Consider the following 144,179-nt stretch of genomic DNA (forward strand, 5'->3'; position numbering starts at 1 on the left):
GAAATTTTCTCAGGAACTACTGAACAGATTGACTTCAGATATTCAAAAGGCACATCCCTGACCTGAGGACTACCTCTCTGCCAAATTTCAAGTAATTCTGTTCAGCAGTTCGGGCTGTACCTTGGACTAAAGGTCCCTATGGAAAAATGCATGGGGAAAACGCGTTTTGGGAACCCCCTTTTTTCTCGGCCCCCGCTTGACTAATCACCCCGAGACTTTCAGGGTAGGAGCGGAGCCGAGCGCCCCACCTATTTTGAAAAATTTGCGAGGATTCGTCAACCGGCGCCAAAGTTATTCAAAATAGAATTTTCAGATTTCCTATGGAAACACGGTCCTACCTATAACTATCTACTGGCGACCGCCAGTAGATAATATACATATCTATATGTATATATATATTCACTGAAAAAACCATAGGTTTCACACACGTTATAGTTAGGAATTAGCATTTAAAAAACCTTGCAAATTCACTGAAAAAACCATAGGTTTCACACATGTTATAGTTAGCGGAAATTTTACTGATAAAAAACCAATGAAATTCCCCCGTTATAGTTAGTGCAGGCAACTATAACTCACGCGACCGCAATCCTCTGCTGATGCTAATACTGTATTTAGACACTTATTTGCCCATGTCTTCTTCCATACATTTTTAGCTATACATATATTACAAATATTTTTTTTTCATAAAGACACATATGTCATCAGCAGAAGATTGCGGTCGCGTGAGTTATAGTTGCCTGCACTAACTATAACGGGGGAATTTCATTGGTTTTTTATCAGTAAAATTTCCGCTAACTATAACATGTGTGAAACCTATGGTTTTTTCAGTGAATTTGCAAGGTTTTTTAAATGCTAATTCCTAACTATAACGTGTGTGAAACCTATGGTTTTTTCAGTGAATTTGTACGGTTTTTTAAATGCTAAGTTACTTTACGCCATTCGTGGCGTGCGTGCCCACTTAACGCAGTTCGTTCCGTGCGCGCACGGTGCGCTTCGCGCACCGTGCGCGCACAGTGAGCACGCGGTGCGCTTCGCGCACCGCGTGCCCACTTTACGCAGTTAGTGCCGTGCACGCACGGTGGGCACGAGGTGCGATGACAAAGCAAGAAAGCACGTCAACAAATCTGTACTTACTTGTAGGTACCACTAAAAAATCATTTCATAAACACAACGGCTCTTTTTAGAGCCCCCTAATATCTAAACACTTAAATCTGATTTTCATTTTTTTTTTTTTTTTTTTTCTACCGTACGCTTACCGTAAGCTTACCGTACGCGTACCCCGTGATTTTTTTTAAAATCAATAAATGTTTTCTTTGTACTTTACAGTCCTTCTTTGACCCCCTCACAAATGTAAGGGGGTCTGTAACTCTCCTCATTGCCCCCTTTCCTTGTTTTCACTCTTTTTTTTCAGAGTGAAATACACAAAATGGCGGCCGCCGCTTCCTGGTTTCGGCCGATTCGAATGTTTACTAAGATCTAAGAGCCAATCAGAATCGCGCTCGCGCACGCCACCGCACGCTTACCGTAAGCGTACGGTAAGCGTACCGTAAGCGGGCTCAGATATATATATTGATTTAAAGGCTATTTTCTCAGAATCTACTGAACAGATTTACACCAAACCTACAAAAGGCACTTCCTTGACCTAGGGACTACCTCTCTGCCAAATTTTGAGTAATTCTGTTCAGCCGTTCGGGCTGTAGCTCGTTCTAAAGGTCCTATGGAAAAATGCATGGGAAAAACGCGTTTTGGGACCCCCCTTTTATCTCAGCCCCCGCTTGACGGATCCCCCCGAGACTTTCAGGGTAGGAGCGGAGCATAGCGCCCCACCTATTTTGAGAAATTCGCAAGGATTCGTCGACCGGCGCCAAAGTTATTCAAAATAGAATGTTGAGGTTTTCCTATGGAAACGTGGTCCTAACTATAACTACCTACTGGCGACCGCCAGTAGGTAATATATATATCACAGCACTCCATCACTCCTTCGCTTGCAGCCTGGATGGAAACGGACCACCAAATAGTGCCAAAAGGTGAATTTTATTGCATACTCGGTCCTGACGCATTTTGGCTCAACAAGATCACATGCATATATATACATATTTAAACATAAATATACATTTGCATATCTACATAAATGCATATATAAATACATGCATAAATATGCATATATATACATACATATTCATGTATGCATATATGTTTCCACATATATGCATATATATATGTACATGTATACACATGACTTTAAATGTGAGCAAAAATAGAAATGATTTACTTGTACCTAATAACAAAACAAATCAAGCAATCCCAGTTCCAACCAGTATCCAAGTTAATGATAAAACAGAGAATGAAATAAGACTGATTACCACCTATAGTAGACAGGCCAAAAAAATCAAAAGTATTATTCGTAAGGAGTGGCCCATTGTATTAACGGATCTCACTCTTAAAGCAGTGCTGCCCATGAATTCAACCATTACATACAGAAGAGCATTTTCAATGAGGGATGAACTGGTATCCAACAGTCCTGAAATTTCATCCAGTGGCAATTGGCTTAACCCTTCAAAAGGGGTTTTTAAATGCTCTTCATGCAGAGCATGTAAGTTTGGAGTTAACACCAACCAATATACCACACCTTTCAGTGAGGTACCTAGATCTCTGAAAGGACATTATTCTTGTCGCACTGACCATGTGGTATATGTATTACAATGTACATGCAATCTTAAGTATGTAGGAAGCACTAAGCTGCAAGCATTTACCCGAATTTTACAACATCTAAGAGCTATAGTAAATTCCGATTCAACTTACCCGGTAGCAAGACATTTTAAAGCTTGCCACAACAATGATCTCAGTTGTTTGAAATATTTTATTATCGATTCAGTACCAAAATCAAAAAGAGGGGGCAACGGGGAAAAACTCCTGAGACAGTTAGAATCAAAATACATAGTTGAGTTGGATACACGCATTCCAGGAGGCTTGAATAATGGAGAGGATTTACATCACTTTTTATACACACGCTCATAGCTGCAGTTAGTATGAAACATAGGCCTGTATACTATTAGAAGTCACTGTATTATTTACATAGATTTTAACTTGTCTTGAATTTTTGCATGTTTTGGAGATTTACTTATGGGGTATGTGAGCTTCTGATTACCGCATCTTTGAATATGGAAACTGTCTGAATATAAGTATGTATTTTAGGTTTCAATTGTATTATTGTATGTATAGGTTCCCACATAATGGTAGAAATAGTTTGGAAAGCAGCTGTCCTCTAGCTGAGCATGGTCAAATTTTTAAAAGTTTCAATAAAAAAAAAAAAAAAAACTTTTTTTATATACCCAGCGTATTTCCTAATAGAGATATAGCGTGGCATTGAATTTTCATATAGCTATCAAGACTCTTTTAAATCAAGTTTTTATCAATGATGTTCTTAGGGCAATGATTAATATATCTGCATATTTGCACATTAGATTGCGTATTTGCACAATTTTGCTGTATTTGCACAGATATCAATACCTTGCTTTGTTTGCACATAATATACGTTATTTGCTCTAAACCCGGAGGGGAATGTTCCCAATAGAGGGATATATAGTGACAAAAAATATACTACATGTGAATAGTCGTAGCGCAGGCAAGATATAATGATTGAGTTAAGTCATTTGCTAGCGTTATATGCGCAATACTGCTTCAAGTAAGTGTTTAACAAACATATATTTGCCTACGATCTAAACGCCATATATGAACTTGGTTAATGTATCTGGATGAGCTATGCGAATTTTACATCACATTTATCTGTATAAAGTTTTGCAGGTTTTGAAGTGGTGGCTGATACGAGTGTGTCTTCTATGTCTATAGGATTCCTGTTACGTAATTGGGTATCTTGCACCTTTAAATTGTCACGTTCAGTAAAGAGTAGTCATGTGATCAAGACCTCTTTGATGGTCGAAACGCGTCTGGACTAAACCGAACTATGTTAATTTGAAAATAAATTGAGCACTATTTTGCACCAGCGAAAAACGTGTCCGTGTCTTTGGTGGTACCGGCTGGTACTACGGAAGTTGGATTGGATATTTATATACATATATATGTATATATATATATATATATCACAGCACTCCGTCACTCATTCGCTTGCAGCCTGGATGGAAACGGACCACCAAATAGTGCCAAAAGGTGAATTTTATTGCCTACTCGGTCCTGACGCATTTTGGCTCAACAAGAACCTTGATCACATGCATATATATACATATTTAAACATAAATACACATTTGCATATCTACATAAATGCATATATAAATACATGCATAAATATGCATATACGTACATACATATGCATGTATGCATATATGTTTCCACATATATGCATATATATATGTACATGTATACACATGACTTTAAATGTGAGCAGCTGTGGGTGTCTGTGTTGTTGCCAGTGATCAAGGGCAGTTGGCCCGAAACATGTTTGGTGCTGTTGAAATGTGGGGTTTCCGTGGAGTTGGAAGTTTCAGCTGTTGTGTGCATGGATAGTGTGCAGAACGCTGCAGTTTTCCTCCATGCCAGCCCACTATGGGGAATGCAGTTTTATGACACAGAACCGGCTGCTACAACTGCGGAGAAGAATCCCACTATGGTAATGAACTCCCTTGCCCAGAATGCATTGTCTATGGAGGGCGGAGTCAATGACTTTAAATGTGAGCAGCTGTGGGTGTCTGTGTAGTTGCCAGTAATCAAGGGCAGTTGGCCCGAAACATGTTTGGTGCTTTTTTGACATGGAGGAGTAACGCGCTGTTTTCTGCTTACCTGCAATAAAGAAAGGATATACCTCTCACTGCATAGGCATTCTCAAGCAGGGAAACCTTTTTTGTGATGAATTAAATGTGGCGCTCCTCGTCGCGAGAGTGCCCCGCATACTTTGCTGGCCACGGACCCGTTGAAATGTGGGGTTTCCGTGGAGTTGGAGGTTTCAGCTGTTGTGGGCGTGGATACTGTGCGGAACGCTGCGGTTTTCCTCCATGCCAGCCCACCATGGGGAATGCAGTTTTATGACACAGAACCGGCTGCTACCACTACGGAGAAGAATCCCACTATGGTAATGAACTCCCTTGCCCAGAATGCACTGTCTATGGAGGGCGGAGTCAATGACTTTAAATGTGAGCAGCTGTTGGTGTCTGTGTTGTTGCCAGTGATCAAGGGCAGTTGGCCTGAAACATGTTTGGCGCTTTTTTGACATGGAGGAGTAACGCGCTGTTTTCTGCTTACCTGCAATAAAGAAAGGATATACCTCTCACTGCATAGGAATTCTCAAGCAGCGAAACCTTTTTCGTGATGAATTAAATGCGGTGCTCCTCATCGCTAGAATGTCCCCCGCATACGTTGCTGGCCACGGACCCGTTGAAATGTGGGGTTTCCGTGGAGTTGGAAGTTTCAGCTGTTGTGGGCGTGGATACTGTGTGGAACGCTGCAGTTTTCCTCCATGCCAGCCCACTATGGGGAATGCAGGTTTATGACACAGCACCGGCTGCTACAACTATGGAGAAGAATCCCACTATGGTAATGAACTCCCTTGCCCAGAATGCACTGTCTATGGAGGGCGGAGTCAATGACTTTAAATGTGAGCAGCTGTGGGTGTCTGTGTTGTTGCCAGTGATCAAGGGCAGTTGGCCCGAAACATGTTTGGCGCATTTTTGACATGGAGGAATAACGTGCTGTTTTCTGCTTACCTGCAATAAAGAAAGGATATACCTCTCACTGCGTAGGCATTCTCAAGCAGGGAAACCTTTTTTGTGATGAATTAAATGCGGCGCTCCACGTCGCGAGAATGCCCCCCGCATAATATGCTGGCCACGGACCCGTTGAAATGTGGGGTTTCCGTGGAGTTGGAGGTTTCAGCTGTTGTGGGCGTGGATACTGTGCGGAATGCTGCGCTTTTCCTCCATGCCAGCCCACTATGGGTAATGCAGGTTTATGACACAGCACCGGCTGCTACAACTATGGAGAAGAATCCCACTATGGTAATGAACTCCCTTGCCCAGAATGCACTGTCTATGGAGGGCGGAGTCAATGACTTTAAATGTGAGCAGCTGTGGGTGTCTGTGTTGTTGCCAGTGATCAAGGGCAGTTGGCCCGAAACATGTTTGGCGCATTTTTGACATGGAGGAATAACGTGCTGTTTTCTGCTTACCTGCAATAAAGAAAGGATATACCTCTCACTGCGTAGGCATTCTCAAGCAGGGAAACCTTTTTTGTGATGAATTAAATGCGGCGCTCCACGTCGCGAGAATGCCCCCCGCATAATATGCTGGCCACGGACCCGTTGAAATGTGGGGTTTCCGTGGAGTTGGAGGTTTCAGCTGTTGTGGGCGTGGATACTGTGCGGAATGCTGCGCTTTTCCTCCATGCCAGCCCACTATGGGTAATGCAGTTTTATTACACAGAACCGGCTGCTACCACTACGGAGAAGAATCCCACTATGGAAATGAACTCCCTTGCCCAGAATGCACTGTCTATGGAGGGCGGAGTCAATGACTTTAAATGGGAGCAGCTGTGGGTGTCTGTGTTGTTGCCAGTGATCAAGGGCAGTTGGCCTGAAACATGTTTGACGCTTTTTTTACATGGAGGAGTAACGCGCTGTTTTCTGCTTACCTGCAATAAAGAAAGGATATACCTCTCACTGCGTAGGCATTCTCAAGGAGGGAAACCTTTTTTGTGATGAATTAAATGCGGCGCTCCACGTCGCGAGTATCCCCCCCATATAATTTGCTGGCCAGGGACCCGTTGAAATGTGGGGTTTCCGTGGAGTTGGAGGTTTCAGCTGTTGTGGGCGTGGATACTGTGCGGATTGCTGAGCTTTTCCTCCATGCCAGCCCACTATGGGGAATGCAGTTTTATGACACACAACCGGCTGCTACCACTACGGAGAAGAATCCCACTATGGTAATGAACTCCCTTGCCCGGAATGCTCTGTCTATGGAGGGCGGAGTCAATGACTTTAAATGTGAGCAGCTGTGGGTATCTGTGTTGTTGCCAGTGATCAAGGGCAGTTGGCCTGAAACATGTTTGGCGCTTTTTTGACATGGAGGAGTAACGCGCTGTTTTCTGCTTACCTGCAATAAAGAAAGGATATACCGCTTACTGTGTAGGCATTCTCAAGCAGGGAAACCTTTTTTGTGATGAATTAAATGCGGCGTTCCTTGTCGCGAGAATGCCCCCCGCATACTTTGATGGCCACGGACCCACTGAAATGTGGGGTTTCCGTGGAGTTGGAGGTTTCAGCTGTTGTGGGCGTGGATACTGTGTGAAACGCTGCAGTTTTCCTCCATGCCAGCCCACTATGGGGAATGCAGTTTTATGACATAGCACCGGCTGCTACAACTATGGAGAAGAATCCCACTATGGTAATGAACTCCCTTGCCCAGAATGCACTGTCTATGAAGGGCGGAGTCAATGAATTTAAATGTGAGCAGCTGTGGGTGTCTGTGTTGTTGCCAGTGATCAAGGGCAGTTGGCCTGAAACATGTTTGGCGCTTTTTTGGCATGGAGGAGTAACGTGCTGTTTTCTGCTTACCTGCAATAAAGAAAGGATATACCTCTCACTGCGTAGGAATTCTCAAGCAGGGAAACCTTTTTTGTGATGAATTAAATGCGGTACTCCTCATCGCTAGAATGCCCCCCACATACTTTGCTGGCCACTGACCCGTTGAAATGTGGAGTTTCCTTGGAGTTGGAGGTTTCAGCTGTTGTGGGCGTGGATACTGTGTGGAACGCTGCAGTTTTCCTCCATGCCAGCCCACTATGGGGAATGCAGTTTTATGACACAGCACCGGCTGCTACAACTATGGAGAAGAATCCCACTATGGAAATGAACTCCCTTGCCCAGAATGCACTGTCTATGGAGGGCGGAGTCAATGACTTTAAATGTGAGAAGCTGTGGGTGTCTGTGTTGTTGCCAGTGATCAAGGGCAGTTGGCCCGAAACATGTTTGGTGCTTTTTTGACATGGAGGAGTAACGCACTGTTTTCTGCTTACCTGCAATAAAGAAAGGATATACCTCTCACTGCGTAGGCATTCTCAAGCAGGGAAACCTTTTTTGTGATGAATTAAATGCGGCGCTCCACGTCGCGAGAATGCCCCCTGCATACTTTGCTGGCCACGGACCCGTTGAAATATGGGGTTTCCGTGGAGTTGGAGGTTTCAGCTGTTGTGGGCGTGGATACTGTGCGGAATGCTGCGCTTTTCCTCCATGCCAGCCCACTATGGGTAATGCAGTTTTATGACACAGAACCGGCTGCCACCACTACAGAGAAGAATCCCACTATGGTAATGAACTCCCTTGCCCAGAATGCACTGTCTATGGAGGGCGGAGTTAATGACTTTAAATGTGAGCAGCTGTGGGTATCTGTGTTGTTGCCAGTGATCAAGGGCAGTTGGCCTGAAACATGTTTGGCGGTTTTTTGACATGGAGGAGTAACGCGCTGTTTTCTGCTTACCTGCAATAAAGGAAAGATATACCTCTTACTGTGTAGGCATTCTCAAGCAGGGAAACCTTTTTTGTGATGAATTAAATGCGGCGTTCCTTGTCGCGAGAATGCCCCCCGCATACTTTGATGGTCACGGACCCATTGAAATGTGGGGTTTCCGTGAAGTTGGAGGTTTCAGCGGTTGTGGGCGTGAATACTGTGCGGAACGCTGTGGTTTTCCTCCAAGCCAGCCCTCTATGGAGAATGCAGTTTTATGACACAGAACCGGCTGCTACCACTACGAAGAAGGATTCCAACTATGGTAATGAACTCCCTTGCCCAGAATGCACTGTCTATGGAGTGCGGAGTCAATGACTTTAAATGTGAGCAGCTGTGGGTGTCTGTGTTGTTGCCAGGGATCAAGGGCAGTTGGCCCAAAACATGTTTGGCGCTTTTTGACATGGAGGAGTAATGCGCTGTTTTCAGCTTACCTGCAATAAAGAAACGATATACCGCTCACTGCGTAGGCATTCTCAAGCAGGGAAACCTTTTTTGTGCTACATATATAAACATATATATATATCTGCATATCTATATAAATACACATACAAATACATGCATACACTTGCATTGATGCATATATGTTTCCACATATATGCATATGTATATGTATGCAGATATATACATATATATACATATAAATATGCATACATATATATACATATCTATGTATGAATATGTGTATATATATCCTCGAAAATACCACTAATAGGCACGCTCTCAATAAAGGAAGACTCTGTGTCCATCAATATCCACTGCTTTGTTTATTCACAACGCGTTTAGCTTTACCAGAAAGCTTGATCACGTGAACCGTGCAACAAATGAGGGCAACAATTGTAGTTTCTCAATGGTAATGGAAATCGAAGAAGGACATGCATACTGTAAACGACAGACATGTTGGAATGGTGAAAAATGTATAATACATGCATATGCTGATAAATACATTGCTATTCAAACAAACACATAGAATTGTGGATGCATTACTCTAACACTTTAACAAATACAAAGCTGTATCAATGAGACCTTATCCTGACCTGGTGTCGATGTTAGAAAAGTGCGATGTATGCGCTACCGTGTATGCATCCCAAGTTCAAAAAATTGTTAACTAGAAGTGCCCAGTGCCAAAATAAGATGTTAAAAGTATCTTAAGTAGGATCAATCCCCTGGTGGGAGATGTCCTCAACTATGTACACACACCACTCATGGCAGACATGCAGTGTCCCTGCTCTGTGTCAATAAAGTTACATGGTTGTGAACAAAATAGGCTGCCCACCACCTGGTCTCCTAAGATACAGACCGGCTGTGTCTGTGCTCATCTTTGTTTGCAGCACATGAGGCAAAGACAAACTCACTGAATAATTCATGTGGAAATACAAGTACCCTCAAGTGAGGGTACATCAATCATCATGAAAACCCTGCAAATATCTGGGGTATGCCTATATATTGTGTATGTAAACACAATGTCAACGTGAGTATAAATGGACTGTGCCAGGCTAATAGTTGTATAATACGACAGCATCCTATGTAGTAACCTGGTGTGTATGTGGGCAAGTGCCTGATGACTATCCGACAATTATACGGAAGTCCAATAGAAACTCTGTCATTACCATGAACTCGATGAAGTTGCCAACATATATCAATGTGACAATGTGCTCATGAAGAGAAAAAAAGGGTAGGTTGCCCGTGCTGATGAATACTGGTGAATGGGCCCCTTCCTTTCCTCCTGTGAAAAAAACAAAAGAAAAAGGTGATTAAAACCAGGATCACCTGACCCTGTGATATTTGCTTGTTACAATATATATCCTAACCTAACATTCCTGAAAATACTCAGTATTCAACTGCTCTGATAGTCACCATATGGAAGAAAGATCAATGAACACAAGAGAAAAGGATAGAGAGAACGAGAGAGATGAGACGAGAGAATAGGCGAGAGAGAAATCATAAAGGGAAAGATAAGAAGGAACAACAATCACAGTCAAGTTGGAGAGAGGCACAGCACATAACAGTTTACACAAGTGTAACCGACCCCCGCAATGTCATAAGACAACTACTGTTCTTTCAAATGTACTGAAAGTTCTTCCTCTTGGTTCAATCCTCCCGGGTTCTTGGTTTGGAAGTCTATTATGTATCTAGACTCCCTCTGTCTCAGATTCAGAACCCTATTACCACCTCTGGGATGTTTCTCTTTCTGTTCCAAGATGAGAAAGCTCATCTCCTTGGTGTTGGAGAAATGTTTGTCTCTAAAGTGGCGTGCTACAGGGTATTTGGGATCGAAGTTGGTAATGGCCCTACCGTGCTCTAAGATGTGCTTTTTGGCTATGCACGTGGTGCTCCCTATATACCACAGTTTGCAAGTGCATTCTATGGCATATCACAAACATCGAGCTACACATGAGAAATTGAGTCAGTTCTTTGCTAACTCCATTGTACCAGACCTGTTTGTGAAATTTACTGTTGTTGCAGGCTTTACAGTGGCCGCAAGGGTAGAAACCCTTGAGACCGTGTTGTTGTCTTTGCGGATAGGTGGTGATGTCACTATGTATTAACATGTCCCTGACATTCCTGCCTCTCCTGTATGTAATACTGGGTCTGTCAGGGATAATCCCCCCAATGATATTGTCACTTCTGAGTATATCCCAATTTTTGGTAACAATACGTTTGATGTTACTGGCGTCAGAGCTGAATGTCATGATCATTCTAGACTTGTTGTCCTCAGTGTCGTCATTCTCTGGTTTGTCTGAAATGGTCAGTGCTCTGTCTACCAACCCCGCTCTGGCACACGCTCCCTTAAGCACCCATTTGGGGTAACCCCTCTTTTTGAAGCGCTCTACAATGTTGGTACTTTCCAGCTGGTATGCTTCATCTGTGTTGCAATTCCTTTTGGCCCTCAGCAGTAGCCCATAGGGGATACTCCATTTGAGGGTCTCGGGATGACTGTTGAGGGCATGTAGGACACTATTGCCGGCAGTTGATTTCCTAACCAGAGATGTATGTACTATGTTCTTTTTGACTTCCAATTTGACATCAAGATACTCAGCCTCAGTCCTACTAATGTTCCTACTCAAAGTGATATTCTGATCATTCACGTTGAGTTTCCTGATGAACTCACGTGCCTCATCTTAGACCCTCTCCAAATGATGAACAAGTCGTTGATGTAGCAGACCCACATCGACACATGTTCCAAATCAGATTGAAGAGCAGGGTGGGACAGTATGCTCTCCTCCCAGCGTCCCATAAATAGGTTCGTGAAGCTGGGAGCAAAGCACGATCCCATTGCTGTACCCGTCACCTGCCGGAACAGAGTACCGTTGAACATGAAGATGTTGTTGGTCAAACAGTACTCTGTCATGTCCAACAGCATTTGTGTATGCTCACGGAATCTCACCAGTCTGGCACTCAGGTAGTGTTTGCATGCCTCCAACCCCTGTTGATGATTAATGATGGTATAGAGGCTGTGAACATCTAAGGTGATGAACAGTGAATCGTGTATATATATATATATATATATATATATAAATATATACATATTACATTTTCTCCCCAGCTGGAAAGAGGTTGAGCCGCTCCACGAAACTTATTCTTTGCAGATTTTATTAATTATTAAAAACAGAATGAGGCGCAGTCCTGACGCGTTTCATTCTCACTGGAACTTCTTCAGAGGTAAGCCTTGCACCTAGACACACCGCTTGTTCCCACTGCCTGGTCTCCTCAATTCAAATTAATTTCCACTGGTGGCTGATTTTATAGTTGCATTATGGGGCCTGTGGTCCAATCGGCAGTGTCAAAATTTCTTCCCTCCAGTGGGCGGTGCTTTTACATGCTGTTTAGAGTACACTTACTCATTTTCATTATTTCAGCGATCTCGGAAAAAAAATTCCCGGTGTCAAACCCACTTTCAAGGTTGATTCGGGTCCAATACCAAGGACAGTCCCCGGCGGCACCACATTTCCCTTTACGTCTTCACGGGATTCACAATGGTTCGAGGTCGAGAAATGATGGTGCTCTTGTGGTGGTGCGTCGCTCTTCGGCGGAACCAAGCCGATGTCATATTACATTTTCTCCCCAGCTGGAAAGAGGTTGAGCCGCACACAAAATGTATTCTTTACAGATTTTATTAATATATATATATATATGTCCATTCATATATAAATATGTAAATATATACATATATATATATGCATTTATATATATACATATCTATATGTATTTATATACATATATATATACATATATAAACATATATATACATTTGCATATCTACATAAATGCATATAAAAATACCTGCATAAATATGCATATATGTATATATACATACATATGTATGTATGCATATATGTTTTCACATATATGCATATGTATATGTATAAACATATATATAAAAACATATTCATATAAATATACATATAATATACATGTATATGTACATACATATATATGTGTATATGTATGCACATATATATAAATGCATATATATTCATCTAAATAGGCATACATATATATATGCATACATATATGCATATATAAAAGTGTGATCAAGGCCGCATGTCTGGCGGCCGAAACGCGTTATTTGGACACTTGATGCTTGAATAAATCATCATTTAACTCTCAACTTTGCCTTTGGAGTCTATTTCCTGGTCTTGCGCCTTTCTTTGGATGGTGGTACCCCTGGGATCCTGCTGTGGAATATAAAAGTGTATGTGTGTATATATATATATATATTCACTTAAAAAACCATAGGTTTCACACATGTTATAGTTAGGTGGACATTTCACTCGTAAAAAACCAATGAAATTCCCCCATTATAGTTAGTTGGGATAACTATAAGTTGCGCGCCCGCAATCCTCTGCTCATGACGTCACATATTACATCACTCATGACATGGTCAGTGGCATCACTCATGACATCACTGATGACATCATCTTTGTGATAGAGTGGCGGTCGCGCGAGTTATAGTTATCTCAACTAACTATAACGGGGGAATTTCATTGGTTTTTTACGAGTGAAATGTCCACCTAACTATAACATGTGTGAAACCTATGGTTTTTTAAGTGAATTTGCCAGGTTTTTTAAATGCTAATTCCTAACTATAACGTGTGTGAAACCTATGGTTTTTTCAGTGAATTTGTACGGTTTTTTAAATGCTAAGTTATGTATTTATTATTATATTTTTTATATATTTTTCTTTATGGTTTTTCACCGTGTGCGCACGGTGCGCGCACGGTACCCCGCGATTTTTTTTAAAAAAAAATTAAAATGTTTTTGTCTGCCTTCGGGGTCCTTCAGGGACCCCCTGACAAAGGCTAGGGGGTCAGGAACTCTCTACCCTGACCCCTTTTCACGTTCGCCACCTTCCTTTTTCACTCTCGCACTCAAAACAAACAAAATGGCGGCCGACACTTCCTGATTTCGGCCGATTCGAACGTTGACTGACATGTAACCACCAATCAGAATTACGCTCGCGCACGTTAGGGTGCGCGCACGGTGTGCGCACGGTGCGTGGCTATAGATATTTATGTACTTTAACTGCAATTTTCTCAGGAACTACTGAACAGATTGACTCCATATCTGCAAAAGACACATCCCTGACCTGAGGACTACCTCTTTGCCAAATTTCAAGTAATTCTGTTCAGCCGTTTGGGCTGTGTCTTTGACTAAAGGTCCTATGGGAAAATGCATGGGGAAATCGCGTTTTGGGACCCCCTTTTTTCTCGGCCCCCGCTTGACGAACCCCCCCCTGAGACTTTCAGGGTAGGAGCTGAGCGGAGCGCCCCATTAGTTTTGAAAATTTCGCGAGGATTCGTCAACCGGCGCCAAAGTTATTCAAAATAGAATTTTGAGATTTCCTATGGAAACACGGTCCTAACTATAACTATCTACTGGCGACCGCCAGTAGATAATATATATATTCACTGAAAAAACCATAGGTTTCAGGGGTGTTATAGTTAGCTGGACATTTCCCTCGTACAAATCCCTAGAAATTCCCCCGTTATAGTTAGTTCAGCTAACTATAACTCGCGCGCCCCCGCAATGCACTGCTGATGATGTCACATATTACATCACTCATGACATGGTCAGTGACATCACTCATGGCATCACTGATGACATCACTGATGACGTCATCCAGTGAGTCTGTGTTTCTTAAAGTTTTAATATGTTTAATATATATAGGTAAAGACCTATGGAAGAATGAGTGGGTGTATAAGTGTGTGAATGGATGATTTTCTAGGTGTGTGACTGACTCTATAAAGCAGTCATTAAATGTATCTTACTGCAGACTAGTAACTAAACTGTGTGAATGTCTGTATCTGTCTGTCTGTTGGTGTATAAGTGGCTGCATGGTTTTGTGAATAGCTATATGAGTGTCTATATGGGTTATTGATTGGTTGTCTGAGTATCTGTATGGGTGCCTGAGTGTTTGTGTGGGTAGGGTGTGTGTGACTCTGTGCATAGATGTGTGAGTGGGTGATTCTATGGGTGCATGGTTTTAAGAGTGCATCTGTGATGGACTGTATGGTTGGGTGAGTGTATGTATGGGTGTGTTAGTGATTGAATGTATATCTCAGTGGTACATGTGTGAGTAACTACATATGTGAAAGGCAGGGTATATGTGTGTAAGAGTATATAACTGGGTATATGTGAGAGTGCGTGATTGTGAGAGTGACTCTATGGATGAGTGTGTGCTTGTATCAGTAATTGTATGAGAGCCTAAGAATGTGGTAGTATTTTTATGAGTAAGTGAACTTGTGTGTGTAGAACTGTATAGGTGAGTAAATTGGAGTGTGATTAATTATTTGCATGATTGACTAGGTGTGTGAGTAAGTCTATGGATGATTGGCGGTGTCTGAGTGTCTATATAGGTGTATAAATACATATGATAGTCCTGTTCTGAGTGACTGTAAGTATGAGTGACTCTACAGGTGAGTGAGTGGAGGTGTGTGTAGACCTAAGAGTCAATGAGTGGGTATGTAGTTATTGGCATTGGAGTATCTATGGTTTTGAGAATGGCTGTCTGAAATTTTGAGTCGGTGTATCCAAGTTTATATTAGGGTGTGAGAAGATGCACTAATTTATTACATGGATGACGTCATCAGTGATGTCATTTGAGATGTCATCAGTGATGCCATGAGTGATGTCACTGACCATGTCATGAGTGATGTAATATGTGACATCATCAGCAGTGCATTGCGGGGGCGCGTGAGTTTTAGTTAGCTGAACTAACTATAACGGGGGAATTTCTAGGGTTTTGTACGAGGGAAATGTCCAGCTAACTATAACACCCCTGAAACCTATGGTTTTTTCAGTGAATTTCTAAGGTATTTTAAATGCCAATTCCTAACTATAACGTGCATGAAACCTATGGTTTTTTCAGTGAATTTCAAAGGTTTTTTAAAGGCTAATTCCTATCTATAATTTATCTCTAAAGCTATGATGTTTAATGATTTTCATTGAATTTCTACATTTTTCAATTTCAGTGTGTCAATTCCTTTAATTATGTTTTTTTTAAATACTTTTTTATCACCTTTTTTTAACTTATTTTTTCAATTAATTCTTTTAAAAATTAAAAAATATGAATTATTTTTATTGGGTTTTTTAAAAAAAATTGATAATGTTTTAAAATATAGTTTTATATTCTTTAAAATATTTTTTAAACTATAATTTCAAAACTTTATTTTTTATTTTTTTACTCCATTTTTTTGGGATTCGCGCACCCAACGCGTTAGGAACCGAGCACCTTGCGCGCATTTCGCCGTTTAAAAAAAAAAAAGAAAGGGGCCCTAGGGGGTCCTTCTGGGACCCCCTAAGCAATGCTAGAGGGTCAGAGTATTTCTACTCTGCCCCCTTTACATCTTTCACACACTTATTTCCCTTACTTAATCAGCCTCGCTTCTACTGAGGCACAAAATGGCTGCCAACAGTTCCTAGTTTCGAATGTAGACAGACACTTGACAGCCAATTAGTATTCAGCGCGTGATCGGGAGGGTGCGCGCTCGGTTCGGGGAGGGTGCGCTTAGGGTGCGCGGATCCTCCGAGGCCATAGATATATCTATCTTTTTTACTCTAATTTTCTCAGGAACTACTGAACGGATTACACCATTTATGCAAAAGGCACGAGTCTGAACTGAGGACTACCTCTTTGCCAAATTTGGTGTATTTCCATTCAGCAGTTCGGGCTGTAGCTGCGTCAACAGGTCCTATAGGAAATTGCATGGGGAAAATGCGTTTTGGGACCCCCCTTTTTTCTCGGCCCCCGCTTGACGAATCATCACGAAACTTTCAGGATAGGAGCTGACCGGAGCTGGCCGAAAGTTTGGAAAATTTCACGAAGATTCGTCAACCAGCACCAGACTTATTGGGAATAGAATGTTGCGGATTTCCTATGGAAAATAGGTCCTAACTATAACTACCTACTGGCGACCGCCAGTAGGTAATATATATATATATATATATATATATATATATATATATGTTATCTACTGGCGGTCGCCAGTAGATAGTTATAGTTACAACCTAGTTTCCATAGGAAATCTCAAAATTCTATTTTGAATAACTTTGGCGCCGGTTGACGAATCCTCGCAAAATTTTCAAAACTAATGAGGCGCTCCGTTCAGCTCCTACCCTGAAAGTCTCGGGGTGATTCGTCAAGCGGGGGCCGAGAAAAAAGGGGGGTCCCAAAACGCGTTTTCCCCATGCATTTTTCCATAGGACCTTTAGACACAGCTACGGCCAGAACGGCTGAACAGAATTACTTGAAATTTGGCAAAGAGGTAGTCCTCAGGTCAGGCATGTGCCTTTTGCATATATGGTGTAAATCCGTTCAGTAGTTCCTGAGAAAATCAAAAGTAAAATCATATACATATCTGGGCGGAGCCTAACCACACATCTCATTGTGAGATCTGATTGGCTGTCAGCACTTCATCCAAGAAGTGTTGGCAGCCATCTTGGGACCAATATACATGATAGCACCTCATTAAAAAGCATTGCAGTTAATAGAAGGTTTTAAGACTTTAGTTACATTATAAATCATTTGTTGATGGTACCATACTCATTTTAGGAATTGTAGTATGTTCTAAGGTGATTTTACCATGTGAAAAAGCCTTCTGCTGGGATATCATGAATCATGTTTGAGAGAAAACTATTTTCACATGCTTTTCCCACAGAGGTTTGGAAGGTGATCTACAAGCTAAACTGAGAGCATATTTTCTGTAAATTCACATTATCTTTCTCAGTCATGTGAGAATGAAGTCTGACATTCTCAGTAAAACATGTACATCCAACAAGGGCAGAGACTGTCAGTTGATTCCTTTGTGTTCTACTGCAGCTTCCCAGAGTGTTCCAAAGAACAACTAGAGCGCTAACAGTCTTACTTATGACAAAGGTATGGCACACCTGAAGCCATCTTGATTGGAATAAAGTGGTAACATTTAAAACATTTAATTTAAAAAGGAACACAATGAGTGGGTTCATTTTGCCATGGAAAGTATGATTAGTGCTGCAAAAAGAAAAATTAGGGCACATTTTGAGTGACTTCTCAAATCCTCTTCTATTTCATTAAAGAATTCTGACATGCAGACTGAAACATGCACTTTCAATACCAGCAGCAGACTTCCCTGGTGAGCAGTAGCTTTACTACAGTGATCTAATGAGCAACTAGAGTGCTAACATTCTGAATTTATGGCAAATGTGTGACACATCTGAATGCATTCTTCATTGAATCAAAGTAAAAAAACTGACAGTATGCCTACTGAGGAGACTGCAGTAAAGGAGGAAATTAGGAAACTTCATAACAAGTCTCCCAAGATGGCCACCAGAGACAAAAGAGCCCAAATGTAGCACAAATATCACCGAGATGTAGCCCAAGTATAGCCCAATGACAGAAATCCCAGAGTGTTTTAAAGAACAACTAGAGCGCTAACAGTCTTACTTATGACAAAGGTATGGCACACCTGCAGCCATCTTGATTGGACTAAAGTGGTAACATTTAAAACATTTAATTTGCAAAGGAACAAAATGAGGGGGTTCATTTTGGCATAGAAATTATGACTAGTGCTGCAGAAAGAAACCTTAGGGCACATTTTGACTTCTCAAATCCTCTTCTATTTCATTAAAAAGTTCTGACATGCAGACTGAAACATGCACTTTGAATACCAGCAGCAGACTTCCCTGGTGAGCAGTAGCTTTACTACAGTGATCTAATGAGGAACTAGAGTGCTACCATTCAGAAGTTATGGCAAATGTGTCACTTCTGAATGCCTTCTTGATGGAACCAAAGTAAACAAGCATTGAAAATGCAATAGGTCTCGCCCTCGTTTAAGTTAAAGCAATTCTGTTTGTAATCAGGTGGCTTTTTAGCTTTGCTTTTATTAGTGTTTTTCAAAATTTCATGTAAATAACATGCATATCTGTATATTTATGCATGCATTTATATTTGTATTTATATAGATATGCAGATTATATATATGTTTATATATGTATGTATATACATATATATACACATACATATATATAAATGCATATATGTGCATATGTGTGCGTGTAGAGAGAGGTAGAGAGAGGTAGAGAGGTAGAGATGTAGAGGTAGAGACATAGAGGTAGAGAGGTAGAGGTAGAGAGGTAGAGGTAGAGAGGTAGAGGTAGAGAGGTAGAGAGTAGTAGAGAGAGAGGTAGAGAAAGGTAGAGAGGTAGAGAGTAGAGGATGAGTAATAGAGAGTAGAGAGTAGAGAGAGAGTAGTAGAGAGAGTAGTAGGAGAGAGTAGTAGTGAGTAGTAGAGAGTGAGTAGTAGAGAGTAGTAGCGAGTGAGAAGTAGAGAGTAGTAGAGAGTAGTAGAGAGTGAGTGGTAGAGGGAGTAGTAGAGAGTAGTAGAGAGTGAGTAGTAGAGGGAGTAGTAGAGAGTGAGTATTGGAGAGTGAGTAGTAGAGAGTAGTAGAGAGTGAGTAGTGGAGACTGAGTAGCAGAGAGAGAGTAGTAGAGAATGAGTAGTAGAGAATGAGTAGTAGAGTGAGTAGTAGAGAGTAGTAGAGAGTGAGTAGTAGAGAGTAGTAGAGAGTGAGTAGTAGAGAGTAGTAGCGAGTGAGTAGTAGAGAGTAGGAGAGAGTAGTAGAGAGTGAGTAGTAGAGAGTGAGTAGTAGAGAGAGAGTAGTAGAGAGAGTGAGTAGTAGAGAGTAGTAGAGAGAGTAGTAGAGAGTAGTACAGAGTGAGTAGTAGAGAGTGATTAGTAGAGAGTAGTGGAGAAGAAGAGAGTGAGTAATAGAGAGTAGTAGAGAGTGAGTAGTAGAGTGAGTAGTAGGGAGTAGTAGGGAGTAGTAGAGAGTGAGTAGTAGAGTGAGTAGTAGAGTGAGTAGTAGAGAGCAAGTAGTAGAGACTGTGTAGTAGAGAGAGAGTAGTATAGAGTAGTAGAGGGTGAGTAGTAGAGAGTGAGTAGTAGAGAGAGTAGTAGAGAGTAGTAGAGTAGTAGAGAGTGAGTAGTAGAGAGTGAGTAGTACAGAGTAGTAGAAAGTGAGTAGCAGAGAGAGTAGTAGAGAGTAGTAGAGAGTAGTAGAGTGAGTAGTAGAGAGTGAGTAGTAGAGAGAGAGTAGTAGAGAGTGAGTGGTAGAGAGTAGTAGAGTGAGTAGTAGAGTGAGTAGTAGAGAGAGTAGTAGAGTGAGTAGTTGAGAGTGAGTAGTAGAGAGTAGCAGAGAGTAGTAGAGAGTAGTAGAGAGTAGTAGAGAGTAGTAGAGAGTGAGTAGTAGAGAGTGAGTAGTAGAGAGAGTAGTAGAGAGGGAGTAGTAGAGAGAGAGAGTAGTAGAGAGAGAGTAGTAGAGAGTAGTAGAGAGTGAGTAGTAGAGTAGTAGAGAGTGAGTGGTAGAGAGTAGTAGAGAGTAGTAGAGAGTGAGTAGTAGAGAGTGAGTAGTAGAGAGTAGTAGAGTAGTAGAGAGTAGTAGAAAGTGAGTAGTAGAGAGTGAGTAGTAGAAAGTAGTAGCGAGTGAGTAGTAGAGAGTGAGTAGTTTAATTTAAAAGGAACACAATGAGGAGGTTCATTTTGCCATAGAAATTATGATTAGTGAGGAAAAAAGAAAAATTAGGGCACATTTTGAGTGACTTATCAAATCCTCTTCTATTTCATTAAAAAATTCTGACATGCAGACTGAAACATGCACTTTCAATACCAGCAGCAGACTTCCCTGGTGAGCAGTAGCTTTACTACAGTGATCTAATGAGGAACTAGAGTGCTACCATTCAGAATTTATGGAAAATGTGGGACACATCTGAATGCCTTCTTGATGGAATCAAAGTAAACAAGCATTGACAATGCAATAGGTCTCGCCCTCGTTTAAGTTAAAGCAATTCTGTTTGTAATTAGGTGGCTTTTTAGCTTTGCTTGTATTAGAGTTTTTCAAACTTTCATGTACACACCATGCATATGTATGCATATATGTATATGTTTGCATGAATTTATATTTATATAGATATGCAGATTATATTTATATGTTTATATATTCACTGAAAAAACCATAGGTTTCACACACGTTATAGTTACGAATTAGCATTTAAAAAACCTTGCAAATTCACTTAAAAAACCATAGGTTTCACACATGTTATAGTTAGCTGGACATTTCACTCGTAAAAAACCAATGAAATTCCCCCGTTATAGTTAGTGCAGGCAACTATAACTCACGCGACCGCAATCCTCTGCTGATGACGTCAGATATTACATCACTGTATTTAGACACTTATTTACCCATGTCTTCTTCCATTAATCTTTAGCTATACATATATTACAAATATTTATTTTTCATAAAGACACATATGTCATCAGTGATGTAATATCTGACGTCATCAGCAGAGGATTGCGATCGCGTGAGTTATAGTTGCCTGCCCTAACTATAACGGGGGAATTTCATTGGTTTTTTACGAGTGAAATGTCCAGCTAACTATAACATGTGTGAAACCTATGGTTTTTTAAGTGAATATATATATATATATATATATATATATATATATATATATATATATATATATATATATATATATATATATATATATATATGCATATACCATCCATATATAAATATATTCACATATAGATGCATTTATTATATGAATATATCTATAAGTATATATATATATTATCTACTGGTGGTCGCCAGTAGATAGTTATAGTTAGGACTGTGTTTCCATAGGAAATCCGCAACATTCTATTTGGAATAACTTTGGCGCCGGTTGACGAATCCTTGCAAAATTTTCAAAATAGGTGGGGCGCTCGGCTCCGCTCCTACCCTGAAAGTCTCAGGGTGATTCGTCAAGCGGGGGCCGAGAAAAAAGGGGGGTCCCAAAACACGTTTTCCCCATGCATTTTTCCATAGGGACCTTTAGTCCAAGGTACAGCCCGAACCGCTGAACAGAATTACTTGAAATTTGGCAGAGAGGTGGTCCTCAGGTCAGGGAAGTAGTGCCTTTTGCAGGTCTGGTGTCAATCTGTTCAGTAGTTCCTGAGAAAATCAAAAGGAAAATCATATATATATGTGGGCGGACCCTAACCACACATCTCCTCCTGAGATCTGATTGGCTGTCAGCACTTCATCCAAGAAGTGTTGGCAGCCATCTTGGGACCAATATACATGATAGCACCTCATTAAAAATCATTGCAGTTAATAGAAGGTTTTAAGACTTTAGTTACATTATAAATCATTTGTTGATGGTACCATACTCATTTTAGGAATTGTGGTATGTTCTAAGGTGATTTCACCATGTGAAAAAGCCTTCTGCTGGGATATCACGATTGAGAGAAAAATATTTTCTCATGCTTTTCCCACAGAGGTTTGGAAGGTGATCTATAAGCTAAACTGAGAGCATATTTTCTGTAAATTCACATTGTCTTTCTCAATCATGTGAGAATGAAGTCTGACATTCTCAGTAAAACATGTACATCCAACAAGGGCAGAGACTGTCAGTTGATTCCTTTGTGTTCTACTGCAGCTTCCCAGAGTGTTCCAAAGAACAACTAGAGCGCTAACAGTCCTACTTATGATAAACGTATGGCACACCTGAAGCCATCTTGCTTGGATTAAAGTGGTAACTCTTAAAACATTTAATTTAAAAAGGAACAAAATGAGGGGGTTCATTTTTCCATAAAAAGTATGATAAGTGCTGCAGAAAGAAAAATTAGGGCACATTTTGAGTGACTTCTCAAATCCTCTTCTATTTCATTAAAAAATTCTGACATGCAGACTGAAACATGCACTTTCAATACCAGCAGCAGGTTTCCCTGGTGAGCAGTAGCTTTACTACAGTGATCTAATGAGCAAAAGGAGTGCTAACATTCTGAATTTATGGCAAATGTGTGACACATCTGAATGCCTTCTTGATGGAATCAAAGTAAAAAACTGAAAGTATTTCCTACTGAGGAGACTGCAGTAAATGAGGAAATTAGGAAACTTCATAACAAATAAGTCTCCCAAGATGGCCACCAGAGACAAAAGAGCCCAAATGTAGCCCAAATATCACCCAGATGTAGCCCAATGACAGAATGTTCCAGAGTGTTCTTAAAAACAACTAGAGCGCCTACTGTCTTCATTATGACAAAAGTATGGCACACCTGAAGCCATCTTGATTGGAATAAACTGGTAACACTTAAAACATTTAATTTAAAAAGGAACACAATGAGGGGGTTCATTTTGCCATAGAAATTATGATTAATGCTGAAGAAAGAAAATGAGGGCACATTTTGAGTGACTTCTCAAATCCTCTTCTATTTCATTAAAAAACTTCTGACATGCAGACTGAAGCATGCACTTTTAATACCAGGAGCAGACTTCCATGGTGAACAGTAGTTTTACTACAGTGATCTAATGAGCAACTAGAGTGCTAACATTCAGAATTTATGGCAAATGTGTGACATATCTGAATACCTTCATGATGGAATCAAAGTAAAAAACTGAAAGCATTTCCTACTGAGGAGACTGCAGTACATGAGGACATTAGGAAACTTCATAACAAATAAATCTCCCAAAATGGCCACCGGAGACAAAAGAGCCCAAATGTAGCCCAAAATCACCCAGATGTAGCCCAAATATAGCCCAATGACAGAAGTGTGCAAAACACTTATTATTTTGTGTTTTTGCAGTGTTATATAGTGCAGACTTGTCAGGTATTGGAGTGCTTTACATGAGCATTGGTTACATCACACAAGAACAAATTCATTTTGGTTGTAGACATGGGGAGACTAAGTGATTTGACCAGAATCACAGAATGTCGAGCTGAAGCAGAAACTCCAACCTGGTTCCCCAGTTGCAAAGTCTGCAGTTCTGGAAGTAACATCACATCCTCTCCCCTAAGTGCAACATTTAATCAAGTGGTCAACTGGATAAAAAAACATAAAGATAACAAATAATTTAAAAGTGCTTTGTCGCTATTTGAAAACTCAGAAAATATGTCCTTATTTTAGTCTTTTAGAGCACTAACCATAATTTTGATTCCAATAAGACCCTCTCATATATGTAATTTCTAAAGGAAATGCTCTAGGTATTACAGTTTTGATTACATCAAGATGACGTCAGGCGTTCCACACTTTTGTAATAAATATAGAATGTTAGCAATCTAGTTGTTTATTAGGATACTGTTGAGAGGCAGAGGCCAGGGGCACGGACTCTGAAAATTGAAGGCAGGTAGGAGGATGCAAAGGCAACAATTTAACCACACTGAGCAGGCAGGAAGGGCCGTGGCAGCACAACAGACTATGGAGGGCAGTGGAAAGGGGGGCAGGGGCAACAAACCAACAATACAGGACTTGCAAGAGAGGCTGTGGCAATGTAATAGACCATTGTGGGCAAAAGGAAGAGGCGATGGTAGTACAACCATACATGCCAACAGACCCGATTCAGCCAGGAAACGTCCAATGTTTTTAAGCTCAAATGGGCTTTATTTGATCTGTCTCCTGTCTACAATCTCCTCTTTTTTAATGTAACTCAAAGGGGAAAATAAATACCCCAGTTTTTTTTCAAAATCTCCCTCTTACCAAGTTCAAAATGTTCGCAAGTATGGTACATTGGATCATGGAAGGAAATGGGGTAGGGACATGGACTTGGATAACAGAGGACAGGAGGGACATGGAGAGGTGCACCAAACTGACCCTGCAGGGCAGGCATCAGGGTTTGCAGCAGCACAATACACCACACTGGGCATGCGGGACGGGAGTGCAGCACAACAATCCATAGAAAGCAAGAGGGAGGGGACAGGACCATGCACATGGACAACAGAGAACAGAGGGGCAAGAGGCAATGGTAGCTAGCTGACCATAATGGACAGACAGGAGAGAAAGCTGCAGCATAACAGACCATAAAGGGCAGGAGGGACGGATCAGGGGTATTACAATGGAACAGACAAGCCAGGAGGGAGGGAGTAGGGGTATGCACATGTAAACAGAGGGCTGGGGGCAAGGGGGTAGGGCAGGAGCAGCAAGATAGCCATGGAGGTCAGGCAGGATGGGCACTAGAAGCAAGACACACCATGAAGAGCAACAGTGAGACTGTGATGGCATACACACAGACCATGGAGGGAAGGTGGGAGGGGGTCAGGGGCAGCTAACTGACCACACAGGGAAGGTGGGAGGGGCCATGGCAGCACAGAAGACCATGCATGGCAAGTGGGTGGGTTAGTGTCAGCACAATGGCTATGATGGGCAAGAAGGAGGGTGCAGGGGCATGCACAAAGGACGATGGAGGATAGAAGGGAGGGTCAGGACCTGTGCACAGACAAGAAAGTTCAGGGGAAGGGGACTCACAACAGACCGCACGGGGCAGGCAGGAGGAGCAGTTGCAGCACAACAGACCAGGGAGGGCAGAAGGGTGTGGCAGTACAATGGACCATGTGGACAGGAGGAAGAGGATAGGGGCATGGCATGTGGACAGGCAGGGTGGAGGTGGCAGGGACAGGTTACAGTCATCTGACAATGCTAGGCAGGTGAGAGGGGAGTGGCAGCTCAACAGAACAGTCAGAGTAGATAGGAGTGGCAGGTCCATGGAACATGGTGGGCAAAAAGGATGGAGCAGGGGCATGCACAAAGACATCGGAGGGCAGGGGGAAGGAGAATAGGGGCAGCAAGCTAAGCACAGAGTTTAAGTAGGAGGTCAATGATGGGACATAGAATTGGGCAATGGGGGGCAGGAGGAATGGACTGGTACATCATACTAAATTGAGGGCAGTGGCAGCACATCAGACCATGCATGGCAGGAGGGAGGAGGCTAGTCCATGGATTCACACAACAGAGGATAGGGAGGAGGGTGATGGGGCAGCAAGCTAACTGTTCAGAGAAGGCGGGTATTAGGAACTTTATTGTTTTTAAAATGTGTGTCTGTGCGAACTACTTAAAATATGAACAAGTATGCAGCATAATCTCACTTTTATTCAGGAAGAAGAGGACGTTTGTGACTGTGACTCCGGGCTCACTTGGCAGAAACACCCCCTGACCCTCCACCCCCTATCGCAAAATGTAATGCCCGTGAAAAGGGTAGGTGAACACAGTGTTATATAGAACATAGTCCTGAGAGCACGATTGAAAATGAAAACTAGATATAGTGTATGGTATAAACTATGCACCAAAAAGTGTGATATAAGATGAACCGGGCGTGAAATATAATATGCAATACATTGTGCGCAATGAAAGATTCATTGAAGAGCGCGAGATAGCACAGGCACTAGCGCGTGCTATGCGATATGCGCCTTGGAGTGTAATATGCACAGGGCAGTGTTGTGTAACCTAACTAGTCTCTAAAGTTGTAATATAAAATATGTGCTGGGGAGTGTAACGTTGCATATGCACTGTGACAAAGATATGGATCCCAGATTGTAATATGTATGGCATAGCGCTGTGCGTTACAGTGCACATGGGCTAGAGAGTGTCATAGCATATGCACTAGCTGGTGGAATACAATACAGAGGTGTGTGGCACTCAGCGGGCACTGGTGGGTGTAACACAGCATTTGGCTCAGCCAGGAGCGCGCTGTGACTCTCAAGTGAGGTTTGTCTCCTTTCCAGAGAGTAAAATAAAAAGTATTACACATCCGGCGGTGGATGTGTGTTTTATTAACTGTGAGGGGGGTTTCTTGCATAGTTTTGGTCGCATTTTTGTCAAAGCCCCTTTGAATGGCTTGGTGTGCGTGTGTATTAAATGTGCCCGTCAATAGCTACCCATGTTTGTATAAATAAATGACAAGGGTGTCTACTTGGAGAGTACCCACTGGCGGGGGCGCCGGGATTAGGCACGGTAGGGCGTCAGACACGTTAGAGCTTCACTAGCGGTGTAAATACATTCCACGTGGATTCATTGTATGCATAGTCGCCTTTTAATGAATATCACGCAAATCGTCATGGTGATAGGTACATACGGTTTGTCCAGCATGTCCTAGGTGTTTCTATAAATATATATATTTTTTAAATAATAAAAAACAAAGGCCGGGCCCGGGGGATGGGGTCCCCGGGGCCATAGGTGGCCTGAGGAGGGGGGCAACGCAGCCCCCCTCCTAAAGAATAAAAAAAAAAAGGCCATGCCCCGGGGCTTGGGGTCCCCGGGGCCGATTAAGGCCATGGGAGGGGGGCCACGTGGCACCCTTCCAAATCAAAAACAAAAAAAAAACATTAGAGGGTAGGCCCTGGGGGATGGGGTCCCCAGGGCCAATACATTAGAAAAAGAAGGGGGGCCACACAGCCCCCCTTCTGAAAAAAATAAAATAAATAAAGGACCGGCATCGAGCCGGAGGCCACGCCCCCTCCTTGCAGCACTCTGCAAACGCGCCCCCTGGCGAGTTGTAAGTTGGGGAATTAATTCCCCTTCAATACTGAGGGTCCCTGAGGGCCAACTGGCCCAACAGGTATCTTCAGTATGCGCCAGGGAGCTGCGCTGCAGACAGGTGTTCTGAGGCTAAGCCCCTTTTTACACCTCTCTGCAACGCAGCTCTGTGGCGCTTACTGGAGGTACCTAGTGGTCTAGTTTGACCCTAGGGACCCTTAGGATTCAAGGGGACTTAATATCTCAACTTAGAACAGCCACAGGGCGCGTTTACACAGTGGTGAAGGGAGGGGACGGGGCCTGAGGTGACGTGTGCAAACACGCCCTGTGGCGCGTTTTAAGTTGGGGAAATAATTCCCTTTCAATCCTGAGGGACCCTGGGGGCCAACTAGCCCAACAGGTGCTTCCAGTAAGCGCCACTGCGCTGCGTTGCAGAGAGGTGGTGCAGGCCGTGCCCCTTTTTACACCTCTCTGCAATGGCGCTTACTGGACGTCCCTAGGGGCTATTTTGCCCCTAGGGACCCTCAGGATTCAAGGGGACTTAATCTCCCAACTTAAAATGGCCACAGGGCGTGTTTACACAGTGGTGAAGGGAGGGGACGAGCCCTGTGGCGCGTTTTAAGTTGGGGAAATAATTCACCTTCAATCCTGAGGGACCCTGGGGGCCAACTAGCCCACCAGGTGCTTCCAGTAAGCGCCACTGCGCTGCATTGCAGAGAGGTGGTCTAGGACGTGCCCCTTTTTACACCTCTCTGCAACACAGCTCTGTGGCGCTTACTGGAGGTACCTAGTGGTCTAGTTGGACCCTAGGGACCCTCAGGATTCAAGGGGACTTAATCTCCCAACTTAAATTGGGGATATAATTTCCATTCAATACTGAGGGCCCCTGGGGGCTAACTAAGTGCTTCCAGTAAGCGCCACTGAGCTGCATTGCAGAGAGGTGGTCCAGGCCGTGCCACTTTTTACACCTCTCTGCAATACAGCTCTGTGGGACTTACTGGAGGTACCTAGTGGGCTAGTTGGACCCTAGGGACCCTCAGGATTCAAATGAACTTAATCTCCCAACTAAAAACGGACACAGGGCGTGTTTACACAGTGGTGAAGGGAGGGAACGGGGCCTGAGTTAACGTGTGCAAAAACGCCCTGTGGCCTGTTTTAAGAGGTAGTTTTAATCCCCCTGCCCTATTATATACTAGGGGCTTACAGAGGAGGTCATGCTAATCACAGGGGGACCCCAACGCATAATGTTCCCTAGTGTATGTAGGTGTTTTCACTGTATTCTAAGTGTCTTTTAACATAGCACTGGCTCTAGGACTGGTTAGTCAGACTCAGTTACCACCAGTATCCGTCTGAAAAAGTTGAGGGTACATGATGATTTTGCAACAAGGCTTCTTTCTGCTCTTCTTTTGTTCTTTCTGCACGTTATCCTTCTTCCTGCACTTTTCTTCGTCTTTGAGGACTTCTGTTGCTTCTTTCTGCATTTCTTTATTTTCTTTCTGTGCGTTTTTCTTCTGTCTTCACATGTCCTATCTCTGTAGGCATAGTTAGAAATTAGCATTTAAAAAACCTTTGAAATTCACTGAAAAAACCATAGGTTTCAGGCACGTTATAGTTAGGAATTAGCATTTAAAAAACCTTAGAAATTCACTGAAAAAACCATAGGTTTCAGGGACGTTATAGTTAACTGGACTTTTCACTCGTACAAAACCATCGAAATTCCCTGTTATAATTAGTTCAGCTAACCATAACTCACGCGCCCGCAATGCGCTGCTGATGACGTCACATATTACATCACTCATGATATGGTCAGTGACATCACTCATGACATCACTGATGACATCTCAAATGACATCACTGATGACATCATCCTTGTGATAGACTGGCAGACCTCCTCTCACCCTAATATAACCTTTGATACACACATTCAAAAATAGAAACTAAAATTTTCAAAACAATTGACATACCAATACCAGTTACAACAACCTATTCAGTAATTCTAAGATCCACATACACATCCACTCATTCACCAACAGTCCTATACAGTCACTCATATATGTACTCACTCATATGTACTCATACACCTATACATCCTGTTACACAACGCCACTCATTCATAGAGTTACTCACACACATAGTCACTCATGCTAATAAAGAATCAAACATCTATTTACTTGCATATACAGTTATACACACACCACCACACTTACTTCTACAGAAACTTACACATACTTAGTCTTTCAAACAATCACTTATAGAAACACATACTTATTCATACAGGAACTCTTCCAATATCTACTCTCACATATACTCACTTATATGCACCAATAGTCACATATACTAGTTTAAAACATATGTAGTTACTCATAAATACACTATTGAGACAGTCATTCACTCACTAACACACCCATGCACACACTCATCCATCCATACAGTCCTGCACACATGCTGTCTTCAACACATACAAACAGTGAGTCACTCATTCATGCACCTATGCACTACGTATTACCCCCACCGAACCATACAGACAATAAGACACTCATACTGATACTCAAAAACCAACTAATAACCTATATAGACACTCATGTAGCTACTCACCAACCCATGCAGCCACTTATACACAAAGTGAGAGACTGATACAGATATTTACATTTTTAAACATTACTCACTAAGCCATGTATTCACTAAGATACACTTAATCAGTCAGTTATACAATCAATTTTTCAAAAACAAATCATCCATTTAGACACTTATATATCCATTTATTCTTCCATCGACCTTGAGATATACATATATAAAACATATTTAGTTTTCAGAAAAACACACATTCACTGGATGATGTCATCAGTGATGTCATGAGTGATGTCATGAGTGATGTCACTGACCATGTCATGAGTGATGTAATATGTGATGCCATCAACAGTGCATTGCGGGCGCGCGAGTTATAGTTAGCTGAACTAACTATAACGGGAAAATTTCAATGGTTTTGTACGAATGAAAAGTCCAGCTAACTATAACGCCCCTGAAACCTATGGTTTTTTCAGTGAATGTTTATATATGTAAGTATATATATATTCAGTGAAAAAACCATAGGTTTCACACATGTTATAGTTAGCTGGACATTTTACTGATAAAAAAACAATGAAATTCCCCCGTTATAGTTAGTGCAGGCAACTATAACTCACGCGACCGCAATCCTCTGCTGATGCTAATACTGTATTTAGACACTTGTTTGCCCATGTCTTCTTCCATTAAATTTTAGCTATACATATATTACAAATATTTTTTTTTCATAAAGACACATATGTCATCAGCAGAGGATTGCGGTCGCGTGAGTTATAGTTGCCTGCACTAACTATAACGGGGGAATTTCATTGTTTTTTTATCAGTAAAATGTCCAGCTAACTATAACATGTGTGAAACCTATGGTTTTTTCACTGAATTTGCAAGGTTTTTTAAATGCTAATTCCTAACTATAACGTGTGTGAAACCTATGGTTTTTTCAGTGAATTTGTACGTTTTTTTAAATGCTAAGTTACTTTACGCCATTCGTGGCGTGTGCGCCCAGTTAACGCAGTTCGTTCCGTGCGCGCACGGTGCGCATCGCGCACCGTGCGCGCACAGTGAGCACGCGGTGCGCTTCGCGCACCGCGCGCCCACTTTACGCAGTTAGTGCCGTGCACGCACGGTGGGCACGCGGTGCGCTACGCACACCGCGTGCCCACGTTACGCTGGATGGGCCATGTACGCACGACGCGCTTCGCGAACCGTGCACAGATGGAGGACATATTATGCGCTTCGTTGTGAAAGGTAATGTTTATTAAGTTGTGTGTTATATATGCCATGCACAAATGTTGGCCTTCGGGCAACATTTGCACACGGGGTGGGGATAGTGTGGATAATTATTTTTTTTTTACATAATTTTTACCGTACGCGTACGGTAAGCGTAATCGGCGATTTTTCGAAAAAAATTAAAATTGAATTTTTGGCCTTGGGGGTTCTTTGGGGACACCAACATCAATGCTAGGTGGTTGGGAGCTGAATACACAGCCCCTTTAGATGTTTTTTTCCTTTGTTTTTGTTCCCCCACTCAGAGTGCGAGAGAGAAAATGGCGGCCGTCGCTTCCTGGTTTCGACCGATTCGAATGGTTACTTAGATCTAACAGCCAATCAGAATCGCGCTCGCGCACGGCACCGTACGCGTACGGTAAGCTTACCGTAAGCGCACGGTAAGCGCACCGTAAGCTGCCACAGATATATATATTGATTTAAATGCTATTTTATCAGGATCTACTGAACAGATTTACACCAAACCTACAAAAGGCACTTCCTTGACCTGAGGACTACCTCTCTGCCAAATTTCAAGTGACTCTGTTCAGCCGTTCGGGCTGTAGCTGTGTCTAAAGGTCCTATGGAAAAATGCATGGGAAAAACGCGTTTTGGGACCCCCCTTTTTTCTCAGCCCCCGCTTGACGAATCCCCCCGAGACTTTCAGGGTAGGAGCGGAGCGGAGCGCCCCACCTATTTTGAAAATTTCGCGAGGATTCGTTGACCGGCGCCAAAGTTATTCCAAATAGAATGTTGCGGTTTTCCTATGGAAACAGGGTCCTAACTATAACTATCTACTGGCGACCGCCAGTAGATAATACATATAGAATCATATAAATGCATATATACGTATATATGAACAAACATATGCATATATATATATGTATATATATATATGTATGCATATTTATATGCATATATATGCATATATCAAAAGTTCCAATTCCTACTACTTCCACTCAGCGGCGGCGAAGAAGGAAACTCAGACCCCGCTGAACTTCAGGTAGGATATTTATTGCAACTCACAACCCACGCACGACGCGTTTCGGGCTTCGGGAGCCCTTGATCACATGCGAATTCTACATCGCCTCTCCAATTTTTAAGTGTTTGCTTAGTGTACCGCCTACTTCCCCCATTCTGCGTCACATGGTAATAGACATAACAAAAAGACTTGCGATGTGTACTGAATTATGCAAAGTCCAATGTAGGAATGTTTTGCTTATTTGTCTCAATACACGTATATATATATATTTTATATGTTTGCCTTGTACAATAAATACAATTTCAGGATAAATCCATAAAACCTTAAAATATAGCAGCAAGTCATAATAAAAAACGGCTCATTTGCTGGATAAATCCAGTACCATAGCAGAAAAAAGTGCATATGTGCAATAGCAGCAAGGTAAAATTTGAAAAGTGTTGATGTGCAAATGTGCAAAATGATGCAAAATGTGCAAAGTATCTCAAAATACAGTGCAATAGGCAAAGTACCTCGGAAAACCAATTACAATGTAATAAATATGTGAACAATCATAAATATTGATAACAGTAAAATTTCGTTCTTAAAAAATACTGTTAAAAGGCATATACTATGAGATTGCACATAAAGGAAAAACATTTTTTCTTTTTACACTTGAAACAGGTTTGACATTTTTTTGGGAAAAGAAACTATTTTATATATGCATACATATGTACATTTATATAAATATGCAGATGTATATGTTTATACATGTGTGTGTGTGTGTGTGTATATATACATATAAAAATGCATATATATGTATATATTTGTATATGTAAGGACATATGTATATATATACATATATATGTATATATATGCACACACCTATTTATGCATATTTATATAAATATGTATGCATTTATAATTGTATTTATATAGGTATGCAGGTGTATATATATATATGTTTGTATATATATGCACGTATAGATAATATATATGTAAAAGCATATATATATACATATCTATATATGGATGGACCTATGTATATATATTTATTTGAAAATTGTGCAGCCTTTAGAAGGTTTTTACATAATCACAGGAACTATTTGGCCATACAAGTTTCCAATTGAAAGTTGATCAGGAACTTGAATACTCTAATGTATACGATGCACCGTGAGTAGGATGCAGCAAAATTGAGACGGCCATTATTGTCTAAAACGTTTACATAAGCATTAATAACATTAGTATTTTTTGCTTGAATTCCTGTTTGCATTATGCTAATATGTTTGTCCAAATTTCGAATGTCAACATCAGGAAAATATCGCAACTGTACAAGGCAAAGAATCGATGTCTTGGATTTGGGCTTGTGTTTCTATAAGTCTGCCTTCCATGTCTATGTTGAACCATATCACGTGCAGAGTATCTGTCTTCCTATTTAAGGAAGTGTTTTGGATTTGCATGTTGTCATGTGAACAAGGCTCTAGGGGAGCCGAAACGTTATGGCGACAAACTTGCGGATAAGCTAATAAATTTTCGCACGAAGAATACGGTCCGTGTCTGTGTTTTCTGGATCAGAGGCTACGAGGAGGCAGCCTCGCCTGGGGAGCAATATTGACTGATATATTTGGCTGAGTGGCGACGTACGGCCATTACACGAGACCCTTTCCATAAAGGACAACGCCAGCTACGGAGCTATTTCCCGGTTTTCTGGGCACTTTTGAATCCTTGGAAGAGGAACGGCGTTGGTCCCCCCAGGAGTAACGGAGTAGCGAGCAGAAGGCGGGATTCACGCAGGAGTAATCCTCGGGCGGTGCCGAGTCGGAGGATACGTCACACCGGAGGTAATTACTCTAGTGAACACGTTATCTTGCAGCATTCCGAATAACGGGGGAGGAAAGTTAAAGTGCAGTCGGGGATTTACAGAGTGAGGACGAATAGGATTATCAGCTGTACATTCCCTTGACAATAAAATCTAGCTATAAACGCACACAATATAATTGTATCATGTCAGCCGACAACATGAACGAACGCGAGGAAGCTGCATTAAAAATGTTTTCGGACAGTCCCCAATCCCTATCAAATACACAGGACAAGAGCAGCAGTGAACCTGTGACAAGAAACAGCACAATTAAAGATAAAATTAAAATACTTGAAAAAAAGATGCGCAGTGAACAAAGTAAGTGGTGGGAAGCTAAGTCCCTACAAAGCTACCTGGATGTAAATCGGATACCTAGAGGATTATGCATTTTGACGGCGCCAAATTATGAGAGCCCCAACCCCGAGATGATGAAGGAATGGGCAGACAGTAACCTTGAAGCGTCACGACGTTTGGTACAGATTTTGGTTAAGTACGCGGAAATCGACAGGGCACAATTATTAAAAGACATTGCTACTATACAAGATGATTTGGAAACTATGGAGGACAATGATGAGAAGAAAAAATTAGTGGAGGAAATGAGAGAAAGGCTGAAAAAAGAGCAAACGAAGATAATGGACAGAAAAGCTTATAAATTCCAAAGGGACCGAAACGATTTCGAATTGGGACAAATATTTACCTTCTCTAAGAAGTATGATTCCTATCGGGGCCCAAAAAACAATTCTCAAAGTATACCGAAGGCCACAACAAGCAGTAAAGAACAAGTTGACTCAACCAGGTCAGACATTAGCACATATACTAGCAGCGAATCGGAATCGGAACAACGTACCAATGTATCAAACATCACAGCTAAACCACACCCGGGGGAGGAGATACATTTTTTATGTCAGGAAAGGATGCAATCTCTACGACCCCGAGCTCAAAAGAATTACGGAGAAAACGCGCCAACTACAAGCGCAGGCAGAGGTACAGGACGAGGAGGCGGCACCTATTACAGGAAGAGAGGCAGAGGCCAGTGGAAAACAAAAAATCAATAAATTCAATCGCTGACGACACCACCATTATCAATTTAACAAATATCGTACTTACTCAAGCAGAGGAAGATATACTTAAACTTGGCCTCTCCTACGCTGCACAATCCAACTTTAACTATATTGACACCAGATTTTATACCTATAAAGCTATACGAAAATTGAAACTCCGCAAATTCCACGCGATGAGAAATACAAATCGGCAAATACCTGAAACAACTGAGATAACTGATACAGGGTCTGTTTTGGAATCTCATATACCCAGGGAAATTCTCGACTTGTGGTGCAATGATGGAACTGATTCCCTGGTTGGTACACAGTCAGGGATGGGAGACACTGGCCAGGAAGCAGCCAGGAAACAAATTTCTCCGGCTACACCATTCAAACCTGCCTCCACATTTGTTCCAATATTATTACGGGACTCCATAGATATTTTCAATGAGAATGTCACATCTCAGATCAAAGATCTACATAGAAAAATTAGCAACAAAAAACACAGTTTTGATGTGAAGAATGCCAAATACTATGCACTTATTCAAAAATTGAACAAAGACAAAAGCATTATCATACGTGGCAGTGACAAAGGAGGCAATATTGTGCTCATGTCTAGATCTCTATATGACAAAGAGGCTTACTCCCAGCTAAATAATAGACAGCACTATGAACGTAGCAATATGTCTACATTAAGAACTTTGCAAGCTGAATACCATAAGAAATTGTTAAAATGGAAAAACAAATCTATGTTGACCAATGACGAATATACATTTCTTAAAACGGATTATCCCAAAGTTCCATTCATCTATTTTATCCCGAAAGTTCACAAGGATATGGCAAATCCCCCCGGTAGGCCGATTATTTCTGCCAGAGGTGGTCTCCTGGAAAAGACGTCTGTTTATATTGATTACTTTCTGCAGGGATCTGTGAAAGCACTTGAATCGTATATTCAAGATGCTGGTGATTTCCTATTAAAACTACAAAGGATTGAATGGAAGGTGGGATATTGGATGCTTGCACTAGACGTATCATCACTATATACCAGCATAGTACACAAAGATGGCATGGCAGCGGTTGAATATTATCTATCTAAGAGGGAAGAACAATTTAAAGATCACACAACCATGCTTATGGAAATGTTAAAAATATGCCTCAACGACAATGTGTTTATGTACAACAATTTGGTGTATCGTCAGTTACAGGGAGTGGCCATGGGGGCCAGCTTCTCTCCAAGCTACGCATGTATGCACATGGGAGCTTGGGAGGAGCTGGTCCTCAGAACTGAGTATAGGGACATAATGGATTCACATGTAATTGCCTGGTATCGCTATATAGACGATCTTTTCGTAGTATGGGGGGGCAGCAAGGAGGCTGCTGAGGAATTTGTCAGGTCCATCAACACGAACAACTTCAATCTCAGTTTTACAGTCAGCATGAGTCAGACTAATGTTACATTCTTGGACACGGAGGTATATATCTCCAATGGGGCCATTGAAACCAAATTATTTAGAAAAGAGACAGCTGGAAACATTATTTTACATGCGGCAAGTGCCCATCCTCAGCATATTATCACCAGTATACCATATGGTGAGATGCTACGGCTGCGCAGAGTCTGCAGCAATGAGACGGAATTGGATGTGGCCCAAGCAGCCAGCAAAATCAGATTTTTACAACGGGGCTACCCTGAAAAGATTATTGATACAGCTATTAGTAAATCTCGAACCAAATCCAGACAGGATTTACTTAATAAATATGACAATACGATTAATAGCAATACAGTGACCCAAACAATTTCTAAACCACAGAATGATTTCAGAATTATAACGGGGTTCAACAAACAACACTGTGAACTTTATCGTATTTTTAATCGCAACTGGCCCATACTTTTGAGTGACCCCATCTTAGGCCCAACACTGCCCCGTAGAGCGACTGTAACGTTTAGTCGAGCACTCTCTATGAAAGATCATATAGTTGACACTAATCCGGAAATCATGGAAAAGACCAGTTGGCTCCAAATGAATGGGGTTTTTTTAAAATGTAAAACGTGCAAAGCGTGTACACACGGGGTCAATACCAAACATTACAAAGATGGCTTTAGCGACAGAAAACACAAAATTGAGAAGTTTTTAACATGCAAAACGGAATATGCTGTTTATGTGCTCCAATGACCATGTGCACTAAGGTATGTAGGCAGTACTAAATTAGAGGTACATAAACGAATCCTACAGCACCTGAGGGCAATTGCAAACCAAGACAATACCTACCCAGTGGCCCGCCATTTTAAGGATATACATCGCAGCAATAACAAAGAATTGACTTTCTTTGTTATTGATTCAGTACCAGCTAGCAGACGCGGTGGCAATAGGGAAGCTAGGTTAAGACAGTTGGAAACTAAATACATACTCCAACTAGACTCCAAATCCCCGGGTGGGCCTAATGTCACAGAGGACTTACACACTATTTTGCATTAGGGGCACACTTCTCAATTTATGTGTACACTATGGAGGTCAGTACGTGAGAAAAATGCATATTAAGTATGGGTATATTTACCATTATCTAGCCTATTATACAATGGATTTTATTAATGATTTTTTATTATTGTGGGAAAATAATTTTAACCAAAATGTACTCTATTTATTGTTTTACCATCGATATTATTTATCAGTCAAAATGCATATTCTGTCATCTTGATGATTTTTAAATAGAGCTAGACATTATACATTACATCTACAACAGTACTGATTGGTGATGCCATTAAGCCGCAAACACGACAACACCCCATAGACATTAGCATTAATTTAAGCTGGACCAAATAACCCCATGGGGTACCAAAAAACCCGTAGTGACAAATCACCCCCAATTTTGGTAACCGTTAGTATGCTCGAACCCGCAATCTGTATTCTCCTGTAGGGTATAGTCAAACCTAGTACAATGTCGGTAGTAACCTATTAGTTGCTTTAGTGAATTTGTTATGTCAGACAAGTATATGTCAATGCAATGGATTTCTGTGACTGGGATCAGTCAGCGGATCTCTATTATAACTTGTACATTTCTTGCACTTTCAGAGTTTAACTTTATTTATGCTGTTTACATATTTATATATTTATACATTTTCTATGGGAATAGCTATTTATGTATAATGAATGAATGTTAAATTATTTGATAAGATGTTAATTTATTGGCACTTTTTGCACTTAGCACACTTCCTCGCATACGTGTATAACTGCAGGGATCTGCAGTCCAAAATAGGTTAAGAGTGACGAAACATGGAATTTATGGGGATTTATCCCGTTATTTGAAAATTGTGCAGACTTTAGAAGGTTTTTACATAATCACAGGAACTATTTGGCCATACAAGTTTCCAATTGAAAGTTGATCAGGAACTTGAATACTCTAATGTATACAATGCACCGTGAGAAGGATGCAGCAAAATTGAGACGGCCATTATTGTCTAAAACGTTTACATAAGCATTAATAACATTAGTATTTTTTGCTTGAATTCCTGTTTGCATTGTGCTAATATGTTTGCCCATATTTCGAATGTCAACATCAGGTAAATATCGCAACTGTACAAGGCACATATACAAAGAATCGATGTCTTGGATTTGGGCTTGTGTTTCTATAAGTCTGCCTTCCATGTCTATGTTGAACCATATCACGTGCAGAGTATCTGTCTTCCTATTTAAGGAAGTGTTTTGGATTTGCATGTTGTCATGTGAACAAGGCTCTAGGGGAGCCGAAACGTTATGGCGACAAACTTGCGGATAAGCTAATAAATTTTCGCACAAAGAATACGGTCCGTGTCTGTGTTTTCTGGATCAGAGGCTACGAGGAGGCAGCCTCGCCTGGGGAGCAATATTGACTGATATATTCAAATATATATATATATATGATAATTTTACATATGAACATGCATACATATATATGCATATACACATACACATATATATATGTATCTATGTATTACCTACTGGCGGTCGCCAGTAGGTAGTTATAGTTAGGACCGTGTTTCCATAGGAAATCTTAAAATTCTATTTTGAATAACTTTGGCGCCAGTTGACGAATCCTCGCAAACTTTTCAAAACTAATGGGGCGCTCCGCTCAGCTCCTACCCTGAAAGTCTCGGGGTGATTCGTCAAGCGGGGGCTGAGAAAAAGGGGGGGTCCCAAAACACGTTTTCCCCATGGATTTTTCCATAGGGACTTTAGTCGCAGCTACAGCCCGAACGGCTGAACAGAATTATGTGAAATTTGGCAGAGAGGTAGCCATAAGGTCCATGAAGTGCCTTTTGCAGGTTTGGTGTAAATCTGTTCAGTATTTCCAGAGAAAATAGCATTTAAATCAATATATATATCTATACGCGCGCAGCGTGCGCGCACTGAGCAAGCCCTGTGCGCGCACCCTGCCGTGCGCGAGCGCACTTCTGATTGGTTGTTAGATGTCAGTAAACATTCGAATCGGTGGAAATCAGGAAGCGGCGGCCGCCATTTTGTCTCTCGCAGTCTGAGGCAGTAAAAAACAAAGGGGGAGAACGTGTAAAGGGGACAGAGTGGGGAGATATTGACCCACTAGGCATTGTCAGGGGGTCACAGTAGGACCTTGTAGGGCAAAAAAAAAGAATTATATATTTTTTTTAAATATCGCCGAGTGCGCGCACCCAGCGCGCACCCGAAAAAAACTTTTAACAAAAAAAAGAAAAAAAAATCACAGTAAAGTGTTTAGATATTAGGTGGCTCTAAAAAGAGCCCTTGTGTTCATTGAGTGCTTTTTTTGGTAGTACCTACAAGTAAGTACTGATGCAGAGTCTTAAGTTCAAGAGGAAGACTCTGTTGCCTTCATCAGTGAAGTGTACACCATCTCCTCTATAAATGTCTTGCATGTTGTAACGCAAGTTGTTGTGGTATATAGAACCCATACCATAGTCTCTGAGGAAAGCAGAAATAGATTTGTTGACGTGCTTCCTTGCTTTGTCAATCTGCGGACAATGTTGGTTGGACCAGTTCCACTTTTGCCTTTGGCATATATTAGAATATACAAAGGCAGTTTGTGGAAAAAGTGACATCAATTGCAAAAAGGTGTCCTTAACAAGCATTTCCAGACCTACCCCAGTTAAAGTGCCTAGGTCATTTCCACCACAGTGCACAATAATAAGGTTAGGCTGTGGGAGAGGTAGAAAGGTTTTCACGAAAGGCATTAATTGGTGCCACTTTAACCCTCTCTGACCAATCCATTTAATGTCTACATTTGGCAAAGCAAGGTCTCTCACCATACCTCTTTTTACTGCATACTTTTCACTCCAGAAGACATAGCTGTGACCTACAATCCACACTGTGAACATCTTCCAAGGAGATCTGGATGCACTCAGGATGTGTCTTTCAGCAGAATGGCAATATGAAAAGAAAGACAGTTGAAAAATGGAGGCATACATATTTTTTTTTAACAAAAAGAACTGATTGGCTGATTCAAACTATTTTAAAGTTAAAACTAGGCTGTCTGTATACATTTTTAGAAGCATGTTTTGTATTGGTTATGAAAAATGTGTTGCCACTGAACATTACTTTGGACAGGTCAAGCACTCTTGCTCTTTGGATTTGAAACATTGTGTGCTGAACTTTTGACCTCTCTGCACACACCAGTGTTCCATGACCTGTTGATATGGCAGCAGGCAGAAGTCATGTTGGGGGAAGGGTTCAGTTGGAAAAGGGTTGAAAATGACAACCAATAAAAAAGTGTGATTCCATTTGAAAAAATGTGGGAAGGAATGTGATTTGGAGTTAACATGTATATGTGTGAAAAAAGAGAGGGAAACTGTGCCATTAACTGGTTCTGCTGAGAGGAGAGAGGTGTTCAGCTCAGAGATTCTGGTCTGATAAACTGCTGTGTGACTGCCACATTTCTTTCACAACTAACTAATTTTAAAGTTGAGTTATGAGTTTGAGAGGGGGTGTTTGTGGTTAATTTAGATATAAAAAAAAGAATTGTGATTATTTGTTTAAAGTTGTGATTTACATTTTGTGTTTTGGGAGATATTTAACTGTCTTGAATATGTAAAATATTATGGAGTATGTTTTCACCATAAGTTAAGGTGTACTGGTAACAATGAGGAATAATATTTTGTGCCTACTATCAAACCATGAGTCTGTGTGCAGAGAGGAATTGTTGACAGAGATTTAATTTGTGTTGCTGTTGAAAAGTAAGACTTGCACTTGAAAGAAAAGGAAAGCTTCTTTTTAACTGTGATGGTTAGGATTTAGCAGAAATCACTTTGAAAGAAATGAGAGGCAAATGCCAACACATTTGAAATTAGCATGGTAGATTTTCGTTCTACATTAAAAGTTGTGAATTACATTTTATGTTGTGGAAGATATGTATCTGTCTTGAACATGTTAGATATTTTGGAGTATGTCTTCCCCAGAATCAAAGGTGTGCTGAAACTATGCACTGTTACATTCATCCCAGCAGTCTTCATGCATTTCTCTTGCACCAGACAATACACAGTCTCTGTGTGCTGTTTCAGATAGCACTGTGTAATGCAAACACATTCAACGTCACCAAGGCTCATTTCCTTTGCTCTAGTGTAGTCACTCACCCAGGTTGCACATGCTCATGGTATGAAGTAGCTGTTAGGACATGTGCTCTTTTCTGCCTCTGTGATCTACAAGGAAAATGTGTCAGGCTGTAACAGTAATTATCACTTGCTCTACCACAGTAGTAAATGTGCTTTGAAATTGCCAATCAAATTCTGTTTTCTGCTTAGAATCACACCATGAGGCTGTGTGCGCACAGGAATTGTGGCCGGAGATGTAATTTGTGTTGCAGTTCTTCTGTAAAACATGCACTTGCAGGAAAGGGACAGCTTGTTTTCTTCAAATGTGGTGGTTAGCAGTCAGCAGAAATCACTAAATCGCAAATGAGAGGCAAAAGCTAAAACATTTGAAACCAACAGGGTAGATTTTCCTTTCAAAATAGCAAAGGCACGGGTAGTTGCCATATGTTCAAAACTGAAATTAACCCTTAGCACACATGCACTGTTACATACATCCCAGCAGTCTTCATGCAGTTTTGGAAGTCTCTTTGCTCATCTGTCTTGCACCAGTCAATACACAGTCTCCAGAAACACACTCTTGGCACACACGCAGCAGCTTCTCCAACACTCCCATGCGTAGTACTCAGCTCTGTGTGCTGTTTCAGATAGCACTGTGTAACGCAAACACATTCAACGTCACCAAGGCTCATTTCCTTTGCTCTAGTGTAGTCACTCACCCAGGTTGCACATGCTCATGGTATGAAGTAGCTGTTAGGACATGTGCTCTTTTCTGCCTCTGTGATCTACTAGGAAAATGTGTCAGGCTGTAACAGTAATTATCACTTGCTCTACCACAGTAGTAAATGTGCTTTGAAATTGCCAATCAAATTCAGTTTTCTGCTTAGAATCACACCATGAGGCTGTGTGCGCACAGGAATTGTGGCCAGAGATGTAATTTGTGTTGCAGTTGTTCTGTAAAACATGCACTTGCAGGAAAGGGACAGCTTGTTTTCTTCAAATGTGGTGGTTAGCAGTCAGCAGAAATCACAAAATCGCAAATGAGAGGCAAAAGCTAAAACATTTGAAACCAACAGGTAGCAAAGGCACAGGTAGTTGCCATATGTTCAAAACTGAAATTAACCCTTAGCACACATGCACTGTTACATACATCCCTGCAGTCTTCATGCAGTTCTGGAAGTCTCCTTGCTCATGTCTCTTGCACCAGAGAATACACAGTCTCCAGAAACACACTCTTGGCACACACGCAGCAGCTTCTCCAACACTCCCATGCGTAGTACTCAGCTCTGAGTGATGTTTCAGATAGCAGTGTGTATCGCAAACACATAAAAGCATCATCAAGGCTCATTTTCTTTGCTGTAGTCTAATCACTCACCCTGTAACACATGGTCATGGTCTCAAGGAGCTGTTAGGACATGTGCTGTTTTCTGCCTCTCTAAATGATAAGGAAAATGTGTCAGGCTGTAACAGTAATTTGGTACTATCCAGGAACACTGTTTTGTGCCTAAAATCACAGCATGAGTCTGTGTGCGCAGAGGAATTGTGGGCAGAGATTTAATTTGTGAAGTTGTTGTTCTGAAAGAATTGCAGTCCCAGGAAAGGGGCAGCCTGTGTTATGTGCCTAAAATGACGGCATGAGTCTGTGTGCGCACAGGAATTGTGGGCAGAGATTTAATTTGTGAAGTTGTTGTTCTGAAAGAATTGCAGTCCCAGGAAAGGGGCAGCCTGTGTTATGTGCCTAAAATCACGGCATGAGTCTGTATGCGCACAGGAATTGTGGGCAGAGAATTAATTTATGAAGTTGTTGTTCTGTAAGAATTGCAGTCCCAGGAAAGGGGCAGCCTGTTTTCTAAACTCAAATTATCCCTTAGCACACATGCATTGTTACATACATCCCTGCAGTCTTCATGCAGTTCTGGAAGTCTCCTTGCTCATCTCTCTTGCACCAGAGAATACACAGTCTCCAGAAACACACTCTTGGCACACACGCAGCTGCTTCTCCAACACTCCCATGCGTAGTACTCAGCTCTGTATGATGTTTCAGATAGCAGTGTGTAACGCAAACACATAAAAACATCATCAAGGCCTCATTTTCTTTGCTCTAGTCTAATCACTCACCCAGGTTGCACACGCTCATGGTATGAAGTAGCTGTTAGGAAATGTGCTCTTTTCTGTCTCTGTAAACTATAAGGAAAATGTGTCAGGCTGTAACAGCAATTATCACTTGCTCTACCACAGTAGTAAATGTGCATTTAAATTGCCAATCAAATATTGTTTTCTGCCTAGAATCACACCATGAGGCTGTGTGCGCACAGGAATTGTGGGCAGAGATTTAAAGTGTGTTGCAGTTGTTCTGAAAGACTTGCACTTGCAGGAAAGGGGCAGCTTGTTTTTTTCAACTGTGGTGGTTAGCACAAATCAGTAAATCACAAATGAGAGGCAAATGGTAAAACATTTGAAATTATTGAAAAGCTTAAAAAATATTTTAATGAATTATAATTACAAAAAGGATTTTTTTTTAAGTTTCTTGCAGGTATTGCTGAGCAACAGTGAAAAAATAAAAAAATGCCTTTAAGGACAAGAAAGAGGAAAGAAAAGCAACAACAAGTATGTCTGGACAAAACTGGGAAAAAAAAATAGGAGGAAAAGCTTGTGATGGAAAAAAGAAAAACTCTACTGGTAAGAAAACTAAAGTTTTCTTTAAAAATATCTTCAAAAAAACAGAAAATGGCAAAAATAAATGTAAAACAAACAGTGTTTTATGTACAAAGCAACAACAGAGTCAACAGCAAAAAACAAAAGCTAATGTACAATCAGAAGTAAGTAAAACTGATTTAACACGAAAATTAGATTTTAAAAACATTCATCGAAAAATGTTTCAGAGAAGAGTGATGTTAAATTTGCTAAAGGATGTGAAAAAATATAAGAAAAAATCAAAATTTATTAAGAAAACAAAATTTGTAGAAAATATTGTAAGTAAGGCTTTGGAAATAAAAAGAAAACTTTTTATTCTAATTTTGAATAGGATGCGTAGATTAGATAAATTAGTCAATGCAATGAAGTCACAAAGCAAAAGGAAAAGAGAAGTGAAAAAAAGTAACTTTTGTAAAGTGTTCTTGGGAGAATGGAAGCACAGTTCAAGTAATGAACCATTTTTTAATGAAGAGAGTTATCTTCAAAGTAATAGTTTGTTGCATGCAGTTGACACCAATGGTAGAGCATATGAAGTTAAGGATAGTTGTGTGATGGAAAAAGAGAAAATGGTCCCAAGAAATGAGGAAGAAGTAATGGCTGCTGAGGCTATGGGGAGACGTCCAAAAGCCCCAGTGTACACTTGGAACTGTAGTAGTATTTGTACTGTGCGTCAGGAATCTATTGATAAATTACGTGACTTTCTAAGAGAATATAGCAAAAAGAGTGTAAAACAGAAGATGAAGGTGCTTCAAACACTAGATCCATGCAGAGTGAGAGAGAATACTGGTTTGCAAGGACATTCTCTGGCTTGTCTATCTAAAAAAGTGTGTAAAAGTGTTTTTCACCATTTTAGGATGCTGGCTGTTCATCATACTGAAATGAGAAAGTTTGTGAGAACATTGTATTTTGCTAAAAGTCCAGCAGTAAAGTTAAATGAGTTAAATAATGCTCTGTTCCGTGGATCTGTATCAGATGTAGTGAAGGTTACCGATGAGATTCAGTTTTGCTACTTCGGTCCAGAACAACAAAGTGCAGAAAAGGGTTAATGAGGAAAATGAGGAACAGAATGTAGAACTCATTATTACTAAATTTTGAAGATGAAATGACAAAATTTACTATCATCTCTAATGAAAGACCAAATATTACTTGTATTTGTTGCCGCAGAAGCCATTACAAAATTCAAACAAGGAATGTGGATCTGTATAAAAAAAAGTGAAAATGAAGATAATTATAAGTGGAAGGATTTTGCAACATATATATTTCTGGAAAATTGTTTTGATTTGGGCGAAGATCAGCGTATTTGTAAATACTGTTATAATAAGTTAGAAGAAAATAGAATGCCGACCAGAGCTGTACATAATAATTTAGAATTGGATGCTATTCCTGCCGAACTTTCTGATTTAAATACATATGAGTCTATACTCATTCAATGTGTTCATCCGTTCCAGACCATAGTACGTATGGAGCCCAAAACAGGTAAATTACCTCCTTCAGATTTACTGAGAGGTTTAAAAGGAAGAGTGGTCTATTTGCCGTTGGATTTGAAAAAAAATATGGAAACTATTGATGCAGATACTTTGGAAACTGAACCATTAGTTATTCTGGTTAATGGTGTACCTACAAAGAATAAGAAGATTTGGCAGGAGCTGGTAGATGTACAGAAAGTACAAAGAGCAAATTTATATTTGAAAAGGAATAATAAATGGTATGAATCAATTTATATAGATGAAGAAGAAGAAGATTTACAAGAAGACACAGAAACACCAACTGGACAAATTGAAAAAGTGGACAAGTCAAAAGAAGAAGAAATTTATGAACATTTTAGCATACATCCTCTTCATTCAAAAGAAGTTATGGGAGACACTATTGATCTGTTTCAGATGAAGAAAGCAAAAGGAACTCCCGTGAGTGTATGGGAGAAGAGCTTCGAAGCTCAATGTTTTCCTCAGCTGTTTCCTACAGGAAAAGGTGGACGATACGATGAACGCCCAGAACAGATTCCAGCTTCTGAGTATCGGACTACAAGACTATATGCTGAAGATTCAAGATTTCGTCAAAGTATTCCTTATTTGTTTCATCTTTTATTTGAAAGCGACGTGTCTGCATTATCTTATGCAGTAAATCACATTTTAAAAAGTGAAGTACATCTACATAATGTGTCTGCTAAGGATTTTATGGAGAAAGTGCAGCACAGAGATGATCATTTGGAAACACAATTGATCAATCTGATGGCTTGTCAGCGTGGGACAAATGAATATTGGTACCGACGCCATGGAGAATTGAAATGTATGTTACGGAATTTAGGAACTCCTACATGGTTTGTAACCCTAAGCTGTGCCGAGTACGCTTGGGATGATTTATTGGATTTTCTACGAGAGGCAAATTCGAACATTAAAAACATTGAATACAAGACAGCAGGAGAACTGTGCTCATTGGATCCGGTTAATGTTTGCAGATATTTCAATCATAGATTTGAGGCTATGATGTCCTTCATCTGCAATAAAAAAAATCCACCTCTTGGAGAAGTTGTGGATTTCTTTTGGAGAAAAGAGTACCAGGCAAGAGGTGCTCCTCATATTCATATGCTGTTGTGGATCAAGTATGCTCCAAAATTTGGAACAGATGCTGATGAAGCAGTGTTATCTTTTATTGAAGAATATGCAACATGTGCTATACCTAAAAGCACAGAAGAGAAAAAGTTAAAAGAGCAAGTTTTACGTTTCCAAAGTCATCGGTGTGGAAAATACTGTCGACGGAAGTACAAGACCAAAGATAAATTCTACACAAAGTGTCGATTTGGATTTCTTAGACCTGTTCTTTCAAAAGGAAGAGTCAACAGTTTTATGTCAGCTGTGCGACATACTATAACAAGAAAATCTCCCAAAAATACATACAACCTAAGAAGAAAAGAAGAGTCAAAATTTATAAATGACTACAACCCAGTCATTTTAACCATGTGGAATGCTAACATGGATATTCAGTATGTGGCAGACAATTCTATTGCTGTTGCTCGGTATGTCACATCTTACATCACTAAATCTGAGAAAACAGAATTGAAGGAAATGTGGGAAGAGATTTCTCACGAGAAGACTGTCAGTAAGAAGCTGTACAGTTTCAGTTTAAAGATGTTATCGCATCGTGAAATTGGATCCTACGAATGTTCAGATAGGTTATCATCTGCAAGTCTGTACAAGAAATCAAGAAGAATAATTTGGGTCAGTTTATGCCTTGCAGGAATGCAAAATCGGGTACTGAAATCTGTTGGAGAAATTGAATATTTGGCCGAGAATGACCCAGAAAGTACAGATATTTTGAAAACAAACATGTTGGACACATATTACCCAAAAAGAAGTCATCATCTTGAGAACATGTGTCTCTATGAAGTGCTGCAGAACTACATTTTTTCACGGAAAGCCACAGAAGACATCAACAATGGAAAATATAAAGTCATTGGTGAAGAAGGATGTTTGGTGAAGCAAACAAAAGGAAGTTTGATAAATCACAGGAAGCTGAGTTGCGACACTACTGACAAAAAGGAATTTTACTACTTGGCACTTTTACAGCTGTTTAAACCATGGCATTCAGAGGACGAACTACTGGGAGAATTTCAAAGCTATGAAGATTCTTTTAATGCTAGCAAAGACAGCATAGAATGCAGTACTTTCACAACTTATGTCCAAATGTTAAATGAAGAAAATGAACAGGAAGCAAAAATTGCAGCTGAAGTAGCTAGAGACAGTTCTCAAGACAGCCAAAGTTCTGGAACACTCAGTCAAGATCCCCTAGGACAACCAATCGTAGAAAATTAAGCTGCAGTAGCCATGACTGAAGTAGAAACGGCTATGAATCAAGCACAGGAAGATTCAATAGACTTACTAAATCTGGAACAACAACTGAATGAAGAACAAAAACAAATTTATGAAGAAGTCACCAAAAAAATTGATCATGGATTACTACATGAAAAAAAACAGTGCTCATGAACATCATTTGAACCAATCAGGATGTATGTGAGTGGACAAGCTGGAACTGCTAAAAGTTTCTTAATAAAAGTCATCAGAAGCTACCTACAGCAAAAAACAGCTTCAAATGTGTCTTGTGTGGTAACTGCTCCAACTGGGTTAGCAGCCTATAACATAAAAGGAATTACCTTACATCGCTTGCTAATGTTACCAGTGGAGCATGAGAACAAAATAGAATACCACAAGCTAACTGGAGAAGCATGCTTCAAAGTTTCAAGAGTGTTGAAGAAGATGCAAGTTCTCATTATTGATGAGGTGAGCATGGTATCAAACTTAATGCTTGCCTTTGTGCATTTAAGAATGCAACAAATTCTTAAGAGAGACTATGACGTGTTATTTGGAGGAAAACACGTCATAGTTTTTGGGGATCTTTTACAGCTCACTCCAGTTAAAGGACAACCCGTGTTTAATACTGTCACACATGAAGACACGAAGAAGTCATTAGGAAGCATTGGTAATGCGAATATTTGGTCGTTCTTTGAGTACAAAGAACTCACTACCAATATGAGGCAAGCAAACGATGAAGATTATGCAAGTATTCTGAAAGATATCAGAATTGGACTACTCACAGAAGTTGGCAAAAAAGCATTACAGAGTAGGATGCTACATAATTTATTTCCAAATGAAGAAATAGTTGCAGAGAAAATATACAAGAACATTGCTGAAAAAAATACTGTAATCTGCTTAATGCCAACACTACGTGAGTGCTCAATATTCAATGAGGATCTTTTGAAATTGGAAAAGGAAGAGATTAAGAAAATGGAAGCAGAGGACAAAATTCAGCATGAAAGAATTACTATTACATTAACAGGCAAACTGAAAAATAAATTGGATTCACTAGAGAAGAACATTTCCAAAACAGCTGGATTAGAAAAAAATCTATATGTTTGCATGAATTGTCGAGTGATTTTAAGGAGAAATTTGGATGTAGAAAAAGGTTTAGTGAATGGAGCTATGGGAAGAGTTGTGGGTTTTATTAATTACCAGAAAAAAGTTGGAATTGAATGTTTAAAAATAAAATTTGATCAGATAGAAGAAGTTAAAGATATTTGTCGTTGTTCTGTTCGTTTCATGCTTGTGAAAGACTTATATGTGCGTAGAAAGCAGTTTCCATTTTCTCTAGCATATGCTGTAACTATTCACAAGTCTCAAGGATTGACTGTAGATAGTGCTTTTGTAAACATTGGTTCTACTGTGTTCAAAGAAGGTATGGCATATGTTGCTCTGTCACGAGTAAAAACATTATCTGGTTTATTTATGATAGACTTTGATGACTCAAAAGTTAGTGCTGATACAAACTGTGTAAAGGAGTATAATAGATTAAGAAGAACCTATGCTCCTCATTTAGGTCAGTATCATGTTGTTTCTCGGAAAAGGAGAATTGAAAATATCTGTAATGTGGATGAACAGAACAAAAAAAAAAAGGACAGTGATGTGATAGCAAGGAAAAAGAAAAAGGACAGTGTTGAAGAGGTTGTTGGTTGCCATTTTGAAAATAGCTCTGGTGTCAACTGCTATGCAAATGTAGTGCTGAATGTTGTATTTTATCTTGAAAAGTTGCAAGAACAGATAATAGTAAATCATGGAAAAAGATTGTGTTCTCTGCTGAGTCTCCTTTATGAGAAGCTAAGTAATGCTAAAACTAAAATAGAAAGTGCTTCTGATGTTAGAAATCTTTTAGATGTATGTTCTGGATCTACACAGTTTAAAGAAAATGTCCAGCAAGATGCACAGGAATTCTTAATATATATACTGAGCGTACTTGAAGATGAAGGAGTAGAAGTAGAAAACTTATTTGGTGTCTCTTACAAATGGGAACATTGCTGTGAAAACTGTATGAACACATGCAGTAGTAATGTTGATTCAGAAAGGTTCATATTTTTACCATTACCACAAAGTAAATCAGTGACTTTTAGTAAATTAGTTAAAGATGTCAATCACAACATGGAATGTTCTGAATGTAAATCTGACATGTTTTCCACATTATTTTTACAGAAATATGGTCAGTATGTAATTTTAATGATGCAACGTTGTAGAGCTGATGGTTCAAAATTGGATACTTTAATAAAGAAGTTTATAGGACAACAATTATCAATTTCTGGAAAAACTTTTGTTACAGTTGCAATAATTTTTCATGAAGGACCTACTGTAACTTCTGGACATTACACAGTTTATCTTAAATGTGAAAAAGGCTGGACACTGTGTAATGATTCCCAATTGATTTTCAAGCAACGTTTGCCTTATGATTTACCCAATTCTTACTTAATTTTTCTGAAACCTAAATTTTGAAAACTAAAAACTGCATCTGAAGAAAGCATTTTTTGTAATTTTAAAGGATTATAATTGAAGATATCACTTAAAAAGGATTTTGAAATTACTATTTGGCCTAAAGGAAAAGTGATAAAAACAATTGTGGACTCCTTTGACAGAAATTATTTTGGCATGTGTGCTTTTGCAACAAGGTTTAAAGACGGTTTATCTAGAAAAATTTTATTCATCTAGAAAAGTATTTGTAATATATATGTAATATTTCTAACAAGGTATATTTTAGTGAGGATAGTTTTGGGGCTTTTTTTAAACAATCTTTCAGATTGTTTTTTTTTTGCCCGCTGTTAAATGATGAATACAATTGTTTTCACTATTTTCAGTGAAAATTAAAAAATTCTGAAAACAGCAAAAAAAGGGCAAAACATTGCTTTGTTAAATATGTAAAAACATGTAATGCTTTTTAAAATGTATGATTGAATATTAATACTTTTTTTCTTTTTTTGCAGAACTAGAAAGAAAAATTAAAAAATGAAATTCTGTTCCCTTGCAAATTACTAAAAAAATTTTCTTCAAAATAAGTTATTTTTTTAAAAAATAAGTGAAAAATATTTGTATTTCTCAATCCTCCCTTTTCATGCTTCCATTTCTTCACCTCTCTTTGTAAATTAAATTTAAAAAAAAAAAAAAAAATTTTTTAAAAACATCCTAAAATGCGCGCACCCAAAAAAAAAAAAAAATCCCCCAAAAATTTTTGGGGGTTTAGTTTTTAAGTTAATGTAGGGAAACAGGAAGAGAAAAACGAAAAGAAAGAAAAAACATCTATGGCCTACTGCACTCATGCGCATCAAATTTTCTCTGAATGAGATCAAGACTGGTCTCACCCACAGAAATAAGTCGACCGCAATCAGTGCAGCGTGTGGACAACCTCGCCAAACAAGGTGGTCCAACAAGAGGTGTGGAAGAAGGCGAAGGCACCATCGCAGAAGAAGTGCTCGCCTGAGCTGCCGAAGATGTGCTCGGCTGAGCTGCTGCAGATGTCGTCGGCTGAGCAGGTGGAGGGTTTGCTCCAGAAGCTCGACGAAAAGTCACTGGATGCATTGCCTCAACATGCCTCATCATAGTATGAATACTAAAAGAATACTTCTTGTTAGCATTCCCACGTGATAAGACTTTTTGACACAATGTACAAGTAACTTTCGGTGCATTCACCTTGTTTTGTCCCTCAGGGAAAGTAAAAAACTGCCATATAAAGCTGTCTTTCTGCTTCCTGTTCCTCTGTCTCTCAAGAGTGTCCTGGTCACTGTCTGAAGATGGTTGCTGTTCAGCCATTGTCTCTCAACAACGGAATAGCTCCTTCTCCAAGGGAATCAGAACTAATAATGAGGGGAGTAGGTGTGGTTTGGGAAGAATCTGGAACTGAAAGTACTTCAAACCAATCAAAAGTGATGATTCTTGATCACATGACTTGCCATGAGGGGATTGGGTGTGGTGTTGAAACAATCAGAAACTGAAAGTAATGAAAACCAATTAGAAGTGTTGTTTTATTAAGCACATAACCCGAGGTGCGCGCACTGAGCAAGCTCCGAGCGCGCACCTTGTGATTACGCATGTGCGAACGCGTAGGAGCGCATGCGCATACGTCATATGCGCGTACATAACGCGCATACGTAGCACACGCGTATACGCGAACGTAAACGCGCGTAATTTAAGCGTATGCGGAAGTGAACCGCGTGGAGCGCGTACGACGCACGCACGCATGCGTACGTACGCATACGTACGTACGCATGCGTACTGGGTGCGTGCTCCCAGCGCGCACTAAAACGTATGTATGCGTACGTAAATAACGTACGACGGTATTCATAAAAAACTTACGAAAACGTACTAGGTGCGCGCTCTGAGCGCGCACCCCAAGAATTTATATAAAAAAAAAAAGTGGAGAAAAATTAATAGAAAAAATTAAATATACTGTTCAACTTTATCCTAATTGAAAGTTTAAAAAAAAGAGCCAAAACAAATAAAAGGATACAGATAATATATAAATGAATACATAGGAATTTTTTTATTATTTTTTTTAATATATATAATTTAATAATTCAAAAATTAGCATTTAAAAAAACCATACAAATTCACTGAAAAAACCATAGGTTTCACACACATTATAGTTAGGAATTAGCATTTAAAAAACCTTGCAAATTCACTTAAAAAACCATAGGTTTCACACACGTTATAGTTAGCTGGACATTTCTCTCGTAAAAAACCATTGAAATTCCCCCGTTATAGTTAGTACAGCTAACTATAACTTGCGCGACCGCAATCCACTGCTGATGACGTCACATATTACATCACTCATGACATGGTCAGTGACATCACTCATGACATCACTCATAACATCACTCATGACATCTCAAATGACATCACTGATGATGTCACTGTTGAAGACATCAATGTGATAAATTACCACATCTTCTCACACCCTTATAAAACCTTTGATATACCATCTGAAAATTACACAGTTCCATTCTTAAATCCATAAATAATGCAATACTAATAACTGCATACCCAAAAAATAACTTATAGGTCTTCATTCACCTCCACACACTCACCTGTACAGTCACTCATAGTTACATTCAGTCCATAAAAAAGTATCATATGAATTTATACATACATCTATATAGACACTCACACACTAACAATCATCCATAGAGGTACTCTCACACCTAGTCAGTCATGCAAATAATCACACTGCCATTTACTCACCTATGCAGTTATACACACTCAAGTTCACTCACTCACAAAAATAGTATCATATTCTTATGCTCTATTAGAATCATTGACACAAGCACACATTCATCCATACAGTCACTGTCACAATCACACACTCTCACATCTAGCCACTTATATACTCTTACACACATATATAATGCCTTTTACATATTTAGTTAGTCACAAATGTACCACTGAGATATACATTCAAACCATAACACAGCCATACATACACTCACTCAACCAAACAGTCCTTCAGAGATGCACTTTTAATAACATCCAGTCATAGAATCACACACTCACTCATCTATGCACACTCACACACACTTTACCCACACAAACACTCAGGAATTCATACAGATACTGAGACAAGCAATCAATAACCCATATAGACACTTATATAGCTATTCACAAAACCATGCCACCACTTATACACCAACACACAGACACATACAAAACATTTATACAGTTTATGCACTAGTCTGAAGTAAGATGCAGGTAAAGGACTCACTTGTCGAGTCAGTTACGCAACACAGAAAATCATCCCTTTACACACTTGTACACCCACTCATTCTTTAACAGGCCTTTCCCTATATTTGTAAACATTTTTGCAAAATAAACATTCACTGGATGACATCATCAGTGACGTCATCAGTGATGTCATTTGAGATGTCATCAGTGATGTCATGAGTGATATCACTGACCATGTCATGAGTGATGTAATATGTGACGTCATCAGCAGTGGATTGCGGTCGCGCAAGTTATAGTTAGCTGTACTAACTATAACGGGGGAATTTCAATGGTTTTTTACGAGAGAAATGTCCAGCTAACTATAACGTGTGTGAAACCTATGGTTTTTTAAGTGAATTTGCAAGGTTTTTTAAATGCTAATTCCTAACTATAACGTGTGTGAAACCTATGGTTTTTTCAGTGAATATATATATGTTTATTTTTAAACATATATGCACATATGCATATGGATGTATTTAGATAGATTTATAACTGCATTTATATAAATATGCAGATGTAGATTTATATACATACATATAGATATATGCATATATAAATTCACTGAAAAAACCATAGGTTTCACACATGTTATAGTTAGCGGAAATTTTACTGATAAAAAACCAATGAAATTCCCCCGTTATAGTTAGTGCAGGCAACTATAACTCACGCGACCGCAATCCTCTGCTGATGCTAATACTGTATTTAGACACTTATTTGCCCATGTCTTCTTCCATACATTTTTAGCTATACATATATTACAAATATTTTTTTTTCATAAAGACACATATGTCATCAGCAGAAGATTGCGGTCGCGTGAGTTATAGTTGCCTGCACTAACTATAACGGGGGAATTTCATTGGTTTTTTATCAGTAAAATTTCCGCTAACTATAACATGTGTGAAACCTATGGTTTTTTCAGTGAATTTGCAAGGTTTTTTAAATGCTAATTCCTAACTATAACATGTGTGAAACCTATGTTTTTTTCAGTGAATTTGTACGGTTTTTTAAATGCTAAGTTACTTTACGCCATTCGTGGCGTGCGCGCCCACTTAACGCAGTTCGTTCCGTGCGCGCACGGTGCGCTTCGCGCACCGTGCACGCACAGTGAGCACGCGGTGCGCTTTGCGCACCGCGCGCCCACTTTACGCAGTTAGTGCCGTGCACGCACGTTACGCTAGATGGGCCATGTACGCACGATGCGCTTCGCGCACCGTGCGCACATGGAGGACATATGATGCACTTCGTTTCGAAAGGTAATATTTTAATTTTTCGTAAATGTTATAAGCCATGCACAAATGGTGCCCTTCGGGCACCATTTGCACACGAGGTGGAGAGAGTGTGGATAATTTTTTTTTTTATTATTTTTTTTTTTAATATTTCAGTTTATGTCATCTCTAATAAGCCATGCACAATTGTTGCCCTTCAGGCACAAATTGCACACGGGGTGGGGAGAGTGTGGATAATTTTTTTTTTTTATAATTTTTTTACCGTACGCGTACGGTAAGCGTAATCGGCGAAATTAGCGAAAAAATAAAAATTCCGTTTTTGGCCTTGGGGGACCTTTGGGGACTCCCTCAACATGGCTATGTGTGTGGGAGCTGTCTAAACAGCCCCTTTACATGTTTTTGTGCTTTATATTTTAAACATGACTCTCAGTGCGAGAGAGAAAATGGCGGCCGCTGCTTCCTGGTTTCGGCCGATTCGAATGTTTACTAAGATCTAAGAGCCAATCAGAATCGCGCTCGCGCACGCCACCGTACGCGTACGGTAAGCGTACCGTAAGCGCACCGTAAGCTGGCTCAGATATATATATTGATTTAAAGGCTATTTTCTCAGAATCTACTGAACAGATTTACACCAAACCTACAAAAGGCACTTCCTTGACCTGAGGACTACCTCTCTGCCAAATTTCTAGTAATTCTGTTCAGCCGTTCGGGCTGTAGCCCTGTCTAAAGGTCCTATGGAAAAATGCATGGGAAAAACGCGTTTTGGGACCCCCCTTTTATCTCAGCCCCCGCTTGACGAATCCCTCCGAGACTTTCAGGGTAGGAGCGGAGCGTAGCGCCCCACCTATTTTGACCGGCGCCAAAGTTATTTAAAATAGAATGTTGCGGATTTCCTATGGAAACGTGGTCCTAACTATAACTACCTACTGGCGACCGCCAGTAGGTAATGTGTATATATATATATGTACCTATTTATATATGGATGGTCTTATGCATATATATAAACATTTCTATACATATATATATAAATATATATGCACATATATAATTATACATATTTATATACATATGTATGCATTTATATATATATGCACACACATATATATATACAGATATCCGTATTTGGATACAAGAGGAATTTATAGTAGTCACATAAATATACAAGAAAACAATTGTAACATCTACATCAATGAAGGGAATTTTAATGAACATATTTTTATTAATAACAAAAATTTAGTTTTAGCACTTGTATTTTGCACAGATCTTGCACAATTTGCACATCAAGGGGAATAGGCATAAAATTCCAAAATCACAGTACCAGCTCATATTATGCTAATAAGAGTAATAATGAATAACAAGAAATTATTCTTGCATTATGAATCAATAATGCCCTGCACCCCATCGCATTTAAGCGAACACTACAATAAAAATAAAAATAATGAACCCAAAATTATTGCGATGCAAATAGAATTTGAAATTTGCAAGCTGCAGCATGAGTTATAATATAGCCACATGGGTGCAAAGATGAAAAACATAAAATGGCTGGGATTTAGAGGCTAGCATTTGCGGTTTATTTACACATTTGAATGTATGAGGATATGATTCCAAAAACAATATAAATTGCATTTATGCATAGAATTGTTATCGATCAAAATTTAAAGTTGTAATATGAATGTATATACACTTTTACTGTGAATGCTTCTTCTATGCCTATGATCACGTGCAAATCATGAACCTATCACCAAGCACAGTATCACTTTAAATATGCGAAAGTTGTAAAAAAACGTTACCATGTGATCAAGACTCGGATGAGTTGAAACGCGTAATGGCGGAGGCATCTACGAAAATAAATACGTAAATTTTGCACTACGACTGTGGTCCGTGTGTGGCTATCAAGGCAAAGACGCTGCGGATTCGTCTATATATGTATATATATGCATATATATTCATATGCACATATATGCATTGGTATATCTGTATGTATATATATATACATACATACACATATAAACATATATATACATCTGCATATCTATATAAATACAAATATAAATGCATGCATACATATACATATATATATATCTATATAATATATATATACATATATATATATGCATACATATGCATGTTATGTTCATGAAAGTTTGCAAAAACACTAATAAAAGCAAAGCTAAAAAGCCACCTAATTACAAACAGAATTGCTTTAACTTAAATGAGGGCGAGACCTATTGCATTTTCAGTGCTTGTTACTTCCAGCTTTGGTGCTGTGTGGAGGGCTACCTTGAAAGGGACAATAGTAATGCCTTTTATCCCTCGCAGAAGAAAATTTGGATAATCTAGCACTACAAGGACCAGTAAGAACATTGCATTTTTTAAATCGGATAAATTAAAAACTTGATTCTGCAAAGTAGTCTCAGCTAAATATGAACATCTCTCATTAAATCATCTTTGTGTACATTAAGAATAGGTCTACCATCAAGAATAAACCCCTTTAAGATCCGTAACATTACTGATAATAGACAGAGAGTCCCCATCAGAGTACACCTGTAATGTATGTCATCACAAATATTTTCAAATTATTCTGTGTGGAGTGCAATTATGTTTTGTTTAACCGTTTCCAAAAATAAATAAGTATACATTTTACACACACACAGATTGCTTCAAGATAGATACATTTAAAAAAAAAGAATAAAACCTATTCATTCATTGGATTAATTGAAACCAGTCTTAAAATACACATCAGAAAGTTACTGTACAGTGACATTATGTCTGCTTATGAGTGTGAGCATGTCCTTTCTGTGGTACAGGAAACACACCAAAAAAGGCCTGATTAGGAGTTTGGCGGGGTACTCTGACCGATGCATATACCCCCGTTCATGCACGGTTTGGAATTTGGAGTTAAAAAGTTCTGAACACATCTGAAGACGATCATATACTTTAAACACCTCAGGCTTCAGTAAATTTCAGCAGCTCAAACCTACTGAAATTTAACAGGGGAAACCTGTATGGTATTTACCATTTCACGCAAATGTTGGTGCGTTTAACACCAAAATCTGAATATTAGTCCAGACAAACGTGTAACAGGTGCAGTTTATCACACCCGATAGATAACATACACCATGGTGTTATTATTTATCAGGTGTGCTAAACAGCATCTACCCTCGTAATCAGGGCCTTAGTGTGCATTTACCTTTGGTGAATATAAGAAACACAAAAGGACGAAGATCAAAATCTCAACTACAGACAAAAATCAAAAGCCCATCGAACCATGAGGAAACACTATGGGGTCAATTTGGATGTAGGGCGGATCGCCACCGCCCGCATGGCGATCCGCCCTACATCCTGCCTCTCCCGCCACTCATTTCCCCCCGCCATATTAGTATGGCAGGGGGGACCCCGGCGGACGGAAAGACTGTCCGCCGGTTTTCCACCGGTCGACCAGTCGACCGGGTGGAAAAGGTGCTATATATGATGTCGGTGTCTGCTAGACACCGCTATCCATATTAGCATGGGCAGCTGTGCATGGCTTTCCATGGCTGAGACCCCGCCATGGAAAGTCATGCGGAGTCTGCTTTCGGGGGCCCGTTGCAGGCCCCCAGTGTATTGTGGGAATGGGGGGTGCACATGGGGGGTACCTATGGTACCCCCCTGCATTGTCATGGACATCGTGGCAGACACCTCGCGGTGCCTGTCACCTTGTGCATGACAATGCACACAGTGCATTCCTAGCATTGTGGCGGGGGGTGCTGTGAGCACTGCCCGCCACAATGCTGGAAATGGAGGATGCCACCGCCACGGTGGCGATGACATCCTAATTGCAGGTGCGGGACCGCCGCACCACTGGCGGCCGGTCCCAGCACCGCTAGGGTGGCGGGCGGACTTAATTGGCCCCCATGTTCTCTGATCTGACATTATGAAGCAGGGGTGATCCTTAATAAAGGGAGTGCATTCCTCCGTCTCATCTAACCTGTCATATTACGCAAGTATTTGTTATACTAAATGTTTTTCGGAAAATTATGTGGAGATTTTGCTAAATTCTTTGAGAACATTTGCAAGTGAACTTTCTTTTTTGTACAAAAAGGAAATACATACATATTAGGTTAGGTAGCCGGGGCTTCATATTTATTGTTAATCAACTCGTACAAGTTTGCACATATGACAGGGAATTCCTTACATAGTACATGCTGATCAGTGTCTGTAAACAATGTGTTTGTAATCATAGGAGGGGCAGCGTGATAGCTACTTCCCTCCAGAGACAGTTCTTACGTTTCTTAAACAAGCGAGGACCACAAAGTTAATTGGCTTCAGAAACTGCAATTTGCAAACTAAAAACCAAGGTTTTATTAATTGCCTTGTATCGTACTCACTTTAAGTTGTACAATAGTGATCAAAGAAAAAACATTCACATTGTTTGCTCTAGGAAATATAAAACCAGTAGCATAAAAGATCAAAAGTAAAAAAGACGCCCCACACAGAAAGCGAGTACAGTGCAATAGATGCATGTTTAACATGCAGGTTGAAACTTGTATATCGCATGTCTGTGTGTGTTCAGTGAGCATCAAAACTGAGAAAAGTCTTGAATAGCATTAAATAAACATTTTCAGCAATATTCGGAACCTCTCAAGGGTGTGTACTTCCTTTGATTGAGCGAGAGAGCACTCAAATGTTTACAGCTCATAAAAGACCTACATCTATCTCCTCAGATCAAAAACAGTAGACATGGTATAATTCTCAAATCTAAATGGGTCATTTAAACTCCATGTAGAGAACATCGTAATTGTATTTATACCTTGTAAATAGCTAGGAACAGCAACAAGTCAAGAGTTCTCAAATATCCTTTCCGTTTCCCAATGTTCTTTGATTAAGCTGAGGATCCGGCCCAAAGAAGGATTAAACGTATCCAAAGAGGCATTAAATCAATCAATCACTGACCACTACTAGTGGCTATTTTGTAGTGGTAGAAACAACAATTCTTCAGCTGGGGCGGGGGGGAGGGGGGAATCATAACTGTTCGAATCTGAGCTTATATTATTAAGTGCAAAGACCTCCCGAAGCTCCACCCAAGATATAATCAGAGATGCCATCAGTTCTATGGAGACCATGCAGGATCACCACCAATATTTCCGTCTTAGTGCAGCTTGGACCCATATTATTTTGATGCATCCACTAATCCAATTCACCAAAGCAATTCAACTTGGTGGAGAATTGGTTATATTGAGTACAGCTGGAGACAACAGGTCTATCATTCTGCAAGTTACCAATAGATTAAAAAAAAAAACCTCAACCATTCAATAACTGCTCAGAAACATCTAGTGGTCTCCTATGCTGAACGGTGCCAACTAGTCAACCAAGATCTGCATAGCCATTAAACTGTCATACATTTACCAAAACCTATTTGGTGACACATTTTGAACAGAACCCCAGCTGAAAAAAAAATAATAATGTATTCTTTTATTATAAATGCAGGATCTTGCATTCTTGGGGTTGGACAATTTACCCAATCTAGCACACTTCAAACCATGGAGGTAGCGGCTTGTTGGGGATTGTGTCAGGGTATGTAAAATACATCTATGCTTTTAGAGCACTTTGTACCAATTTGGCTTAGATTCTAAGGATTTTTTTGTTTTACAGCATGTTATTCAACAATTTAATATCTCTTTCCATATAATAGTAATCTCTGTCATCGAGAAGTGACATTAACTTCCATGTGCCATATGACTTTACCCAATGTCAAATTGCTGAAATGACAATAACGGTCAATATATTTACTGGTAAAAAAAGATAGCATAAGAAATCAACTAGGAATATGACAGGTTATTTAGACAAGCCAATCTTGATGTATTTTTCTTGTCTTTCGTATGCGCTGTCAGATTTTAGTGCCTTGTCCACCACAAGCTGACAGGCTGGGACACTCTTTATCTGGCAAGATGACACCTCAACCCACTATAGAAGAAGCAGTGCCATTCACTGTCAGCAGGTGGACTGAAATCAGCAGCATGGTGGCAAAGTGGCAACGGTCTCTGGGGAACTAAAACCGTCAGTACAATCATTAGAGTGCTCCATCTGCTAAAACTTGCGCTAGTAATAAAAGCTGAATACGGCTATAGGTTATGAAATTACACAACCTCCACTAATTTCATCTTTTTGAAAAAGAATTCTCAAGGAAGGTTATATTAGTAATTTTGATTTAACCCAACAGCGAACACTATTTGTGGAAACATTAATCTACAAGGACAGCCAAGTTCCACAACAAAATTGATGACTCTGTGTTAATATCAATGTGAGAAAAATACACAAATCCTCATTTTAGTAATTTAAAAGCCACTACGACCACAATAATAGCATGTGATATGCTAAAATAATGTTAAAGTGACAAGTAGCAAAACCCAAATCTCTAATAATTGTCTCAGTATCAGTTAGACTTCTATAATCCAAAACAAATTAGTCAAAGAAAAGCCCTGAAGCTGCCAAAAAAACATAGTAAACCACTCAACTAATAGGTCTTCGCATGCACAGTGTCTGCTGCTTCATAAACCAATAGTGTGATTTAACGTAATTTCTTGTGTACCAAAAAATATTTTGCATTTAAGCACTCCCATAAAGGGAGACAAAAAACGAATAAAAAAACCCACCAAGATCATATAATTTAGTCAAGCGAGGAAGCCGAGATTCGGACACTTTTCACGATGAAGTTCTAAACATAATCACTAACCACATATTGTCTCCTTTCAACACTTCACATTTGTTTACCTGCTACTATCAAAAGGATGACTAAATCGTCCGGTGTGTGTGAGAGTGGAAGGGTGCAGGTCTGCAGGCTGGGTTGGATTGGGATCAAAAATAGGCCCGGGCACCCTAGAATAAGTGGCCCACATTTGCGGATTGCACCTTTTTAAAAAAAAAAAACACTGCTTCAGTGTTTTAAGTATTATAAAAATGAGGGGGAGGGGTTCCTTGGAAGAGGCATGTTTTCTTACATTACTGAGATTAAAATATATATCTATATCTATATCTATATTCACTTAAAAAACCATAGGTTTCACACATGTTATAGTTAGCTGGACATTTCACTCGTAAAAAACCATTGAAATTCCCCCGTTATAGTTAGTTCAGATAACTATAACTCGCGCGCCCGCAATCCACTGCTGATGACGTCACATATTACATCACTCATGACATGGTCAGTGACATCACTCATGACATCCCTGATGACATCATCCTTGTGATAGAGTGGCGGTCGCACGAGTTATAGTTATCTGAACTAACTATAACGGGGGAATTTCAATGGTTTTTTACGAGTGAAATGTCCAGCTAACTATAACATGTGTGAAACCTATGGTTTTTTAAGTGAATTTGCAAGGTTTTTTAAATGCTGATTCCTAACTATAACGTGTGTGAAACCTATGGTTTTTTAAGTGAATTTGTAAGGTTTTTTAAATGCTAATTTATGTATGTATTATTATATTTTTTATATATTTATTTTACAATAAAATACCTATGTATATGGTTATAGATTGACTGTATCCTGTAATATGGAATGGCTCAGCTCTTTTTTTTTAAATTTGGATAAAGTTGAACAGCATAGTTAATATCTTCTATAAACGTATAAACAGTTTAAAATGTTTTTTTTAAGTTTCTTTCATGGTGCGCGCACCGTGCGTGCATGGTGCTCGTACGGTGCGCGCACCCTGCGATTTTTTGAAAAAAAAATATAATGTTTTTTCACCCTTCGGGGTCCTTCAGGGACCCCCTGACAAAGGCTAGGGGGTCAGGAACTCTCTACCCTGCCCCCTTTTCACGTTCTCCACCTTTCTTTTTCACTGTCACACACAAAATGGCGGCCGACACTTCCTGATTTCGACCGATTCGAATGTTGACTGACATGTAACCACCAATCAGAATTACGCTCGCGCACGTTATGGTGTGCGCACGGTGCGCACACGGTGCACGCTTATAGATATTTATGTACTTTTAACTGCAATTTTCTCAGGAACTACTGAACAGATTGACACCATATATGCAAAAGGCACATGCCTGACCTGAGGAATACCTCTTTGCCAAATTTCAAGTACTTCTTTTCAGCCGTTCGGGCTGTACCTTCGACAAAAGGTCCTATGGGAAAATGCATGGGGAAAACGCGTTTTGGGACCCCCCTTTTTTCTCAGCCCCCGCATGACGAATCACCCTGAGACTTTCAGGGTAGGAGCTGAGCGGAGCACCCCATTAGTTTTGAACATTTCGCGAGGATTCGTCAACCGGCGCCAAAGTTATTCAAAATAGAATTTTCAGATTTCCTATGGGAACTCGGTCCTAACTATAACTATCTACTGGCGACCGCCAGTAGATAATATATCTATATATCTATATATATATATATATATATATATATATATATATATACACACATACACACACACACATGTTGGCAGACATTTCTTGCACGGATTAGTTCACAGTGGTGAACTATACCTGAACGGAAGTGAGGCCACTCCTGTTCAGGCCCCCTGCCCCTGTTCAATCAGCATACAGTAATGGGCCGTCCTCCCAGGGAGAGACTGGGAATGACATCTCCTCCCCTTTGGTAACAGCAGGGTAATAGAGGCTCATTTTCCTCCAAAAAGGCTGCTCAGGCCCCCCTGTGGCATGTGAACAGTACAGTCACATCCCAAATCGGCCAACACGGTGTCAAAAACAACAAGCACTGAAAATGCAATAGGTCTCACCTTTGATTAAGTTAAAGCCATTTGTTTTGCTAATGGTATTGTATAGCAAAGCAAATGGCTTTAACTTAATGAAAGGCGAGACCTATTGTATTTTTAATGCTTGTTATCTCTAGGCCTGCTGTTTTGAAACCTTTCATGCCTACTTGGGCTTAGCTATTGGTATTAAAGATGTTGCATGGAGTTCTCTTTGAACTATTATTCTTCTAGATTTGAAATATTTAACAATGAAGGTGATGTTCTTGATAGTGGCAAAATTCACCAGAAGGACTGGAGAACTTAGTGCATTACCATGAGAATTTCCTTTTTTTTTAAGGATGGTAGAGGAAGTAATTGTAGTAATGCATAATCCTGCTTTTCTTTCCAGAGACTTCACTGAGAACAAGAAATCAAGAAACAAACATCTTCTCTAACCCATTTTCTAAAGCGAGAGTTACGGCATTTACTTGATATGAAAAGAGCACTATCTAGTTACTTAGATTTACTGTTTTCAGAAAATCAGATAATTTATTTGTGACTTTTGGATTTTAAAACACAAGGCCTCTTAACATTTTAATTAGTGGATGGATTTGATACACTATTTCCATGCCTTATTCTTTATCCATTCCAGTTCCAGAGGGAATTCAGGGGGTTCAACAAGAGATGTGTCAGTTTCATGGTAGAGATTTAACGCCTCTTTGAATGACTTCTGTAGAGCTGCAACTTGGTTTTCTTATATTTTTGTTAAATGCTTCAGAATAGGTGAGATTTTTGGAGAAGTTTATTTTGGTCATGAAGTTTTGATGAGCATTAAATATTTTTCATCTCATTACTGTTTTCTAGAATGCCAGTTGAGCATTGGTATAACTTAAAAGTAATGACTAGAACAGAGGCATGAAGATGATACCCTGGTTACCAAGCAGTATTCTTAATTATCCTTAGTCCCACTCATCCTCGTCACAGTCATTGCAACCTTCCCCCCCACCCTGTATTCCAGTCTTCATGGGGTTGGTACAAACAGGACATACTTTGGGTAGAATTGTTCTTATAGTGGCCGTAGGCAGGCAAAGTTTAGCTTTTTACTTGCTGTTCTTTCTCATGTGATATGGAGATTACTTCAGAAGTAATGACTGTGATAAGGACAAGTAAGGAGGAAGGACAATGAATATTACATAGTAAGTACCTAGGGCATTACTGATACTAGTAGCAAGAAGTGCATGCAGAGGAGGTTTAGGAAGGGAATGTCTCCTGCATGGTGTACAGTGGTGTTCTTCTTCCCTAATTACCCGAATGCATGTATCAGGTATCCTGGTTTTTTAGTCTAACTTCACTGTAATTTGGTGTGTGGGCAGAGGCCTGTGCCTGTCCCCTGAACGGAGTGAGGTCAAGGACCTGTCCTTTGATTTGTAGGTGTGCACCAAGCATGCTCTCATTGCACAGACAGTGTTCTTCTGTCCCTGTCATGAGCTTAGTACATAGACCAGTAGTTGTAGTGTATCATATTTCATGATATCATAGTTGTGACCAGACTTTTTTTATCTTTGTCACTGGAGTGGAGTCTTCCTGGCTCACTTGTGTAAACGTTAGGTTCTATGTTCCTACCCAGCTTCTAATGCTAACATCCTAAGTGTATGTTGTGCTTGTTGGTGTGTGTATCCTGTCTGGTACATACAGAGTGTGTGTGAGTGAATTATGAAAGTCTGTGGGATCCATTTTGATGCCCCAGGCCATATCGTTTGCTCAAGATAGAGGTTAGATTGTTTTCCTAGACTGTGGAAGTATATTGCTGACATTCCTGTAGCTGTCCTAGACATAGACTCTGAAGTGATGGGAGAAGAGCAAGGCTCCTTTAGAAGTTCAGTTAGCCTTTTGCTCTGCTGTCGATTAGTCTTCCTAGAGGTATTTGTTAGATTGTGGTGGTGAATGGAGGGACTGCGGGTTCAGTTGTGTAAGGGCTAGAAGACCCCATTGGGGAGGCCTATTCTTTTGTCTTTCCTTAAATACTCCTTCAGTTTGGCTGATGACACTTAGATGCCGAAAACCCACATTTTAGTGCCTCTGTTGTGGGTACTCCAGATTGGCGACAATCCTGCAGTGAGGAGCATCAATCTACACCAAGGCTGTGCCTGGAGAGCAGCCTGGGAAGAGCACTTGAAAGGAAAACCACCTCAAACTTGTTCTGAAAGTGCCAACGGTGGATCTTCTGTCTGTGCTTTTACTGTATAAAAGTGGAACTCACTAATCAATTTGTTCCAGTTCCAAGGGTTCTATTACCAAGGAAGGGAGTGCTCCACTCCACAGAGTACTCAAAGGACTGCTGTGCAACCAGAGCTGGTGTCTGTCTGTGTACCCACCCTGATGCACTTAGAAGCCAGTCTGCCTGCTCAGAAAGGGAAGCTACCAACCCTGCAGGATGACTGTCCAGGTGGAGAGACCCCAACATGGTTAATCTCCAGAAGAGGAAGACTGCGGAAAGCATTCTGCATGCCCCAATACTGGTGGGCTGTAGACTCTCTACTGGGTTCCTGTCAAGAATCATTAAGCTATGGTGTGACTTGCGCGTCTGTGGTCGAATTGTTAGGCTGCCGCATGACCTGAATGTGTGTCTAAATTGTGAAGCTGTGGCATGACCTGTGCCTGTATGTCTAAATTGTGGAGCTGCTGTGTGACATCAACTGATGTGCCCTAATCATGATGTTGAAGCAACACTTGGGTTGCTGTGCCCGAACTGTGAAGCTCTGATGTGCCCTAAATCGCTGCATGGCCTGAGACCTTGGTGTAAACTAAGCCTTGGTTCCCATCCAGCCAGTGAGGAATGTGCGAGGACTTACCTCCTGCTGAACTCAGTCTCTCCACTAATCCGAACCTGATCAAACCTAGCAGGGCTGTTCCAATCACCCTTCTGACCAGCCCTGAGAGGTCCCTGAGAACTCCCTGTGCAGCTGAAGCATCCACATCATCACAAATGCAACCACAAAAGAGGACGACATGAAAGATGGGCTCACACTCAGAAGAGCTGGGGGTGGGATTCAGAGGTGGGATATGGCAACCACCCGAGAGCACCAACTTGTTATGGACTGAGAGACTCATTGGCTGAGAAAGATTGTGTAAATAATAAGAGTACAGGAGTAATTTTTACCTCAGCCTCATTGCGCTAGGTATCAACCCATAGAGGGAACCTCCTGGACCATAAGGGAGAACCAAGCACAATAGCAGGACGAGATGCAGACAAACTACAGCTCCAGCAAACTAAATTGCATTGTGCACATTTTCATATTTGTAAGATTTGATTCTAGTATGCATTAAAGCACTTTTCTTGACAATCCGATATTGGGTTGGACAGTCATTTATTATACTAATGTGAGTTTGTTGAGTGCTGAGCTTAAGCATCTCCAAATTATCAAGTGCTGAAAGGAATGTGCTTGGCCCAGTTGGCAGTGCTATAGTACAATGGACTGCAAGACAATAGAAGCAAACAACGTCAACCTGCATGTTTGAGGCCTGGACGCCCCTGTTTGCCTCGTGGCACCCTGAATGGGGTCTGTTGGGAGGAGCACAACAACATCACTGAGAAGATGCTGCAATGTACATGTGGTTTGCACTTAAATGCTGGGGGCCCAATTCACAGAACTAACTTAAGACAAAATCCTAAACTTACTACCATTTTCGTATTCACAGAAGGTACTTACTCATTTTGGTATTCACAGAATACACTTACTCATTTCGGTATTCACAGAAGTTAGGAGTCCTAAGTTTAGGACTCCTAAATGCCTTCTGTGAATACCAAAAGTCTTAAAATTAGGATTTTTCTCAGTTTAGTAGTAGTATAGTTAGGACTCCTAAGTTTAGGACTCCTAATTGCCTTCTGTGAATACCGAAAGTCTTAAAATAAGGAAAAAAAGCGTTACAACAAACAAATGATGGACGGAATGTTGACAATGCAGACATTCTCCCCCAGTCAAGAGATCTGGGTTAAATCCATCGTTTTTTTGCCCACTACACCACCCCAGTTTAGACATGGCCATATGCAAATCAGTCTTGACCCTGTGCCTCATGGGAACAGTCCAGCCCGAACTGCCAAGCCATGTCTTCCCTGGACCGGAATCAAGCATCCTAGGACCGGTTTCTGGCTATCAGCCGTCATCAGCCAGGATAGCTTGACTCCAGTGGCGTAGTGAGCACGGGTCCCACGTCTGGGAATACCCATCCCACTTAGGGCGAAAAGCGTTACAACAAACAAATGATGGACGGAATGTTGACAATGCAGACATTCTCCCCCAGTCAAGAGATCTGGGTTAAATCCATCGTTCTTTTGCCCACTACACCACCCCAGTTTAGACATGGCCATATGCAAATCAGTCTTGACCAGGGCACAGGGTCAAGACTGATTTGCATATGGCTGGGTTCAAACTGGAATGGCATGGTGAGCAAAAAAACGATGGATTTGGGCCCAGATCTCTGTACTGGGGTGAATGTATGACATTGTTCTGCATTCTGTCCATCAATTGTTGTTTTTGCATTTGTCACCCCGAGTGGGAAGGGTATGCTCAGACGTGAGTCCCTTGCTCTCCATGCCACTGGAATCAGGCTATCCTGGCTGACGAGGGCTGAAAGCCCGAAACCGGTCCTAGGATGCTTGTTTCCAGTCCAGGGAGGACCTGGCTTGGCAGTTCGGGCTGGACTGTTCCCATGGGGCACAGGGTCAAGACTGATTTGCATATGGCTGGGTTCAAACTGGAATGGCATGGTGAGCAAAAAAACGATGGATTTAGGCCCAGATCTCTGTACTGGGGTGAATGTATGACATTGTTCTGCATTCTGTCCATCAATTGTTGTTTTTGCATTTGTCACCCCGAGTGGGAAGGGTATGCTCAGACGTGAGTCCCTTGCTCTCCATGCCACTGGAATCAGGCTATCCTGGCTGACGAGGGCTGAAAGCCCGAAACCGGTCCTAGGATGCTTGTTTCCAGTCCAGGGAGGACCTGGCTTGGCAGTTCGGGCTGGACTGTTCCCATGGGGCACAGGGTCAAGACTGATTTGCATATGGCTGGGTTCAAACTGGAATGGCATGGTGAGCAAAAAAACGATGGATTTAGGCCCAGATCTCTGTACTGGGGTGAATGTATGACATTGTTCTGCATTCTGTCCATCAATTGTTGTTTTTGCATTTGTCACCCCGAGTGGGAAGGGTATGCTCAGACGTGAGTCCCTTGCTCTCCATGCCACTGGAATCAGGCTATCCTGGCTGACGAGGGCTGAAAGCCCGAAACCGGTCCTAGGATGCTTGTTTCCAGTCCAGGGAGGACCTGGCTTGGCAGTTCAGGCTGGACTGTTCCCATGGGGCACAGGGTCAAGACTGATTTGCATATGGCTGGGTTCAAACTGGAATGGCATGGTGAGCAAAAAAACGATGGATTTAGGCCCAGATCTCTGTACTGGGGTGAATGTATGACATTGTTCTGCATTCTGTCCATCAATTGTTGTTTTTGCATTTGTCACCCGAAGGGTACGCTCAGACGTGAGTCCCTTGCTCTCCATGCCACTGGAATCAGGTTATCCTGGCTGACGAGGGCTGAAAGCCCGAAACCGGTCCTAGGATGCTTGTTTCCAGTCCAGGGAGGACCTGGCTTGGCAGTTCGGGCTGGACTGTTCCCATGGGGCACAGGGTCAAGACTGATTTGCATATGGCTGGGTTCAAACTGGAATGGCATGGTGAGCAAAAAAACGATGGATTTAGGCCCAGATCTCTGTACTGGGGTGAATGTATGACATTGTTCTGCATTCTGTCCATCAATTGTTGTTTTTGCATTTGTCACCCCGAGTGGGAAGGGTATGCTCAGACGTGAGTCCCTTGCTCTCCATGCCACTGGAATCAGGCTATCCTGGCTGACGAGGGCTGAAAGCCTGAAACCGGTCCTAGGATGCTTGTTTCCAGTCCAGGGAGGACCTGGCTTGGCAGTTCGGGCTGGACTGTTCCCATGGGGCACAGGGTCAAGACTGATTTGCATATGGCTGGGTTCAAACTGGAATGGCATGGTGAGCAAAAAAACGATGGATTTAGGCCCAGATCTCTGTACTGGGGTGAATGTATGACATTGTTCTGCATTCTGTCCATCAATTGTTGTTTTTGCATTTGTCACCCCGAGTGGGAAGGGTATGCTCAGACGTGAGTCCCTTGCTCTCCATGCCACTGGAATCAGGCTATCCTGGCTGACGAGGGCTGAAAGCCCGAAACCGGTCCTAGGATGCTTGTTTCCAGTCCAGGGAGGACCTGGCTTGGCAGTTCGGGCTGGACTGTTCCCATGGGGCACAGGGTCAAGACTGATTTGCATATGGCTGGGTTCAAACTGTAATGGCATGGTGAGCAAAACAACGATGGATTTAGGCCCAGATCTCTGTACTGGGGTGAATGTATGACATTGTTCTGCATTCTGTCCATCAATTGTTGTTTTTGCATACATCTTATACACTTAGCAGACTCTCTCGGCCCATATCTATGTAGCTGCACCGGGGTGTGATAAAGCTGCTGGAAATATTTAAAATGAATGATTCGCAAGTTGCAATTAGCTGTGAGTCGCCCGGTTAGGGTGCAGCAAAATTCCCACTGTTTCTCTGTAATTGGGTTACCTGGCACCATGTTCCATCTCTCCATGCCTCTACCAGTTTGTGGCGCAGTCTCCGCCTGCATTGCAGCATGCAGTCGAGTAATCAGCTTCACTCTGGGTGGGCTATCGAGCATAATTTGTAGAGGCTAGTAACCGCAGTGCAGCGGGGTGGTGTGGGTTCACTTTTTTCAGGGCTTCTTTCAGCCTATGATAAGTGATTATTCGTATAGGGTTCATGGTAACCTGTGCAGAGACTGCTTTCAGTGTAATAAAAGTGCTATCTGGGTATACATCTCCCATAGTAAAAATACCCATAACAGTGCCAGCGCCCTCGATTCCTGTGCCACGGACACACCCGCATAATGCGCCAAAGGCAATGCAGGGGCAAAAAGGGGTGTTTTCACAGCCCATGTCGCAAGTGCATGCCATGCCTTAACTGTGCTACCAGCCGTATTCATTTGAGTTCTACTTCTAGGGCCTAGTCTGTGCTTCTGTGGCAACAAGGCTGTGAACTGTCGAGGGTGTAGACCGTGTGCCTCCACCGCTATTTGAGGGAAAAAAGGGGGAGGGTAGAACCAGTAATGGGCAAAATGAACTTGCGCGCACAAGTAATATAAATAGAGGTCCGGAGCCCCGAATCCCCCCTGTGCTTACGGCCTAGTGATTACCTCCCAGCTACATCGGGGTTGTTCACCCGCCCACACCAGTTTGATCAGATGAGATCGTAATGCGATGGAAAAAGCTTCAGTCAGGTTAATGGGGGGCATTAATGAATAAATATAAAAATCGTGGGAGAACCACCATTTTTATAATTGCTACTCTATCTGCTAGCGTCAAGGGGAGTTTTATCCATCGAGCCCCTTGATCCTCCAGATCTGACAATGCCCGGCCATAGATTTACTTCACGGACTCTACGCACCATTCCAGTGGGAATTCCAGATCGTATGGTACAGTGCATCTTGTCAGGAGAAATATGAACAATTTTGTCCAATTTATGCTAAGGCCGGAAAGCTTTTCGTATTTAATATACTCCCTTATCAGGGGACCAAGCTGCTCCTCCGGATTTCGAACATAGAGCACCATGTTGTCTGCATAGAGGGATGTGGCCAGTGGGCGCTGCCTGAGCCCCAGTGTCACCTCCACATGCCACTGCCGCACTCTGCACGCCAAAGGTTCCAATCACAAAAAACATAGGGGATAGAGGGCATCCTTTTTTTTAAAAACAAAAAACTTTATTGCCTTTTACATGTATCTCTCTCAGCACAATATCGACTTTGCAAATTAATATTTTGCAAGTTCAGCTTATCCCATACCCCTCATCTCCTTTACATGTAAATTGCTCTTGAATTATTATTGTCTTTAGTGCTGTGGTGCATTCACACACCCCCGTATGCATTCAGTCCCCCCCTCCTACACCACCCTAAAACTTAAACTCAACTACTAGGCACTTTTGTCTCCTATAGTTACAGGAATGCGCCCTTGTGATCATATTTAGTATGTCTCGTTGTGTGCGGCTCTGCCATTCGGTTACTATTGTCCAACTCTATCCCCTTTCAGTTCATAGGCTTCTAAGGGTCCTCATCTCCTGGCACCTGCTCCCTTCTCCTCTCCTTATTCTGCCTCCGGGGACTTCCCTGTCGTGACGGTCTCTCAGGGGTGGTGGCTTCAGACCCACAGTCCTTGTCCCTCAGTTCATCCATCAGCACCTCCCATGCCTACGCCCTCTCCAGCTAAGGGGATGGAGGGCATCCTTGTCGCATTCCTCAATTTAACTGTATGAGTGATGAGTGAGTATTATTAATTTGCATTCTAGCCACCAGTTCAGTGTACAGTAACCTTATCCACTGCGTGAAAGCCTGTGGCATACCCATTCGAGGCAGCACATCAAAAATGTAGCTCCATTGTATCAAATCGAAGGCTTTAGTCGCATCAAGTAGCACTGCTGCTGCCTTATGTTCGGGGTCTACTTGATGCAACACTGCAAATATCGTTCTTAGGTTATGTGTAGTGGATCGTTCCGGAACGAATCCCGACTGATCCGGGAGCACAAGCGTGGGCATGAGTGGTTGCAACCTGATTGCAATGACCTAAGCGAGTATCTTCGTATCTATATTTAGCGGCGACAGCGCCCTGTAGGAATCGCATTGCACTGGGCTCTTACCCGGCTTTAACAGTGTGATCATCAGGGCCTCTCTCAATGTTGGGGGGAGTGTCTTAGCATCATATACCTCTACATACATAACATGAAAACGAGGCACCAGCAGGTCAGTGAACGTCTTGTAAAACTCTCTGGGTAGCCCATCGCTCCCGGCCACCTTGCCGTTGGGCAGCTTTTGGATGGCTCCTCTCACCTCCTCTTCAGTGATAGGTTGTACTAAATATCCACGCTGGCCGGGAGATAACCAAGCGAGTGCTATCTCGTCCATGTAGGATTCGGTCTCAGCTCTCGTGACTTCCCCACGGAAGCCATACAATTTTGCATAGTATTCCGTAAACTGCGCAAGTATTGCAAGTGTGCTATAGCACTGTGTACCATCTGAACACTCCAGCTCTGTAATATATGCTCGGGAACACAGCACCCTGATCTTGGAAGCCAGGCAGCGGCCAGGCCTCCCTCCTTCCCCATATGACCTGGCCACCCAGCGCCTAGACATATGTTTCATTTCTTGATTGGCCGTTTCATTATATTCAGAAATCAAGTTCCTGATTTCCACCAGAGTGTCCGTAGCTTGGGTTTCCTCAATGCCTGCAACTGCCATCTAAAGTCATGTGGCGCATTTGTGGAGACCACCAGTTCCAGCACCACTGGTGAGTGATCTGATAAAGTTCTAGGGAGGTGGGCTACTTTTTTCACTTACGTGGTTACCTCCTCAGCAATTAGCCAATAGTCAAGCCTAGACCAAGTTTTGTGAACAGATGAGACATGTGTACCCTCACGTGCCAGGGTGTGTCTTGCCACCTATATTTCTAACAGCGAGTATGCTTTCATTATGTACTGTATCACTCGCACAGACCTTTAACCCTGCCATTCTGTACTTGCATTTCGATCTAGTTTAACATCCAGATACGTGTTGAGGTCCCCACCCCATAAGACTTTTGTGGGCTGTAGGGTATATAGATTTGATTCCAGTTGGCGATAGAAATCAGGGTTGTCTATGTTTGACCCATATGTGGTGACAATGGTTATAGGTGTGCCATGTAGAATCCTCTGTATAAGTTCAAAGCCTCCCGTTCATCCGATACAGTATGGGTGAAAATAAAGGGCGTGCCCTTCTTCACCAGTATGAGAACCCCCTTAGAGTAGAAGGAATACGAAGACGCCACCCTCACCACTGCCCACCTCGCTCCCACCCGTATGTCTCCAGTTTTCATCAGACGAGTTTCCTGCAATAATGCAATTTTCAGGTGATGCCTGTCAAGGTACGCAAGAACATGCCTGATCTTTTTAGGATTGTTTAACCCCCTGGCGTTCCAAGTTAGGAGCCTAAGTTCTTCCACCAATTGTTCCTCAAAGAATTAAAACATATTCAGTGCTGAACTCGACACTCCTCCCTCTCTGCATGTAGCGCATGTCATCGACATTACTTGTGCTGTACCATACATGATAAAAACAACAGCCCTCCTCCACCCCCACCCACTTTAGCATCCCAAACATGCCAAAGACATTCCCATTGCAATAGAACAATTAACAGCATTTGAATCTTTGTGCAATACTTACCTCTCTCCATGTTATAAATCTGTTCTAGCTCAACCTGTGGGGGTAAGCCCTTGTGGGGGCAGCCAGATGCCTCAACCAAAAACCCTCCCTGTGTGGGAGTGGCTAGATAAAAAACTAGGGCAGACATCTGGCTATTGCTGCATTTAAATCCATGAGGCACTTTCCTGTATCTACTAGCATAGACCATATTCTCTCTATATAGGTGAATTCCACCCCCCATCTCCAGCGTGGTGCTCCCCCTCCCGCTAGAGGATGGCCATGCCCAGCCTACATTATATCACAGAGAGTGGCCCTCCAATGGCATTCTAGTGTCTACAATGAAATCAATCCCTGTGTACATGCATATAAATCCTACTTGCGATTCTATATATTATTGCACCTCTTCAGTTTCACAGTCTGGGTTGCAGCCTCTCTCCATTCCTCTTCACACAAGTCCCAGCGGGAGATAGCCGAAACAATATTGTTCTCCACCTTTGGATCAAGATTCTCTCTGCCTGGACGCAGGCCTCTTTGCATTGCACCGCCCGCTTCCCAACCATCAGTCCAGCGGGCACATCGTTGAGGAAAGGTACCCATCGCTACTCCAAGTGTGCTCCCCATGCCACTGGAGTCAAGCTATCCTGGCTGATGCGGGGTGAAACCCCAAAACTGGTCCTAGGATGCTTGTTTCCAGTCCAGGGAGTACCTGGCCTGGCAGTTCGGGCTGGACTGTTCCCATTGTGCGCAGGGTCAAGACTGATTTGCATATGGCTGGTTTTAAACTGGAATGGCATGGAGAGCAAAAAACGATGGATTTAGGCCCAGATCTCTGTACTGGGGTGAATGTATGACATTGTTCTGCATACTGTCCATCAATTGTTCTTTTTGCATTTGTCATCCCGAGTGGGACGAGTATGCCCAGATGTGGGTCTCGTGCTCTCCATGCCACTGGAGTCAAGTTATCCTGGCTGATGAGGGGTGAAACCCCAAAACCGGTCCTAGGATGCTTGTTTCCAGCCCAGGGAGGACTTTGCCTGGCAGTTCAGGCTAGACTGTTCCCATTGTGCGCAGGGTCAAGACTGATTTGCATATGGCTGAGTTCAAACTGGAATGGCATTGGGAGCAAACAAACGATAGATTTAGGCCCTGATCTCTGTACTGGGGTGAATGTATGACATTGTTTTACATTCAGTCCATCAATTGTTCTTTTTGCCTTTGTCACCCTGAGTGCGACGGGTATGCCCAGACGTGGGTCCCATGCTCTCCATGCCACTGGAGTCAAGCAATCCTGGCTGATGAGGGGTGAAACCCCAACACCGGTCCTAGCATGCTTGTTTCCAGTCCAGGGAGGGCCTGGCAGTTCGGGCTGGACTGTTCCCATTGGGTGCAGGGTCAAGACTGATTTGCATATGGCTGAGTTCAAACTGGAATGGCATGGGGAGCAAACAAACAATAGATTTAGGCCCAGATCTCTGTACTGGGGTGAATGAATGACATTGTTCTGCATTCTGTCCATCAATTGTTCTTTTTGCACTTGAGGATCCCGACAGCGGCGAACCAGGGCACTCTCACTGTATTAGCTGCAAGAACTCTGCAGATGGTCCTGGCATCATGAAGAACCTCGGTTTGCCCTTGTAAGTAATTCTGAGATGTGCAAAGTAGAGCATCCCATAGGGGATGTTTGCAATGCATAGTTTCTTTTTCACTGCAGCAAATTCCCTCCGAGCAGCCTGGACTGTCAGAGTAAAGTCTGGAAAGAAGGTCACCTCATTTCCTTGGTATATGATATGTTGTTTTTCTCTCACCAGATGAAAGATGGAGTTGTGATCCCGATAATTCAGGATCTGTGCTATGATGGGCCTTGGCGGTGCTCCCGGAGGTGGCCTACTGGCCAGTAACCTGAACGCCCTTTTCACTATCAGCACCTGTGATAGGTTTTCCTGGTCCGAAAATTAGTTTCAGCATGGTTTTGACGTAGTCCTCCAAGCGGCCCATGTTTGTATTTTCTGGAATCCCCATGATATGGATGTTATTGTGCAAAGAGCGGGCCGCCAAGTCCTCGTTCTTGGCTCTAATAACTTCCAACATTTTCTCCATCCCCCTACACTTGCCAGCTGTGTCATGCAATTCATCCTCTACGTAGGAGATCCGCCATCCAAGGTGGTAAGCCGCGCTGCTTGTTTATCTTATTTGGTGGCCATGCTATCCATGCGCAGCATCGAGGTGTCAATTTTCCCATCTATGGCTTGGAGACTTTGCTGCAGTGACATCAGTGTGGCCTCCAGAGTTGGTGTTGCTGTCTCAACCTCCCCTTCCATGTCAGAGTGCGCATTTGCTGGTTTTGTCGAGCGGCGCTGCTTAAAGTTTTGATGCGCCTGTTTGTCGGCCTTGCCCATATTTGCGGCGTATGTGATGCGGGGGGACAGTGGCAAGCTGTAAAGTGTAGATCTGGAGTTTTCCATGTTGGGCGCTTTTCCCCATATCACCCGTTTATACATGGGGTTGGCGAAGCGCCATCTCCTACATCAAATTCTGTGGTCACCCAGTATGCGCTGCCTCCACCCTATTGGCCACCCGGCCCGTATAAACAAACTACGAGCCTGCTATTGCAAGTGTCTAACGCAGTATACCGAGGGCTGCTGATATTTATCCCCCCTTCATGGGGCGGGTAGATGCTCCGACTACCTGGACTGCCAACCTGCTATAGTCAGTGGGGGGGGTAGATGCTACGACTCCCTGAGCTCTCGCTGCCAGGCACAACCCCGCGGTGAAGCCGCCACCACTGACCCTCTTCCTCTGATTCCCTTCACTGCCATGCGTGCCATGTAGCAGCCTTCTCCCAGTTTCCCTTGCTACAGCTGCAGGTTGCTGAGCGGGGTAGAGCACACAGGTCAGCCGAAGCCTCCGAGCCAGTCCGGGCAAGCAGGATCCTCTCCCGGTGTCTCAGCAGCCTGCCAGGCCTACCCCTGACGTGCCCGCTGCGCGGCCCCTCTCCACTCGCTCACTTATGTCGGACGTCCACTGCAGGAGGGCAGGGGTACAGTTGCACACCGGTGGTTTGATTGCGCCGATCAGATAATCTCAGAATCTTCCACACGGTAGCCCAACACCTGGCGCAGTCAAAACACTTTAACACAGCACCTTTAGAAAAGGGTTTTATTTTACAAAATGCAAGGACTCTCTCTCTTTTGAATAAGGCTTGGGGTTTATTTTACACAATGCTCTCTAACAAAAGCTTTCCCAGATGTCAAATGCACAAGATTCAAATACACAAAGAGATATATATATGTGTATATGCAAGCAATAATAACACATTTGGTAAATATAATGCATGAATAAAACTGATGAATAAACAAGCCGCAAATAATATGAGATAAGAGTCAAGCAAATATACTGGACGTCCTGCAAGAGATCAGAAAGCTATATATAAATCAAATGAGTACTTTGGAGGTGCACATTGACTCACTCACACATCATAAAGAAAACACACTCACTCACACATCAAACGATCACAGCCACTGGCTCACATCACAATGGCAATAATCAAAACTCAACACATCACCTGGTGCAAAACACCGCATCTCAGACTGGGGAAGTAAACATCCGTGATTGAGAACCTCAGCAACCAGGGTCCACACTCCGAGATAGACGTGTCCGTCCTCGCTCGGATTCCAAACTCCCAGTTTCCAAGTCCACAACCCTCAGCTTTAAACACACTAGAAGGTTTGAGAAAGATTTCCCCCTGGAGGAATCTTACCAGAACTGGCCAGGTTCCAAGCAAGCATTCCCACGGCAGGAAGGAGCTCTCACGCCCCCTTCTTCAAATCTCGCTTGTTCCAGCCTCTTTCTTGACGAAGCTCACAAGGCTTTCAGAATACCTAAACAATCCCTCACGAAAACAGAAAGACCTTGAACGTGAATAACCCAAGCAACTTGCAAGCACTGCTGTGCACACAGAAAAGCTGAAGCAAGGCAAAGTCAGAAAACAAGATGACATGAGGCCATGTCAAAGCCAATAGTACAACATCGAGCACATGTATGCATCACTGCCCACAAAACTGCACTTCGAAACCAAAGAGTACATTCTACACCTCTCTCTCCCTTTCATACTTTCAAATGCACATACCACACCCTCTGCTCTTGGCAAGGCTGTCTTACTCCGTGACAGCTCCCACTGAAAGACAGCAAGATTACAAGAAAGAAGAGAAGTTAGGCATATGCAGGACCGTGGTACATCCAGGCTAGGATGAAATAACACACTAAAGTCAGTTAAAATAATGGCAGTCAAAGGTCGTCACAGGGTCTCAAACCACAAGAATGCCTCTAGCACTACAACCGACCCCCATTAGTTGCACGTGGTCTCTCTAGTTCCTGATTCTAAGTCTTCCAGACAGTGCCGCTAGCTGCTTCTTTGGTCTCATTGGTAATTCTTCATTCTAAGTCCTCTAGACAGTGGTGCCACTACTGCTCTGGTCCTGTCGGTAAATCCCACATTTTAAATCCTTTAGGCAGTACTGCAGCTGTGTCCCTGCTCCCAGAGGAAATTCCTCATTCTGAGTCCTCTAGACACTGCTGCAAGCTGCTTCTCTGCCCCTGTCAGTAAATCCTCATTCTTCATGTTCTGGGCATTGCTGCTAGCTGTTTCTCTGTTCTCATCGGTAATTCCTCATTCTAAGTTCTCTAAACAGTGCTGCAGCTGCTTCTCTGATGCTGTCGTTAATTCAAACATTCTAACCCTCTAGACAGTGCTGCAGCTGCTTCTCTGGTCCGAGTAGTCATTTTTCATTGTAAGTCCTTTAGGCAATGCTGAAGCTGTGTCCCTGTACTCAATGGTAATTCCTCATTCTCAGTCCCCTACACAGTGCTGCTAGCTGCTTCTCTGGTCCTGTCAGTAATTCCCCCATTCTAAGTCCTCTAGAGAGTGCTACTAGTTGCTTGTCTGGTCCCAGTGGTAAGTCCTCATTCTAAGTCGTCCAGACTGTGCTTCTAGCTACTTCTCTCGTCCTGTTGGGTACTCCTCCATTCTGAGTCCTCTAGGCAGAACTGCAGCTGTGTGTCTCCTCCCAGTGGTAATTCTATATTCATAGTCCTCTAGACTGTGCTGCTAGCTGCTTTTCTGGTCCCAGTGGAAATTCCTAATTCTAGGTCCTCGAGACAGGGCTGCAGCTACTTCTCTGGGCCAAGTGGTAATTTCTCATTCTAATTCCTCTAGACAGTGCTGCAAGCTTCTTCTGTGGTCTCAGTGGAAATCCCTCAGTGTAAGTCTTCCAGACAGTACTGCTACTCTACTCCCTCTGTCAATTAGTCATTCTAAGTCTTTAAACAAGTGCTGCTAGCTGATACTCTTGTCGCCTCTGTAACTACTCATGCTAGGTTCTCTGGACAGTGCTGCTAGCTGCTCCTCTAGTCTCATCCGTAATTCATCATTATAAGTCCTCTAGACAGTGCTGCAGATGCTTCTGTGCTCTCGTCGGTAATTCCCTTGCTTTAAGTCCTATATGAGGTGCTGCAGCTGTGTCTCTGTTCCCAGTGGTAGTTCCTCATTCTTAGTCCTCTGGGGACTTTTTCATTCTTAATCCCCTAAACAGTGCTGGTAGCTGCTTCTCTGGTCCCATCAGGTAATTCCTACTTTTTAAGTCGTCAAGGCAGTACTGCAGCTGCTTTTTGGTCCACTCAGTAATTCCTCTTTCTAAGTCCTCTAGATAGTGCTGCTAGCTGCTTCTCTGGTACTGTCAGTAACTCCTCATTCTAAGTCCTCTAGATAGGTCTGCTACCTGCTTCTCTGGTGTCATCAGTGATTCCTCAATATAAGTCCTCTAGACAGTGCTGCAGCTGCTTCTCTGTTCCCAGTGGTAATTTTTCATTGTAAGCCCTCTAGGCAATGCTGCAGCTGTTTCTCTATTCCGAATGGTAATGCCACATTCTTAGTCCTCTAGACAGTGTTGCTTGCTGCTTCTCTTGTCCCTTCAGTCAATCCCCCATTCTAAGTACTTTAGACAGTGCTGCAGCTGTGTCTCCGTTCCCAGTAGTAATTCTTCATTTTAAGTAGGGGTGGGCGGAATTTGCGAAATTAACTTTCGCAAATTATCGCGAAAATGCTAAAAATCTCTGCAAACACGCCGGAAATATCGCGAAGAGGCAGAAGTTTTTTTCCCGCCTGTTCGCGGTATTTTTTGCGTGACCGCGGGTCGCCAACTTACCCATGCGGTTGCTCAAGGGCGCGGCCATCTTGTTTTCACTTGTCCCGCCCTCTCGCGATGCTTACTTCCTGTTCCGGGTCGTGCAATGCATGTTCGCGCCCGTTCGCGGTCGAAATTTCCTGTTCGCGACCGCCTTTACTTGATCGCGTTGCTTTTTGCTTGCTCGGGGAGAAAATATCGCGCAAACTTACGCATGTGGTCGCAATGGGCGCGGCCATCTTGTTTTTCACTCTATTGCATGGTTCTGGGGCCTGATTTTCAATCCTCCCAAAATCCTTTCAATCCTTTGTTTTTTTTGGATCTTTATTACTTATTGTTCGTCTAACTATTTTCCTGCTTCTATATTTTTGTTTTTTGTCTACTTTTTTTTTGTTTTTTAGCTACTTTTTCTCTTTCTATTGCCTGCTATTTATTTCCTTTACTCCTTTATTTATTTTACCTTTTCTTTCCCGCCCCGTCCCCAGAACCATGTCCAAGGGTAGGGCTGTTCGCCAGCGCAGCCAGAGCCGCGACCGCCTTCCTTGCGGAAGACGGCGCCCACAAGGGGTGCAGGCACGGGCCTTATTTGGGGAGGAGGAGTTGGCTGCACTAATTTTCTTTGTGCAGCGCCACCTCCCCTCAACCCTGGCAGCAGGTGGCAGGCCTGGGTCCAGGTACGGCCTCCGGGAGCGTCGGCAGCGGTGGGGGAAGGTGCGCCGGGCAGTGTCCCGCATCTCTGGGGTCCGGCGCACCCAGGCACAGCTGACGCACCGGTGGTCCGACATCCTGGACCGTGAGCAGGACCTGCTGGACCTGCTAGGAGTGGAGGTCCCTGGGGCTTGGTGAGTTCATATTTAATTACTACAACTTTGTGTTTGTTCTTCTGCTCTGTGTTATATATTGCGAATATTTTTTTTCCTTCCAACCAGCTAGAAGGTTGCTGCTTACAAATCAATACATTCCAGGTTAATAACGTTTAAAAGTCTTCTGTGATTATGGTGCTCTTCTGCGCTACTACTAATCTTACTTGTTTGCAGCTTTGCGTTTGCCATTGCTTAGCGTGATTCTTTACGAGTTTATTTTAGAGAAATTAAGTTACGTAATGCAACAGTGACTCTAGTCCACTCCTTACTTTGTCCCGTCACTAATAGATAGGGGCGGATTGATGTTTAGGTACACTACTTTGTATGAGCTTCTAATTTGTTAGTGGTATGCGTGATGCCCCCTCACTCTGTTACGTGACGTGCTGCTAGTACGGCAGTCTTTAGAACCTTTTCTAGTTTGTTCAATGAGTGGTGGTAGGCTTAGCAGTTACTTAGCAGTAGCAGATCAGCATCAATCAAACCAAAATTTGGTGTATACAAAAAATGTAGTCATGTTCATGTGTCCTTCATGATTTGACCATACGCATTGTTGAGGAATACAGTGGAAATGCATACTTAATGTACAATTGGCATGCCTGGAATAGGTGGGCTAGGTTGGGTGGTACGTTGTACTTAGGCTTAGTTGTAACTTAGTTTTCTGGAATCAGAATGGAAGACTGGATTACTGTTGATAAATAGTAACTTAAGTAGTCGAACTGCGAATCCCCCGATATAACATGTTGACCAGATGAGATCGGTCAATGTAGTTATTGCAATTGTTGTTTACATAAGTGTTTTTTGACCGTTGTTGAAAAATATTGTATTTGTTTGACACCATCCATCAATGTTTGTCTCTTTCTTATATCTTTCCTGTTCATCAGCACCCAGGGGCAGACCGACAGGGACTGGGCAGTCGGCGGGACAGGAACAACACCACCAGGAGGACACCGCTGATGGCTCCTCTGCTGGCTCCAGTAAGTCTTCTTGTTTTTAATAATATTTCTTATTCCATAACTTTTACTGCCCCATATTTTTCCTGAACTATTGTTGGTTTCCAAATGCTATTTTTTTACCACCAATTATCCTTCGATCTGTACGGTTTCAAAAATCTTATCCCTGCCTCCGCTATGATGACTCTGAGTACTACTACTACTACATACTATCAGTCTGTCTGTACCGTAGTAGCTAGTCTTGCCCAGTTGGCCAGTTCCACTCTTTGTGAAAGGTTGTAATATAAAACTCATATTCACCAGTAGCTCGAGCCATTGAGTCCAATCCGTTGGGTCGTCGTCTTGTACTACTTTTACTCTTATTGATCTTGAGGCTTTGAAAATTCACAGCAACAACAGCCCTACCAAATTTATTACTATTTTGATATGATACCCTATAGGACATACTACTGTTGTAGGGATCTTGCACATATATTTGCACCAGAAAATAGGATGTTGGTGATGGTAGGTTGGACCTTCCTTGCACACCTCAATCAGAAATTCCACACCCACCACAATTCCACTGCTTGACTATAGTACTGTCTTGTCATAACTATTAGGTCTCGGAACCCTCCCCCCAAGATACCCAACAAGTAGACAACCCAGAACATAACACACCCAACCTCTCAGTCGTGGAAGCAATTCACACGCACACCCTTACTTTAATTTGCTCACTCGTGTAAGTTAGTCCACACCAAAATACCACCAAGTCTATGTAAGTTCAAAATGTTTATTTCAATTTGAGAAGGTCTGTACACTGTTTTCTTAGCAGCACCAACCGGAAAATCAATAACATTAAAACAATATACATTGTTGTTAAACTTATACAGTTGGGAATTAAATCATGATAACTGAACAGTGGTGGAAGGCAGCACCACCATCCCATAGCAATTTAGTTTATATAAATGTATAAAAGAAGATGTGAGTGAAGGGACCCCTCTCCTTAGAAGAACCTAGTACTGGTAGTTGTTGCATCATTCAAAAGCTCTGGTTCGTAGAAGGGAATCTTGCGTCTGTAATGCGAAAAAAGAAATGGTGTGCGTTAGTATATTGCAACTTGCAAGCATTTCTCAGCCGTGCCAAAAAGTGTAGCATCTATGGATAAGCAATATGGACTAACAGTAACAGTAGTACACCAGTACTTCCTAAAAAAGTGGCTTGTTAATGTTTTTGTTGACCGCTTGTACGCAGCGCGTAGACTAGACAGTAGCAGTGTGAGGCAGGTCATGTAGGCTCAAAGGTGTCTTAAGAAGCTGCAAGGTAAAGGTAACGTCACATGTGCAAAAATAAAAGCCACAAAGGTAAAATGGTAGCATGGCTAGGGCTAATTAAGCAAAGGCTACAATGATCATATATAACTATTAGTGTCTACTCTACTACTACCTGATTTGTACTAGTGATGTATGTTAGTATTAACTCATTTTTCAACCTTGCAACTGATCAATAGGGGGGAGGTGTATATGACGCCTAATAAATGTGTAATGTTTTCTAGGCGCACTACCGACCACCAGTGCCGGGGCCAGTGAACAATGCGACGCGGAGGGAGAGGATGCGGCAGTTGCTGCCGATACCGACGATGGAGTGGTAGGGGGAGTGGCAGCACCAGTGGCAGGCGGTGGTAAGTTAGATTCATAATCCTTAACTATTGTTGAACTTGACAGCACACTCACTGCAAGGGTGTACTGTATGTATATGTATACTGTACAGTTGTGACTTATGGCCCCAATAGGATGGTGGGCATATTGCCCCGCCGGGCCGGCTGGAATTCACTGCCGACACCGCAGGGGCAAACCTCCTGCCATCCCTGTAGAAAATATTCAGACATGTCGACCAGGCGGAAAAGGGTTCAATATGGCGGTGGTGTCTCTCTCACCACACCGCCAGCCATATAATCTGCATTTTGGAATGCCTTTTACGTGGCGGGATTGCCGTCCGCCACGGAAAGGCATGCAGACATTGCAGAGTATGCTTGGGGGCCCCCATGGAGGGTACCTACCTATGCTATGGTACCCCCCCGCCTTTCAAAGCAAAACGTGACAGGCTCCGTGCGGGGCCCGTCATGTTGTGCTTGGAAAAGCAGCACAACATTTTAGCATTGCTTTCAGCAAAGCCAACCAGAATGTAAAAAAAAAAAACAGGGTGCGCCCGCCACTGTGCCGGGCGCATCATCCTAATTAATTGTCCCCACGGGACCCCCACCCTTTTTAGCAGTCGGATGGCGGGCGGACAAAGTCCGCCCGTTATCCGATGTCGTAAGTAAGTATGAGTTGTTGGGGACGTTTGAAGAGTGAACTAGAAGACTAGAATTCCCTTTAATTGGTATAGGACTAGGAGCCGGAGTATTGAGTAACCAATGGCCTCATCTATCTGATTTCAACTCCGCTTTGAAAGTTTTATGGAGAAGAGCACCTGGTGCACTGTTCAACTAAAAAGTGTAAGACAGGTGGAAGGAAGAAGTACGGGCGACATTTAAAATGTTATGTACTACTGTGCTTTATTTTATAGTGCTACTCTACCATGCCACTATGTGTATAAATAATTACCTTGTCCTACTGTTTTATCAAGACTATATTTTACAATTGTCTTGTTTTTTTCTTTTTGATACACAGCTCCTCCGAAACTCAACCGGAAGGAGTTGGCCGCCAAGGCACGGCGCCGGAAGCTGGAGGCAATCCAGCGGGAATACCGGCGGCTGGTGGTCCTAGCCGAGGAGGAGGAGGAGACTGCGGCAGCAATTGTTCAAGCCTCCTCCAGTGCCCCGGGCCCCAGCCACCACCCTCCAGCGGTACGGCGCCACCGTCTGGCGGCTGCCCGCCGCCACCGTGCCATCTCCGGTGCCCCCCCCACTGTGGCTGCAACTGCCGCGGCCTTAGACGCCGCGTTGCCCGTTTAGAGGACGAGATGCGCCAGATGCGTGTCCTCCTCCAGTCCCGCCCCACCAGTTAGTCCCTGTCACTGCCCCTTTTTTAATTCTTGTTCTTAACTCGTTTGGGCGTTACAGACTTTTTTCTACTATGGACAGTGGTTGGGGTTAGGGAGGGGGGTGGGTCAGCTTTTGTGGGTTTAGTTAATTTTTGTTAGGGTAAATTAAATATATTTTTCTATGTTACATGCAATGTTGGAAATGTTTTGTAGGTGGGGTAACTGTTTTACATCACACTGTTTCCTTGCTGGTGCATTGCCGCCCATAGCCTGTGTTTGATTTCAATAATTTGCTGACTGTATAAGACACAAACAGATAGATGCGACACACCTCACTCATTGACTGGTCCTTCTAGTACTTTCAGTCTGTCCTCTAGTCTATGCATTCTTTGGAGTGGTGTGTGAAAATGAAATCATTGACATGTCCATTATTAATCCTGCCTCCCCCAAACTTCTCTTTTACCGGTGCTTGATGTTTATGTCCAACTGTGGCACAGCACTGGCTGCATGGTGAAGATGGTTTCCTTTTTCATACATGCCATGATTGGGGTGGTGGTGGTGGTGGTGGTGGTAGTATAGTAGTAGTAGTAGACACTGGCAGGGCGGCAGCATTTCCAAAAAAAGAAAAGGAGACAGTCAATTGCCTTTGAGAGACTGTTAGAGGAGTAGTTGAATGAAGTACAGTACAGAACTTACCGAGCAACAATAATATGCTCAAATATTTGACAAAAAAACTGAATGGTGGTTAGGAGGATAGCCTACTTGACAGAGTTACAAACTATAGTTGTGTCGAGTCACTTGACTATGCCTACAGTCTAACAGTTAGTGCTGTATATGAGGAATGACAACAAACAAATCCAATCAATGCCGGCAATTCATGCTGAGGTATATGTTCCTTTGTTAAATAAAATAACCTCTGAAATATCCTACTCATGGGTGGCCAAGCAGAAGAAGATCATCGCTCTGCCTTCAAATTGAAGTAGTGTTGCTTTCACCACATCCGCCCCAGCAAGTGTGTGATTAAGTATTGGTGTACATTTAATTTAGTTACACCTCGACAATAAGTCACACAGCCCGGGGGAAGAGGGTTAGGGTTTGTTGAATGGATGGGAAGGGGGTTTTTGGGAAAGGTTTGACATAGAAAAACAGTATGCAGACATAGACAAACAAACGACAATCATTGAAGACTACCATATCCATATGTTAAGGGAGAAAAAGGCAATGCATGCATGATGATGAGAGACCCGGATTACATACACTTCTATTTCTTGTTCTGTTGTTCCGGCCTTAATACTTTAACAGATAGCAAATAGAAATTTTAAATATTGGTAGGGAAGAATCGTAAACACAGAGCAAACATAATGATGATTGATAATAACAACTCCAAGAACACACTGTTGTAAAGATTGTATACAAGATATTAATCAAATTATTTAAAAGAAGTTAAGTGGATACTGTTACTGTCTTATCCTGGTCAAAAATGTGGACTGGATTTTTGCATCTCGGCAGTCCTCTTGCTCCTCTCGTCTCGTCCATCAATCTTGGGTGTGTCGCCTCGCCACTCGCCACTGCCCGGCTGGAAAAAAAAAGGTGATTGATTGGTAAGGTAATTAATATGCATTGTAATGTTTTACAAAGTTTTGGGCAAAGCCCGGCCTGTAATTTTAGATGGAAAAGCAAAGGGTATATTGAGAAAGAAAGTGAAAACAAATGCACAAGTGATGGTGTAGTGCAACAAGAACACTTTCTAAGGTGACATGTATGCATATGCATCATCTCTACTCTAGTTTTTTTCCAAGCATTGACATTCAACAGTAACAGGAGAGAGCAGGGCCACAGTGCTTAGCATTAGCACATCCTACGTTAACACTTTAGAGTCCTTTGTTTTTCTCTCAAAGAGTTGGACAAACGCAAAGCACATTATCTATTCCAAACATAGCATTTTACAGTTTAAGTTAGTAAAATCAATGCACTGCAGTCATCCCACCGCTACACTCTATTCAACTTCTACACAGACATTTGGGTCTGCTGTGGTTGTTGTTGACGTGTTTACCTTTAGGCTTTTCCGTTTTATGCCACTCCTGAAACATCCTCCTGACTTCATCATAATCTCTGATACTTTTACTGACTGACTGAAGATCGGCCTGCAGTATAAGTATAATTTTTATGACACAACAAGAGAAGAAATATAAATATTACTGACTTGAGTCATTCTTTATTGTGTACAGAAAGATAGATTACTACTAGTACACTTTGACATCACTTTGTGCACAACAAACAACGCAAACACAAAGACCAATAGCTCAGAGTCAGGTGTCCAATGCATGCCATTAATTGTCATCATTCATTACCTGTTCCTTCTCATCTTAAGTTAACGGGCCATCTCTTTCGCCATCATCATGATGGACGGTGCTGTTGTGTCACAGTCATTTGCATTGCGCAGATTGAGTGAGTCCCCTTCCTGTATTGAATTAAAAGCAATGTATCACCAAGATGCAGGAGAAGTACAAATTTCTTATTTGCAAGAAGGTGAAAATTAGTGAGTTCTGTAGAAGGTTGATTAGTGGCAGTGCACAATTACATAAATTCATGCGCAACAAACACAACAAAATCTACATCATTCAGTCTACAATTCTGCGGCCAATGCATGGCATCAATCATTACCTGTTCCATCTCATCTTGTTAACGGGCCGTCTATTTCGCCATCATCATCATGGACGGTGCTGTTGTGTCACAGTCATTTGCATTGCGCAGATTGAGCGAGTCCCCTTCCTGTATTGAATTAAAAGCAATGTATCACCAAGATGCAGGAGAAGTACACATTTCTTATTTGCAAGAAGGGGAAAATTAGTGTGTTCTGTAGAAAGTTGATTAGTGGCAGTGCAGAATTACATAAATTCATGCGCAACAAACACAACAAAATCTAAATCATTCAGTCTGCGATTCTGCGGCCAATGCATGGCATCAATCATTACCTGGTCCATCTCATCTTGTTAACGGGCTGTCTATTTCGCCATCATCATCATGGACGGTGCTGTTGTGTCACAGTCATTTGCATTGCGCAGATTGAGTGAGTCCCCTTCCTGTATTGAATTAAAAGCAATGTATCACCAAGATGCAGGAGAAGTACACATTTCTTATTTGCAAGAAGGGGAAAATTAGTGTGTTCTGTAGAAAGTTGATTAGTGGCAGTGCACAATTACATAAATTCATGCGCAACAAACACAACAAAATCTAAATCATTCAGTCTGCGACTCTGCGTCCAATGCATGGCATCAATCATTACCTGTTCCATCTTATTTTCAGTTCATGGCCAGTCTCTCTCGGCTCTGAAAGGAGGATAGCTATAGTAGTCATCTGATTCATGGTCCACTTGTTTTGGAAGGACGAGGAAAGTTTGAATTTGTTGTTACCATCATCCAATCATCATTCATGAGGGAAATGGAATTGAGCAGGAGATTCAGAATGATCGAGCGGAGGAGCTGGATTCGGAGGACTGTACTGTCAAATGGCAGACACCTGAAACTTGTATATTAAATTAGAAGAGTAGAAGACGGTGATAATGGATTTGTGGCGATTCACAAGTTTATAACCGGAACGACAGACACATAAACAAAGGGGGAAAAAAGGGAGGAAGATAGTAAGTGCGAGCCTAATTGTCAGGGAAGTATAGCTCGTCCTCAAACTCTGGGGGTTCTTCCAGTAGTAGGTAATCATCTGACACAATACTTCCGTCACCTGAGCCGCTGTCCTCATCTTCCTCTGTTGATTCATGCATTGTGTAATTCGGTGGTATGAAGTGCTGATTCATTTTGATCATTGTTAACCTCTCCACGTTTTTTGGAGATAGACTGGTCCTTCTCAATGTTACAATGGAACCAGCAGCACTGAAAACACGTTCGGAAGAGACACTTGCGATAGCCAGATAGCTTATCGCCAGCCTGCTGAGCTGTGGCCATTCAGACCTTTTCCTATACCAATACTGCAATGGGTTTTGATCAACGTACACCTCTGTTGGGTCGTCCAGATAGGCCTGGACCATCCGCTCAATGTTCAGGGTTGCTGATGGTAAGCTTTTGTGCTGTTTTTTCTGTGCATCAGCACTGTGCTTACAATAGCCCATCTTTACATACCAATCTTGATTGTGCTCGGCCTAATGATCCAGTTTTTGTTTCTGTAGTCGATAGTGATGGTGAGTGTTGTGATTGTGAGCCAACCGCACTGCCCTCAGCCGACGAAGTTGCACTTGATTCTGTATGGCCTGCTTCAGTATCAGTACTTGTTGTGGGTTGATGTGGCGGGCTTTTAATTAGCAGCCCTTCGTTTTCAAACTTAATGGCTGCTTCAGCTATACAACTTTTGTAGCGGGCAACATCATTGTCGGAAAAAGCAAGGAATAGTCCTAATTTTGCACGTGGATCCAGAATTGTGGCACAAATGTAATGATCTTGTGACAAAATTTTATTTTGTATCCTTACTTTTTCAGATAAGCGCCTGGATAAGCTCTCCACCAAGTCATGGGCTTGCCTTCTGTCCTCTACACCTTTGTAGGATTCAGACACATTATTCAGCTCATGCTCTAGCATTTGCAACAATGGGATAGCTTGGCCCATTGTACAGTCCTCCTTGCTGACTTCACGTGTGAAGACCTCAAAAGGAGAAAGCATCTCAGTCAGGCATTTAATTAGGCTCCATTGCTCCCTCTGAAGGGTCATGCCTTTAACACTAGCATCACTGCTTCTGTGCCAGACATATTCATGGAGGGACCTGTGCTGTTCGTACAGACGATCAAGCATGTAATACGTTGAGTTCCAACGTGTTGCCACCTTCTGGATGAGTGCCTTGACTGGCATCCTAAATTCACGTTGGATGATCCTCAGCTGCTTCCGAGCTTTAAAAGAATGGCTGAAATGAGTGCATATTCTTCGGCAGATGGCCAGTAAATTGCTGACTATGGGTTCTTTTTTCAGAAAGTCTTGCACTATAATGTTTATGCAGTGTGCCAAACACGGAACCCTGAAATAGGAACCAAGTTCCATGGCCTTAAGTACATTACTGCCATTGTCTGTGGCAACAAAACCAATACCAAGCCCTCTGGGCCGCAGCCATTCCAAAACCTTGGTGCGAAACTCTTCTAAAATGTTTTCAGCCGAATGAGATTTCTCCATGGCGAACATGGCTACAGTTGCATGTTTCCGAGTACCTTCAAAAATCGCAGCCGTGTCAACAACACCTCGTGCAGATAGTTTATCTCTAACCCCCACAAAAGAGATCCAGTGTGCAGTGATGCACATGTAATCTGTGGCTTGGCAACTGCTCCACATGTCTGTTGTCAGGTGGATATTGTGCACAGCACTCTTCTCCAAAGCTTGTCCAACCAATTCCAGCACATCATGATGTAGTGCCGGAACAGCAATTAATTCTTGCGAAATAGGACCGGCTGGGAACTTTCCATTTCGGGCAGATGGCATACACAAATTCAAGGAAACCCACCCCTTCCACAAATGAAAAAGGAAGAAGGTCCAGCGCTAACATTTTAGCCAGCTTCGCATTGTACAACCGTGCCGTTGGGTGGTTGCGTTGGAACTGCCCCTCCAACCTAAACATGCTCTCAATGGTAGGCTGGCTTACTTTCCTTAGTGGTGCTGTTTTCATTAACCCACTAAGGCTCAACGACACAGATTGTCTCATTGAGGTGCTCGCCGGTCGCCTTGGTGTCTCACCCACACTCTGAGTATGGCTCTTACTGCGGTGCCACTCTGATGTTACTGAGGAGGATGTGTGCGTTACCACTGCAGTGACTGCACTACTGGAGACAGGGCTAGAAATGCCTCCCTGTTCTTCACCTGCCACCACAATAATATCGCTCCCTGATTCTGAATCCTGAGCAACTTCAATGGGTTTAGTTTTTCTACTTTCTTTTAACTTAAGTAGGTGATCCTCCCACACGATAGTGCGGTGTATTCTGAGATGACTTGCTTGCCCTCGGGTACCATAGTTTGTACCAAGCTTACCACGCCGAACACCTTGCCGACAAATTGAGCATATAGCAACGTTCTCCTCCTTGGCACTAACAGAAAAAAAGTCCCAAACTGGGGAGGAGAACTTTCTGGCACTGCTGGATGTGCCACTTTCAACACCAGATGAACTTGAGGGGGTGCTTGAAAATATGTGACCCTGTCCACCTACACTGTGACTTTTACTACCACTTCCTACTGAGATGGTTGAGCTGGATGTAGGTCCCTGCCGGGCCTTGGAAAATATGGCAGCTGGAGGTAGTGGTGGTGTAACCTGTGTTGGTGAGATCCGTGCTACATCCCGCTCAGTAGCAGCCTTTCTGGATAGGGTGAGAATGTCGGTCTCCAATCCCTTTGGGGCGGGAGTAATGTGCGTGATGACTGGCTCGTCTTCATCAACATCATCACCCCCCTCTTCTACATCTACCTCCATAACTCTAAGTTTTTCTGGGACCTTCCTTTTCAGAAGCATTGTCTTGTGGCGTATATCACTCTCAGACCGAGCTGGTGGGACCCAAGTGTCATCACGATCATCAGAAGCGGGGCTTGAAGAAGAAGATGATGGACTAAGCCTCCTTTTCCTTGCTGGTGGTCTGGAAGACAATAGATCTTCTGAAACAGTGGTTTGACTTTGCTTCACTTTGTCTGCAGGAAGCTCGATTTCCTGAAATGCCCCTACGTCAGGAGCAACAACTACTATGGTGGGCTGTTGCGGCGGCTGCTGCAGCTGTTCTTGTTGCGGTGGCTGCTGCTGCTGTTCTTGTTGCGGCGGCTGCTGCTGCTGTTCTTGTTGCGGCGGCTGCTGCTGTTCTTGTTGCGGCGGCTGCTGCTGTTCTTGTTGCGGCAGCTGCACACTGATCTGCTGAGTTTGCGCCTGCGTTGAACTTGATTGTGTACTACTTTGCGGTAATGACATTTCTTCAACATCGCTGCTCGTTAGTAGACTGGCTACCTCTGCGACACTAAAGCCCTTGGGCCTAGGTTGGTGGGGTTGGACCGCTGTGCTGCTCCCAGCTTGGTTCCCGGACAACGTTTTGGTGCCAAAAAAAACATTGGCCGGCACACCACCAGTCGTGGTTAATGGCACTTGCTTTTTCTGTTCCTTCTTCTCACCGGCAACTTTCTTGGTACTGGACCTGGTACCTTTCTTTGGGGCCATCTTCTTCAGATGTCAGGCAGGATGCAGATGCACAACAAGTTCTGGTCTCACGTGGACGTGATGCGCAGCAGGACTTCTGTCTGGCTGGCAGTACAACAGGTAGCCGGGTGATGCTGATGTCACCTCCTACTCTTTCTTTTGTGAACCTAAAAGCAAATAAGACAGGAGAAGAACATCAGTGAAATGTTGCATTTGTTGTTGTGGTTCAGTTACTTAGTACTGTACTAGTGCAAACAAAAGATAGTCTAGCCATTTATGACTTTTTTTTTTAACTAGAGCTATGTTATACTACTAGTACTGTGTACAGCCACACACTACACTCTCAGGAAGGATAGGAAAGTTAATAATAAACAACAAAATAAAAATTTAATGGAAGTGGGGTGGACCATTGCATTATTTGAGCATCTCAGCATCCATGGAGCTGCTGCTGGCAAAGGGGGTGGATGGATGGAAGCAGTAAGCCAAAGAGCCAATAGAAAAACCATGCAGGCCTATGGCAAAAGCAGGACACTAATAACTCACAGTCCAAACACCAAAAAAGGCCACCACCCACATGGACACACACAAATCACAAACACGCCGGGGGCCTGGGAAACACCAGGAGCTGACAAAAGGCCTATAAAAGCCAGGTAAAGGATGCCTGCTAAAGCACACTGCTTTGCCTTTTTAATGCAACAAAATGTAAATAGGAACATTCACAGGCCCCAAAAAGCTCTGCAGGGTGCATGCATTGCACACCAACACACCAGACACATACAACAAAAGCATGTCTTTAAGACAACCAACATCAGAAAGGCCACCCCAAAAAACACACTTCCCCAACTCAATCCAATGCCATCCATGCCCTAAATGATGTCTAAATTCAACAGATCACACAGAAAACACTTGATCAATAAAGCTGTGGCTACCTGCTCTGATCCTAGTGGATGAAAAAGCAGGCCTGTTGGCAGACAAGGCCAGGCAAGCTTGCAGGCCTAGGCTTCAAAATGGCCACCAGCCACATGGCCAGGCCCAACAACATCACAAAGGCCACCCCCAAAAAATACACTTCCCCAACTCAATCCAATGCAATCCATGCCCTAAATGATGTCTAAATTCAGCAGATCACACAGAAAACACTTGATTAATAAAGCTGTGGCTACCTGCTCTGATCCTAGTGGATGAAAAAGCAGGCCTGTTGGCAGACAAGGCCAGGCAAGCTTGCAGGCCTAGGCCTCAAAATGGCCACCAGCCACATGGCCAGGCCCAACAACATCACAAAGGCCACCCCCAAAAAACACACTTCCCCAACTCAATCCAATGCTATCCATGCCCTAAATGATGTCTAAATTCAACAGATCACATAGAAAACACTTGATCAAAAAAGCTGTGGATACCTGCTCTGTTCCTAGTGGATGAAAAAGCAGGCCTGTTGGCAGACAAGGCGAGGCAAGCTTGCAGGCCTAGGCCTCAAAATGGCCACCAGCCACATGGCCAGGCCCAACAACATCACAAAGGCCACCCCAAAAAACACACTTCCCCAACTCAATCCAATGCCATCCATGCCCTAAATGATGTCTAAATTCAGCAGATCACACAGAAAACACTTGATTAATAAAGCTGTGGCTACCTGCTCTGATCCTAGTGGATAAAAAAGCAGGCCTGTTGGCAGACAAGGCCAGGCAAGCTTGCAGGCCTAGGCCTTAAAATGGCCACCAGCCACATGGCCAGGCCCAACAACATCACAAAGGCCACCCCCAAAAAACACACTTCCCCAACTCAATCCAATGCCATCCATGCCCTAAATGATGTCTAAATTCAACAGATCACATAGAAAACACTTGATCAATAAAGCTGTGGCTACCTGCTCTGATCCTAGTGGATGAAAAAGCAGGCCTGTTGGCAGACAAGGCCAGGCAAGCTTGCAGGCCTAGGCCTCAAAATGGCCACCAGCCACATGGCCAGGCCCAACAACATCACAAAGGCCACCCCAAAAAACACACTTCCCCAACTCAATCCAATGCCATCCATGCCCTAAATGATGTCTAAATTCAGCAGATCACACAGAAAACACTTGATTAATAAAGCTGTGGCTACCTGCTCTGATCCTAGTGGATGAAAAAGCAGGCCTGTTGAAAGACAAGGCCAGGCAAGCTTGCAGGCCTAGGCCTCAAAATGGCCTCCAGCCACATGGCCAGGCCCAACAACATCACAAAGGCCACCCCCAAAAAACACACTTCCCCAACTCAATCCAATGCCATCCATGCCCTAAATGATGTCTAAATTCAACAGATCACACAGAAAACACTTGATTAATAAAGCTGTGGCTACCTGCTCTGATCCTAGTGGATGAAAAAGCAGGCCTGTTGGCAGACAAGGCCAGGCAAGCTTGCAGGCCGAGGCTTCAAAATGGCCACCAGCCACATGGCCAGGCCCAACAACATCACAAAGGCCACCCCCAAAAAACACACTTCCCCAACTCAATCCAATGCCATCCGTGCCCTAAATGATGTCTAAATTCAACAGATCACATAGAAAACACTTGATCAATAAAGCTGTGGCTACCTGCTCTGATCCTAGTGGATGAAAAAGCAGGCCTGTTGGCAGACAAGGCCAGGCAAGCTTGCAGGCCTAGGCCTCAACATGGCCACCAGCCACATGGCCAGGCCCAACAACATCACAAAGGCCACCCCAAAAAACACACTTCCCCAACTCAATCCAATGCCATCCATGCCCTAACTGATGTCTAAATTCAGCAGATCACACAGAAAAAACTTGATTAATAAAGCTGTGGCTACCTGCTCTGATCCTAGTGGATGAAAAAGCAGACCTGTTGGCAGACAAGGCCAGGCAAGCTTGCAGGCCTAGGCCTCAAAATGGCCACCAGCCACATGGCCAGGCCCAACAACATCACAAAGGCCACCCCCAAAAAACACACTTCCCCAACTCAATCCAATGCCATCCATGCCCTAAATGATGTCTAAATTCAACAGATCACACAGAAAACACTTGATTAATAAAGCTGTGGCTACCTGCTCTGATCCTAGTGGATGAAAAAGCAGGCCTGTTGGCAGACAAGGCCAGGCAAGCTTGCAGGCCTAGGCTTCAAAATGGCCACCAGCCACATGGCCAGGCCCAACAACATCACAAAGGCCACCCCTAAAAAACACACTTCCCCAACTCAATCCAATGCCATCCATGCCCTAAATGATGTCTAAATTCAACAGATCACACAGAAAACACTTGATTAATAAAGCTGTGGCTACCTGCTCTGATCCTAGTGGATGAAAAAGCAGGCCTGTTGGCAGACAAGGCCAGGCAAGCTTGCAGGCCTAGGCTTCAAAATGGCCACCAGCCACATGGCCAGGCCCAACAACATCACAAAGGCCACCCCTAAAAAACACACTTCCCCAACTCAATCCAATGCCATCCATGCCCTAAATGTGCTTGAAAATGAAATACATTAAAAAAAAAACAAAAGGAACAGTTGCTTCATCATGCACACACACACCCATGAGGCCATGCCCATGGCTAGCTCGGGCCTACTACTACTACCCACAAAATAAAAAAATAAAAAGGAATGATGATAATTAATTATCAAAAATAAATTGTAGTTACAACAACTGCAATGCCCACAATCAAACAAACACAACAACCACTTACTTGTAAAATATCCTATTCCAAAAATCCTGAAATCCAATTGCAATGATGCAGCAGACAAAAAGAGTGATCTTTCCAGCTCCAAATCCAAAGGCAGAATGAGCAGGAGATGGACAAAGCACTGGGAGGAGCCTGCTGGACAGGAACAGGAAGTTGGAGATTCTGTGTCACTTCCTCCCTCTCTCCACCTTTTAAAAAAATGACTCCTTGCACAAAAAAGGAAAGCCAAATGTCAATGTAAGGAGTTCTTTTCATCCAAAATCAGCATTTGAAGATGGTTTCATGCTGCTAGAGCCGATATTCCTCTCCAAATTGAAAATTTTACGTTATTGAGTTCTCGAGCTTCACATTACTTCCGACGGCGTGTCGAAAACAACATGATCGCGTTCTCTTCTTTGTCCCTGTCGCGTTGGATATGACGTGTTCGGGGTCTCTTTCTCCTGTTCGCGTTCGATTAGACGTGCCCGCGTCCTCATCCTCTGGCTCGCGATGTAGAATGACATGTTCGAGATCTCAATCTTCTCATACTCGCGCGGTGCATGATCGCGAGAAGAAAGACGTGATCGCGCGACAAATGACGTGATCGCGTGACAAATGACGTTAATGCAGCTGCGAACTGTCGCGAGACAGCGCAAAATGGCTACCAAAATCCAACATCTCGTGGAGAACGCGACCGGGTCAAGAAAACTTGTCGGCGAACGCGGGGTTTCAGGTAAGGCGATCGTGCGAACGCGAGAATGTATTTTTTTACAGCGCGAGCAAGAAACAAATTATCGCTAAGCTGCGGAATGCGAAAATTTTGACATTTTCGCGCTTTCCGCAAAAATGCCAAAATATCGCAATTTCCGCGAACAGAACGGAATTTTGGCCCAGGCCTAATTTTAAGGCCTCTAGACCAGGCTGGTTGCTGATTCTCTGGTCTCATTGGTTATTCCCCCTTTCTAAGCCCTTTAGATAATGCTACTAGCTGCTAGCTGCTCCCCTGATCCCAGTGGTAATTCCTCATGTTTAGCCCTCTAGGCAGTGTAACAGCTGCTACTCTGGTACCAGTGGTAATTCCTCATTCTTACTCCTCCAGGCACTGCTGGGAACTTTTTATTTGCCCCGTCAGTAAATCCTGATTCTTAGTCCTCTAGACAATGCTCCTATTAGATTCTCTGGTCTCATCGGTTATCCCCCTTTCTAAGTCCTCTAGACAATGCTACTAGTTGCTTCTCTGGTCCTAGTAGCAATTCCTCATTCTTAGTCCTCTAGACAGTGCTGTTACCTGCTTCTCTGCTCCCATCAATAACTCCCCCATTCTAAGTTTTCTAGACACTGCTACAACTGTGTCTCTGTACCTAGTGGTAATTCCCTATTCTTAGTCCTCTAGGCTGTGCTACAGCTGCGTCTCTGCTGTTAGTGGTAATTCCTCATTCTTAGTCCTCTAGGCAGTTTAACAGCTGCTTCTTCGGTCCCAGTGGTAATTTCTCATTCTTACTCCTCTAGGCACTGCTGATCGCTTTTTCTCTGTCCCCATCAGTAAATCCTGATTCTTAGTCCTCTAGACACTGCTACTAGCTGCTTCTCTGGTCTCATCGGTATTTCCTCATTCTAAGTTCTCTAAAGAGTGGTGCAGCTGCTTCTCTGGTCCCGTAGATAATTCCATCATTTTAAGTCATCTAGGCATTGCTGCTAGCTGCTTTTCTGGTCCCATAAGTAGTTCCTCATTCTAGATCCTCTAGACAGTGCTGCTAGCTGCTTCTCTGGTCTCATTGGTAGTTCCTCATTCTAAGTCCTCTAGACAGTGGTGCCACCTGATTCTCTGGTCCAGTCAGTAAATCCCACATTTTAAGTCCTTTAGGTAGTACTGCAGCTGCGTCCCTCAGGATATTCCTCATTCTTAGTCCTCTAGACACTGCTGCGAGCTGTTTCTCTACCCCTGTCGGTAAATACTCATTCTTCATCTTCTGGGCAGTGCTGCTAGCTGTTTCTCTGGTCTCATCGGTAATTCCTCATTCCAAGTTCTCTAAACAGTGCGGCAGCTGCTTCTCTGGTCACGTCGGTAATTCAAACATTGTAAGTCTAGACACTGCTGCTAGCTGCTTCTCAGGTCTCATTGGTAATTCCTCATTTTGAGCCGACTAGACAGTGCTGCAGCTTCTTCTCTGGTCCCAGTGGTAATGTTTCATTGTAAGTCCTCTAGACAATGCTGCAGCTGTGTCTCTGTTCCTAATTGTAATTGCTTATTCTCAAGACAGTGCTGCTAGCTTCTTCTCTGGTCTTGTTAGTAATTCCCCCACTCTAAGTCCTCTAGACAGTGCTACTAGTTGCTTGTCTGGTCCCAGTGGTAATTCCTCATTCTAAGTCATCCAGACAGTGCTGCTAGCTACTTCTCTCATCCCGTTGGTAACTCCTCCATTCTAAGTCGTCTAAACTCTCTCTGTCTTCCCAAGGGTAATTCTATGTTCTTAGTCCTCTTGACAGAGCTGTAGCTGGGTTTCTGTTCTAAGTGGTAATTTCTCATTCTTAGTCCTCTAGATAGTGCTGCTAGCTGCTTTTCTGGTCCCAGGGAACATTCATCGTTCTAAGTTCTATAGAGAGTTCAGCAGCTGCTTCTCTGGGCCAAGTGAAAATACCTCATTCTAAGGCCTCTAGACAGTGCTGTGCGCTGCTTTTGTGGTCCCTGTGGTATTTCCTCATTCTAAGTCCTCTAGACTGTGCTGCTAGCTGCTACTCTGGTCGGATTGGAAATTCCTCATTCTAGGTCTTCCAGACAGTGCTGCTATCTGCTACTCTAGTCCCGTTGTCAATTGGTCATTCCAAGTCTTTCAACAAGTGCTGCTAGCTGCTGCTCTTGTCCCATCTGTAACTACTCATTCTAGGTGCTCTAGACACTGCTGCTAGCTGCTCATCTGGTCCTAGTGGTAATTTGTAACTGTAAGTCCTCTAGGCAATGCTGCAGCTGTGTCTCTGTTCCCAATGGTAATTCCACATTCTTCGTCCTCTAGACAGTGCTGCTAGCTGCTTCTCTGGTCCCTTCAGTAACTCCCCCATTCTAAGTACCTTAGGCAGTGATGCAGCTGTGTATGTGTTCCCAATAGTAAATCCTCATTCTAAGTCCTCCAGAACGTGCTGCTTACTGCTTCTCTGGTCTCATTGGTAATTTCCCCCTTTCTAAGTCCTCTAGACAGTGCTTCTAGCTGCTTGTCTGGTCCCAGTGGCAATTCCTCATTCTAAGTCATCCAGACAGTGCTGCTAGCTACTTCGCTCATCCCGTTGGTAACTTCTCCAGTCGTCTAGACTCTCTCTGTCTTCCCAAGGGTAATTCTATATTCTTAGTCCTCTAGGCAGAGCTGTAGCTGGGTCTCTGGTCCCAGTGGTAATTTCTCATTCTTAGTCCTCTAGACAGTGCTGCTAGCTGCTTTTCTGGTCCCAGGGAAAATTCATTGGTAATTTCCCCTTTCTACGTCCTGTAGACAGTGCTACTAGCTTCTTCTCTGGCCCCAGTGGTAATTCCTCATTCTGACTTCTCTAGCCACTTCTTCTAGCTTTTTCTCTGCCCCGTTGGTAAATCCAGATTTTTATTCATCTGGACAGTGCTGCTAGCTGCTTCTCTGGTCTTATTGGTAATTCCTCATTCTAAGTTCTCTAAAAAGTGGTGCAACTGCTTCTCTGGTCCCATAGACAATTCCAACATTTTAAGTCCTCTAGGCATTGCTGCTAGCTGCTTCTCTGATCCCATAAGTAGTTCCTCATTCTAAGTCCTCTAGACAGTGGTGCCATCTGCTTCTCTGGTCCTTTAGGTAAATCCTACAGTTTAAGTCCTTTAGGCAGTACTGCAGCTGTGTCCCTGTTCCCAGAGGAATTTCCTCATTCTTAGTCACTGCTGCAAGCTGCTTCTCTGCCCCTGTCGATAAATCCTCATTCTTCGTGTTCTGGGCATTGCTACTAGTTGTTTCTCTGGTCTCATTGGTAATTCCTCATTCTAAGTTCTCTAAACAGTGCTGCAGCTGCTTCTATGGTCCAGTCGGTAATTCACACATTTTAAGTCTTCTAGTCAGTGCGGCAGCTTTGTCTCTGTTCCAAGTGGTAATTCCTCATTCTGGGGCCTCCAGATAGTGCTGCTTGTTGCTTCTCTGGTCTCATCTGTAGTTTTCCCATTCTAATTCCTCTAGACAGTGCTACTAGCTGGTTCTCTGGTCCCACTGGTAATTCCTCATTCTTAGTCCTCTAGACAGTTCTGTTAGCTGCTTTGCTGGTCCCTGTGGTAACTCCCCCATTCTAAAACCTCTAGGCAGTGCTGCAGATGTGTCTCTGTTCCCAGTGGCAATTCCCCATTCTTTGTCATCTAGGCAGTGCTGCAGCTGCATCTCTGTTCCCAGTGGTAATTCCACTTTCTTAGTCCTCTAGACAGTACTGGTGGCTGCTATTCTGCTCCAATTGGTAATTTCTAATTCTTATTCCTCTTGGCTGCTTCTTTGGTCCCAGTGGTAATTCCTCATTCTAAATCCTTTAGAAAGTGCTACAGCTGCTTCTCTGGCCCAACTGGGAATTTATCATTCTTAGTCCTCTAAACAGTGCTGCTAGCTGCTTCTCTGGCCGTGTTGGTAATTTTTCATTCTAAGTCCTCTAGACAGTGCTGATAGTTGCTTCTCTTGTTCTGTTGATAATTCCTCATTCTAAATCTTCCAGACAGTTCTGCTAGCTGCTACTCTGATGCCCTCTATAATTGCTCATTCTAAGTCTTCGAGACAGTGCTGCTAGCTGCTTCTCTGGTTTAATCAGTAATTCCTCATTCTAAGTCCTCTAGACAATGCTGAAGCTGCTTCCCTAGTACCGTCGGTAATTCCCACATTATGCATCCTCTAGGCAGTGTTGCAGCTGTGTCTCTGTTCCTAGTGGTAATTTCTCATTCTAAGTCCTCTAGACAATGCTGAAGCTGCTTCTCTAGTCCCGTCGGTAATTCTCACATTATGTGTCCTCTAGGCAGTGTTGCAGCTGTGTCTCTGTTCCTAGTAGTAATTCCTCATTCTTAGTCCTCTAGACAGAGCTGCTAGTTTCTTCTATGATCCAGTTGTCAATTCCTCATTCTTAGTCCTTTAGACAGTACTGCTAGCTGCTTCTCTGGTCTCATTGGTAATTCCTCAGTCTAAGTCCTCAGAGAGTGCTGCAGCTGCTTCTGTGGTCTCATCGATAATTCTCACATTTTGAGTTTTCTTGGCAGTGCTGCAGCTGTGTCTCTGTTTCTAGTGGTAATTCCTCATTCTTAGTCCTCTAGGCACTGCTGCTAGCTGCTGCTCTGGTTGTGTCCGCAAATCCTCATCTTTAGTCCTCTAGACAGTGCTACTAGCTGCTTCTCGGGTCCTGTAGGTAAATCCCACAGTTTAAGTCCTTTAGGCAGTACTGCAGCTGTGTCCCTGTTCCCAGAGGAATTTCCTCATTCTTAGTCACTGCTGCAAGCTGCTTCTCTGCCCCTGTCAATAAATCCTCATTCTTCATGTTCTGGGCATTGCTACTAGTTGTTTCTCTAGTCTCATTGGTAATTCCTCATTCTAATTTCTCTAATCAGTGCTGCAGCTGCTTCTGTGGTCCAGTCGGTAATTCACACATTTTAAGTCTTCTAGTCAGTACGACAGCTTTGTCTCTGCTCCAAGTGGTAATTCCTCATTCTGGGGCCTCCAGATAGTGCTGCTTGTTGCTTCTCTGGTCTCATCTGTAGTTTTCCCATTCTAAGTCCTCTAGACAGTGCTACTAGCTGGTTCTCTGGTCCCACTGGTAATTCCTCATTCTTAGTCCTCTAGACAGTTCTGTTAGCTGCTTTGCTGGTCCCTGTGGTAACTCCCCCATTCTAAATCCTCTAGGAAGTGCTGCAGATGTGTCTCTGTTCCCAGTGGTAATTCCCCATTCTTTGTCATCTAGGCAGTGCTGCAGCTGCATCTCTGTTCCCAGTGGTAATTCCACTTTCTTAGTCCTCTAGACAGTACTGGTGGCTGATTCTCTGCTCCCAGTGGTAATTTCTAATTCTCAGTCCTCTACACAGTGCTCTTAGCTGCTTCTTTGGTCCCAGTGGTAATTCCTCATTCTAAGTCCTTTAGAAAGTGCTGCAGCTGCTTCTCTGGTCCCACTGGGAATTTATCATTCTTAGTCCTCTAAGCAGTGCTGCTAGCTGCTTCTCTGGCCGTGTTGGTTATTCCTCATTCTAAGTCCTCTAGACAGTGCTGATAGCTGCTTCTCTTGTTCTGTTGGTAATTCCTCATTCTAAATCTTTCAGACAGTTCTGCTATCTGCTACTCTGTTGCCCTCTGTGATTGCTCATTCTAAGTCTTCGAGACAGTGCTGCTAGCTGCTTCTCTGGTTTAATCAGTAATTCCTCATTCTAAGTCCTCTAGACAATGCTGAAGCTGCTTCTCTAGTCCCGTTGGTAATTCCCACATTATGCGTCCTCTAGGCAGTGTTGCAGCTGTACCTCTGTTCTTAGTGGTAATTCCTCATTCTTAGTTCTCTAGACAGTGCTGCTAGTTTCTTCTCTGATCCAGTTGTTAATTCCTCATTCTAAGTCCTTTAGACAGTACTGCTAGCTGCTTCTCTGGTCTCATTGGTAATTCTCACATTTTGAGTTTTCTTGGCAGTGCTGCAGCTGTGTCTCTGTTTCTAGTGGTAATTCCTCATTCTTAGTCTTCTAGGCACTGCTGCTAGCTGCTTCTCTGGTTTTGTCTGCAAATCCTCATTTTTATTCCTCTAGACAGTGCTGCTAGTTGCTTCTCTGGTCTCATTGGTAATTCATCATTCTAAATACTCCGGTAGGTATTTCATCATTCTAAGTTCTCTAGACAGTGCTGCTAGCTTCTTCTCTGGTCTCATCGGTAACTCCTCATTCTAAGTCCTCTAGATAGTGCTGCAGCTACTTTTCGGGTCCCGTTGGAAAATTATCACATTTGAAGTTCTCTTGGCAGTGCTGCGTCTCTTTTCCCAGTGGCAATTCATCATTCTTAGTCCTCTAGACAGAGCTGCTAGCTGCTTCTCTGGTCTCATTATTAATTCCTCATTCAAAGTCCTCTAGGAAGTGCTGCAGCTGCTTCTTTGGTCCTGTCAGTAATTCCTCCTGGTAACTTCATTAGACAATGCTGTTCTCTGGTCTCATCGGTAATTCCTCATTCTAAGTCCTCTATACAGGGCTGCAGATGCTTCTCTGGTCGCATTGGTAATTCTTCATTCTAAGTTCTGTAGTCTAGGCAGTGCTGCAGGTGTGTCTCTGAACCCAGTGGTAATTACTAATTCTTAGTCATCTAGACAGTGCTGATAGCTGCTTCTCTGGTCCTGTCAGAACCTCCCCCATTCAAAATCCTCTAGGAGGTGCTGTGGCTGTGTCTTTGGTTACAGTGGTAATTTGTCATTCTCTAGTCCCCTAGGCAGTGCTGCTAGCTGCTTCTCTTGACCGGTTGGTAATTCTTCATTCTATGTCCTCTAGACAGTGCTGCTTGATGCTTCTCTGGTCTCATCAGTAGTTCCTCTATAAAAGTCTTCTAGATAGTGCTGCAGCTGCTTCTCTGGTCCTGTTGGTAATTCACATGGTTTAAATCCTTCAGGCAGTGCTGCAGCTGCTTCTTTGGTCCTGTCAGTAATTCCACATTCTATGTCCTCTCGACAGTGCTGTTAGATGCTTTTCTGATCACGTTGGTAAAAGTCCTGTAGACAGTTTTGACACCTGCTTCTCTGGTCTCAATGGTATTTCCTCATTCTAAGCCCTCTAGACAGTGCTGCAGCTGTGTCTCTGTTCCCAGTGGTAGTTTCTCATTCTTAGTCGTCTAGACAGTGCTGCCACCTGCTTCTCTGGTCTCAATGATAATTCCTCATTCTAAGTCCGTCAGACAGTGCTTCAGCTGCTTCTCTGCTCCCAGTGGTAATTCCTCATTCTAAGTCCTCTAGGTAGTTCTGCTAGCTGCTTCTCTGGTCCCATCAGTAACTCGCCATTCTAAGTTCTCTAGGCAGTGCTGCAGCTGTGTCTCAGGTCACAGTGGTAATTCCACATTCTTGGTCATCTAGGCTGTGCTGTTAGCTGCTTCTCAGGTCCCGCCAGTAACTCCTCTTTTCTAAGTCCTCATGGCAGTGCTGTGGCTGTGTATCTGTTGCCAGTGGTAATTTCTCATTTTCACTACCTCTAGACAGTGCTGCTAGCTTCTTCTCTGGTCCAGTCAGTATCTCCGCCATTCTATGTCCTCTAGGGAGTGCTGCAGCTGTGTTTCTGCTACCAGTGGAAATTCCTCATTCTTAGGCCCCTAGACAGTTCTACACCTGCTTCTCCGGTCCCGTCAGTAACTCCTCCATTCTAAGTCCTCTAGGCAGTGCTGCAGCTGTGCATCTGTTCCCATTGGTAATTCCCCATTCTTAGTCCTCTAGACAGTGCTGCATTTGCGTCTCTTTTCATACATCCACTATACTCCAAACCAAAACACATAGGTAAAAGACATTGGGCCTGATTACGAGTTTGGCTCCCTCACCGTCAAACCTGTGGTTGAACTGCCCATCAGATTATGAGTTTTCTCCTGCTATGGCAGGCAGTTCTTCTCACTTTGCTATTGGATTCAAGATAGCCTGGCTGATGAGGGGTGTTACCCTGAAGCCGGTCCCAGGATGCTTGTTTTCTGTTCAGGGAAGACCTGGCTTGGCAGTTCAGGCTGGACTGTTCCCATGAGGCACAGGGTCAAGACCGATTTGCATATAGCTGGATCTGAACTGAGGTGGTGAAGTGAGCTAAAGAACAATGATGGATCCAACCCAGATCTGTGAGTGGCGATGAGTGTCTGAAAGGCTTCAGCGCTCCGTCCATCATCTCCTTGTGTTTACTTTGTTCGCCCTAAGTTGGCAGGGTATGCCTAGACGTGGGTCCCTTGCTCACTTTGCCACTGGATTCAAGCTAGGCTGACTGAAGAGGCGTTACCCCAAAACCTGTCCCGGGATGCTTGTTTCTGGTTCAGGGAAGACCTGGCTTGGCATTTCAGGGGAAGTGAGCTAAAGAACGATGATGGATTCAACTCAGATCTGTGACTAGTGGTGAGTGTCTAAAATTTTTTAGCGCTACGGCCCTCATCTCCTTGTGATTGCTTAGTTCTTTGGCATTCCCATGGCGGTACCTATAAATTAAATTTTTTTTAATACATTTCATATTGGCTCCTCACCGGGAGACCGTGTGATGGGAGCCGATATTATATGTAACGCAGTGGCACAGTGTGAATTGGCAGGTATGGGGCAGTCCTGCCCCTCAGATCCTCCCACTTCGACCACTGGCTGGTGAGAGGGGGGGTGATTAGGGTGGCTATTTGTTCACACAAGTCAGACTGTATTATACAGTGGCTACTCCTCTGACATAGCACAGGGGTCTGGGGACCCACAGGCTGCCACACTCAGGACCATTCAACCGCAGCTGAATGTGGGGCTGTTCGGGACACTGTTACTCAGAGCTCAGCAGCTGCAAATCACAAACGCATGCGTCCCTCCTGGGAGGGGTGTGAGGCGAAGCACTGAGGTGATGAATGTCCTCAGCTCAGAAACAAGGTCACAACCAGGCAATAGAATGGGCACCCGTAGGATTGTACTGTGATTACTGAGCGTTTCCAGCCAAGGCCTTCAGGATTGTTGTTAACCACCTAAAGGGCTTATCAACGTCTAATTTGCAGCGCTGGGACCAAGAAAGAATTGAATTCTCAATGTGAGGAGTAACTTAAAAGTGACAGGCTAGCACATGATGCATGGCACACTTGGCAGGGCTGTTCCTGCCCCTGGACAACTTTGCTAAACTCCACAGTTGCATGGTAGTGAAATTTTCAATAAAACACACTACTGAGCACATGCAATAAGACAACACAATTATCATGAAATATTGGGATGTGCCTCCCAAAAGGCCTGACAAAATTACATAATGACTTTACTGCAGTTTCGCTTGAGACATTCAACTGGTCTCACAAAACAAAAGTCGGAACCCAGGAATACTTAGGCAGGTGCAGAATGCAACCACCCACATCAAAATTCAAATGTATTTTACTAAGATTTACATCTGCTATGAAATCCACGTTACTTAAATTTAATAACACACAATTAATGTTAATTCTAAAACCTTTTTACAATTTTAAAACACATCATTTCATTCACAGGGCTGAGTAACATTTGTAGGGCTTCACTTGCAGCGCAAACACCATATTTCAGAAACAAAGGCTTCAGGAAGAAGCAACGACTGAAGTGCAACACGGGACAAACAACACAAGATCAACACTTTGTGTAGCTTTATTACATAAATCCATTAGTCTGTCCTCAATATTTAGTTTATTCCAAGAACCTGTACCATTTTTAATGGTAAAATACAGTGGTGGCTGGTGACATTTGCAAGTGGTAGGGCGTAAAATTATTGTCACACTGCACTGTAGCCAGCGAGCGTAGTGAGCGAGCCGGAACAACCTACAGGGCGTTTGGGGGGGTTCTCAACCCGAGAAAAGTTTGAAAAAATAGTGGACAAATGGTGCATTTTGCAAGCAAATTTGAGAAAGCAGGAAGGTTAATAAAGCAATTGTGAAAGTGCAGTTATTACATTAATAAAGAGATGTCATATAACATAGGTAGCTGCTTATGCAGTATAGCTACATTCAGATTAATATAAGCAACGTTCATTCGCAAAACCGTGATGTGAACCTGTTTTAATATTAACCGTTGTATTCCTGGCATCATAATATGGATTTTATTTTAAATAAATTATCGCTTCTATGTTCATGCAACTGAAATACGTTTAAGCTGTCATCAACATTTACAAAGCATGTGAGACGGTCATAAAGTAGTGTGGACAATAAAAAGGGCAAGCAATAAATAAGGTGAAGTGAGTGATGCACAAGGCCATCTAATACCATACCGTTCATGGTGAAGTTAGGTTTGACAGTATGCTTTTAAACAACGAGCTACTGGTCTTGGGAGAGAAAATAACATGTGCGCAATATGCTTCATGGCAAATAACACTGTTTGCACAATTGCAAAGCTTACATCAAGTGTGTAAACATACCTCACTATTGGAAAGGCTGCCATTTTTCAATGCACACTGCAACACAGTAATTCCTAGACGCAAACTAGTGCATTGTGCTTTTTCTATTCTTATGCCTAAAAAACCTATAGAACTTTTACATTTTAGCGCTATTTGCATCAAAGCAATTTTCACATTGACTATGCTTTTGTTTTTTAATTCTGATAAAAACGAATATGTATGTGTTGACTTCACGAGGTACTAAACGTTTATCTCGGTAGTGAACGGGATGCCCACGATCCTAATCTGAGGGTTAGAATACAGGAGGGGCTCATGTGAGGCCATACTCTTTTGTAAAGCCGCTCAAATATGGACGACTGAAACAACTGCATATAAATTTGTTTGTTCTCAAGTGCCTTTACCACCTGCTGGATGAAGTCATAGGTGTCACAACCTCACAGCGTTGCTTGCACAAATTCCACATTAAGAAGATTACGAGTGGAGTCTTTCTCCCTCAGCTCCTGACACAGAAATCATTGTTCTACAGCTACAAGACAATACTATTTCAGTTTGTGTGTCTCATCCAAAATGAGGAACTGGATCCACACAGGTCTAGCTGCAATGATTAAAGCACCATTTCAATACTTTGCTTTACTTAAATGCGTATTTGATTAAAAAACACACATGCGCGGGGGGTGGGGGGTGTCGCGCGGGGGTGGGGGCCGGGTGGCGGGAGGGGGGAGTGTTAAAATAAATTAAAAAATCCTTATCCTACCTGAGGACCTGAGCAGGTCCGCGCCGCCTCGGGTCCATTGGCGCCTACAGCCCCTCCCAGCCAATCCTGGCGCTGCCAGCAGCGCCAGGATTGGCTTAGGGCACGGTTACTGCTCGCCCGCCTGCCCATTAGGAGAGCAAGGTTTGAGCCTTTGCTCAACCCTCGCTCTCCTAATGGGCATGCGCCAGCCAGAGCAGACACTAGTGCGCATGACTGGGCACAGCGCGAAAATTAGCTCACCTTCCCTGTAGGAGAGTAGGATCTGCACTTATGTTGCCCCCACTTTTTTTCTGATGTTAACACTGGTTTCTGGCTATAGTCTGGCTGGGTCCCTGCTAATCAGAGCCCCAGTCTCTCTGTTCTCTCTAAACAACTTGGAGTGCATATTAGCTGCACTAGTGATTGGATACTGTGGTACCTTATGAGCCCCTAGTACATGGTACCTTTGGTACGAAGGGCATAGGTACTTCACAGGCCTACCAGGGGCTGAAGCATGTATTATGCCACCCCTGGGAAGCAGACTAAATCTGACACCACAGGCCTGCTACTGCAGCCTGGGTGAGGTAGTGTTAGCACTCCTCACTGAGGTATAGGTTCCCTATATCTCACCTTACACACACATATAAGCCTATCAGTCACCCCTAAGGCAGACCCTATCAATCCTGAGGGCAGGGTGCTTGGTTTCCATGTGAGGGGGTGCCTCTGCCTGAGCAGGGCCCCTCTGCAGCCCTCAGAGTCTATTCTCTGTAGCTGTTTGTGGATGCGGGTAAACCATATACTCTTAAGTGCATTATAACCTAGCCGTAAATGCTAACTTTGGAATGGCTGCATCAAAACATGTCGTGTTTGGTGTCAAACGCTTTGGAATCATACCCCCACACCAGTAACTGGTGTGGGTGTATGATCCCACCCTTCTAGAGGGGAAGACATGTACCTACTGTGGAAACACAGTAGAATCCTGAAGAGCCCTGGCATCACAAAATGGATGCCACCAGCACAGACACTGGGCTGCCCTCCTGCTGCTGACCGAAACTCGCAGTGGAGGAGGCCCAACAATAGGCATCCTGTCACAGGGAGGTGTAAGCACCTTCCAGACAGGATTTAGTGTATTGGAGCTGGGTGGGTGCATTTCTAGAGTGCTTTGAAGTCCTGCCCTGGGGGAGCATTCGGCTCCTCTGTGCATATGCCAGCTCAAACCGGTTCAGGGGCTACCAGCCCCTGCTCTGGCGTGAAACTGGACAAAGGGAAGTGGGTGTAGCCACCCACTCCCCTGACCCTCCCATAGGAGTGGTCATAGAGCTAGTCCCTCTCTTTCTTTTAGTATAAGTTAGGGAACCCTTGCCATTGCAAAGTAGATATCCCTGGATGACGCTCTGAAGAAGAATCCTGGACCTTCGACGTTCCACTACCTTTGGAAGACTGAAGAATCTCCCTTGGAGTCAAGAAGTGACTCCCCTGCTTGGTAGGCACCAAAACTTTGCGTCAACGGTTGCAAACTTTCCCGCTCCTGCCGGAGTCCGAAGTCCCTGCAGCCCCAAAAGTGGATTTCCTGACTTCTCGACGGCCATTGTGAGTCCCCAGCAAAACTGAGGCGAGTGGACCCCATGAGTGATGAGGAACAGTAATACCCGGGTGCCATGCACTATTGTCGAGTGCAACCCCTTCACGACATTCTATGAACTTGTGCATTGGATCACGTGTGGTCCAAGCCTCCAGCAGGATTTCCGTTGAAAATCAGTGGCCTACCTTGTCCCAAGTGACCGTGGGCTACTGTGAAGTGAATCCTCACGAGGCATCTTTGCGATCCCTTGCCGGCTGGCTTGTGGGTCCCCTGAAGACTTTTCTACCAAACCAAAGGGCTTCCCTGGTTGCTCCAGGCTGACCTTGACTTACCCTCACTGGGTGAGTCCCTCAGACCCTGCTGCTCTGCACCGCTGACTTTCTTCACATTCCACAAGACTTGCTGTTGCCAAGGCTTGTTGGCTCCAATCCGGTTGCCAACACCTCAGTAAGCTGCAGACTTTGTGGGACACTCCGAATCCAGCTCCTGGTTGTCGTTCACACCTCCTGGACCTCATGGCTGAAGAGTCAAGACACCCGTGATCACCCAAAAACACCCGACTTCTGTGGGCATCCAGCTTCCTGGCCCCGGGTCATTGGCAAGTGACTTTGAACACTGTCTCCACTGCTTTCAGGTCTTCTTTCTTCAGAATCCAGCCTTGGATTCCACCGGACACTTCTCCTGTCTTCACAAGCAGCAAGTCTTCTTTGGCTCCCATTGAAAACTACGCTGCGACCCGACACCAAAAGACACCTATGCACCCGGCTTCCCTAGGTGAGGTAACTTGAGTACTCCGGTGCTCCTGTGTTTGTTGGCTCTAGAACTACTTACCCAGTAAGTGACTTGCTTGTAGACTCTGCCGAAGTATCCTAAAACTTTAAAATTCCAACCACGACTTGCTCCATTGAAGTCTATTGGGATCCGCTGCTGTTTTCTCACACTGCATGCGTCTCCCGTGGGTCCTTTACTTACCTGCCTTGTGTGGATTAGTGAGGCCCCAGCGCTTCTCAAGACTTTAGGCCTTCTCCCTTCTCAAGTCGTTCTTCTTATACCTCTTTTTTAGTATATGGTCTGGTATGCCCCTAGGGCCCCAGCCATATAAGTGCTTAATTTGTTGTGAAATGTTGATTTGTGCATATGTCCTTGACTTCTAATCTCATAAAGAGATTAGTAGAGTGTGTCTAGTAATAAATACATATATATTTTATATATATACCTGTGTGGTGTCCTTTCATTTAGTGATTCAAGAGATTATAAGGTAAAACAAGCTGCTTTACATTCCTCTGAGACTTAGCCTGAAGGCTGCTCTCCACAGCTACCACTAGGATAGCTTTCTTAAAAAGGTTGTCTTAAACCTATCTACCATAAGAGTCGAATTGTACTGGTGCAAGGTGGCCACTAGTGACCAGCATATACCAGGCCAACTTGTCACATTCCCCACTTATGCTCACTTGTGCTGCTGCCTGTTGCCCCTGGTCCGTCTGACAATCATGTCAGTCAACATGACGCCGGACCGCCCACCCCCTTCAGACCCTGAAGGGGGTGGGCGGTCCGACGTCATGCTGACTGACATGATTGTCAGTTCTCCCTCGGCGTCTTTGAACTTAAGTAAACTGATTCAGTTTACTTAACTTCAAAGACGCCGAGGGAGCTGCGGGCGGGGGGGGGCTACGCCTGAACGCCCTAATGGAGGCACCGCGGCTGGTAAAATATGAATACAAAACAGTAATAAAAAACGATGAACTCTGTGGTCTAAAGTCCATGTTAAATAGTGTTGTGGGTGGTCTTCAATACACGAGAATGCTATAATACCCACCTTATTTCTTCCCTTACAAATCGAGATGTCATGAATCATAGAACTTCTCCTAACAGAACGTTTCAAATAATTTTTACGTTGATAACGAGACACTCCTATTAGATTAACCTTATAATAAAGTGCTGGGTTGCATTATTAAAGTTATTACAGAACGTAATAACCTTCATATTCTGTCCAAAAACTTTAAGACATAGCAGACCTCTTAAAGTATTTTCCTTGCTATGAGGAAATCAATCTCCCCAACTTAGAATTGCAGCCAAATCCATTATAGACGTACTTGGTAGTCCCATTTCAAAGCGTACTGCTTCAATCAAGGCCGGCGTATTTAAATTACAATTTAAAAAAATCTATATTTTACCCTTCATCATGTACATAAAGGTCCAATGCTTTATATCTATAATTTCAGCAGCATATAACAATGTGGAGAACTTTCGAACAATACACTGAAAGGAGACGAATAAAATGCCTTCGACCTGTTGCCCGGTGACAAAAGTAAATTTGAATGGAGCATCGCTTTACGCCAGGGATGTGGAATGTGCTCTTTATCTAATAGATGAGCGGAGAACATTTCCCATAAATAAGGTTATGTATTAACAACGTGCATCTCCTCACTCCCTAAAAGCCATTTATGTTCTATATTGGTTCTACATCTCTTATCCTGAAAAGTCATTATTTCACTTTTCCTGATAGTGATTTTCAAATAATGGCATACCTTTGAGGACAATCCAGCCATTTTTGCAAACCTTTGGGCGTGATGTCCAAAATCACAATGTGGTTGGCGTATAGAAACAAAGCTTTGTTCTGGTGGCCCACTTTCAGGGAATCCCCTCCCATATCATTAAGCGCTTCTGGCAAATCATAAACATAAAGTGGAAGTAATAGAGGACCTTAAAAGCATCCTTGTTTTAAACCATTTTTTGTTAAAGTTTTAGGTCATAGTCCATTGTTGTCTCCAAGCAAAACATGAAACAAGGTGAAAGATTATAGTGCAAAAATATTTTTATGTAGTTTCTCAGGCATATTCAAGCCTTTTGCCACAGGATAGGCGTGCCACACCGTCAAACTCAGTTGAAAAATCAATATAGGCTGCGTAGACTAGCATACCCACACCAAAACATACTTCCCTAAAATCATTAGCAGAACTGCGATATTATCAAGAGTTGAACTATTCAATTTAAATGCGGCTGACTACATAGGGACAATATTGTTATAATTTGGTCAAGTTTATAGATGATTTAATACGCTCTTGGCTGTTTTAATAAGCACTTAGCGAATATGTTCGTGTTGGGTGTCATGTGTTGTGTTTGTGCTTGAAGCAAGATGACCTCATTGGGTTCCAACTAGCACATTCTGTAGCTATGGAATCCGGTGAGATCACTTGCTGGCCGACCGACGTTGGAAGAGGAGTGTCCACACTGTCCTCCTCACTTCTGCTGGGTTTTACAGAATAAAGCGACTAAACACATACTGACTTGGATCTGTCATATGTAAGATCATGCAGTGTTATCTGCCTATGGTTACTGGCTGACAAGTGTAATCTTCCTTGTGTAATAGAAGGATAATACTGCTCCTCTATGAGGTAGGCACTTCTCCTGTGAGGTAACACTTTCTAAATAAAGGTGCCAGGAAGCTTGACCACAGATTTATTCCAACTGTACAACTGTAACACTTGATCGGGGCCCCTAGCACATGAGACTCTAGCTCAATGTATAATTACTCTAATCTGTGTTTTGGATGGGGTGTATAATCTTACTAACTCCATAGAGGGGGATCAGAAGGGGAAACAAACACTTCATCCAATGAATTTGATCACTCCTTAATTGTAATAGTACACATTTTAGATTTTTAGCAACTCCTACTCATGCAATAGTTCTTCAGAAATGCCTACAGTCTTTATGGGTTACTGCCTCAGAAAGTTCTAGCCAGACCTGTTCCTTTTTTTTTAGGTTAGTGTTGTGATGTGTTACTGTATTTACTGTCCACAAGGCAGGCGCATGCAGCCTTCGCATGTGAGCGCATACAGCCTTCTCGTGGACAAACCAGTTGTGCCTTGACTTGAGTTCCACACTCTACAGAGCTTTGTCCACTGTGTAATCCCCAGCAACATTCAGTTGTGCTGGGGATCTGCAGCTGCCAGACGCTGCGTGCAGATGCCGTCATACTGACACACCGCCTCACTTCATTATGCTCTGAAAGGGTGCACTACACATCTGGGCAGGAGCCTCTTTTCAACGTGCACCCTCCCAGCGCTAAATGTCAGTTTGTTCACCGGCTGCTCCTCTTTAATTTTTCACCCCAGCAGCATTAACTTCACGCTTTCAGCTTTCTCATACGGAGCAAGCATTTAAACCAGGTATATCACCTATTTTACTCTTTAAAAGTATTTTCACTGTCATTTCATCGCATATTTTGTAATTTTCCTATTATTACGATTCCAAACTATGGCTTCTGTGCAGCAAATTACAGTTCCCCCACCTTTTCTGCAATCTCCATGCAAACCAATTATCAAATGGCGTCAATTGATAAAAGTTTTTGATAATTATCTGGTAGCCATTGATGCCATACGCTTTTCCCCTGCACGTAAAACAGCAGTCCTTTATAGTTGTATCGGCCTCGCTACGCAGAAGGTTTTTGACAATTTGCCACATGCACCCAAAGTAGGTTCAGGTAATGACTGGGATCCTTTTTACGAAGGCATTAGCTCACCTAACAAAAGAATATGATGATGAACCAAGCATCATGCTTGAGCGTCACAATTTCTTCAAAAGGAAACAGAATGTTGAGGAAGCTGTAGAAGAATACATAGCAGAACTAAGAATCCTTGCTTCTACCTGTGAATTTGGAGCGAATGTAGACATTTCCATCAGAGATCAATTTGTCTTTGCATGTTTCTCCCATAAAATACAGGCGAGGCTATTGGGTTGCAGCAATTTCCCTTTATCAGAGACCAGTGACCTAGCCAAAGCAATATAACACTCTATGATCTCTTCTAAAGCCATCCATGAAGGTCAATCTGTCAACTCACTTGTCTCTCAACTGGAAACTTCTATCAATGGATTTCCACTAGTAGCAATGTTGTAAGAACTTCACTCAAGAACATTTTGGCATGTTACAGGTGTGGATCTAAATCGCACATTGGCAACTCTCCCAACTGTCCAGCCAGTGGCAAGAAGTGCATGTCATGCAAAAAAATTGGCCATTTCCAGGCTGTATGCAGGAGCACCAGAAGACCAATGAAGATCAACAGCATTGATATTACTGAGGATTTACATGCATGTTCAGAAAATCTTAGCAATGTTGTTTTGACAATTGAGTGCAATATGATAAGTTTTGGACTTGGCCCTTCTGGCAGGTTCACCCCTGAACTTTTTACCTTAAGCTCTGACATATTGGTAGTGATTTTTGGCCTCTGCGCACTTTAGCACTGTGGCCCAGTGTAAAGTACGTGCACTCTCTGAGTGCGTGTGGTGAGATTGGCCCGCCCTCCCATAGGAATGCATGGGGGATATGTGTGTCCATGGTAATTCCTGATGTGAGTGGAGTGCAGGGTCGAATTTAGTATGTGCGAACTCGTGAGAATAAATGCTGCGCAATGGTGTGCGTAGATTTATGGTGACTAGTGGAGAAGTGCCACTTCTAGAAGTTGGCCTTTCTGTGTACTGTGTGTCTGTCTGCCTGCCTGATGTGGAGTGCATGTCTGGTTTGTGATTGACAGGAGCTGAGAGGGCTGGGGAATTCCAGGAGCCAGGGTGAGTCTGCCCGGTGGTGAATGGAGAGATCTGCATGTAGATGGGAGGGAGGAGTTGCACCTGGGACCTGAATAAGGCTGTGCCTTCCCTCCACAATGCTGGCTCCGCCCCCCGTGGTGCGTCTGATGTCCCTGGCCTGTCCTGTGAATAGAGAGGGGAGCTGAGCAAAACAAAGTGCCCCTGAACCAGTTGTATCTGGTTCTGTCCTTGCCTACACTTTTAAAACAAAGGATTTGCTGATATAAATAGAGGGGCTGTGACCCCATGTAAATGTTCTTGTTCTTGGACTCTAATCTGCCGAGGGCATGCTGCTGCTGGGGCCCAGGGGAAGGCTTGCCTCCCTGGGCTCTGCCCTGCTCCTGGATGTCTGGAGGACTTCTTATTCTGGGACCCTTCTGTCTTACTTTGATTCCAGGACCCTAAAGAGACTTTGGGACTGCCCCAGCACCTTGTGAGTGCTGGCTTTATTTTTTAATGCACCTGGCTCTTTCTGCACTTTATTTTCTCCCTGCAGTGCTGAACTGCGCGCCGCTGCTGAGAGGGGATCCCCCAGCCTAGGGATACCCACCTCCTTGTGAGTTTTGCGGGTGCCCACCCCGCTTATTTGAGCCCTAGCGGGTGCTCACCCTGCATGCTAGCTTTATTTCTGCTCTCGAGGGAGCCTACCACTCATTTGCCACTGCTAAAATCACCGCGGCGGCCCGAGTCGCGGACAGGGCGGAAGTCAGGCAACTATGTGCCTGACGGCGGGTGGGACTTTCGGTTTTGAGAAGGAAGTCCCGCGCACGCCACCGCCGCCTCTTAAAGAGCCAGAGGAGCCCGTGTTGTTTCCCACGTTTGCCCCCATCATTTCTAGAGCCCGTGCGTGGCTCCAATGTTTTGCACAGTTGTTTCAAGGGCAATTGAGAGCCCATACCACATTTTTAACTCTCACAGCTGCCCAGCAAGTAGTGGGCAGCTGCACCGTTTAGGTCTTTATTTTAGGGGACATGCTGAATTCAAGAGTGAGACGCACTCCTTCACCCCCATCTTTTCCTACACAGCTGCGCAGCACTTAGTGCCAGCTGCTACGTTAAGGCCTGCGCAAAGTGCGCTCCCTTGACTGTTGCTGCATTGGCAGCAGCCCTGACTTTTGGACAGAGGGCAGTTGAGCCCCATTGGGATGGCCAGTTGGCCAGGGGGATTGTTAGGTTTATAGGGCGCTAGGCCCTACTGTGATTTTGGGTGCTAGGAAATGTGATTCATGTAGAATGATTTACGCACCCTGTGTTGATACCTCTAAATGTGTTTTATGATTATGAGGTTGGTTCGCATATTATGGTTCATGCTAGTGAGATTTATTTCCTAATGTAGTTATACTTAGGAGGTCAGGGTCTAATGCGTTTAGACTGGTGAGATGATGGCCTCATGTGTTTATGATGGTGAGGTTGGCGCAGAATGTAATTCGCGCCTGATGTGATACTGTGCATAATGTAGTTTATGTTACAGGCTGATGCTAAGTACAGTGGTTACCAGTAGTTACTAGTTGTGTCCTATGATTATGATATGTTCTGCATTTACTAAGTTCACTTTGTGATGGTTCTGACAGTGGTCCAGGTGGCCCTGTCATGTGTAAATAATCCCTTGTAAATATGACCTAGTGCCAGGTGGCACCATGTATAATATAAGCTTACTATTCTAATGTGTTATGATAATACAAAGGCTATTTTTGATATAACCGTGTGTGGAGTTCCTTTTGTAGTGTGCCTGGGATGTTGTTGCTGTGTGCTTGCGCAAATGCTTTACACATTGCCTCCGGGATAAGCCTGACTGCTCGTGCCAAGCTACCAAGGGGGTGAGCAGGGGTTATCTTTGGCGTGTAACTCCCCCTTGCCCTCACTAGAGGTTTTGATAGCAGGTGTAACACTTCAGGTTATGGCTGTCTCTGGTTCACCGATTAGGTTATTGTCTGATATCACTTTTCAGGAGGAATGGCATGGTACCATACCACTCTCTGTAACTGAGGTTAACCCTAAGGCTTTTGGGGAAACCGAAATTGACATGCTTGGTTATTTTAAACCTAAGTTGATGTGCCTAGGGCGTCATGTTTTCACCAAAGTATATGTTGCAGCTAGAGGCAGGAACATCGTTGGTTGGCAGGATCTAGCAAGAATGTGAATTTACCTTAAACCAGGTTCAAACTCTCCTGTTATCCTTGGTGAATTACCTCAAGGATATATAGCTGATGATACATTCAATATGGATACTATATCTGTTGTTAACAACTTTTCTTTTTCAGATACTTCTTCAGATATCAAGAAAATTGTCAACCAATTTCCAATGGTCCTCACCAATAAGATTGGCACTGTCCTGGGATTTGAGCACCAAATTAGGCTCATACCTGATGCCAAACCCGTTTAGCACAAAGTTCGACTTCTACCCCTTAGTGCTAGGGATGATATAAAAAAAAGTCCTGGATAACCTTTGCCCTGCGGGGTTCATTGTTCCATGTGACTCTTCTTCTTGGGTTTCCCCATTGTCGTTGTCCTAAACAAATCTGGGGAGGTGAGACTCTGTGCTGACTTGCTCTAGAAACATCATTGTAGATTGTCTGTCATCCCCTCCCCAGAATTTACAAAATTTTGGCTGGCCTTGGTGGGTCAAAGTATTTTTCCTTTATTGATCTACACTCTGCATATCATCAGATTCCCCTTAGTACTGAATCCCAGGAACTCACCCCTTTTGTGACCCCTTTTGGGGCATTCAAGTACCTCAGGCTACCAGTTAAGGCCTACCAGGATGATATCCTGGTTCATGCTAGCAGTCACGAGGAACACAACATCACCTTGCCCAATTTTCTCCCCAAGTTGAGCATAGCAGGAATGACTATCAGACATGGAAAATGTAAGTTTGGTGTCCAAGAACTGGATTATCTGGGGGGGACACTATCTACAGAAGGTATCAAGATGGTATCAAGCCCAAAATGTCATTAATTAAGGCTGTGCGTGATGCATCAGTACCCAAGGACAGGGATGCATTACGCTCTTTCCTTGGTTTGTCTGAGTACTATGCTCGTTTTGTGTATGGCTATGCTCAAATTGCTTAGAAAAGGTGCTAGATTCATATGGAATGATGAGCTACAAGATACCTTCGATCAGGTTAGAGTCATCATCGAGCGAGCTCCTGCACTACAACCTTTTCAGGATGAATGTAAATGTTTTTGGAACGTGGATGCTAGTTTGTCTGGTTTGGGTGCTGTACTTAGACAATAGATGGGAGGCAAGGAGCACACAATTGCTTTCGCTTTCAGAACATTACAACCCGCGGAAACACGCTACAGCAATAGCTTGCGTTTGGGCTATACATAAGTTTAGATCTTACATTTGGGGTCATGAGTTTGACGTATTTACTGATCACTAACCACTGGTGTACATTCTCAGTGGTACTGATTCCCATAAGGCCCCTGCGAGGCTGGTTGGTTAGCTTTCTACCTTACAAGAGTATCATTTTGTAATTAAGCATCTTCCTGGTGGTAGGAATTTTAGAGCGGACTGCTTATCACGCATGTCTCTTGAATGTGAAGAGAAGGACACAGAAATCTCTAAATGTGTGGTGGCAGCCATAGATCCTGTCAAGGAGTGTTCCCTCATTTCTGAGAATACCTGGAGAGAAGAATGCGCCAAGGACCACAACCTTAATAAAGTTAAAGAATTTATTATTAAGGGTTGGCCAGAAAGTAGGACACATTCTGGTGAAATGAGGACTTTTGCTTTTGTGTCCAATGAGTTGTCAATTGTTGATGAGATGGTTATGCGCCATGACTTGTTCATTCGCCAAAATGTTTACGCATAAATGTCATACAGACAGCTCATCAGGGTCACATTGGTATTTCTAAAACCTGTCAGCGCCTTATGGAATTTTATTGGTGGCCTTCTAAGGAATGCCAGGTCAAATCAACCATTGAGAGTTGTGCAGAGTGCCTTCTCTCCGACAAAAGATCGAAAACCATGCAAACTCCCTTACACCCGGTGCCGTTTCCTTGTGGCCCTTGGGATAAAGTTAGTCTGGATTTTTCTGGCCCTTATGAATTGTTACCCACTCACAACAAATTCTTAATCCAGATGGTAGACTACTTTTCAAAATGGATGTTCTATTGGTTTTGTGATGGTCCCGCCACTGATAATGTCATTACATTTTGGCGCACAGTTTCAAAGTGGAGGGACTTCCTAAAGCACTTGTCACAGACAATGGAACTCATTTTGTTTCCCAAATCATGTGCAAATTCTTAGAACATCATAATATCCAACACCTCAAAGTAGCCCTTTACTCATCCTCCTCCAATGGTTTAGTGTAGAGGGGTAACAGATTAATCAAGGAGGGTGTACAAACCGCAATTACATCAGGGTTAAATGTTATAGACTATTTGAAGGATAAGGTTTGGTCTTACAATGTCACTCTCCATTGTACCTACCAGTGGTGTTGCATCTTTCACCTTACTTAGAGGAAGGAACGTGCACTCTAACATATGCCCAATGTGGCTATCCAGTAAAGTTGATCGTAAATTGGAATCTTTGGATGTCATCAAAGCTAGGGTCAAAACCACTAAAGATGCCATGAAGCGTCATTTTGATTCTGACAAACAATTTAACAGTGAAGCGTTCAAACCTGGTGATTGGGTTTTAATTAAAAGCCCAATGAAAGGTGCTTGCTGATTTTCTTCACCCGTCCAGGTCAGTCAAGTGAGCAGAGGTTCAGCTCTTTTAGCAAATAGGGGATGGTGGAATAAGCGAAATTTGTTCCTTCTCACTAATGCTCAAGCTGACATCTTCATGAATCACCCTGCTTTAAATGCAGATTGTATGCAGTCTTGTAACTATTACAGGATACGTTAGCTTCCATTCCACCTGTTGTCTCCACTTTGCCCAGCTCTGTTCCTTCTTCCTCACAAGAGACATCCTCCCCTGTTACTTCTTAATGTAAAACGACAAATGAGTAAGGAAGTGTTCGCTTGAGAAAATTGCCTGACGAACTCAAGGATTATGTTCTGAACTAAACATTTTGCCTTTTGCTTTACACGTTGTGGCACAAACTCCTTATGTCTTCTCATCTTGCATTTTATTCATCCTTGTGTTGTAAACATAGCTGTTTATTTCCCTACTTCTTATTTATTGCTTCCGCTTGTTAAGAGGGGAAATGTTGTGATGTGTTACTGTATTTACTGTTCACGAGGCAGGCGCATGCTGCCTTCTCTTGTGAGCGCATGCAGCCTCCTTGTGGACAAACAAGTTGCGCCTTTACTTGAGTTCCACATTCTGTAGCTGTTCGTCAACTGTGACTTCCCCAGCAACGTCTAGTTGTGCTTGGGATCTGCAGCTGCCGGACTCCGTGGTCGTTGGTGCATTGATCTCCATGAATAAAACCTTCGTATTTAACCTGCTGCCTTTGGATGGTACTTTAACAGTAAGCTTTTCATCTTTTCCTTCTTTTAGGAGATTGATAATTTTCCTTTGTTCATTCGATAAATCTAAGATTTTTCTTTCCCCGGGCAGCCGATTATATAGAAAATATCACATTCCTAGACCTCGTTCACCAAGTCTCCAACATGCAGATAATATCACTTTCAAGGATTATAATTTATTAATGAATTTAATAAAACTGGATTATTTAAAAGAGTCTTAAAATAATTATTTGTCCTTGTTTCTGGCTGCCCCGCACCTTCCAAGCCCATCTTGAGTTTGGGGAAGGAAGACACTGAGTCACACAATTATATAGAGCCATGTCGGGGGATGGGCTGCATCCACCACCTCCATCTGATGCAGCTTGGGAAGAGGAACTTGGGACACACTTTGAGGAAGCTCAATGGACCAGAATATGTGTCCTGATGCAATCAGTCTCCAACAATGCCAGATTTAAGCTTGAGCATTTTCATTTTTTACCCCGCACCTATGTGACACCTATTGTGCTCTGCAGATAGACCCAACAAAATCACAACACTGTCTCCGATGTGGTCACCAGAGGGCCTCCTTCCAGCAAATCGCCAGGCACTGCCCAATGGTTAACACCTTCTGGATGGAGGTGGTCTGCACAGTGGAAACCGTGGTGACGATCTCCCTACAGGGGGAACCCCATACTTGTTGCATGTTTTGGTGATGGTTTTGGTGATGGCTTTTCTGAAATTAGCACCTTTTCGGTATAGTGGTGCATGGGTCTTCTTGCTCCATTTTTTCTAAATATTTTATTAACGTTAATAATGATGTGAATATTTATATTTGTTTGTACCCACAGACTTTTGTTCTATATATTGTCTGATGCACTATACATAATTGGGTTGAGTACATAAGTTACAGATGATTTATGACCACTGATCAAAATGTGAATCCAGCGCCCTGATGAAGGATGGTTTAAGTACATGGTATTTCCGAAACGCGCGTTGGCACATTTCTTCTGTGTTTATACATTGTGACGTATTTTTTCATCTTTGGATATTGGATGTCATTGTGTATGGTTTTTTTAAAAGTCTAGTGTATAATTGCATTGTGTTTTTTGTGGATTCACTACATGTTTGTTTGTTACTATGGGGACATGTACAGCTTATGTATGATTTTTTACCATGTCCATGGGGCTCTTTCTCATTTGATGTGCTATATTTATGATGTATTTATGTATGCGTATCAATAATGTTTGATCATGTACATGTGATATTAAAAAAGAAAAAATCTATTTTTATATAATAAATGATTAAAATCATTAGTCTGTGGGGCATGTTATTCTGGATGATTACCTGATTTTGAAGTTATTAGTGGGGGAAGTGTTTTCGTTGTATATTATTGTGTTTTCCCTGTTTTTTTTCCCCTCCCAAAGTACTATTTTCAGGGACCCTCTCATGTGTTCTTTTGAGCCCCATACTTAGGGCATGTCCGTCGCAAAAAAGGCCAAAAAATGGCATTCAAATTTTTACAGCTACTACTAGTCCTGGTCAAAAAGTGAGTTGCAATCACATGGTTGAGCAGGGTGGGTCCCGACTTGGAGCTTTGAAGGAGGGATGTTACAGAATGGGCCCTAGAAGAGGAACTGAGATTGAAGTAGTGCCACCAGGATGAAAAGCTAGCAGACAACCTTGCTGTTTGGGGTGCTTTGCTGCTTGATTTCCTTAATTTACTGCACTCACGTGAGTCCTCTGATGCTTACAGTAAAGGGTCCTTTGCTCTATAAAGTGTTTAGTTACCCACATATTGGGTGCATTTGCTGAACTCAACTGCTACCATGGAATACCTTTGTATTTTGTAATCCTAATTCTTTTGTTTCTTTGGATCTGTTGCCCAGTGCTAATGTGTTTGATGGCAAATGTTTGATGTAATCCATTCATGGTTTGTTGAAACAGATAGAAATGACTAATGAAAAAAATATTGTGAAATTCTTAATTTTACCAGGGGGTCTTCTTGTGACAGAGACTTCTTATCCCCAGGCTTCATCATGTCCAGCTCAAATTTATCAACTGAAATTAGTCTCCGGTCTGTTTTATTTTTTATAAAAAATGTTATGCTTCCATTAGAGTTTCATTATTAGATGTATTCCAGTGCACCCTACCATTGGATGCGCGGAAGTGTACATTCTCACCCTTCATATTCCAGGGTAAGAACTACAATGGCCTGAAAATAGCTCTGTGGCAGCTTGCTGCAAGGTCAAACTCAGGGGTTTCAGAATGCAAGAACATAAAGTAGGAAGGTAATTTGGCCAATTGGCTCCTGCCATGTAGCATTCTGCATTTTAATTGACCCAAGTATCATAGAGCTTAAGCACTAGGAGTTCTGGCTTATGTCACAAGGCCTGCCTGCACTTAAATGCATATGTCACAAATGAGTTCATAATGACTTAGTTCCAAGTTGTGCTGTCCTTTCTGGCTCTCATTAGCCATCTCAGTATTGCAGTGCTTGCTGACATGCCACTCCCTTTTCCAGCATTCAGCACTGCTTAGGGAAATGTGGCACAGGAAAGGTAAAACAGCTGTAACATTTGAAAAATGATAGGCAAACTTCTACAGCTGCTTCATGTAACCTTCTTTGAAAGTTCAACACCACCATCAACAAAGGAATTTTCTGAGGATCCGCCCGCTACTGCTGCTTATTCCCCCTATGGACTTCTCCTTTTCTTTCAGTATAAAATATTCATAATCAGCATTATGTTCTTCATCTTGCTCCTGACTAATTGGCTTCTAAAACAGGAGACCCCAGAAATTGAAGTGCAGGTAAGTGGCTGGAACATCGACTATATTGAGGGTTGTCTCAAAATATCACCATAACAAGTGTTGTTGTAGGTAGTAGTGGTCTACCTCGAGTGCTTTCATCCCAAGGTAGTCGATTTTCCTATTTGGGCGGAAGCATAAAATTCCACCAGCATCATTCATTCTGAGTAATGTAGAAAAAGTGCATGCATGTTTTTCTGTAAAAAAAATTAAAAAAATCTTTATTGCATTTTTACTCTTAAACTTTCTGTAAATACATCATACTTGATCCAAAATGGATACCACCATTTCAAGAAAATAAACTGCGACATTGCTTACATAACCAGTTTGGACTCCGATGTGACTATACCCAATAATTAGATTATTTGTACTTGGGTTAATTAAAATATCCCTCAATTCAAACATTCATTTACTCTGCATTCCAGATCTTCCTACGCAGCCAAGTTGTAGGTTATAGCAAGTGCATCCAGAAACTATACAACACATCAGATCAGTCTAGTCACATGCCCACTCATGGATGCATCTAATCAATTTGTCCTCTTTGTCCTGTGCTGTAGGTCTGTCTAGCAACTTCTGTTGTCTATTATTGCAGTCATCTCGGCGTCTGCCCATTTATGTACATCCTTCAACCAGTCCAACAATGCAGGAGCCAATACAGCCTTTTAACTCATCGCAAACCTGCGCTTTGCCAATATTTAGGCCAGATCTATAAATTTACACTGTTTGCTGTTCTGATTCCGTGTTATCTTCACCATCAGACACAACACCATGCACCATGCCCGTCAGTTCTGTAAGTGTTTTTACCACTGTTTCCAGAAGCGTGCTAACAACACCATACTCCCACACCATATGAAAAAAGTCTGCTCCCAAGGAGTGACACCGTGGGCAAGTATCTATCACACTCAGCAAAATCCTTCCCAACCTGGCCGAACCAAATCAGGTGTAAATAATTTACTTGCGTTTATGTGAACCACTGATTTTGCATAATGTATTTAGGGGGAGATTTACAATATCTCCACGCAACGCAGCGCAGCCCTCCACGAGGCTGCACTGCGTTGCGCGACTGGGAGGGAGCAGGACAGTGCCATATCTTCAAAGATATGGCTCTCTCCTTTCCCTTGCGCCGGCGCTGGTTTCAACTGCTGTGCGCCATGCACACACTTTAGCACCGTAGCGCTAGGGTGTGTGCATGAGTATAGCATAAGTTTTGTACATGAAGGGTACCCTTCCTGTACAAAATACTATTCCAGGCATGATGCAAAGCTTTTCCCACTCTGCATACGTGCTGCACAGTGCAGCACGCATGCAAATTCAGAAAGGGAAGGAAAAATGAAAGTTGTCTCCTTCCTTGCACCTAATTGAAGTTTTAGTAGATTGGGCTTAGCGTGAGAAACCTTGGGTGGTTGCATGGGAACACCCATGCACCACCCTTGGTACGCCCCCATGGCGCAAAGTAATGGGAATTGCGCTGCTTTGCATTACTTTTAAGTTATTTCTGCAAAGCTATTTAGGAAAAAAAGATTTTGCGACATTTTGCACCACTTTTGTGATGCAAACACGGTGCAAAATCTTAGTAAATCTCCCTCTTAGTATATTCCAGTATACTCATGGAGACTGATTCACAAAGAGCCTCCGAACTGGGAGAATTCTCATTGCGGAGATTCTGACCGAGTGCAGAGACAGCCCCAAGACTGTGGGGCCTCCGCCACCAATGTGGAGGCCCTTTCTGAATCACCTCCTTTATCTGATATTGCCTCCCTAAGGTTACTTTCCTATTGTAGTTGGATTTTAATTATGTCTGCACAAAGGGCCGGTGTAACTGCTGCGTACAGTGCAAAACCAACTTTTTGTCCTCCCCATGCATCAGCAACAACTTTAGTGTGTCATTTTATTGCAATTCAAGACTCTTGCTTCCAAAATGCTCTTGCTCTCACGGTCAGCGCTTTACACTGGAGAAACTGTCCTGTAAGTAATTCTGTGTAAGTATGTAACTCTTTGAAGGAAACCAACTTGCCTTCTCTATATAAATCTACAACTGTCTCTAATCCTGCCTCAGTGCACAACCTACCATCAAATTGTACGCGTCTGGGTTGGATATCTGGAAGAGTGTGCAGGGATAGCTCCTGGGAACAAGGCACTTGCACTCCCATGTATGGCACATATCGCTTCCAACTGTCATTAATCACGAGTAAGGTCCCATGGTGTTGTGAAGGCATCGTAACCCTGTCCCACAATTGGTCTACTGGAGTATAGCGCCTAAGCATTGTTTAATCTCTACATTCTCTGCATTTCCGCTCACCCTATCCAGTGCATGAGCCATTGCAACAGTGCTGCCATTTAATAGCCTTCATAATTGGATGACCGTATTGCTCCTGAGTCTAAAGGACGAACAGCTTTTCCCAATGCCAATCGGCGTCTCCCTCCACTCCATATGAGTGACCCCAGCAGTGTGTGCCATTTCCTAAAGAATCCCACAGGGATCCGCACTTGAAGGGGTGCCAAATAATAGATCAGTTGCAGTGGCGAGTGATATCTTTCCCATAGGATAGATATGCAGAGTGTCCCAAAAAGAGAACGAGTGCCTCACCGAGGCCATCACCCTTCTGCAGTTCTCCGTAAACAATTTATCACTATCTCGTTACACTTGGACTCCTAAATACCTAAAAGAATCAGATTTTTACTTTAGCGTGTTGTCTAAATGGTCCCAGTCCTCCCCAGCGACCCCTTGCACCAGGGGAAAAACAAATGACTTTCCTTAGTAAAACTTTTTAAAGCTATATACGTGAGCGAATTTGAATAACTCTTGGACTACTTCAGGCATATGTCGGATTGGGTTCCTATGAAACAACAGATGACGAAATGATCACTCCCTGATAGCTGTATAACCCACTCTCCTGCCTTAGTGTAATAAGCAGCCAAGAATCACGGTAAGCTTAAGTAGGTTTATTCAGTTCATAGAAACACTCCACCCGTAGCATGAGCGCCCACTCACATAGACGTCCAGACGGCAACTGACTTGATACCATCGGAACGCCCGTGAGTCGAACGCCATGCCCCGAGCTATATTCAAAAGAATACCAACACTTTACAATCATCACCTAGTGGCATCGCGTGCCTAACACTCTACCCGGCGCGCGATACCAAATACCCCATACTACACTTAGTCTGTAGCTTCACAGCCAAAGGTTCCTTGGCCATTGCAAACAGTACAGGGGACAGAGGGTATCGTTGTCTGGTGCCTCTAGATATAGTGCACTGCTCAGAAACCACCCATTCCAGGTTGCGCCGTCATCACCAGCAAGGTGTACAATAAACGTATCTAATGCAGTATGCTGCCCCACATTCCAATACATGTCACGATGCAAACAGATACATCCACATCAGTGTATCAAAGACTTCTCTATGTCTAAGGATGCCACCACTGCATTTCTCTCTTCACAAGACCATGTCCTTGCATGTATGTTTTTCTGTGGACACATTTGATTGGTATGCCCCTGTGGGAGCCGAACCCCAGTAATTCTGTGAACCCCAATATCTTATGCACCCCAATTTTACATTGGACAGGTCAGCTCCGGGATCTCTCATTGATCTATTGGCAAGAGAATACCCTCCTCATCAGTGACTCAATAAGTTAGAAGAAAAAAATTCAAAATACAGAATGAGACTTTTTAATAACTACACTCTAGATCCAAAAGTTATCTTTCTTGGAGTTTCTTCATCTTTTTCTTTTTTAACAACAGTCTTTCTCACTTGGTCTTCTTCAAGACTTTGACTTGATCCCAATCCTCTAAATTGAACTTGAGCTTGCACTTAGATTAATCTCATCATTGAATACCTTTTCTTTTGAAAGGGCTCTTTTGTACTTTAATTTTCATTTGCAACTTGTCACTGCTTTGATCTGAGACTATTTCTTCTTGTTGCCACTTGTGCTTTGCTCTTTTGCACCATAAACAGCTCTTCACTCTGATCGCTCTGCAACTGAACTTTCACTCACCTGAAACTTTTGCTCTTATTTTTTCACTTTATCTTCACCGGTTTCAGAAAAATCTCCACCCCCCCCTTTGGATTTACGCAGCAAACTTGGTCTTGAGTAATAGCCAAGGTGCGCAAGGGTAATAGTCCAGGGGGTCCATGCCAGCTGGGATAGGGATAAATTGTATGTTCAAAACGGACCAACCTTTTAGTGCATTCTACCCCTCAAATCCGCAGTCCAATCACAATAAAAAATTGGAAAACGTGTTAGTCCCTTATATTACAGGTCTCCAAAATTTCTAATTCAAATTGAACATTAAAGTCCAAAAGTCATCATTTTCTTGTATAATATTACTTTGTTGATCACGTGGTCCTTGATGGTCTTGAAATTAAAAGTTTCCACAATGTTATCAACAATTCCCAGCCAACTTTTTTCCCCCCATGTGGCGTGTACACCTGGAACTTTTTCAAGGCATGGACTTTGTTGGTCTCATAATCAGAAACCCTCTTTGCCTTGAAAAAGCCCCAGACGTACGTGGGAATTTGAATTTAAAATGTTGATGGCCTATAATACAAGGGACTAACCTATTTTCCAATTATTAATCTTGGTTATGACTTGGAGCTTGATTTTGTTTAGTCTGTGTACTATGATCATCTACCTCATTCACCTCTTAAGCTACTCTTACTCTCTTTGTGTGAACAGCATGGATTCACTGAGGCACACCTGCACACGTGACAGTGCTATTTGTTGTCAAAAATACTTGAAAAGGACCTCTGCAGCTTTCATTGAGACAGTCTTAACAAACATGTTTGCGTATTACCACTCAATCTCTCACATTTGGTCCATAGTAGGGTGTATCTTTGTTATCTTCTGTTGACACATTCATCTGATGAAAGACAAATTCACCATATCAACCAGACCTTTGCAATAATAAAGCAGAATGATGTCATCAGTTATCGAAACTAGAGCTGCTTAAGGTACATATGTAAGGCTCATTGCTCTACCCATTACTACTTCATAAGGAAGACAAGCCTGTCTTCCTGTCAGGAGTACTTCTCATATTCATCAAAACAAGAGGGGAAGAAAATAGGGCCACTTCAGACCAATTGAAGCACAGACTTTTGAGGATTGTGGTCGATAACTCTAATGAAATCTCTGCTTGATCTCAAAAGTTGTGCACATTATCTGGAACAATTAATTCTGGGCATAATGATCAGCCTCATCAGAAGTAGGGAGGCCAAATCTTGGAATCAACTCCCTCAACAACAATTTGGCAACGGTAAGGCAATCTGCTCTGCCTGTGAGAAATGTTTCAATCCATTTGGAGAACAGGCAGACAATACTAAGAGATATTTCAAGCCGTTACATTGTGGCATCTTAATAAAGTCTGCCTGCAATCTTATAAATGGGCCTTATGATTTTCCAATGTAATTTATGACTGTAACGGTTTCCTGTTGTAATTTGCTTGTGCTTGTTAGTATCTTCATATGGAATCTGACGTACGTCAGATTCCACAGCGCTTTGTAATTGACTGGAGATTTCATTCTGTTCAGTTGACCGCTGGCCAGGATGGGATCGGGTTGTTACCAACGGCGCTGAATAAAGGCCTAACTTCAAGGAACTTGCCGTGTCTTGGTCTTTACTACATTTTGGCGACAATCTGACCAGTCGTCACTGTTGGTGTTACAACACGCAGCGCACCGGTGGAGACTTCTGGGAGATGTTTGAGCCTGCCTCATCCAGCTGTGTATGCCCTCCATTCCTTCGTTTCCAGTGTTGTATCTCGAGGAGAGTTCGCAGTTACCCTGCCGCCTGAGCAGGAGCCCCTGGAGCAGGCGGGGTTCGGCCGGAACACCTAGCCCAGCTATTGGTTGCTCTGTGTGAAGCAGAGGTTAGCTGTCCAGCTAACGTACATGTAGGCGCCTCCATCTTGAGTAGAGGAAGGAGTACACGCCGAACGTCTGCTTCCTTAGACTCTGTGTGAACCAGCGGTAGGGGGTTCAGCTGGTGTACATGTGCGTACCTCCATCTTGAGAGGAGGAACCTGTACACGCCAAGCATCTGTTTCCTGGGAGCGGAGAACCTGGTCTGGAACGGACGGACCGCATTTGACATTTCCACGGTTGGCGCTGGAGACAAAGTGACAAGCAGCACGGTGACATGCACACCCTTTGTGTGTCAACCCTATTTCGGTGACACACATACCTTTATCTGCCTAATCTTATCCACACACCACGTTATTTACATATTACTGGTGTTCTTTCCTTCAGTGACACGCACACTTTATGCCTGCCATTTTCCTAACTGTGACGCGCACACCTGCTGTGTGCCATCTCATGTGATACACATACCAATTACTGCATGTGGGTGCAGTGTTCTTCATTTAATTTCACATCTTTTGATAATTGTTACTGGCCTGTGGACATGGGTGAAGCTTTTGAGAGTTCACTTAGTGCAGCTTCATCGAGTATCACCATGATCCACGTGTCTGTAGCACCCCCACCCTACTTTTTAGCTCAGCCAGGCTCTCCTCCAGTTCCATGGGAGGGTTGGATTATAATGTCGACAATTACATTGAAGCATTGGATGGCCAAGACTTTTGTCTATCCAAGAAAAAGGCGTTACTATTGAGTGTTTTGGGCAGTGAGGGTGTTTTGGTTTGTCCCTGAGGTCACAGAGCATAATGGCCAACTTGTAGCAGATGTTTTTGAAGAAGCCAAATGCAGGTTAAGTGTCAGATTTGCTCAAGAAGAGAACTTAGTTTTGACACGTTATAAATGTTATACACAACCTCAGAGGGTGGATGAATCGATTGATGAGTTTGTCGCAAGATTGCGTGAGCGTTCTATAAAATGCAAGTTTGGTAGTATGACCAATGAATTAATAAGAGATCAGTTTATTGTCCATAGTAATGTCAAAAAAATTCAGCAGCTCTTCTGGGCAGCAAAAAAAACACTTTGAGAGAGGCCATAGATATGGCTAAAGTTTTGGAGCAATCTGCATCTTTTATGCAATAGTTGGAGAAAAAGAAGCAAGAGGGAGATGTTTATGAAGTAAATGTAAGTGTTGTTAACAAGTTGGATTCCCTGCCACGCCTAAGTACAGCAACAGATTTAATAGGTATAGTGGGTTTAATAAACAAAGTACCAGGGTATGCAATCGGTGTGGCACTACTAATCATTCTTCGGAGTCAAGATTTTGTTTTGCTAACAGTAAGGAATGCAGAAAATGTGGTCACTTGGGACACTTTGCATAGATGTGCAAGTTGGGCAACCGCAACAAAGTGTCCTTGGTTTCTGATGGGAGTGAGTGTAATGTGGAGTCTTGCGACAGAATCCTTATGGTGGGTGATGTATAGGAAGTTGGTCATAAAGGAGAAGATGTTCAAAGGAGAATTAGACCCAAAGTATTGTTTACCTTAAATGGTTGTGAGGTAGAACTGATGGTTAACACAGGGCCGATGTACACAATTATACCAAAGTCAGTCTTTTAACACTGGTGGGTGCTAGATAGCTTGAAACCCAAAGATATCTCCCCCGTGGGTTTTCAAGGGTTGTCTGTTAACATTCTGGGATTTATGGCGGCCAAGATTGAGTTTGAGGGACTATTCACTGAGGGTGAAGTGTATATTGCTGAGAGTGGGCCACCAATTCATGGATGGCTTCATCAATATGATTTGCACATCATTGTTAATCCAAGGGCACCTTCACAAGTTATGGTTGTTGATCAGGAGTCTATTGAAGACATTCTGTGTGCAAATGGTAACGTTTTCAAAGAAGACTTAGGTATGTTGAAGGGTTATGCACACACAATTGTTTTAAAAGAAGGAGCCGTCCCTGTCCAACATAAGCTTACGAGGGACCCTGTGATGGTGTGTGATGGAGTGAAGGGATTGTTCCAAGATATGTTGCAGCAAGGTGTTATAGAACTTGTGGAGGCATCCAGCTGGATCTCTTCCGTGGTCATCACATGCAAGTCTGATGGGTGGCTCAGATTCTGCGTGGACTTGAGATCACTTAATGAGAACATTGCGGCAGATACTTACCCTCTGCCAAACATTAATGAGTTGGTGTTGTTACTCAAGGGAGGAAGGTACTTTTCCAAGTTGGAATTGAAGAGCGCCTATCATCAGATAAAACTCCACCAAGATTCTAAAGCAGTTTATCACACTGGAGGGTACATACCAATTTACTAGAATGCCCTTTGGACTCTCATCCGCGGCTAGTGTTTTCCAAAGAATGATCTCTGATATTTTTAAAGGGTTGGAAAATATCATCTACTTTCAGGACGACATCCTTATTTTTGGAAAGTCGATTCAAGAACACAATGCTATGTTAAAACTTGCTTTACAGAGAATTGCTGAAGTGGGGCTTAATTTGAGGACGGAGAAGTGTTGCTTCTTGAAAGAACAAATTGAATATCTGGGCTATACTTGGTCTGCTGGTGGTGTTAGTCCCAAAAAAGACTTGTTGGAAGCCGTGGGCTAGGTTCCTTCCCCTAAAGACAAGGACCAGCTTAGGTCTTTCATGGGCCTCATCGAATATTATTCAAAGTTTGTTTGCAATTTCTCAGACAAAACAGAGTCTTTGAGGATTCTCTTAAAGAATGGCAAGAGTTTCGAGTAGTCAAGTGTGCAAGAGGAATGTTTAATCCTGCATTAAGAAAGAGATTTGTGATGCTGGTATTTTGGCACGTTTCAATATTAAACTCAAGTCTGTGTTGACTGTGGATGCAAGTGCTACAGGTCTGGGCAGCATACTTTCCCAAAAACATAAGGATGGTGAGAGAACTGTGGCCTTTGCATCTCACACCCTAACGAATACTGAAAGGAACTATTCAGTAATTGAAAAGGAGGCTTTGGCTGCTGCATGGAGGGTCGAGTACTTTCGCACATATTTGTGGGGCACTCAATTTACCTTGAAATCTGACCACAAGCCTCTGATCAAAATCCTTCTCCCTGGTGGCTCTAGTAAAGGAGAGCACATTCAGGGATGGAAGAATGTTCAGGCGGATTGCCTGTCTCAGTTACCTTTGCAGTGGCAAGTGGTACGAGGTCCTGCTGTGGAGGTTCATGAGGATGAGGGGGCAGTTGCTTCTGTGTAGGATGTGGTGTCAGAGTGGGCAGGTGCCTTCTCTAAAGAAGAATGGGGTCAAGCCATGGGTGCGGATCTCACACTTTTTTTTTTTAAACCTTTATTACAAATTTCAATAGATATACAGGTATGGGCCTACAACCTCCGGGCCTGCCGCTAGAAAACAATAAGGTCATAAACATATAGGTATAAACACAAGCAGCAAGCAGTGTAGGTCCCAAGGATCCGAAATATCATTTGCGGCTATAGGCCTTGACATCCCACATGACGGTTTCATTTTAAATGAAAAAAGAAACAAACCCCACAAGGCGGCAAAAGTCCAGGTGACATTATGCGCTCCCCTCGGGAGGGGCCTACCAAACTACAATGGAAGGAGGGGGGGGAAGGGCAGGGGGCAGAGACAAAGTTATCCCGATAACACAGAATCATGGAGATGCGCAGACTAGGGAGACAGGGCCTCAGCAGAGTCACGCGTTAGGGGCGGGGCGCAAATCCCACCACGATAGGAGTTCCAGGGGCCCCACACCTTTACCCATTTCCCAGGCTTGCCTCTCGCCACATACACAGTCTTTTCTCGGAACATACACCAATCCATATTTTCCTTCCACACCGAGATCGTGGGTGACCTCTGGGAGCCCCACAATTGTGCTATGTCACGCTTGGCCACCATATATCCCAATGTCACCCACCACGTTTGCGCCACCGTGTAATCAGTCGGCTCCCAAACATTCAACAAACACCTCCTCGCCTCGGGGAACAACGCGACATGCGTGACCGCCTGCAATACTGCATGCACGCCACGCCAGAACCGAGTCACCTCCGGACATTCCCACAAAACATGGAGGAAGGTCCCAATCATACCACACCCACGCTTACACATCCCATCCACCGCATATCCCATACGCATCAGGCCAGGACCCGTAACATACACCCTGTGGAGTATCTTGAGCTGGACGAACCGAAGGCGGGCCGGTATGGCCACCTCTTTCGGGGAGGCCACCGCAGACACCCAATCCTCGTCATCCAGCTCCAATCCATCAGCGACCCATGCCTCACGAAGGGCGGCCAGCAGCCCCGAGCGATCATTGACGAGCTTTTTGTAGATTAATGAAATAGTGCTATCCCGCACATACCCATCTAGTACTCTATCTTCCAATGGGGAGCACTCCGGGATGGACGCGACCTCCGGGAATACGGAGAGCAACGCATGACGAACCTGCGCATACCAAAAGTACTCCCTGTCATGCAATTGGTACTCCGCTTTCAGCACATCGAACGTTTTAAATCCCCCCTTCGTCCAGAGATCCCCTACCCTGCTAATGCCGATCGTGTCCCACTTCTCAAAGCCTTTCGTCGTCCACAAACAACCCAATCGCTCAGAAGCATACAATGGCGTCGCCCGGGTCAGCCGATCCTTACACCCCATCGCCGAGTTCGCCGCGTGCCACACACGTACCGCGACCCGTGTCGGACCCGTCAACCGCGCGTCGAGCGATCTGGAGTAGAGCGCCCTATTGTAGTCGCCACCCGGCAACAACAATTTGTCCATCTCAAAAGCCGGATTAAGGGCAGGCCCATAAAGCCCGTGATTTATCGCTGCCAGCTGGGAAGCCCAATAATAACGTTTGATATCGGGGAGGGCGACCCCCCCGTCGTTCCACGGGAGCGTCAGCTTCGCGAGGGCGATCCGCGGCCTCCCCTCCCAGAACAGTTGGCGCTGCAGACCCTCCACCTCCCTAAAATAGCTAGCCGGCACGACATCCATTGTGTTTTGTAAGGCGTATAAAAACCGCGGCAATTACATCATCTTAAACAGCGCCGCCCGGCCAAGCGGCGAGAGCGGCAAGCGCCGCCAACACGCCACATCTGCCTTCAAACGTTGGAGAGGGGGGAGTAAATTCTGTGTGTATCGGGCCGCTGAGTCCAGAGTAATAAAAATTCCCAGATACTTGAATCCCTGGTGAGCGACCTGGATAGGGCAACCCCGCGGGAGGATAGGAGCCTCTCCAAAAAGAACATAAACACAGGACTTAGCCCAGTTGATGACTAGGCCGGAGTTACGGCCAAAGGAGGACAATACATCCACCAACACAATCAACGATTCACGCGGGGAAGCGAGATACAAAAGAATATCGTCCGCATAGAGAGAGACTCGGTCCTCATACTCTGGGGTCCATCGGAGACCACGAATCGATGGGTGCCACCGCAGCCACTCCGCCAGGGGCTCCAAAGCGAGCGCAAAGAGGAGAGGCGACAGCGGACAACCCTGACGCGTGCCCCTGCCCAACTCGAAGGGAGCCGACACTCTACCATTCACCACCACCTGCGCCAGCGGTCTAGAATACAGCAATTTCACCCAACCGATGAATCCCGGGCCAAACCCAAACTTCTCCAGCGTCGCCCAAATATATGGCCACTCAAGCGTATCAAACGCCATAGTGGTGTCCAGGGACGCCAAAATGGCCGGCTCACGTATAAACGGAACCCTCGCGAGCACCCCATGCAGACGCCGTAGGTTAAGCGCGGTGTTGCGATGAGGAATAAAACCGGACTGATCCTGATGGATCAGATCGCACACCACGCCAACCAGTCGATTAGCCAGCACCTTAGCAAGGATTTTCGGTTCCGCATTCAAAAGCGAAATGGGCCTGTAGGACGTGACTCGATCCCGCGGCCTCCCCTCCTTATGAATAACCACGATGGTGGCGAGACGCTGGTCCAGCGGGAGAGAACCCGCCGCCCGAGCCGCGAGAAACATATCACGAAGATGAGGCGCTAAGGTATCCGGCCGCAACTTGTACAATTCAATGGGAAGGCCATTAGGACCCATGGCCTTGCCAGAAGCGACTGAGCGTATGGCCAGGGCTATCTCCTCAGACGTCGGAGTCGCGTCCATCAACAATTTATCCTCCTCCAAAAGGGAAGGCAACCCAATATCTTTAAGCAGGACGCGGGAATCCTCTTCTGGGCGAGAAGAGACCGGGGAGTACACCCCGCGGAAATACTCTGCAAAGCAATCAACAATTTCCTCGGGATCAGTAACACACACACCATCCACTCTCTCAACCAGCGGCACAACTCGACTCGCTCTCTCCTTTTTATCCAGCCACGCAATCAGTTTTCCAGCCTTATCCCCCATATCATACAGTCGCCCCTGTTGCTCCCTACTCATGCCCTTGGCCGCTTCAGTGACCAGGGCCTTGTAGTCTGCTTGTTTGAGTCTGAGAGCATGCAATTTGTCCTCCGTGACACCACGATCCAGGTCACCCTCCAACTCAGTAATTTCAGACTCAATACAAGTCACCTCCTCCCGCTCGCGCCTCTTGGAATGGGAAATGAGGGACAGGGCTTCCCCCCCGGAGTACCGTCTTGAACGCCTCCCAAAGAGAAACAGCAGACGAGACCGATCCCACATTATCTTCAAAATATTGCTCAAGGGATTTAATCAAATCTGCACGAATTGTGGGATTACGCAGGTACCAGGAGTTGATCGGGACCACCCTCCCCTCCACCCCCAGGACAATGTCGAAGTGTAACAGAAGCGGGGAGTGGTCTGAAATACCCCGGGCCAGATGTCGCACCTCCCCGATCCTCCCCGACTGGGCCGCTGGCATAAGAACATAATCAAGTCGTGAAAGACTACCATGGGCCCCGGAGTGGAACGTGTACTGTGTCTGTGCAGGGTGTTTTAGCCGCCAACAATCCACCAATCCCAGGGTGTCCAAGAGTCCAGACAACCAAGTTTGGGCCCGGGGGAGATCTCTGGGGGGGTATCGATCCTCGGCTCCGGAAACCACAGCATTAAAGTCCCCTCCAACCACTAGAATCCCCTCTGGTAGCCCAAGAAGAAGGCGCCCCAAGTCGGCAAAAGTAGTAGTCTGCAAACCCGGCGGGACATAAATAGAAACCAAAACAATCACTTTACCCTCCCATCTGCCCACCAGTGCAGTGTAGCGACCCCTGTCATCATGGATCACCTCGTCAACCTCCAGCGGGAGCGAGGTTTTAACCATTATGCCCACACCCCTCGAACCAGAGGTGAAGCCCGAATGAGCCAGAAGGCGATAGCCCCGCCTATTCATAGCACGGAAGGAATTACCAATGAGGTGTGTTTCCTGCAGAAACACGATATCGGGTGAGATCCGTTTTAAAAACTGCAGGACCACCCCCCGTTTTATCCTGTCCCCCAGTCCGTTAACATTCCAGGAAAGAAGTCTCAGTCCTCTACCCCCCATCACAACCAGCTCCAATCACCACCCTCCCAGAGAGCACTTCAAGTATGAAACAACAATAATCCTGCCTTGTGGTACGAACAAACAATACCCAACCCCAACCCAACATTCCAAACAAAACTCCCCCCACCCTGCACCCCTGCATGAGCCCAGACAGCCCCCCCAACTTGCAGTGTGCCTGTCGCCCTTGCATGAACTAAACTACAAAAAGACCCCCTGGAGGAGGAAAGAGAACCCCCTCAAGACACACCACTACCTCCAAGCGAGGGAGGACAAAACACGACAGTCAAGGAACCCTGAGCCCAACAAAGAAGTGACATCATCAGAAAGTAGCCCCAGTGTCAATACATTAGGCCCGGTCCGGTGGGCACTCCCCACTCGCGGCCCCCAGTCCCTCTCGATCATGTCCCCTAGTGTCCAACCAATCCCCCGCCGCCTCCGGACGGTCAAAGAAACGAGAACGACCCTCGGATTCCACCCGCAGCCTGGCCGGGAAAAGCATGGCGTACTTCAAGTTCATGTCTCTGAGCCGCCGTTTGACGCCCATGAAACCCAGCCTCTGCTTCTGGACCGCTTGCGCGAAGTCAGGATAGAAGTTCACCTCAACGTTCTCTAGCTTAAGCGGCCCCTGCACTCTAGAGGCTTGTAACATCGCATCCCTATCCCGAAAATTGAAGATACGTGCAATAAGAGGCCGCGGAGGAGCTCCAACCTTCGGCTTGCCACCAGGAACTCTATGGGCCCTCTCCACAGCGAAGAATTTACTCAATCCCCGAGGCATCAGACGATTGGAAATCAAGTCCTCCACAAAGAGATCCGCAGCCGAATCCTCCAATCCCTCAGGCACTCCGATAATGCGAATGTTGTTCCTCCGGGCCCTAGTCTCGGAATCCTCCAGTCGCCAATCCGTGAGAGCACTGGCCTGCCGGAGCCGACGTACCTCCGTTTGGAGGGCAGCCACCTCAGTCGTGAGGCCCGACGCGGTGTGGGCCAAAGAGTCAACCCTATCATTTGTCTTGGAAAGATCAGCCCTAACAAGGTTGACATCGATGAGAACCGCGTCAAGTTTGTGCGCCAGGGTGTCAAACTGTTGACCCACCGAGGTCTTCATCTCCGCTATGGCGCCCATGATATCCTGCAAGGTCGGGTCCTTTGGCAAATCCGGGGCATCCGTGGGCCGCTCCGGAGACTTATGCGACCCGCCGGGAGAACCTTTCGGCAGGGTGTAGCGATCCATAACGTTGGCCTGGGTAGAGGCACCACGCCGGGCCGATTTGGCCTTCAGCCTCTCTCCATCCTGCTTCGTCGCCATCGCCCTGTAATCCGTGCACCCACGAGTCCAGCGACTGGGGGCGAACAATCGAGGCCGAAGACCCCAAAGGTCGCCTCAGGAAGGCGGAACGGGTCCCCTCAGAGTAGGCAGGGTCCCCCAGTGAGCCAACCACCACACTCCGCGAAAGAGCCGAGATCCCACTTGTGATGATGGCGAGAGGGCTCAAAAGCGAAAGTGAAAGTGAGGGGTGCGCGCCCCGCCAGGCTCGTCCCGCCGTTGTTATTCACTTAACCACTGGATCGCCCCTCAACTCAAGTCCGGGGTCAGAGGAGAAGCAGGCCGCAAACTTCAAGCGAAGCCCATCACGGCACCCGGGGTCCGATTCGAAAACGGAAAACGGGCACCACCTCGGCTCAGGTTCACAAACAAAGTCCCCTCAACCAAATCAGGATGAGGACAGGATAGATGTAGGAGGTCGTGGAGGTCCTCGGGAGCCTCGCACCTACGCGGCCATCTTGGTTGCGCGCTAGGCTCCTCCCTCGCGGATCTCACACTTAAGGAGGTCATACGTTTAGTTGTTTTGGGTAAACAGAGGGAGAGTTGTCTTGCTAGTCTGGTCCATCCGTTTGTCAAGGTATTGGAAGAGCTGACTACTTGCGGTTCTCATATTTTGATGAGGGGTGAGTGGTTTGTGCCACCCGTTAATCTTAGGCAAAGGCTTCTGGCGATGGCCCATGCAGGTCATTTAGGTCAAAGTCTCACCCAGAGGCACCTTAAAGCCCAGTTTTGGTGGCCAGGTATGGACGCTCAGGTGGTGGATTGGGTGCTCAGATGTAGCACATGCAAAGAAAGTTAGAAGCGACTGCAGTTTGGAATCCAATCTGCCATTGGTCACATTGCCAACCCGGGCTTGCTGTGGCACACTGTGTGCATGGATTTCATTGGTCCCATGTCTGAGGTTCGCTGTGGACTCAGGTTCGCCATGGTTTGTGTAGATTCTTATTCCAAGTGGTTGCGTGTAAAGTTCATGGGGGAGCTTACTACTGGTGCCACCATTTGGGCGTTGAAGGATTTGTTTTTTGAGGAAGGTGTTCCCTCTGTCCTACTGACGGATACTCAGCTCACCTCTAGGGACATGGTTAAGTTCTTGTGCAGCAATGGTATCAAACACCAGCGTACATCTTTTTATAATTCCCAAGGGAATGGCATAGTGGAGAGAGCAAATAGGATGGTCAAGGGGGTCATTCAAATGGCTTGTGTATCTAATCTGCAGGTAAAGGAAGCAGTTGATGAGATGGTTTGGGCGTATTGCGCCACTGTGCGGGACTCTTTGGGTAAATCTCCTTTTGAAGTGATGAGAGGGCGAGTTCTGGGAGACAAGTTGGTTCCAGGGTGGTTGAAAGATCTAATCTTTGGCCAGGGTGCCTCCTTTGAGGAAATGGTGATGAAGAAGAGCATTGAACCTAGAGATTTGGTGAAAGTTAAACCTGGTAGAGTCTCAAGGGGGTTGATCAAGTTTAGAGGTCCTTTTAAGATTAGACAGTCATTTGATTTTCATGTGTTCTTGGAGAATGGCGAGCACTGGAGCAAACGTAGGGTTGCCTTATATCAGAAGGGTGGAGTTTGTTAAAAGGGTGGTTGTGATGAGGTTGTCCATGATTCTTTGTTCATGAAGGATTGCGATTTCACTGGTAGGTCTTCTTTGAATCATGACCAGGCTCGAGGAGTGAGCTCTCAAAGAGCAATCGTTTTTTCAGTGGTTCCTGAGAGTCAGAGTGATGACTGATGCGAGAGTCAAAGTGTTGACCGATGTGACTATGGCGAAGGCAAAAGCTCTAGAGAACGTAGAGCTCCTTTGTACTTAAATGACTATGTATGGTAGTTCTTCAGAGCACAAGGCTCTTTTGTATGTAAATGACTATGTTTAGCAATTTTTCCATGTTTGCTTTTTGCTTTTGTCCTTGCCTACTTTCTCCTCTTTTAGCTTCTCTTCTTTCTTGTTACTCTTCACTCCCTCTTCATCTTTTCCCTTTTCGGTCTTAATCTTTCTGTCTCGTTGAAGAAAACGAGATGTGTTGTAATTTGCTTGTGCTTGTTAGCATCTTCATGTAGAATCTGACGGATGTCAGATTTCACAGCTCTTTGTAATTGAATGGAGATTCCATTCTGGTCAGTTGACCACTGGCCAGGATGGGATTGGGTTGTTACCGAAGGTGCTGAATAAAGGCCTACCTTTAAGGAACTTGCCGTGTCCTGGTCTTTACTACATTTTCCTACACTGATTATTCAAATGGCATATCAAACAACAACTACACACATCTTCAGCAACATGTAGAAATCCTGTGTTTTCCTTACATTTTTTAAAGATCCTAACCAGACTATCTCTACCTGCATGAATTTGATTATGGAAATATTTACACATGCGCTGCAACATAGAGTCTGGTAGGACAAATTGCTGCTCTGAATTTACATACAAATCCTGAAAATATCCTGATGATTCTTTATATAGTTCAATTTCTCCCACTTTCTTTCACATTTTCAGAAGCATCCTCTTGCAGATCTCTTAGTCCATTCAAAGATGTTTGTACTGGATTCATAAAGAAACAATTCACATTATTTAAACTCTGGGAAGTATCAATTGTAAAATCATAATTTCCATTCATTTGAACAATTGACTCTTCTTGCAGGGCTCAGTAACTTGAAATCTGATCTGCATGTATATTTCCCATTGTGACAATGTCCTTGCCAGCCTTATGGGCTGTGCACTTAATAACAGCTATTTCTTTTGGCTTCTGAATTGCACCCAACAAATCCAATATATACATACTATTTTGTATTGGGGCTCCTGACGCTGTCATAAATCTCATTTGTGACCCAAACTGTCCAAATCATGAACAACACAGAAACCATACTGGCAGATTGTACCATTCAAATTTTCGGATAAGCGGCAAGCTCTCGTTAAGGCAATCAATTCTGCCACTTGCCCTGATGTCACATTTGGTAAAGAGGACATTTTAGATGTTTCTGTGATAGTGCATACTGCATAGGCAGCTTTTAGTCCTCCATATTGGTCTCTCATACACAAAACAGCAAGATATAATGTCAAATCTGACACTTCTAATGGAATTTCTTTTATTTCTGGTCTTGGTTTTGTTCATAGTTTGGTCACTTCCATAGAATTATGCTGCAACTCCTAATCATTTTCATCTTCCCTGTCTTCACAATTCTTGTCTGAAATTGGAAGCAGTGTTGCTGGATTCAGGACATTACATCTTCGGATAGAAATATTTTCTGCCACAAGAAGAGTTTGCTCATAACATGTCAACCTACCATTTAGTATTTACTGAGTTCTTGGTGTGAGATCTCATCTTTCTTATGACAAAATAAAATAAAACTCATATTGTAATCAGGTATCCTGAGTGTTGATGTGTGTCACCAACACTCTTATAATGTCTTAAATGCATCAAGAGACTCCTCATCAAATGGTACCCGATTGTGTACATAATTGCGTGTTAGCCTTACTGAAGGTTTCGCAAGCAAGGAAAGATTTGAAATCCACTGAAGATAGTACCCAACAATTGCAAGAAACATCCAAACCTCCTTCTGGGTGGTCAGTGAACTCAATTTTTGCAGAAAAATGTTCTTTAGGGACTTTCCTCACACATCCTTTTCAATATGGTGTCGGAGATAAACAGCTTCTTTTTTACAATACTGCATCTTAGATGGGGAAACTTTATGCCCATTTCTGGCCAAATGGCTCAACAAAGCAATTGTATCTAGTTTACAGTCCCCTTTCATTTTGGATGTAAATAGCTAGTGATCTATATAGCACGAGGATTGAATTACAAGAAATTTGAAGAACTTTCAGCATACCCTTGTGGGATGCTGCACCACACAAGAACTTCTTCAATAATTGAAAAGCGAAGAGGAACTGTAAATCCTCATATGATGGAATTGAGAAGAACGTTTAGAATAAGCCAGTGATACTCAAAGTATGACCAGAGGCCGCACGAGGCCCTCCTGATCTTTAAATGCCGCCCCCTCGTCAGCTGCAGCACTGGCTATTTACTCAACTCAGCAATAACAAAAAAAAGAGGTTAATTAAACAGGAAAGCATTTATTTCAAGGTTAATAGAAGTTAAATAAAGGCAATAACTAGAGTGTCCAGCACCGCTTAACTTTAAGAACACTTTAATTTTTTAAGACATGCAGCAAAAATGTCCAAAAACGATGAAGTCTCTTTAGAAATTCAAAAAGTGCATTTCATTAACATGCACAACCATTTCACCTTAGTTCATCCAAGTATATCAATGTATTGAGAAGTATTATTTTTAAAGTGATAGTTTTCGAACATGAATTTAGAAACATTAATTCTTCCACCCACCTTGACAACAAAGTCAATAGTGAACCAAGACACAAGTCAGTTGTTATGTGCACTCTTTGGCTGGCCTGGGCTCCTTTTATACATGAACAACATTATAGTTTATTAAATCAAACACAGGAGATCCTGTGTAAAGTGCACATCCTGAATTCATGTATTTCAAGGTCCTCTTATATGTGATAATGAAGAAAAAGGAGGGAAAGTGAAATAAAGCTATTGCCTAGGATCACAAAAATTGGATAAGTGGGGAAGCCGGAACTAATCCCAGGGTTTCTGGTTTCACATTGTGCAATTCAGCCACTAAATGTATATGCTTCACTTCCCTTATACCTACCTTACTGCCAATTCCCCCCAACCACCACCCTGCAGGCAGCAATGCAGCCCTCAGTCACATCACAGACCAAACCTTTTAGCCCCTGGGAAAAGGTTTGTGAGTACCTGTGGTATAAGTCAATGACTGTATACCATTCTGCTTCTGAATTTGAAACAATATTACTGTTGGAGTCAATATTACTGCTGGAGTCGGTACCACTGGCAACAAGTAACAACAGTTTTATTTACCCTTTAGAGATCCTGTATGATTTTCCATTTGCTATTCACCTTTTTAATTTCAATCACCGGAGAAGTGCATGGTCTACCAAGCGCTTCTTGGAGAATTCCCTGCTCAACTATTTTCTCAATCACTGGTTTCATTCCCTCTTCCACCTCCTTTGTAAGTTTGTACTGCCTTGTTATAGGAAATATGGTTTATTCTTTATTTTCACTGGTTCTGCTCTTTAAATTAATTTAATTTTCTTACCATTGTAACCCTATTCTTCTTCTTTAGCAATATATCTGAACTCCGGAGGTAGGTCATCTTTTAATAAAACTGGGTACAACTCAACTCTCAAAGTCTTTGAAGTGATTTTAAAAATTGAATCCTCATCTTCCTTTTCAATTGCAACACTGGCCAGTGTACAATATATCACGCGATTCATTTTACAAAGAAGATCCCTTCCGGGTAAATTCATAGGACACGAATCACATAATATAAACTGATGTTTATACTTCATCTGACTGGATTTAACTGGAACATCTGCTGTAATCTGATTATGTGTTTATTGCTGATCCCTACAACTTGGACATTTCTTCCTGAGAGTAGTAGGTTTGATACTTCCATAGAATAAAGTATAGGATGGGTAGCCACCCTATGAATCAGAAATTAAATGGGATGGCCATTGACTTCAACGTCAATATATGGGCCACTCTTGTCTACCTCCAGGACTGCTCCAAGTAGGCAATCCTCCTCCCCCTCAGGCACCATCATTGTGAACTACTTCCTGCAATCTCATTCTTCAAAACCATAGCATTTTGTTTGTACCCTGCATTATATGGCATTTTGTTCATGTTTTTTTGCATTACCGGGACTATGTCAGCATGGATATTCAAAATAATTTCTGATTCTGCATATTCTTCATCATATTACCTCTTTGTGTTTCCTGAACTTGTTCCGATTTCTCCTGAATCCTGTTTGGATTTTGTCTTCATTCTTTTTTCCAGTGTCCAATCCTCCCACAACAATGGCACGCTGTATTCTTTTTCAACATCTCAACATTAGCATTCACCCAATCTCCTTTACCTCCTTGCATTACTTGATTTGTTCCATTCATTCCATTCTGCACAAAATTCATATTCAAACCCATTTAATTCCACAACCCTCTCTCAAACTAATTATCTTTTCTTTTAACTTCATTTGCTTTCTCTCAAAATAGTCACTCCTATTTTTTGCCACCATTAAGATCTCATAAATGCCCTTTATCAGCTAACACAACTCACTCTGTTGAATGTGATTACTAATCTCTGATCTCAATCCATTTACAATAGCAGAAGCTAAACCACTACCTTTCTCTGTGTTTTGACACCACTATGTTTCTTATTAACATGCATCAAAATCTCATATTAGCAGTGCACTGAATCTTTGGGTTTCTGTGCCATTCTCAAGATCTTGTCCCAATTTATAACCTTTTCAGGAGCTCACTTTTTCAAATACTCAATCACAGTCTTGTATTTGTCTGCTATCTCCGCTGCTGGCTCATTTTAGGATCAAGTCTAGCCGGTTCTTGTGTCAGCCATCTAGTAACAACCTTACTCTCTAACCACAGGTCTCCTGGAACCACAATCTCAAACAACATATTTATGTCAGTCCATAACATTGGGTAAATGTGTATCAACCGATGTATTTCCTTATACAACTTTGGAGGATCTTCTTGCAATTTTGGAAAATTATATGTAAAAGCATACAAATCATTCCTTGTCCTTGAGACATGCACCAAATTCCCTCCATGTATTTCTCTTAAATGGAACTCAGTCACCAAATTTGTCCCTACTTCTGAATCA

Source organism: Triturus cristatus, chromosome 3_2 (assembly GCF_964204655.1).
Source record: "Triturus cristatus chromosome 3_2, aTriCri1.1, whole genome shotgun sequence".
Classification (NCBI taxonomy): domain Eukaryota; kingdom Metazoa; phylum Chordata; class Amphibia; order Caudata; family Salamandridae; genus Triturus; species Triturus cristatus.